The 144,179-nt window shown below is 41.7% G+C and overlaps 1 protein-coding gene across 1 annotated transcript; it reads left to right on the top strand.

Moving 5' to 3' along the window:
- Window positions 1-73,995: 73,995 nt before the first annotated feature.
- ubl3 (ubiquitin like 3) lies at window positions 73,996-121,578 on the top strand. Its single transcript, XM_003219168.4, has 5 exons — window positions 73,996-75,069; window positions 109,530-109,638; window positions 116,310-116,396; window positions 119,608-119,685; window positions 119,881-121,578. The coding sequence occupies exons 1-5, from the start codon at window positions 75,043-75,045 to the stop codon at window positions 119,931-119,933; spliced, it is 354 nt and encodes a 117-aa protein (XP_003219216.1). The 5' UTR covers window positions 73,996-75,042; the 3' UTR covers window positions 119,934-121,578.
- Window positions 121,579-144,179: the final 22,601 nt, after the last annotated feature.

The following is a 144,179-nucleotide window of genomic DNA, read 5'->3' as shown; positions in this document are numbered from 1 at the left end:
AAGCAGGTGGGATTGAGAACAGGCCTCCCAGAAGATCTTGACCTCCGTGATGGTTCATAGAGGGAGATGCGTTTGAACAGGTAAGTTGGGCCGAGGCCATTCAGGGCTTTATAGGCCAAAGCCAGGACTTTGAATTGTGCTCAGTAGCAAACCAGCAGCCAGTGGAACCGATGCAACAGGAGGGTTGTGCGCTCCCTGAATGCTGCTCCCATTAGCAATCTGGCTGCTACACGTTGGACTAATTGAAGCTTCCGAATAGTCTTCAAAGGCAGTCCCATGTAGAGTGCATTGCAGTAGTCTATACGAGATGTAATTAGTGCATGGACCACCCTGGCCAAGTCTGGTTTCCCAAGGTATGGGAGTAACGGGTGCACAAGTTTTAATTGTGCAAAAAGAAAAACCCTGGCCACTGCTGAGATCTGAGGTTCCAGGTCAGTGATGAATCCAGGAGAACTCTTCAGGGGGAGTGTAACCCCATCCAGTACAGACTATAACACTATACCCTGTTCAGCCTTGTGACTCACCAGGAGTCTTGTCTGGATTCAACTACAATTTTTTCACCCTCATCCAGACCATCACAGCAGCCAGGCACTGGTTCAGGACCTGAAGAGCCTCCTTAGCAGCAAATACAAGTTGGCATTGTAGTTTAGATCAGGTTCCACATAGTTTGCTTTCCTTTGGAATATAAACAGCCAACATAGGTATACATTTTAACAAATAATGTGGAGTTTGCTCCTATGATGGGGATTGGGAGTACTTAATGTGATAGTTTCATTTTAACCCAGATGGTCCATTCTATAGTCTGCTACTGGGGACTGATACTTTACCCAACAATACTTGAGTGACAGGCACCGCTGCATCATGTCCAGGTCCAGGAGCAGATGAAAGTCCCTCACTACATCCCAACTGCCACTGCCCTGACCATAGAGAGAGAGAAGAAAAATCAGGTAGAGCTCCATTATGCCTACAACTAGAGGCAGATGAAAGGCTTTCCCTCCATCTTAACTGCCATTGCCCTGGGTGTAGAAGAAATGAAGAAGAAGAAGACGTTTCTGACCAGGTCCAGAAGCAGATGCAAGGCCTTTCCCTCCAACTCAGTTGCCACTGCCCTGTTCATGGAGGGAGAGGGGAAGAGGCAGTTTCTGCTGGACTTTGAGACTGCCATCTCCTTTTGTGTCATGTCTTAATTAATAAGCCTTAATAAGAGTTTTTTTTTGTTGGTCTTTTACTTGTAAAGCACCACGTACAGAGCACTATATAAATAAGTAATGATGAAGTAGTAGCATTCTATCTGTTTGCTCCTGTCACGCTGTTCAGCATGAAATCACGAACTTGAACTGAAAATGTAATGTCATGTACGCCTGGTATAAAATATTCCCTTGGGAAGCACATTTACTCTTCCGCAGTTTTAATGATCTGCAGAGTGACATTTCTTAGGTTATGACATTTAAAAAACAGGCAGGAACTGATCTGTGTATCGGCTGACCCCATCTTTGTAATTTTCAAGCTTTCATTGTAGCTCCTTCCTAGTATGTCTTTATCTGGCAGCACATCACCCAAGGGCTTTTGAGCCACGTGAAAGTCAGGCTTTGCTTTCATGACCTCTCTGTTTTGATTGTGGTACATCAAATACAGACCATTTCCCAGTATTCTTGGGTAATTTCTTGATGTATTCTGAGATCAGAATAATGCAAGGGACATTTGGGAAAACTCATGACTCTGGACAAGCTTCTAGTTTTCTACCTCAGCTTTCCATATATTAAAAATAACTATAATTAGGTTTGGTACATTTTGTGTGTGTGACAGACTAGTCCTAAATGTAGGGGATGATGATATGTCCAGTATCTTTAGGGATCTTGGAAAATCTATTTTTGAACTATAACTCCAATAATCCCCATCCCAGAAGTATTCCAACAGGCCGCATGGCTATTCTGGGAGCTCTAGTAAAAATATAATTTAATAGCATTTCCAGGATCTGCTTTAAATTGTTATAAAGGTTTCATTTCTCTGGGCTCTTTGTGCCCTGCCTTAGAACGATCTAATGAAGCAAAAGCTTCCTTCCCCCAGAATATTGAATTTTGCAGCTCCCTATAAGGAACTTCAGCTTTCAGAAGTCTGAAAAAGCTGCCTCCCTTGTAAAACTGGGGCAGGGCATAGAGAACCCAAGCAGATAAAGCCTCCATAATCTCCTAGGCCAGGAGTGGCACCAGGATGGCATCTGGCAAGTTAGGATGTTTATTATTTATTTATTTATTTACAGTATTTATATTCTGCCCTTCTCACCCCGAAGGGGACTCAGGGCGGATCACAATACACATATAAGGCAAACATTCAATGCCTTAACATAGAACAAAGACAAGACAAACGTGGGGCTCTGAGCTGGCCTCGAACTCATGACCTCTTGGACAGTGATTTGTTGCAGCTGGCTGCAGCTGGTTGCTCAACAGCCTGCGCGATAGCCCGGCCCCAGTGTGATCATGGAAGGAACTGGTGGGTTAACAGTGAGGTGGGGCTTCAGACATACCACTGTGGCTTTGAGTTGAAGCTGCTTGTATACTATCCACTTTGACTATATATTTGCACATATCTAGGTATATGAAGTACTGGAAGGTCTGGAGGTCATGCTCTGTGAAGACTGGCTTAGGGAGCAGGGTATATTTAACTTGAAGAAGAGAAGGTGAAGAAAGGGACTATGATGGCCATGTTAAGATATGTGAAATATATATATCATATAAAGGATGGAGCAAGCTTGTTTTCTGCTGCTCTAGAGACTAAGACATTGAGTAATGGATTCAAATGACAGGGAAAGGGATTCCACCTAAACATTAGGAAAAACCTCCTGATGGTAAGAGCTGTTTGATCCTGGTATATGCTGCCTCAGAGGGTGGTGGAGTCTCTTTCTCTTGTGGTTTCTAAACAGGCTGAATGGCGATCTGTTGGAAATATTTTGATTGTGAATTCCTGCTTGGTAAGGTTGGACTTGATGGCGCTTGGGGTCTCTATGATTTTATTATTTCTCACAGGACCAGCCCCAAAGTTGACTGGTCCTGTGATGATGCCTCTCTGAAGTTCACAGTGCTCAAGGAGGCAGTGAGTACAAAACAAGATGTGTTTTAGTACCGGAAGTCTGAAATTATGAACAATAATAGCTGAGCTTTGCTCATAAGCTGAACAAAGAGGATGCCTCAACAGAAAATGGTGAGTATTGGCATCAGTGATGTGGTTAACCCAGGCACAGTTCCCATGACTGAACTTTAAAGGAGTTATCCAAGGTGCTGAACTCATTGAGTGAGAAAGGGTTGGAACCATAGATAGCTTAGTGAAAGTTGAGAATAAAGCTTGGAGTGAATTGAATTCATTTCTTACTCTGACACAGAAGCTGTCAGCTTCCACTGCACTTGGTCCACAACTCTTCCCTGACAGAAACCTCTGCAAAAATAGAAGACACAGCCTCTTCACTCAATTGCTAAAACATTCAGCCGCCATGTGACCCAAGCCAGTAGTTTTCACCTCCTGGCAACTTCTTGATTGAGTCATTTCCTTCTCTTGTTGTTCTCGTGTCTGATGAAGCCATTTCAGTGAGCTGTAATTGAGTTATGTTTACTTTTCATTCCAATTTCAGCCTGTGTCTGGTTCGGGTTGTATTTGCTCTGAGAGATATCTGTAGTGCCTGGAGTCCTCTCAGCAAAGTTAAGTTTAATCCCGTGGAGGCAGTCTTCTTCTAAATTTTGTCAAGTTTACTAACTGGGAATTAAGGGAAGTGAATGCATCCTCCAGATTTTTTAAAATCTTAAACCAATAGCTGTGTGTGTATTTATGGTTGGGACTCAATATATGCATAAGTGATATACTAGATGAACAGATATTATTCATTGCACATAACAATACAGATTAGAAACATTGGGGGATGTTGTGCATTTCCTAGATCTTCTAACCAGCATAGTCATTGACCATGCTGGTTAGAGGAACATAAGAGCTGTCATACAAAATACCGTATATACTCGAGTATATACTCGAGTATAAGCCCCTTGGTTTATACTCGAGTGAGAGTCCTGACTGGTTTATATTTGGGTTGATTTATACTCGAGTATATAGCTAATTAGAGTTGGGCAGTCTTATCTTATTAAAGTCTTATTATTATTTTAAATTACAGCTTTATGTAAATATTCAAATACATTTAACCTACTGATGTCTCAATTAATGTAATTTTATTGGTATCTATTTTATTTTTGAAATTTACCAATAGCTGCTGCATTTCCTACCCTTATCTTATACTGGAGTCAATAAGTTTTACAAGTTTTTTTGTGGTAAAATTAGGTGCCTCAGCTTATATTCTTGTCGGTTTATACTCAAGTATATGCAGTAGTATTGTTTCCAAACTCCATAATAAGAAATCTGCAATTTAATGTATATTCCCATTTGGTGGCAATGTAAATATGTACAGAGGTTTGGGGAAAAGGTTATATTAGAGATAGAAAGTATTCAGATGAAAAAGAAATCTGCAATTTACCGCACTAAAACAGTACAATCAGCCACCCGCATTCACTGGAGTTGGAGTGCAGGATCCCTGTAAAAGTGGAAAAACCATAAATTAAAACACATTTTATTTTACTTGAGAGACTTGAGAGAATACTTCTCTAGGAATCTCTAGCTCCTACGGCACATAGTTTTGGTCAATTTCTAGTGGACCTATAGATTCATAGAGAGACCATACTAATCACATTCACAAATAATCAAATCTGCTAAAGTTAGACCTGAAAATGTGGAAGGCTCACCGTATAATTTTTTTTTATCATTAAGTAGTTTGCTGTACTTCTGTTCTTGACTATAATGGCTTTAAAACATAAGTCTTCATCTCTTCCCATTCCCAGATGGTGTCATGGATCTCTGGTTTATTATGAAAGTGTTTGTATATGTGTTGATTTGTGCAACATTGATGCCTCAACAGCTAGGAGCAAGGGAAGGAGACGTGGGAGAAAGATGGGTGCATATACTTGGAGCAAGACAGGAGGTGGAGTACATACTTTTTATTATACAAAAGGCAATGACATGAACCTGCCAGACTCTTTTTTTTCTGTAAATGCATTAACACAAATTTTCTAATAAGATAAAAAGAGAATGAAAAAAAGAGAGGAAAAAACCAACAAAACAACAAAACAAACAACAAACCACCAATAGACAAACAAACTATAATGTACATATCACTTCTGGTTGTCTTTGAAGTGGTCTTGTCTCTTTTACAAATACTTTTTTTGGGGTCCTACCAGTCTCCTTGATGTCTGGCAGTGAATCTTCTACAATCTTCATCAAGAACATGGGACCTCCCCATGCTTCATATGTGCTATTGGGAAACTCATGCATGCTATTAAACCTAACAGAAACAAAGGCAACTGTTGCAGCCACTGGGCATGTTTTGCCACTTGCTCATATAGCTCTGGCTTGCTATATCACCTGGATAGCTGAGTTTTACTTAATTTCTGGATATATTTATATAAATTGCCCTGATGCCTGTTTTCTCAGTTACCTGGCTCTCTGATAATGTAAGACCACGGCTCTAGTTTCATGTTCAGGCCTTGAAATCTTAAAAAGCACAATGCGGTTGACTTGGCAACCAAAAGTGGAGAGGCACTTTTCTCTTTTCCATTTAGTTCAGAAGCACAGCTGGTGGTAAACAGAGAGAAGGGTTTTTGGGTGACTAGACCAGTCCTGAAAAATATCTTGTTTCATGAGGTTCGGGGTCCCCTCTCAGGTTATCTTATAGAAGACATTTCTATTCTGTCAGATTTTTAGTTGCTTGGCTGAATGAGGACTATTTGCCTGAATCACATTGTTGTCTTTATGAGAATGAGCCCATTGAATCAATTGTTGACGGTTAAGTAAATTCTATGGATTAATTTGGTCTACTCATGTTGAGACTACAGCCCCTGGTGGCACAGTGGGTTAAACCGCTGAGCTGCTGAACTTGCTGACTGAAAGGTTGGCAGTTCAAATCCGAGGTTAGCCCCAACTTCTGCCAACCTAGCAGTTCGAAAATATGCAAATGTGAGTATATCAATAGGTACTGCTCTGGTGGGAAGGTAATGGCACTCCATGCAGTCTTGCTGGCCACATGACCTTGGATGTGTCTATGGGCAATGCCAGCTCTTCGGCTTAGAAATTGAGATGAGCACCAACTCCCAGAATGGGACACAACTGGATTGAATGTCAAAGGAAAACCTTTACTGCCTATAATGGCTGCATATATAACATTTTTGTGAGGTAGGTGGAGGATTTCAGTAAATCCATCTCTTCATGGATGAACACTCGACATCATGGAAGTTGGTATAAATACTGTAAAAGCAGCAGATCCTATATGATATTGGAAACTAAACAGGGTCATCCCATGAATCCCAAATACTTTAGACCATTATTTCAGAAGATGGAACCAGCCAAATCACTTTGAGTATTTCTGTTTTTAAGAAGCCCTATGAAAATCATGGGATCACCAAAGGTCATCAGGTAACATGAAAACACGCACACACAAGTGAATAGATGCCTGTTGTTGGCAGAGTTTGGACAAACTACATGAAAATATATAAGGAACGAGAGTGTGCTAACAATACTTGTTCTGTTATTAGCTATAACACTTTCTACACACCGAAAGTGATTTATTTGAAGTTGAGAATCTCTTTTTTCTTCTAAGGCTCTCCACATAACAGAGTGTTAGAAAATAAAGGTTTCACAGAATCATAGAGTTGGAAGAAACCTCGTGTGCTATCCAGTCCAACCCTTTTCTGTCAGGAAGCAGTAAAATCACATTCAAAGCATTCCCAACAGATGGCCATCCAGCCTTTGCTTAAAAGCCTCCAAAGAAGGAGCCTCCACCACACTCTGGGGCAGAGAGTTCCACTGCTGAACAGCTCTCACAGTGAGGAAGCTCTTCCTAATGTTCAGGTAAATCTCCTTTCCTGTAGTTTGAAGCCATTGTTCCACGTCCTAGTCTCCAGGGCAGCAGAAAACAAGCTTGCTCTATGTCACACTCTTTCAGCCTTAGAGGAAGGCAATGGCAAAATGCTTCTGAACATGTCATGCTAAGAAAACCCTGTGATTGGTTTGCCTTAGAATCATCATAGTCTGGAAATTACTTGAAGGGACACACCAACAACAAATGTCATGGGAAGAGAGGGTTAATCATCTTCTGGCATGTTGCAGTCCTGATTCTCCCGTTCTTTCCAACCCACTGCTACCTTAAAAGTAAGAAACTAGAAATGCAGTTCCAACCCACACATTTCAATTTCATGTGTGCCTGCCTCTAACCTACCAGGTATGTTCAGATGATTTCAGTATGATCAGATGAAAAATTGCTCTTGCTCAATTTAAATTTGTTCTACTACCTCATCACAAAGGGTTTGTTCTGGTGGCATACACTGCTTTAGCCCTAGATTGTCTATGGAGCCCGCTGGCTCCCATCAGTTGCCGCAGAGGAATTTCCAGCAGGGCTCCATAAAGGGCAGAGCCAGTTCAGGCTACCACTGTGGCAACATGGAAGGCTCCCTGTGTTGCCATTGAGGTCCATGGGAAGCCTTGGGGGGGAAGCTGCACTGTTGAAACTTCCCCCCATGGGATCAACATAATTAGAAGCTGAGTGATGCAGGGCATGGGGCAGTGGGATCCTCATGCTCCCTGATGAGGATTGCCATATTCTCCACATGTGGTGATTCTGGCGGCCATGTGTCAAGGTCCATAGACCTTGTCACACAGATGTGTTTTTCCCCAAACTCTTCACTTTTCTAATATTGTCACCCAGCCAGTTTTAAATCAGACTGGTGCATGCTAATCCATTTCCCAACTACAGTAAACAAACTCTTTGATAGGCACACTTTCATGGCAATGTAGCAGAGAACATGAAAGTACATGAAGTACATATGTGAAAGATTTCACCATCATAGTACCTTTTTTCTGGGTTGGGTGATCGCTCCCATCATGTTCAGCTGGAATGATGAAGATTGTAGTTCTCTTCATCTGGGGAGCATGATGTTGGACAGGGCTGGCTGACTGTATCCATCTCTTTATTTGTCTTCTATTATTTCTTTAAAAACATGGCATGCCATTTTAGGTGGGAGTAGATAAGAATCCAATTTCAATTCATTTTAATAAGAATGTACAAACATTGAGAAATGACTTCATATTCAAATCATTCAAATATAAAAAACTATACCTGAGAGAAACCGAAGCAGTCATGTTTTTGTTTATGAAGGCATAGTGTTTTTGGTGCTGCACTCTTAAAGCTCTGGATTTGAATCCCATCTAGTCAACCACCTTACTGTATTAATCAAAAACCTGGGAAAAGTCAGTCTATAACCATGTGTGGACACAGGTTCACAAAAGTGTCTTTTCCACTATGTTCTCTTTCTCATCTCTCCAGCTAAAGCATGCCCATTCTCCTCTTCTTCCTAGCCAAGTTAAGAAATTTGGGATTTGACGTTGGGGACAGAAGATTGCAAGGAGTCAGTCTCTTGAAGAAGATGCATAGGAGCCAATCTCTCACTTGCATGTGCCATGTACTTTTGTCGCTTGCTTGGTTTAGGCTCTAAACTTTGGGGAAATCTTAAGTATAAGGAAAGACAAAAACACAAGGATACTAAAAGGGATTGAAAGGTGGGTGTAGGCAAGTCTGTGCAGATGAGTCCATGCTTTAAGTACAGAGGCAGCCCCTTCCTGGAAGCATTTTACCTCTTTGTCTAGTAAAATTTCTTAAGTCATTTCTGCATCATCAGAATCAACATTTTCTTAAGAGGGAAGTGACAGCTGTTTTATCTTCAGACACACACAAAAAAGACATCCACACATATCAACGGTAGCTGGTGGCTTCCTGTCAGAGGAGAGGTGTAAGAGACTGGACCTTTTAAAAAAGGAGGATACGTATAGCTCTTTTAATTTTGAAATAAACCCCAGAACAGAACAGAGAAGCCACCAGCCAGTGTTGCATACACATGCATACATTTTCCTCCAGGATCAGCCCAGATAAGTATAAACCAAACTATTCAGATAACCCAAAATGACTATATGGTTTACATTCCCCATTTCACTTTCTCTTGTTTAAAGTGGATAGGGAACAAATGAGAAACAGCAAAGCAAAGTAATCGAATGAGAGCATAGCAAAATTAACTTTTTAACATCCCCACTATCTGAGAGTTGCAGCATGAAAAGGTGACTTACCAGTACTTCAGCTCCGGTTAGAGTAATGTTTGGCAATGACAAACCTTTGTGTAAACGTCTGTATGGTGTGGTGCAGCAGCTAAGAAGCCAATTCATTTCTAGGTGCATCAGCAGGAATATAATGTCTAGATGTAGTGAAATGATCGTACCACTCTATTCTGCTTTGGTCAGATCTCACCTGGAATACTGTGTCTGGTTCTGGGCAACACAGTTCAGGGAGGACAGTGACAAGCTAGAACATATCCAGAAGTGAGTGACCAAAATGGGAAAGGTCTGGAAGCCATGCTCTATGAAGAGGGGCTTAGGAAACTGGGTATGTTTGGCCTGGAGAAGAGAAGGTTTAGAGGTGACCTGATCTTTGAAAATATGCCATATTGAATATGGATCCAGCTTATTTCCTGCTGCTCCAGAGACTTAACCTGGAGTAATGGATTCAAGCTACAGGAAAAGAGATTGCTGTCATTGAGTGTGGAAAAAAACCTTTACTGGAGGTTTTTAAAAAGAGGCTGGATGGCCATCTGTCAGGACTGATTGGATTGTATAATGCAACATAGCAGGAAGTTGGACTGGATGGTACTTGTGGTGTTTTCCAACTCTCTGGTTCTATGAAAAGGCATTCAGGGAGGATTCGCAACAAAATGTTGTGGTGCAGCATTCTTTTTCAGCGTGGCAAGCAGCCTTGCATGCCTGTTTCCAGAATACTTCATTTCATTCATTTCCCCTTGATTTCTTTTTTGTTTCTTTCTTCAACAACCAGAGAGCAGTCTGTGTACATTGAACCAGTTGGGAATTTCCCACACCATTTAGCTTTTAAAAATATAGATATTATGTACTTCTGCAAACCTTGGAGTTCCCCCAAGCCTGCTGATACCTCTTTCTTGTGCACAGATGGGCCTGTGTTGGCTTTGTGAAAACAAGGGGGAGGGAGGGAAGGAGGCAGCACCAAGTCAGGCGGAAAAAGAGGAGGACAAAAAGTACAATGCTCAATGAAAGACATTTAATAGTCATTTGTAAACAGTGGCTGTGTTTTGGAGCAAAATCCTCCTTTTCTGAGTTGAAACTTTGGATAAAATAAATATGAGATATGGAGTTTTTTTCCTGCTGCTTGGTGCTTGAAAGCTCATTCTGAGAGTCTGTTTTTCTTTGGATCACTAGACAGTGGTAAAGTTGTGGTGTTGGATTTCTCAAAAGTCCCAGTTCATGAAAAAACACTTTCGCTCTGAAAAGTGCCAGCTGCTCATGGGTTGCTCAGAGAATGAGTGTGCTGTGGGTATAAATGATATTCATGTCACAACCTGAATTCACAGGGAACTGTGACATTATGGCCTGTTCATGGCCTCTCTGAATGATGATAAAGTAGAAGCTCATAAATCCTAGGAAAGGGATACACTCGATGAGGAAGGCTGCTTCTAGGATCATGGAGGGACTTCAATGGCTGTCTAGTCTAGGCCCCTGGTATGAAGGACAGCACAACTGAAAGATCCCCACCCAACTTCCAAAAATGGAAAGTCCCTCATCCTTTGAAACACCCAATTCCACTATTAAACAGCTCTTGTAATCAAGAAGTTCTTCTTAATGTTTAGGTGAAAACTCTGTTCTTGAAATATGATTCCATTGAGCCATGGCAGTTAAAGTGGTGTCAAACTTCATTAATTCTACCATGTAGATGAACTTTAGTGGCTGGAGCAGTAGAAAACAAGCTCGCTTCATCTTCTGCATGCCATTTTTCATGGCCATCACATTCACTTCTCAGTATTCTCCTCTCCAAGGTGAACATGCCCAGCTCTTTAATCCGTTCCTCACAGGGCTTTGTTTCCTGTCCTTTTATCATCTTAGTCATCTGCCTCTGGACAAGTTCCAGATTTTGAATTGAGATGACCAGAACTGATCCAGATGTGGTTTTTCCTGCTGGTGGTTTTACCTCTGTCCTTGCATCCATCCCTTCATCTTGCTCATAGTTTTTCCTCTTCTCGCATCTGTTGAGCAAAGAACCAGTGAGGGCTTCGCTGAATCCATCAGCAAACATTGCTTCTGATTGCACTGCTATTGTCTCAGTAGAAAGAAACTGGGCTAAAATACTTGTCATATCTTTTTATTTTTTTTCAATGAGTGTGTGGGTTCATGTGCGCAAAACCTGCCTCTGGATTTGAATGAAAGTTTACAAAGAATTCAGATAAAATTTGTAAGGAGGAAGAATAATATAGTACGATCCCAAAATCCACTGAGGTTATGTCCCAGATTCCATGTGCATACATGAAACCAGATAATAGTGAACATTATATTATAATTGGGCTGGAAATATACCATATAATTGTGCTGAAGACTAAAGAGGCTCACAAACATTTCCAGGAGGAAATATTTTTTTGGACAATGGTTGAATCTACACTGCCATATAATTCAGATCAAAGCAGATAATCCAGATTATCTGCTTTGAACTGTATTATATGTCTACACTGTCATATCACACAGTTCAAAGCAGATAAAATCTGGATTTTATATGGTAATGTAGATGGGGCCTGTGTAAAGTGAAAGTATGGATATTAGAGATCGGCCCGAAATTTGTTTCACCTGTTTCATCTGTGTTTGTGTTTTGTGCTGTTCATTCATTTGGCACAGTACCACAGGCCCCTCCCCAAACAAAAGAAGCAGTGAAACGAAAGCAAAGTGGAAATGGTAATCATTTGGTTGCCTGATTTTTGTCCCACTTGGCGCTCGGCGCTCGCCTGCAAGCCCTGGCCAGGCGAGTGCTGAGTGCCAAGTGCCTAGTAAGTGGCGCTCCGCACTCTGGCCAGGACATGCAGGTGAGCGCCGAGTGCTAAATGCCTAGTAAAAGGTGCTCCACTCAGCACTCGGCACTCAGATGCAAGCCCTGGCAGTTACGGAGCCTTTGGGCCTGCAGGCCACACACACACACTTTTAAAGAGTCTATTTCCAAGTTACTGTGTGTTGAAAAGTACAAGGGGACCTTACTACCCTTTTAAAAAGATAATGAAGCCTGAAGAAAAGCCAAGGGTTTTAGAAACAGCATCAATGAGTCACAAGCTGCATTTTGCCTATCCAGATTCAGAGACTGGTATAATAATAATAATAATAATAATAATAATAATAATAATATATTTATATACTGCTCTATCGCCTCGAAGGGACTCAGGGCGGTTTCCAACATGAGTGCTAAACAACATAAAATAAATTAACACAGCAAAATAAACACATCATTAAAACATGACAAAGACAATTCAGTTAAAATAAGCGATCACAGTCAGAACCTTCGATCGAGGGGCAGGAATCATTAGTCAGAGCAAGATTGACACGATCCATTTGTAGGGATAGGTAACTTATACAACATATCTTAGGGCCAAGAGGTGGGCAGGTGGGCAGTGTATCAGAGTTTATCCCACTAACCTAACAAATGAATGCTGGAGAGAGCCTGAGGATGAGTGAAATGGTGAGACCCTCTAGCCCTAAAACTGAGGGAAAGGGGAGCGTGGGAAGTCCTCCTATGCTAGCCAATGGGACAAAATTTTTGTTCATTTGGATGAAAGAATGAAGCAGCTCATTCAGAAAGGCCCCATTTCTGGAAGCAGCACTCAAAAACAAAAATGGGACCATATGAATGAAACAAACAGAAACAGATAACGATCTACACAAAAGCACAAGACTAGTGCTTTGAATGCGATTTCCTGCTTCTTGGCAGGGGGTTGGACTGGATGGCCCATGAGGTCTCTTCCAACTCTACTATTCTATGATTCTAGTGGATATTGGGTGTATATATACTCTAGAATTAATGTAGTTTCACACCATTTTAACTGTTATGCTCAACGTGATGAAATCTTTGGATCTGCAGTTTGATGAGAGCACCACACTCTTATGGCAGAGAAGGCTAGAGACCATTGTAAAACTACAACATCCATAATCCCATAGTATTGAGTTTGACACCAGTTAAACCGGTGTCAAACTGAATTAATTCTACAGTGGAGATGCTTATAGTATCGTAGAGGTTCTGTGGGACTTTAGTAGCCATTGAGTCCACAGATGTCGAGGTCATGCTCTGTCTCGGAATCTAAGGATCTTGTCTGGTTTCTTTGTAGCAACTGCTTTCTTAACCATATCCTCTGTACTGATTCATGTCCAATCCAAGGTATAGAAAATCTTTTAGAATTTTGATTTCTTTGCTGTCAACTTTAAAGCTATTCAGCTTTTCTTGTGGTCATTATTTTTGTCTTCTTAACATCCAGATGTAATCCTGCTTTTGTACTTCTTCCTCCAACTTTAATCAATGTGTACTATATATTTAAAAAATGGAATAAGAGCCCACATTGTTATAACAGCCTCAGCAACAACAAACAAAGGCATAAACCTCTCTAGAAATTTGACTTTGACAACTGAACAGCCTTTCTCTGGAACCATGACTCAATCAACAGATTGCGATGCTATTACAACTATGTCATTTGCAGAGCCAATACCTGCTGCAAACCCTGTAGCTAATCTCAAAAGGGATGCTTTGATTTTCACAGTTTCGGTCAAGGGTTTTGTTTTGCTCTTTTTCAAAAATCACATCAGAGTTCCTGCAATTCAAGATGGAGTCAGCATTTGCACCTAAGGAAATTTTTCAGCAATCATAAGCATGAACCAAGTGCTATTTTTAGAAAATGTTTCATACCTGGTGCTAAAAATGCCTCTGAAATCAATTTTCACTGGATATGCTACAGAGGAGAATGCTGCTAACAGGAAATAGAAAGATGTTTTAAAATAAAGTATAGTCAGCTAGGAAAGCTTTACATTCAGAGAACACATGCCTGAAAAGCAAAACATAAAAAAGCTTCTACAAAAAGGTATTTGAACTAGGAATGAACAACAGAAATAGCAGGTATACCAGTCACAGGGAACCATGATGTTTTGGACTACAGTCCCCAGAAAATCCAGCCAACATAGCTGAGTAAGGGCTGTTATAGTCCAAAACATATGCAAGACCAAATGTTTCCCATTCCTGATGTATGCAAGACTTCCAAACCCTGATTTTGTCTTTTGGTTTCAGGCTTGTTTAAACCCAGACTTCATCTTATATGTCCTTAATCCAGTCTGGAGCCACATTAGATGTTAAGTTCTTTATAACTTTTTTGCCTCAGGATCGTAGATGAATATATGGGAATGACAGCTTTAATTCAAGTTGTAAATTATTTAGGTTCTCTGTGTATTCCTTGTTCACCCGAACTATTTTGAACTTGCGATTTGTAAAATGCATAAATACCCTGAGATGATAGCTTCTAGTTCTCTTCGCTCAATGGTCTATTTCTTTGTAGAGTAAGTCATTCAACTCCAGAAATTTCAATGTAAAGGTATGTACAGTGAGCCATATTCTCTGGGATTAAGGACACCGGACTTCTGTGAAAGTGAAAAACTGTGAATAAAGAAATTGCTATTGTTTTCACCTAAGAGAACATCTCTGTAGGAGTTTTTATGTCTTCCACTTACCATTCAGCACTTGATCAATAATTCTATTTCAGTTGGAACTAGAAAATGGATTTAGGTTACTAAGGGCCCTTTCAGACATGTCCTATATCCCAGGTTTTCTGTTTATCCCAGATTATCTGGCAGTATGGACCCATATAATCCAGTTTAAAGCAGAAAACCTGGGATCAGATCCTGGAATATAGGGCCTGTCTGGAAGGGTCCTGAGTGACCACAACAGAGGTGTGAACATAGCTCTCCCAATGTTGTTAACCTGCAAATTCTAGCATTCTTCACCATTAGATATATTGGCTAGGGCTGCTGGGAGTTGCAGAGAAGAAGCATTTGGTGGCTGCATGATTATCATCCCTGAGCTAGATGAATTTGCCCGAATTTACAAAATAAGTGCTGCCAGACAAGAAGATGACCTATATCAACTTTGTTCCTGTTTTACACACATATACATGTAAAACCACTGAGCTACTTCAGCAATATTTTGTGTGAACCCACTTGCTTTTCCATGCCTCTCATCACTTATTACTTCCATGGAACTGTATTTATTACTATGGGGAAGTTGCCACATATTCTACAGCAAAGACATTGTGGGTTTACAGTACAGATAGAAAGCCTGCTATGAAACCATGCAAACAGATTCAATCGCTTATCCCAGCTAGAATAGATGGATAGTAAATCAAGGTAATCCATTTGTGAATAAAGTCAAGATGTATGGAAATCAAGCTTTATTTGCTGCTATTTGCTGAGATTTTCCCTCCATATTCAATCCTCCCTTTTGGAATTTTCCTGTATGAAAGGGCTGGAATAATTGTGGCAATGTGGGAGCCAATTTTATCTCTTCATTGGCCCTTTTGAGTGTGTTTTCCCCCTGTATTTGGAATTGGGTTGGGGGTGTTAGAGTCCTCAGAAAGAGGGACTACATGTTTCTCATTTCCATTCTAGCAGGCTGGGATTGGATTCGGTTTATGTCAGGCTTCACTTCTCCAAAGTTTGAGTGTTGGGGAACTCTGATGTATAATGTTGCAATGCTGTGCTTTGATCCATTTCCTCACAGCAAATTAACATTATGGGGCAATCTGAACATGAAAACTGGGAAGACTTTTATATAGAAGATATGGTTTTAATCAATTGATTGGTTCTTAGGATGAGTTTCTTCCATTCATAGGATTAAGGGTGAGATACAATCTGCCAATTTCTGCAGAATGGCAGTGTGTTGGTACAATACATGTGGATACATAGAAATGGCCCTGAAGCTTTGAATAACTTAGATTTTCTTCCACTATGAGGACATAGATTTCTAGATGGAAGGCGATCCCGACACAGGTTTGCTTGGTATGCCTTCCTCTTAGCATGTTTCTCCCTTTTGCCCTTTATTCGTGACTCTTCAAAATCCACAGCACTGTTGGTAACAGCTGACCTTGGATAACATCGCTAGTCCAGCAAAGTTGATGGCGGAGGATCATAGCTTCAATGCTAGTGGTCTTTGCTTCTTCCAGCACGCTGACATTTGTCCGCCTGTCTTCCCAGGAGATTTGCAGGATTTTTCAGAGGCAGCACTGATGGAATCATTCCAGAAGTTGAGAGTGACATTTATAGACAGTCCTCATTTTGCAGATGTATAACAGGGTTGGGAGGACAAGCAAGAGAGAGGCGCCAACAATGTAATGCATGAGATCAGGACCAGGGCTGGAAAAGCAGTCTTCCTACTTCTTGGCACTATGGTTTAACACTTGAAGAATACATTGATAGGCATGATCCAATACATTGAATAATTGTGTATGATTCACTGGGCAATGTGTATCCTTCCAAATGTTGCTTGATTGCAACTCCCATAAACTCCAGCTAGCTCATTTAATGGTGATGGGTAAAAGATATTCTACTATAGTGGTTCTCAAATTGGGGTCTCCAGATGTTTTTTGCCTTCAACTCACAGAAATTCTAACAGCTGGCAAACTGGCTGGAATTTCTGGGTGTTGCAGGCCAAAAACATCTGGGGACCCCAGGTTGAGAACCACTGATATAGTAGAACAACAATTGTGTGACTGTTTCTCTGAAAAGGAAAAAAAAAAACTTTTTCTAAAAACTATTATTTCTTAAGATTCTCACTATGATTCTTTCTTGGGGTTTAAACAAAAAATTTTTTGTTAAAAATGAATGGTGATCCTAAAAGAGAATGAAAATGTAGTAAATCTGGCTCTATGCACTGTCAGCTTTGGTCCTCCGTGTGTGGCAAATTTCCTCCAACATAAGGGGAAATGATTGTCCCCTCTATGCATATACTTTAAACACACAAGGTGATGGACTAACATCCTAAGACTCATAGAATCATAGAATCATAGAATAGTAGAGTCTTACTTAGAAGCAAGACTATTAACAAAGATCAGGTGTTGTTGGCTATACTTCAGGGAAAGGAACCAGCAAAACCATCTCTGAGTATTTCTTACTTAAGAAAACTTTATGAAATTTATGGGGTTGCCCTAAGTTGACAGGCAATTTGGAGGCATGTATATACACACATCTCTAAAATCAGTGGGACGCCCAGGCACAATGATGGCTGGAACTGAACTGCAAATTATCCTTGTCGCTAAAATAGCCCAACATACCCAACTAATTGCCTGTGGAATGCAATTAGGAAGTCATTACTTGGGTTTTCCAGCAATGTAATAACAACAAGGAAAGAAATGGCAATAATGAAAGAGCAGCTGATTCCTGCTGTGCTCTGTAAAATATGATAGGAGGTATGATGGGTATTTAGAACAAGATTCCTGCTCTCATCATTGTGTGATAATGGCTTATGACACTGTCGATCATAGCCAACCAAGCAGCATTGCTCCCAGATAGCGGTAATTTGCTTTTTACCACTGCTTTGACAAAAGAGCTTCTGTGCTCATTCGAAGGAGGCGGAGAAACATTTGGGTGTGTATACAAAAACAGCAGAGTGTATTTAATGAAACTTGCTCCATGTGGAAAAATAACAGAGGGCTTACTGCTCCCAGTGCTGCAGAAAAGATTTTATTTAAGCTATATTTAAAAGTGAACCATATATGGTACTTCTAACGCAGTGCTGGGCAGGATTGGGGTTTGTGGATTCTAAGACTTTAAAATAAAATGAAATAACACAAAATCAAACCACAGATCCCTGAAGAAGCCTTGGTGGAGCAGACATGCATTTAGAATTACAGAAGGATAAAGGATACCTCTAGGCATATCACCCAGGGCCGGCCGGAGATATTTTTAAATGTTAAGCGGGGGTGCTAAAAAGCGCCCCCGCCACCGGCCCCGCCTCCCACGCCCTGGCCCCGCCCAGCGTGCCCTGGCCCCGCCTCCCACGCTGTGTGGGAGGCGGGGCCAGGGCGAATAGTGCGGGGGGCGGGGCCAGAGTTGGCCCCGCCCCCCGCCCAGCGTGCCCTGGCCGCGACCAGGAAGTAAGGCCCGAATGGCCTAGCTGTGCTGTGCGCGTGCGCACAGCACAGCTAGGCCATTTTGCCCTTAGTCAACAAACTAAGGGCAAAAATGGCCTATCTGGCAGTGCGCATGCGCACAGCCAGATAAGCCATTTTTGCCCTTAGTTTGTTGACTAAGGGCAAAATGGCCTAGCTGTGCTGTGCGCACGCGCACAGCACAGCTAGGCCATTCGGGCCTTACTTCCTGGTCGCGGCCGCCGATCGGCCGGGCGGCCGGCGGCCGCGACCAGGAAGGGCCAAATGGGCTATCTGCGCTGTGCCCGTGCGCACAGCGCAGATAGCCCATTTGGGCCTTACTCCCTGGTCGCGGCCGCCGGCCGCCCGGGCGATCGGCGGCCGCAACCAGGAAGTAAGGCCATTTTGCCCTTAGTCAACAAACTAAGGGCAAAAATGGCCTATCTGGCAGTGCGCATGCGCACAGCCAGATAAGCCATTTTTGCCCTTAGTTTGTTGACTAAGGGCAAAATGGCCTAGGTGTGCTGTGCGCACGTGCACAGCACAGCTAGGCCATTCGGGCCTTACTTCCTGGTCGCGGCCGGCGATCGCCCGGGCGATCGCCGGCCGCGACCAGGAAGTAAGGCCCGAATGGGCTATCTGCGCTGTGCGCACGGGCACAGCGCAGATAGCCCATTTGGGCCTTACTTCCTGGTCGCGGCCGGCGATCGCCCGGGCGATCGCCGGCCGCGACCAGGAAGTAAGGCCCAAATGGCCGTGCTGTGCGCGTGCGCACAGCACACCTAGGCCATTTTGCCCTTAGTCAACAAACTAAGGGCAAAAATGGCTTATCTGGCTGTGCGCATGCGCACAGCACAGATAGGCCATTTTTGCCCTTAGTTTGTTGACTAAGGGCAAAATGGCCTAGCTGCTTGTCGCGGTTTGGCGTGGGCGCGGGGATTGAAGCCCCGCGGGCCCGCGCCAACACCGGAGGCGTCGGTGGCGCTACGGGTCGCTGTCGACGCCTCGACAGCGCCCCTAGCGGCCAGCGCCCGAGGCGGCCGCGTCAGCGGCCTCGTAGTAACAACCGGCCCTGATATCACCCACCTGGGATTTCTCTTTCTCATTAACTTCTCAGGCCCCTTTGACACTAATTCAGATTATCAAAGCAGATGATCCACATTATCTGCTTTGAACTGGGTTATATGAATCTACACTACCATATAATCCAGTTCAAAACAGATAATCTGGATTTTACCTACTAAAATACATTTTTCTGGAGATGCTGGACAATTTTGTTTTATCTACATTTTAAGTGAACTCGCCCAATTCAAAATTCCTGTGCATCTAAAGCTATCCTGTAAATTTCAATTTGTGCTGTAGCTCTTGGCTCAAAAGTGAATTTAAAATGCCCATTTCAATAGCAAATGGGGGGGAAAGTTGTGAGATGAAAGAATCCAGGAACACCTTGGAGACTCAATGGTTTATTTTAGCATGAGCTTTTGTAGATAATATCAACCCATTTCTTCAGATGCATAGAAGTGGATTGATATTCATAAACAGCTTATGCTAAAACACAATTACCCTTAAAGGTGCTTTTTTTTCTTTTCGTGTCAGGAGTGACTTGGGAAATTGCAAGTCGCTTCTGGTGTGAGAGAATTAGCTGTCTGCAAGGACTTTGCTCAAGGGACACTTGGATGTTTGATGTTTTACCATCCTGTGGGAAGCTTTCTCATGTCTCTGCATGGGAAGCTGGAGCTAACAGACGGGAGCTCACCCCGTTCCCCACATTCGAACTGCCAACCAGTCCTGCCGGCATAAGGGTTTAATCCTACCGAAGGTTCCCTCAAAGGTGCTATTAGATTGCTTTATTCACCTTATTTTCCATGTTCTGGTGAAGCAGACTAAATAGTACACATGTTTTAGTGTAATTTTAAAAACATTCACAAAATATTGTGAACATGGATGGCACAGACTTATGAATGAATAATGGTGTGGCTGACAGGCGTAAATGCTGGTTTAGTTAGACTTTGCCCTTGATATTTTGAATAAGCAGAAAATGAGTCCTTGGCTTCCTTACTCCCTTTTGTTCTTGCCAGCAGGTGGCAACAGCACAATCACGGCTTACAAAACAGAGGCTTTGGAGGCTTTGGAAGTAGAGAAAGAAGTGTACATATACATTTGTGCCTATATGAGCTCCATTCTAGGAAGTGAACTTCTATTGTTTGGGACCACATGACACGTCACTTTTAAAATTGTATTCTCCTGAATTTCCTCCTGAGTTTTCATACATGGGACGGCAGTGGTGGTGCACATTCTGAAATGACTTTTTGCCTCTAACTCTCATCCATGGCCAACATAGCCAATATGACTTTATGGGAGCCAAGTCAATGTGTGTGCTTTCTGTACTAGAATGGACTTGAACGATATATATTTTGTGGACTGGAATTTTTGGATTAGAATGATTTATTTATTGCCTGTTTTTCCCACATAGGAGACTCAATGTGGCAATAATCCATGCTCAGATGGATGAAGTGGCCTCCCTAGGGAGGTGCGGTGGGTACGAGTCACAACGGGTGACACAGTCATCAAAAGTAGTGACACCAACATGACTGTCTATATAACCTTTGTGCGGAGTTTGAGTATAAATTTGTTATTTGTATGTTTAAAATATCCCTATAGTTAGATATAACTATAAACACATTTTTCACAAACCCAGTTTACATGTACTGTATCAATGTATCTACTAAACTAAAACTCTATGCTGATTGATTTTTAAACTTCTAATGTGCATATGATCCGGTCAGAGCTCATTATTACCCAATTACAATGGAATTTCAAATGAAAATCTCTACATATGCTCCAAAGGTACACTGTAGTTTTACTTGCTGTGGAGTTTTTAATAGTTGCTAATTTTGTCAAACTTTCTAGTATTCTAGCTACAATATTGTAGCATGATCTGGTATAGGAGGAGGTCTGAGTTACCATGAGTTACCATTGGATGACACCAAATACAGTGACAAGACCAAATAGGTAAAAAGTATCCTTAACTGCAATATTACTCTATCTATCTCAGTGGTTCCCAACCTTTATTTGACCAGGGACCACTTGGACCAGGGACCTCTCTCCAACATTAGTATCTAAAGGGTTACAAATCAGTTTTTGGTCAACTTTAGATCTGGTTGGTTATTTGGGGTGCTGATTCAGAAAATCATAGAATCATAGAATCGTAGAGTTGGAAGATGACCTCATGGGCCATCCAGTCCAATCCCCTGCAAGAAGCAGGAAAATCTCATTCAAAGCACCTCCAACAGATGGCCATCCAGCCTCCAAAGAAAGAGCCTCCACCACGGCCCGGGGGAGAGTGTTCCACTGCCGAACAGCTCTCACAGTGAGGAAATTCTTCCTAATGTTCATGTGGAATCTCCTTTCCTGTAGTTTGAAACCATTGTTCCGCGTATTTGATAGACCACATCAGCTCTAGATTCTGATACAGTACACATGCCATCCAGTAGTCACCATCTGCTCACCCACAGAAAACCGTATTTAATAATCTAGAGCTGATGTGGTCTGTCCAATTCAATTTTTTGAATCAGCACCCCCAAATAACCCCAGGAACAGGGGTCACATGGAATGGTTTCACTTAGGGGGAGGGGAGGAGGAGGGGGAGGAGAAGCAGCAGTCAGGAGGCATGTTGTCCTGCCCTTCTTGGGTAGCCAGCCTCTCTCCTCCTAACATCCCCATTGCCTCAGCTCTCAGTGCAATGGTGTAGTAACGGTGAGGCCATGGACCATATTTTAGTTCTTGGGAATCACTGGTGGTCCACATACCACAGGTTGGGAACCACTGATCTATCTCTCTCTCTCTCCTACAGATACAAGGGTTGTACTGTATTCCCAAAGTGAAGGCCAGAGTGAAGTAGTGAACGAACATTTGACCACGATTTTGGAGACCAGAGTTCGAATCCCGACTTGATCTTGAACCCACTGAGTAATCTTGGAAATTCACACACTCTCAGCCTCAGAGGAAAGGCAAGGGGGAAACCTCCTGTGAATAAACATTGCCAAGAAAGTCCTGTAATAATATTAAACATATCTGTCAATATTTAGCAGACGTTGAAGCAACTAAGTAAAATAAAAGTCTATCATAACAGTTTGATAGCTGTCTTGGCTTGAAGAGGGGAGAAGTCAGTTGTGTTTTTGATGTTCTTTATTTATTTACTTTTACTTTTTTTTAAAAAGGGGGTGGATTGAGCTTATTTGTTAGTTTTAATTGGTAAGAAATTATGGGGGAATATTATGATATTATTTTTCTATTTGTTTTTTTTATTTTTGATTTTCGGGTCTGTTTTATTTTTGTGTTGTTGAAGGCTTTCATGGCTGGAATAACTGGGTTGCTATGAGTTTTCCAGGCTGTATAGCCATTTTCCAGATTTTATTTTTCATTTTCAATTTGTTGGATTTAAGTTGCATCTTTGAAAAATCAATAAAAATGATTTTTAAAAGAAAAACCCTGAGGTCAGTTTGCTTTAGATTTGCCTTGAGTCAGAAATTACATGAAGGCACACAACAACAAAGTATTCCCAGACCTAGACATGCTGTATGTATCTTGTATTGTGCTATGAAAAAGGGAGGCGGTAACTCAAGTCTAAGCAGGTTGTATGAGATTCCTGGAATAACTGGAAGCATGTGATGGGATTTTTCTACTGCATTTATTGCACCGCAGCCCAATGTATTCAGTTTTAAATAACTCTGCCTTTTACATCACAAAACACCTACAGATCCTGTCTGGAATATTTCACACATCTAACAATCGGTTTGTAATTATTATTCAAGGTATGTACACACGCGCACACATTGAATGATGATGACTGTTAGGAATTGTGGGAGTTGAAGTCCAAAACATCTGCAGAGCCAAGGTTTGCCCATGCCTGATCTACACTGTGCAATTTATGCAGTTGGACATCACTTTATTTGCCATGGCTCAATGATATGGAATCATGGGAGTTATAGTTGGGTGAGGCATTAGCACTATTTGGGAAAGAAGGCTAAAGTCCTTCTCTGAATTGAGCCATGAAAATTTAAAGTAATGTCAAACTGCATTAGTTCTCCAATGTAGATGCACTCTGGGAGAATTTATGTAGCTAATTCTGGAAGATCCTTGGGGGAGAACATGATTCATTTTTGCAAACATCATTCTAGTCCCTTGGGCAATGAACCTTGAAGGCCAAAAGCATATGGGCAAAATTGGCAAAACTGCTTTGTAAATACTGAAGGGAATGTGTTGTGCAAATACTGACTCTTGAGTGGTACAGTAGAGTCTCACTTATCCAACATAAACGGGCCGGCAGAACGTTGGATAAGCGAATATGTTGGATAATAAGGAGGCATTAAGGAAAAGCCTATTAAACATCAAATTAGGTTATGATTTTACAAATTAAGCACCAAAACATCATGTTAGACAACAAATTTGGCAGAAAAAATAGTTCAATACTCAGTAATGCTATGTAGTAATTATTGTATTTATGAATTTAGCAACAAAATATCACGATATATTGAAAACATTGACTACAAAAATGCGTTGGATAATCCAGAACGTTGGATAAGCGAGTGTTGGATAAGTGAGACTCTACTGTACTATTTACAATCGTTATTTGAATGGCACCACGAAAGCAAAACATTGTTTAAAAATTATTTTCTCATTGCTATGAGACTAAGAGAATGTTACTCTTGTGAAGCTACTGCTTTCATTAGGAGGTAATACCTATGCAAGGATTGTTGGTTTTGTCCCAATACAAGTTGCCATTTTTAGGGGAAATTTTCATCAGATTTCTCAGAAACAACAAACTTGTGCTTCAAAATAAGAATTCTGCCTTCTCCATGACATTTTCCTTCACTCCTCAAATTTCATTCATTGCAGTAACCACTGGAGAAATTATACTATTTCGCTGGTATTGCACCACCTGACATTCATCGGGAAGTAGGAAAAGACCAAGGCATTGACATCTCTGGCCCATCCTCTGTCCTGATATCAGCCAGCAAGACAATGCCTCAAATCAAGAAATAGCTTCCTAAGATCTACAGAGATACTTGCAGGAACCCTTCAGCAAGCAAAAGTCCAAAAGTGGCAGGCTAAAACCCAGAACCTCAATCGGTGACTGATACCGGATGAGAAACTCCCTCCTGGGCACACAGAAGACTGGGCGACTTGGAAGGCGCCGAACAGGCTGCACTCTGGCACCATGAGATGCAGAGCTAACTTTAAGAAATGGGGCTATGAGTAAAGTCCACGACATGCGAGTGTGGAGAAAAGTAAACCACATACCACCTACTACAATGCAGCCTGAGCCCTGCCACATGCACAATGGAGGACCTTCTCACAGCGACACCAGAAGCACTTGAAGTGGCCAGCTTCTGGTCAAAGAAAATTTAGTATAATGCCACGTTTTTAACTTTGTGGTTTTTCTATACATTATAACTGTATTCTCAATTCGATTCTGACGCAATAAATAAATAAATAAATAAATAGTAACTTAGTTGACCATATAGAAATACAATATAGGGAGACAAAGAAAAAGGGGCACACTAACTGTTATGATTGAGCCTCGTGGCTCTGTTTCTGACAGGCGTGGGCGTAAGACTCCTCGAGAGTCGGATACTCTCGAGGAGCGAGAGAGAAAAAGACTGCGAGACATATTTGCAGCACCCTCTGACGAAGAGTCTTTCGAAGGGTTCACGGAGAGAATGGAGGAAGGGCTGGTTAGCTCAGAGGAGGATGAGATGGATTGGACTCGGGTAAGGGAGGAATTGGGTGCCACTGGCCATGATAGGACAGAAGATGAATGGGGACCTTCAGGATTAGACCCATGGCTTAGCTGGAGGGATGGGACGGGATCCACAGCTGGAGATGCTGTTGGGCGTAGTCAGAGGTGTTCCAGCTCTGACGAGGAAAGTGATGAGGAAACGCCCGGGTTAAGGAGGACAGCTGACAGTGATGAAGATTTGTAACTGGCATAAAATGGGGCTTGGGAGCAATTGCAAATTGCGTCGGGCAAGGTAATCTGGGCAAACGCTTGGGATCCGTGTGTGTGTGGGACGCTTCCCTGAAGACTTGTGTGCTTTCCTGTGCTGTGACGTAAGTTGATTGAAATCCAGGGTCAGACGGCGGGAGGGATTGTGTGGGCATTTGTTTGTGCAAACCTGTGCTTACTCTTATTAGCTTGACCTTCCGTCGTCTTTCTGACGGACGCCATCTCCTGCTTTGAGAACCCGGACTGAACTGACCACGGCTTGTCTTCCCCCCTTCTTGGACTTGGAAAAACTACAAACGTCTGCTTCTGGCTTTGATTTACGGAACGGAACTGGTCTACTCTACTTCTACAATCCTTGGCTGAATTGCTCGTGTTGGAGATCCTGTCTACTGTGTGTGTGTGGGAGCGACGCAAGTTACTCTAAGCACAGTGCTGGCAGCAGAGAGGAATCTGCTGCCAATTAGTTGCATTCTTTGTATCTTTTGTTCCTTGGCTTTCGTTCTGTTAATACCTAGGCTGAAGCAAGCAGTTTGTTTTTACCCGGATTAAACTCCGGTTTAATCCGGTTTATCTTTTGAACATTTACTTTTGTCCCTTTTTGCTCCTAAAGGCAAAAACTGCCTGGCCCTTGTGTTTTTACGGGCATTTTTGAGTTCTGTAATCTAATAAACTCTGTTACTTTGAATCTTGTGGCGTTCTGTCCTTGACAGATTGCCCGACGCCCATAAAAAGTTTATTGCAGCAATAAACCCGTCAGGAAGACGATGGATGAGTTAAGAGCCAAAGTAGACCAATTGCAAACGGCCTTAAGCCAAACAGCTTTTGCTGTGAAAGGACATGTTTTGACTCCTGAACGCTTTGACGGAACCAGGTGCAAGTTGCCAACCTTTTTGGCACAAGTGGAGCTTTATTTTTCTCAGCTCAGTGCTCATGCTTTTCCTACTGACACTAGCAAGGTGGCTTTTATTTTGAGTTTGTTGACCGGTCCCGCAGGACAATGGGCCACTAATTTAATTTTGGGAAATGACCCAGTCAAGGACAATTTGAATAATTTCAAAAGGTTGTTAACTGATACTTTTGGGGATCCTCTCCGCACGGAGAACGCTGGGTGGGCTCTGTATCGGTTGAAACAGGGAAAGGGGACTGTTTTGGATTACTTAAATAAGTTTAACCTGTATCGCCACCAGCTGGATTGGGGGGAAAATGCATTCATGCTTTTATTTACTGCCGGGTTAAGTGATATGCTCCAGGATGAATTAGCACGCTTGGAGCCGGCTGAAAGCTGGGACGCCTTAGTAGCTAAGGTGTTGCGTTTAGACGCAAGGTTCGAGGCTTGTAAACACTCAAAAGCAATGTGCGCGCCACCTATGCATGTAACCAGGGCACCTGTGGTGATGGGGGAAGAGCCCATGGAGCTTGGGGTCTTTAAAAAACTGTCTACAGAGGAAAAGAGCCGTAGGAGGCAGCTGGGCTTGTGTTTGTACTGTGGGAATGCTGGGCATTTTGCCAAAAATTGTAATGTGAAACCTTCCCAGCTTTCGGGAAAAGGCCAGCCCTAGTGCGACGTGAGTCCAACGCACTAGGGCTCCTCAAGCAGTCAACTGAGGGGAGGAAGCATGTTTTCGTACCCATTACATTATCTGTTGGGGGAAGGGAACTTGTTTCTACTCTGGCACTGCTGGACTCAGGAGCTACGGTCTCCTATGTAGATATTGAGTTTGCTAAGAAGCATGGCATTCCTAGAGTGCGCAAGGCATGCGACGTGTGGGTGGAGGGAGCAGATGGGAGACTGCTGGAGACTGGGGTGGTTAACCAGGAAACCTCAGCAGTAACGTGGGAGGTGCAGGGAGTAACGGGAACGTTTGTGTGGGATATTACGAGCTTGCCTAGATATGATGTGATCCTGGGGATGGATTGGCTAGCTGTAGTAAACCCACAAGTGGATTGGGCAACACGTAAAGTGATCTTAAAGAGGCAGGATTGTTGCACTCTAAACGTTACTCATGCTGATATGGAGGGAGTGCCTGCTGAGTATGGGGAGTTCTCTGATGTATTTTGTAAAAGAGAAGCGGACAAATTACCACCGCACAGGCCATATGATTGCGCCATCAAGTTGGCAGAAGGTGCGAAACTGCCAGCAGGGAGGCTGTATGCCTTGACTGTACCGGAAAGGCAAGCTTTGCGGGAGTTTTTAGATGACAATTTAGCCAAGGGGTTTATTCGCCCATCTAGTTCTCCAACTGCGGCACCAGTATTCTTTGTAGCCAAAAAGACTGGGGAACTTAGGCTGGTCTGCGACTATCGGATCTTAAACAAATACACCATTCGGGATAGGTACCCGCTCCCTTTAATCTCGGAACTGTTATCAAGGGTGCAAGGGGCTAAGGTCTTTACCAAGCTTGACCTGCGGGGGGCCTATAACTTAATCCGTATACGGGAAGGGGATGAATGGAAGACGGCATTTAACACGTGTTTCGGATGCCACGAGTTCCGAGTCATGCCTTTTGGGCTTTGTAATGCTCCTGCGGTCTTCCAGAGGTTCATGAACGATGTGTTCAGGGACCTAATTGACCAATTTTTAGTGATTTATTTGGATGATATCTTGATTTTTTCTAAGGACGAGAAAGAACATCGTCAACATGTCAAGCAGGTTCTGCACCGACTGCGGGCTAATGGGCTTTTCGCCAAGGCTTCCAAATGCGTCTTTCATGTGCCTGAAGTGGAGTTCCTAGGTCATGTAGTGTCAGGTAGGGAACTTAAAATGGACCCACATAAGGTTGACGCCGTCAACTCATGGCAGGAGCTGAAAACTAAGAAGGATGTACAAAGGTTCTTAGGTTTTGCTAATTACTACCGGGAGTTTATTCCGAATTTTGCAAAGCTCACGGTACCTTTGACGCAGCTTCTGCGCAAGAAACAGCCATTTGTGTGGGGGCGGGAAGCTCACGAGGCGTTTCTACAACTTAAGTCTAGTTTTCAATCAGACAACATACTAACCCATCCTGATGTTGACAAACCGTTCGTGGTAGAAGCGGACGCTTCTAGCTACGCGTTGGGGGCTGTATTGTCTCAGAAAGATTCCTCAGGGACCTTGCGTCCCTGTGGATTTTACTCGCGGCAACTAACACCCTTCGAGCAGAACTATACCATATGGGAGAAGGAGTTGTTGGCGATTAAGGTGGCGTTTGAGGTGTGGCGGCACTGGCTTGAAGGGGCACGGCACCAGATCGTGGTCAGATCTGATCACAAGAATTTAGAGCACTTGCAAACAGCAAAGAAGTTAAACCAGCGTCAAATCCGATGGGCTTTGTTTTTCTCCAGGTTTAACTTCAAGGTGCAGTTCGTAGAGGGGAAGGCAAACTTGCGGGCCGATGCTTTATCCCGCAAGCCGGAGTTTAAGACCAATGAGCAGGTTGTATGTCAGACCATCTTGCCTACTGCCTCTCTGTGTGTTGTAGATAATGAGCTCGGGTTACATGACCAGATCCTTGAGGCTCAGAGGGATGATGTGTGGACACAGGAGCAACTGATGCTGCTCTCAGCAGGTAATCGTACCATACTGCCGCATCTACAAGATCAAGACGGAGTATTGGTACGCAGGGGGCAGGTCTACGTACCAGTGGGGGCCCTCAGGTTGGAGGTGATTAGAGCCCACCATGACGAACCCATGGCTGGGCACTTTGGCAGATTCAAGACCGTGCAGCTCATTACCAGGAGCTATTGGTGGCCAAAGATGCGGCAAGACATTCTGCGCTTTTGTGACAGCTGCGCCGTTTGCCAGCAGAGTAAGACGCCTGTTGGGCGCCCTAGAGGGTTGTTGTCGTCTTTACCTGTTCCGGACAGGCCATGGCAAATCATTTCCATGGATTTCATTTCAGATTTGCCTAAGTCTGGGGGTTATACTTGTATTTGGGTGGTGGTGGATTTATTTAGTAAACTGGCTCATTTTATTCCTTGTTCAACCATTCCGGCGGCCCCTACGTTGGCCTTACTATTTACTAAGCACATCTATCGTTTGCACGGAGCACCCGAGGTGATTATTTCAGATAGGGCTCCGCAATTTGTGTCACGCTTTTGGAAACATTTCCATGAGTGCTTGGGGACTAAGTTAAACGTTTCTTCAGCCTTTCATCCGCAAACGGATGGACAGTCGGAACGGGTTAATGGGCTCTTAGAGCAATATCTGCGTTGTTTTTGTTTAGATCAACCCACGGCTTGGGTGAAGTGGCTACCGGTGGCGGAATTTGCTTACAACAATGCGGTGCACACATCTAGTCAGCATACGCCGTTTGAGCTAACTTATGGTTTTCACCCACGGGGAGGTGTGGCGCCGTCGACCAATGTGGTCTCTTCGGACCCTGTGTACCGCTCTACGGAAATGGCTGCATTGCATGATGTTGCCCGTCGCTTACTGCTGGAAGCTAAGGCAACGCAGAAGACTCAGGCTGACCGCCACAGGCAGGCAGGGGAGGAGTTGGAAGAAGGGGATTTGGTGTGGTTATCTTCCAAACATATTAAACAGGCTGGGGGAAAGTTTGCGCCTCGGTATTTGGGTCCCTTTCCTATCGTTAAAAAGATTTCTTCCGTTGCGTTTCGTTTGCGTTTACCGTCTAGTTTAAAGGTCCATCCAGTCTTTCATCGTTCGCTGTTGAAACTTGATACCTCTAGTCGTCGTGGTGCTATAGCGGAGGGTATCACTGCCACTTCTCCGCCATCGGGGGAGGAGGCCTTTGTGAGAGGGGATAGTGTTATGATTGAGCCTCGTGGCTCTGTTTCTGACAGGCGTGGGCGTAAGACTCCTCGAGAGTCGGATACTCTCGAGGAGCGAGAGAGAAAAAGACTGCGAGACATATTTGCAGCACCCTCTGACGAAGAGTCTTTCGAAGGGTTCACGGAGAGAATGGAGGAAGGGCTGGTTAGCTCAGAGGAGGATGAGATGGATTGGACTCGGGTAAGGGAGGAATTGGGTGCCACTGGCCATGATAGGACAGAAGATGAATGGGGACCTTCAGGATTAGACCCATGGCTTAGCTGGAGGGATGGGACGGGATCCACAGCTGGAGATGCTGTTGGGCGTAGTCAGAGGTGTTCCAGCTCTGACGAGGAAAGTGATGAGGAAACGCCCGGGTTAAGGAGGACAGCTGACAGTGATGAAGATTTGTAACTGGCATAAAATGGGGCTTGGGAGCAATTGCAAATTGCGTCGGGCAAGGTAATCTGGGCAAACGCTTGGGATCCGTGTGTGTGTGGGACGCTTCCCTGAAGACTTGTGTGCTTTCCTGTGCTGTGACGTAAGTTGATTGAAATCCAGGGTCAGACGGCGGGAGGGATTGTGTGGGCATTTGTTTGTGCAAACCTGTGCTTACTCTTATTAGCTTGACCTTCCGTCGTCTTTCTGACGGACGCCATCTCCTGCTTTGAGAACCCGGACTGAACTGACCACGGCTTGTCTTCCCCCCTTCTTGGACTTGGAAAAACTACAAACGTCTGCTTCTGGCTTTGATTTACGGAACGGAACTGGTCTACTCTACTTCTACAATCCTTGGCTGAATTGCTCGTGTTGGAGATCCTGTCTACTGTGTGTGTGTGGGAGCGACGCAAGTTACTCTAAGCACAGTGCTGGCAGCAGAGAGGAATCTGCTGCCAATTAGTTGCATTCTTTGTATCTTTTGTTCCTTGGCTTTCGTTCTGTTAATACCTAGGCTGAAGCAAGCAGTTTGTTTTTACCCGGATTAAACTCCGGTTTAATCCGGTTTATCTTTTGAACATTTACTTTTGTCCCTTTTTGCTCCTAAAGGCAAAAACTGCCTGGCCCTTGTGTTTTTACGGGCATTTTTGAGTTCTGTAATCTAATAAACTCTGTTACTTTGAATCTTGTGGCGTTCTGTCCTTGACACTAACACAGCAAATAGAAAAGCAGATTGCCATGCTAGAATACTGGAAATCAGGGGCCTGAAGAAAAAAAATCTTTGGGGTCACAATTTTATTTGGGGGGGCGAGGCGTGATAAGAATATGCAGCCAGTCATAGAGTGTACACGTGTAGACATAAATCTTTCAAAAGAATATTTGTGCAATCAACATTCCAGCCATGCAAACTGTATTACAGTCGCTGATGAAAAGTGGTCATTAAGAATATGATAAATAAATGGTGTAGCCTCAGTTTCTATGTACTCTTTAAAAAACTGAGCTTCTCATGATGAATTTTTATGATTAAAGCAGTGATCAAAGAAATGCCCGATATCATATTCTTAAATGTCCCCTAATTATTATTTTTTTAATAAAATCTTCATTTCAAATAATCATTTTTTTTCTGGTGTTCATATTATGTCTTGAGTGAAGGTGGTTGTGTAACACTTTTTTACAGTACTGCTATGAAATTACCAGGATTTTAGCCCACTCTGAATGTTTCAAAATTACATGGGATTTTAAACAATAAAGGCAGACACAAGGTAGATGTGCTACAAAACCCATCTACGTTGACCATTTAATGCATCTTCAAAATGGTATTGAAGGAAGTGTTCTTGTGCTATGCAGATTTCTTTAACGTGTCAGAAGTGAACATACTGTAAGTCGCTTCTGGTGTGAGAGAATCAGCCATCTACAAGGACGTTCCCCAGGGGATGCCCGGATGTGTTACGACATCCTGCTGGGAGGCTTCTCTCATGTCCCCGCATGGGAAGCTAGGGCTGACAGATGGGAGCTCACCCTGTCTCACAGATTTGAACCGCCGACCTTCGGGTCAGTAGTTCAGCCAGCCCAAGGGTTTAACCCATTGCACCACCTCGGCAATGCAGACGATTACCTAGGAAATCCTGGACCCAGTTTGAGGCTCAGGTGGTGATTACACAAATCTCAGATTACACAAATCTCAGAAAAGGGCTTTGGTACACACACTTTCCTATGCATTAATTGCTTAGCCTCCACAGTTTAAGGCTAGCTTTGAACTGCATTAAATGGTCAGTGTAGATGGGGTATATGTATGCAAATTCCTATCCTTTAGCAATTTGTAGCTTTGCTTATGTCCCTCTCCCTGGAAAAATGTACTGGGAGTCATCAAAACTCCCTCCTTTGGTGGAGCATAAACTTATTTTCTGGTCCTAATGGGTTATTCGCTATTGGCCAGATCTAATAAATCAGTATAGTCAAGAATTGTACAGAGAAGTGGTAGGTTTTACTTCTGCAGGCATTTGTCAATATCCTCAGGCTGCAGAAATAAAATTTATCCAAGCAAGACCTATCCGTGGGAACATCCTGTATTTGCACAACAATGAAGGTGGCACTCAGTCAGAGGAAATGCGAATGATTTTATCTGTTAAATGCCTTGAAAATACTTCACAGCTTGCTTCTGTCAATCCTAAATATTTGTCCTGAAGGGCGAAACAAAGAAGGTTTTTCACCACCCAGAAACAGGTCTGCTGAATAAAGGATCTATAATAATAAAAGAGAATACCTATGTAGCTGTGGAAGCTAGCTATAACTCATCAGGGCATTTAGCTGAATTCTTCAAACCCTGACAGGATATTTATGGGCACTCTGCAAGTTGCCCTAACCAGTTGCAAGTCAAAATTCAAAAGAAGGGACTCACTAGATGCCAAAAAAGGAGAAGCCATTGTTCCTTAGGAAGTGGTGGTAGATATTTAAACTTAACCAGTGGTTTTGTTGTAATTCAGTGAGCAGTGTTAAGATGACAAGTTAAATCCCCAAAGCATGGGTTTGCCATAACTTGTAAAGAAATCATTGTAGACCCAGATGAGCAAAGAGCAGTCGGTGGGCTACATGTGGCTCTCAGGGCCAGTTTTTGACCCCTCCGCCCTCGCTGAATCTCCCTAACATTTAATTTTAAAAATTGACCAATCCCAATTGCAGGGGGAAAAAATTCCACTTAAACATTAGGAAGAACTTCCTGATGGCAAGAGTTGTTCGGCAGTGGAATACGCTGCCTCAGATCGCAGTGGAGTCACCTTCTCTGGAGGTTTTTAAGCAGAGGTTGGATGGCCATCGGTTGGGAATGCTTTGATTGTAAGTTCCTGCATGGCAGAGAGTTGGACTTGGACTGGATAGCTCTTGGAGTCTCTTCCAATTCTATGATTTTATGTTCTCCAAATGCCCTCAATGTGCAGCATTTTTAACCATTTTTGCCCCCAGAGAGTGCACTTTTTCAAACAGTAAATGACTTTCAAATTAGTTCTAATTTAGGCTCTCCTGGGTCTAAAATGGGTCTGGGGGCTCAAAAATGCCCCAAAGATTCCTGGACGGCTTTGAGGGCACAAATTGAGGGATCTCATCTGTACTGTGGCCTACTGCACTTGTCCACCATAGATATAACCCTCAAAATAGGCTTGTGTGTGGTATAAGTGCCTATCGACGTATGAAAAACCCAGAATTTCATAGGGTTTTCTTACACAAGGGACATTGAGAAGTGGTTTTGCCAGTTCTTTCCTTTGAAATGTTGCCTACAGTACCTAGTATTTGTTGGTGAGCCTCCAATGGCCTAGGGGATACAAGCCTCATGACTTGAAGGTTGGGTTGCTGAAATGAAAGCTGCCAGGTTCGAATCCCACCCGGGGAGAGCGCGGATGAGCTCTCTCTATCAGCTCCAGCTCCATGCGGGGACATGAGAGAAGCCTCCCACAAGGATGGTAAAACATCAAAACATCTGGGCGTCCCCTGGGCAACGTCCTTGCAGACGGCCAATTCTCTCACTCCAGAAGCAACTCTGGTTGCTCCTGACATGAAAAAAAAGTATTTGTTGGTGGTCTCCACTCCAAGTACTAAGTAGGGCTTTTTTGTGTGTGTCAGGAGCGACTTTAGAAACTGCAAGTCGTTTCTTATGTGAAAGAATTGGCCATCTGCAAAGATGTTGCTCAGGGGACGCCTGGATGTTTTGAATGTTTTACCATCCTTGTGGGAGGCTTCTTTCATATCCTCACATGGAGCTGGAGCTGACAGAGGGAACTCATCTGCGCTCTCCCCAGGTTGTATTCGAATCGGCAACCTTCAGGTCAGCAACCCAACCTTCAAGTCATCAGTCCTGCCAGCACAAGGGTTTAGCCCATTGCGCCACCGCTTTGCAGGTCAAACAGAATTTGGTGCCTTTTGGGTGTTAGTCTGGAGCAGGGTTATAATAAAGGCGAATGTCTTGGTATTTGGCAACTTTAACTCAACAGGGCATCAAGCTAAATGCTTTTTAAATTTGACAGCATTTTTGTTATTGTTGTTATTCAAATTGCCAGTGTGGAAGCTTTCCTGAGGGCCAAAATGGGAGGCTTGAAATAATTCATTTTTAAAGAGTGGAGAAAACAGGAGAGAGTTCTTTGCTGCTGAAATTTTAGAAGAAGGCGAGAAAAGGTGGCAAAGCAAAGGGCTAAGGTGCTGCATAAGATTGCTGGGGTTTTTTAAAGGAGAAGGTTTTTCTCTGGAAATGTTAGTAAATGTTAGTAAAATTCCTGACATAAAAAGAAAAGGGGGTAAGTCAAAGCATAAATCTCTATAATGTCCTCTTGGGAGTATTAGTTACAGTCCTGCATATACATCAGTTAATATACAACCTTCCTATAAGATTTTAAAACCACTCATGAAAGGATGCACTTTTCAGAGAAGTGGAATTTGCTGGCTAAAAGGCTCTTCTTGAATTGTAAGACTTAGTGGAAGGTTAGTAAATGTTGCTGAAGCAGCCTAATGCTATTTATAAGCAAAAGGCAGCACCCAACTTTCAAATGCTTCTTTAAATCACCAGTGTAGCATATAAACTTTGTTTTTCGTCACGAAATGGTTAAGCATCATTTTAGAAACTCAGGAGGTAGAGGCGTTCTCATTTCTGCTGTTATTTGGTGTATTGGATTACCCAGGCTTAGAATGCGGCTGTGGGAAGTGGAAGCCATAGCAGTGCTTTATTTTTGCTTTTAGACTGATACTACCATGCAGTGCACTAAACAATGTCTAGTATTCATTAATCAGAGACTCTTTTGTCTATTTAAGAGGCTTACAAAGATGAGCTATATATGTAATTTCCAGGGATACAGTTGGCACACATTTTATCCAGCAACAGCTTATTTTCTCCCCACAACAGCTGAAGGGGGTGGGGTTAATGTAAAAGGAACATAGAAATCAGAATGTTTTCCTATTCGTTCTTGGGGGAAATGGACAGCAGCACAGCTCACATCTTTGTTGAGTGTTTCGAACACTGAAAAAGAAGATGGCCCAGGTGGTTGAAACCGGGTGTGTGGCTGGAAGGCGACTGACCGCTTGCCAGCTCCTCTGAAATCCCACAGCCACTGTAATCCTGGCTGCAGACGGACTCATTGCATAAGTCCGTTTACATTGTCTCATGTGCAAAACAAAGCAAAGAGGATGAAGCCGTTTGCTCTGATTCTGCCCCCTGTTAATGTATGGTGCACTCAGTTCTGAAAGTGTAGGATTTGTTGTTGACTAGATGCAAAAATGACAGCTTAGCCTGTCCACATTCATTGAAAAGCCCATGATGATAATTCCTAGAATGGGAAAATGGGTCAAGTTTGGTTTCGTCTGCATTCTGAGGTTTAGTGCTGCAAGTTCTTTATCTCTTTAATAGGAGGACATTTGAAAAAAAAGTGGATTAATTCTTCAAAAACAAACTGAAGTGTAGTTCTCTTCTACCTACTTCTGCCAAATTCAGAAATACAGCCATTTCCAGCTTGAAAATGAGATATTGTACTTGCTGCCAATCGTAATGGCTCCCATATCAGTGAGATGGTGACTCTGCTGAGGATTGTCATCTAATATTTAGGAGAAATATCCAAGCTGTTGAACTCAATGCCCAGAGTTAGTTGAGCACATGGCAGCTCCTATAAGGTTTCTCAGCTAGGGTTCCCTTCTATGGTTCTTCAAGAGTATCCTCTAAGAAAGAGCTTTCCAAACATTTCATGTCGGTGGCACACTTTTAGGCATGCATCGTTTTGCGACACAGTAATTCAGTTTTACTAGCAAACTGAAAGTTAAATGAATCCCTTATAAGACATATGGACACATGCATAAATCTCATGAAAACCTTTCATTTATATTTTTAAAATATACTATTTATTGCTTAACTCACATAGACTCAGAGGTTTCTCACTACATTTCATGACACACCTACAAACAGCAGCTGACACATAGGATGCTTTTGTCCCATCTGATGGACGGAGCCCCGTGCCAGCCATCACATGATGTTGTGTGATATCCAGGGGAAGCCCCACCCCCAACTGGGGTGAAAGTGTTGCTGGATGCCTTCCCTACAACACAGGGGATTTCCAATACAGTAATCACGGCACCTCGCTGGAAGGGCAACACTTCCTCCATGCAATGGGAAAAGTGTCGCTGAGAGGGAGCTGCACACAGGCAATGAATTCCCCATCCCCCCACTGCCCCTCTCTTTTCTTGGAGAAGCCAGGTGAAGCGGGATGTTTTGCCTGGCTTTTCTGATGATGCCCTTATATCTTAGAACACACAATTTGGAAAGCTGTGCTCTAGGGTCAAAAGGTTGAGAAACGCTGGCTTAGATAAATACAGAAGTGGATTCATAGCTGCAGTGCAGTGGCACAAAATTTGCCATCAGCAACAGCCTGCTATACAGGTAATAAAAATAATGAACTTCTCACTAGAAAAAGAGAGCGAAAACAACCGAAATACAGCACTAGCATGGATGAATGCACATGGATCAATAACCTGAGTTTTAAAGAGTTACTCTCAGTGCCTTGGGCCCAGATGGATCAATCTGTCAGCTTTCTTCCACATTGGTTTTAAAAAAATCACACCAATAACCTCAAAAAAACTATTTCCATTCTGAAGTTGAAGATATCTGCAAGCTTTGGTAAACTCCTATTAAAAATTAAATCTAAATGAAATTTTCATCCATTCCCCAATGCTTGCCCGCAGGTAAGCCTAAGGCTGACCACCTCTCCATACTTATCTGTGACCAATAAACAGCTATAGTGCAACTGATAAATATCTACTGAGAAGCAAGAACTACTGCATTTATATCTATTGAAAACTCAACAAATACAAGTGAAACAAGCATATACATTGCCATTCACTAGGCTTTACACCATCACTTCTTTATGACAGGTGATTTTGTTCCAGCTAGACTCATGAGGGTAGCTGGTTGTTCTCTATTGTATCCTTGTCACATTTTTGCTTTAGAAGAACTGCTTGTATATTTTTGTCCACATCAATAGCATCATTACCGACTTCAGTACCCCACCCATCACAATGTAGGACAAGATATAGTATTATGACAGTATAACAGTAAACAACAACAACAAAAATCGGAATAAAAAATCAGAAGGGATGAAAAGAGGTTTAAACATACTGGAAATATCATTTCCCCTGCCTGAGCTCAGGAAGTGGCTGGGGACTTTAATTTTACTGATTTCCTTGGGAATCCTTGAAGGAGGGATAACTTGACCACCTCCAGACCCACTAATGGAAGAAAGTGCTATGAGATATCTATTCCCAAACTGGTTACTGAATTGTTGTAGGAAAGGAACAATTAGTGGATCATTTACAGCATTTAAAGAAACACTTTTCAATGACATTGCAATATCATAATATTTGGAAAACATTTTTGCTAGGGCAAAAGTGGGATTAATGCATCACTATGACGTATCATGGTGTGATAATGTTCAATGCCATGTTTCACTTCATTTTAAGTGCTATGCATCCAAATGCCTAGAACTGAGGATGATTCTCAAATATTTGGCATGCTAAAATGTCTACTTGTATAAGTAAATTATATATCTTCATATAGGGCATCTGCAACTGTCCAAATGTTATGCCCTAATGAACATAATCAGTTGCACGGCACAATGGAGCAGCAGTCCAGCCATAGCTGAAAGGTTACATGTTCTTTCTATTCATGTTTTTAAATCATCAAAACTAGCTACTTACAGGTCCAGAGGCAAACTGGATACCTTTCTAAAAATCTGTTTATGATTTTTATATGACAGACCTTCTCACTCATAATCCAAATCCTTGGATTATCCAGATGTACTCCTGTATCTTTTATAAAACACATATTCACAGGACTGCTTCAAATAAGAAAGAACCTGAATTCAGTACGTGTTACTGGCCCCCATTATTGTCCCCAATAACTGCCTCTCAGTCCAAATAATTGGGATAGCAAAAAAATCTTGGAAACAGCCCAGATAGGTTGAAAATATTGCTGGGAAATGCCAGGTCAGTGAATGAAAAACAACTGCCATGTATGACCTGGTCCTGATTAAGCATTCTGATAACACAGAGTTGTAGTTGGATGAAGCTGGTGGGATTCATCTCTTGCAGCTTTGTCTGTCAAGGGTCACTGTGTAGAAGCAGGAAGCACTTGATGGATAAAAAAAGTGGAATTACAGTGGTCTATTAGAGTTCTATCTCTTTGAATAGGTGTCATCTCCCAAAATTTTCTGGGTTTGAAAGTGGGCAAACTGGACAGAATAGGCAATCTGTTGGTGTGCCACCCACCCCATTGATCAACATTTTCCTTCCTAAGCTAATCAAGATGGTTTCAGGGTTGTTGTTGGAATACCCTTGGCTTGTAGTACTGAAAAATGTCAACATTCATGTTAAGACTGTTGGGCATGGCCCAGGACTTTATAGAACTGGAAAGGGTCTCATGACCATTGAATTCAGTCCAGTGCTCAATGCAGAGTCTCCAGCAAAAGCATCCCTAGTAGGTAGCTGTTCAGTCTCTTTTTGAAGATGCCCAAAGAAAAAGACACCATCACCTCCTTAGGCAATTTGTTCCATTGCTAAATCAAGAAGGTCCTTCTAATGCACAATAAAAATCTATCTTATTGTAACTTCAGACCATTTGACCTGGTCCTACTATCTGAGGAAGCAGAGAACAAGACTTCTTCCTGTTCTCTGTGAAAGCCCTTGGGGTATTTAAAGAGTGCTATCATATTACCCCCCCCCCCCCCAGTCTTCATCAAGTTGAACATGCCCAGGTTTGTCCTCCATACCTCTTATCATACCTGTTGCCCTTCTCTGACCCTGTTCGAACTTCTCTACATCATCATTAAATGAGGCACTTATGTCTTCTTCACATGGGCTGCCAAAATTGTCACTTATTGTGGCGAATCCCTCGACCGCTGTTGGAGGGTATGGGGAACCCGTTGCCCCACGCCCTGCTTCACCTGGCTAACCTTTAAGCCGATCCCATGAGGGAAAGCATCAACTGCGCAGCTTCCCCCCATTCCTTCTGGTGCAACATGGGAAGCCTCCTGTGTTACCACCACAGCAGTATATGCCTGTTCCGTACTAGTTGACCGACGAAGCCCCACTAGAAATTCCTTTGCATCATGAGTTGGAAGCCAGCTAGGGCAGAGCCAGTGTATGCCACCAAAATAAGTCCTGTCTGATGAGGTTGTTAGAACTGAACACTGTACTCCATATTATGTCTACGCTAACAACCATAGGCCTGCCCTACTGGTGCCTACAAGTCCTATCACATGATGCAAGGTTCGTTTTGTCAGACACTTGTAGACACTGGTGGGCAAAGAATCTGCTATGAGAGTACTTTTTGAAAAACAGGAAACAATTGACTTTCATAATCTTTAATTTCGTTGTGCTGTTCAGAAGCAATTTTTTTAAAATCTGTGGTGGGCAAACCCATCTGCATCTCTTCTGTGTCAGTGATGTGTCTTTTGGGCATGTTTTGCGGATGGTCTTTTCATTCCGCTCAATTCTCCTTTGCTGAAATGGCCAGCAGTACACTTCTGGTGGCAGTCAGAGAAAGGCCATTATTGCTTCCTTGTCTAAAAGGAAACAGTAATGAGAAAGCGGAAAACATTTATTGTCCCCTTTACCATTATTGTTTCCTTAAAACATTTTTTTTTTTAAAAATTCAGAACTGGGCAGGTCTGTTTTTACATTTCTCTGTTGGGATGGAGACCACAAACATAGATGGTTGTGCAAGATCTGCCAAAAAAAAAAAAATTAAAAAGAGGAAGACAGTGATGTAGGGGAACATGGCATGACTGGGAGGAGTCATCTCTCAGCTGTGTGATAAGCCTAACGTGCATTCGTTAATTAGATATGGAAAAGAAATAAGCATATGAAATGGGGTGAGCAGACATCCAGTCCTTATCTAGCATTCTAAAATGATGGGTTGCCAACTTAGAAATGCATTTTCGGAGGTGTGTGAGAAGGTCCCTAGAGAAGATAGACTGGTCTTTTCCTTTCTGTACTTTCATAAATAGGTGAATCATTTTTTTATTTGTTTAGGCAGGTCTTTGAGGGCTGATTGCTCATATTCTGTAAGGGCCTTTCAGAATATGCGGTATTATCTGTATGTGCTATTTTTCTGTTTAATATTTAGAACCAACATGGTATAGTGGTTTGAATGTTTATTATTCTGGAGGCCAGGGTTTGAGTCCCTGATCAGCCATGAAAACCCACTGGGTGACCTTGGGCAATCAAACTCTCAGCTTCAGAGGAGGACAATGACAAACCTCTTCTAAACAAAATTTGTAAAAAAAAAAAACCCTTTGCGATAAATAAGGTCACAAGTCAGAAACGACTTGGTGGCACACAACGTCATGCTTTTAATAGCTGTAATGTGTGCTTTAATGTGAACCCCTGGTGGCACAGTGGATTAAATTCTTGTGTTGGCAGGACTGATGACTTGAAGGTTGGGTTGCTGACCTGAAGGTTGCTAGTTCGAATCCAACCCAGGGAGAGTGTGAGAGCTCCCTCTATCAGCTCCAGCTCTATGCGGAGACATGAGAAAAACCTCCCACAAGGATGGTAAAAAAACAACAACATCAAAACATCCAGGCATCCCCTGGGCAACATCCTTGCAGACAGCCAATTCTCTCACACCAGAAGCGACTTGCAGTTTCTGAAATTGCTCCTGACACAAAAAATAGCTTTATTTCTATTGTTAGTTTAATTATATATTTTCATTTTATTATGATGTAATGTTTAGCTGTTTTGATTTTTGTAAACTGCCTTGCACCCCAGATTGGGGAAAAGTAGAAAAATAATAACAATCATTATTGTTTTTCCCTGAACAAAACCAGTGTTGCCAGATACGAGAAACAAAGTAAGTTCAAGCCTAGTTTGTACTTGGAGGGGAGATTATCACATATCCATTTGGTGCATACAGAGTTTATCCCCACATCTCCATTCTCTCTAGCACACTCTCATTTATTCGTTTTTTCTTATTTTTTCTATTCCACACACAATCTCTCTCCCTTGACTACACGGCTTTGGCTAAATGTCTCTGCATTGAATGACTAAATACCCAAAAGGCACCTGATTGAGAGCTAAGGAGGGCAAGTCCTGCTTAGTTCTTGAATGGGAGACCAGCAATGAATAATAGGGTTTGTGGGCTATATTTCAGAGGAAATCAATTGGAGACATAAGGGCACACACACATACACCTTCATTGAATTATTTCACTTCTGATGTCCTTCTTTAACTGTGCACAAGTATGGAGGAATCACCACTTTGCCAATTGAATTAAAAAGAAGCTCACAACTCTTTGCAGAATATGAAATGCCACAGGGCACACTGTGTGTCTTCCATCTTCTCGCCCCCCACAGCCACCACTTTCCCCAAAGGTCAAAGCTGTTCAACGGGCAGTGCTATCATCCTATACATTCTTAGCTGAGAATAAGCACAATTGCACACAATGGCCCTTACTTTTGAGTGAACACAAATAGGATCCTTCTGCAAATTCACCAGCAATTATCTTTCAGAGCTGATTTTGCAGCTGAAGGCAGGTAGCAGCTACCTGTACAATGGTGGTCCCATCATGTAATGTGACAAATGTGACTAACTCCCTAATTAATCTTAGAAATGTCACGGCCAGCTGGAAGTAATCAGGTCTGATTGTTCAAGGGCTAATTAATATCATCTTAGGCTCTCATACGTAGCTTCTCCCACACTTTGAGCTACATGATTCTACTTATATGTTAAGCACACACGCATGTATCTGATTTGGAAGAACTGACACTGAGGTTTACTTACGGGAAGTAATGAGTTGTGAGGCCATGGTGTGTTGTTGGGGACAGTCATAAATAATTCCCCTGGCAGATCCTGACTTGAAAGGAAAACAACATGTACAGAGAGTTCAGAGCTGGTCCAGAGGGAAGAGCTCAGGTGTAGCCAGTCTTGCTGATAAGCTTCCAATGTTCTGGCCAGAAATGCATGAGGCAGATCGACTCATTCCTTACTTCGGCTATGTGAATTGCCTCTAAGGCCCCTTCCAGGCCCCTTCTACATTGTCATATAAAACCCAGATTATCAGTGTTGTCGAAGGCTTTCATAGCTGGAATCACAGGGTTGTTGTGTGTTTTCCGGGCTGTATGGCCATGTTCCAGAAGTATTCTCTCCTGACGTTTCGCCCATATCTATGGCAGGCATCCTCACAACCTCTGAGGATGCCTGCTATAGATGTGGGTAAAACGTCAGGAGAGAATACTTCTGGAACATGGCCAAACAGCCCAGAAAACTCACAACAACCCCAGATTATCTGCTTTGAACTGGATTATATGGCAGTGTAGACTCATATAATCCATTTGAAAGTGGATAATGTCGATTATCTGCTTTGATAAAATGGATTATATGGGAGCATAAAAGGGGCCTAAGTTTTATATTGTGCAGTTTAGATTTGCATTAATGCATCTATTGGTGTCTGTGTCTATCAGCCTTTCTCCAATGAGGAAAGGCAGTGGTTCCCAACCTTTAGTCCGTGGACCACCAGTGGTCTACAAGAACTAGAATATGATCTGTGGCCTCACCGTTACTACTACACCGTTGGAACGGGAGTAACTGGTCTGGCAAAACCCTCTTATAGTGTCAAGGCTTATTAAATATGGTTTTCTGTGGGTGAACAGATTGCGACTACTGGATGGCATATGTTCTGTATCAGAAACTAGAGCTGACGTTGTCTATCCAATGCAATTTTCTGAATCAGCACCCCAAATAACCAAACTGAATCTAAAGTTGATCAAAAGCTGATTCGTAATCCTTTTGGTACTAATGTTGGAGTGTGGTCAAAGTGGCCCCTGGTCAAAAAAAGGTTGGGAACCACTGAGCTAAGGCAACATACATGGCTCCTTCCCAATTTATCCTCAAAAAAGTCCTCTGAAATGAGTTCAGTTTAGGATAAATAGCCCAAGATCATTAATTATACACTGTAGAATTAATGCAGTCTGATGCCACTTTAACTGCCATAGCTCAATATTATGGAATCTGGAATTTGTAGTTTGGTGAGACATCAGTACTCTTTGGCAGGGAAGGCTAGAGAGCTTGTAAAACTACCACATTAATCCTACAGTGTAGAACAGGGGTCCCCAAACTAAGGCCCGGGGGCCGGATGCGGCCCTCCAAGGTTATTTACCTGGCCCCCGCCCTCAGTTTTATAATATAATATTTTTATATCAGTTTTAATAATATAATATATTGTATATACATATAATATTGATAATAATATTATAATGTTATACAATATAATACTAATAATAATACCATATAATAATATTAATTATATGTTCTATATTACATATAATATTACAGTATAGTTGTATAGTTCAATATAATAATATAGAATGCTAATATTGTGCTCTGTTAATAATATAATATATTGTATGTACATATAGCTGCTTTGAGTCCCCTTCGGGGTGAGAAGGGTGGGATATAAATGTAGTAAATAAAGGTAGTAAATAAATAATTAATTTTAGACTTAGGCTCACCCAAAGTCTGAAATGACTTGAAGGCACACAACAACAACAACAACAATCATAATTAACTTGACTATCTCTTTGGCCAGTAGCAGGCCCACACTTTCCATTGAAATCCTGATAGGTTTATGTTGGTTAAAATTGTTTTCATTTTTAAATATTGTATTGATCTTTGTTGTTGTTGTATTGCACTACAAATAAGACATATGCAGTGTGCATAGGAATTTGTTCGTGTTTTTTTCCAAATGATAATTTGGCCCTTCAACAGTCTGAACGATTGTGGACCGGCCCTTTGCTTTAAAAGTTTGAGGACCCCTGGTGTAGAAGATACACCCATGGGCTGTAGTCCAGCATTCAAAACACTATGCCACACTAAAGACTGGGATTTCCAAACTTTTATTTATACCTGGATTTAGGGCTGGATCTACACTGCCCTATATTCCAGAATCTGATTCCAAATTATCTGCTTTGAACTGGATTATATGAGTCTACACTGCCAGATAACCTGGGATAAGAAGATAATCTGGGATCAGATCCTGGGATATAGGGCAGTGTAGATCCAGCCTAAATTGGGTTCTGATAGGTTCAATGCTGAATCAAAGCATGGCCTTGCAGAGCCCTTCTTTTTTCATTTTTGCAGTTGTTCTGAATCCTTAAACTAAATAGTATTCATTTCTGGCAACGAGAGTGTTGGGAAAAATTTGGGAAGATTAATTAGAAGAATATGCATTTGCATGTTTTGCAGATGCTTTCAAGCCCACAGCATTTGTTTCATCCTTCCTTTCATGAAGTGAAACAATAATTTGAGCTGTAATTTAGATGTATAGCTTTGGGAGCGCAGCCACAAAATGATTAGAATTTTGAATAAGCAGAAGCACTGATTTTTATCCATGGTTACTTTGACACAGAACTAATTGCACAAATAGTTTGGGTGGCTGCGTGTTTTGGACAATGGGAGATTCACTGCTTATGAATATGGCGTGTGTGTGCTGGGCAGAAGCTCGTGAGAGGTACAATGAATGATGTCACCAGTTTCCTTGGTGATCCTTTGTGTTTTCCATTTCTTTTCACTTGCCGCTTTCCTTGACCTGACAATTCACACTTTGTTAATGAATGTTACTTTCCTTACACTCTTCAGCTGTCTGTGATTATGGAACGAAAACCTATTTTGCAGGAGAAGCGCATATAACACATTGGGGTTGTCATTTGGACAGGAAACATTCATTAACTGGCTGGTTCTCGTTTAATTAATGCTTCTGGATGAGGAATTGCCAGAAAAGAGAGGACCTCAGAGGGCACCAATTTGCGCACAGTGCGCATATGTTGATTTATAATATAGATCTTACATGTATATATGCAAGGATAGAAAACATGAGAGCCTGCATAGTGTAGTGGTTTGAATGTTGAACTACGATTCTGGAGATGCGGATTTGATTCCCCGCTCAGTCATGGAAACCCACTGAGTCCCTTGGTGAGCCACACACTCTAAGTCCCAGAAAACCCTGTGAAAAATTCACCTTAGGATACATCCACACTGTAGAATTAATCCAGTTTGACACCACATTAACTGCCATGTCTAAATGCTATTGAATGATGAGAGCTGGAGTTTTATGAGGTCTTTAGCCTTCTCTGCTAAATGGTGCTAGTGCCTCACCAAACTACTATACTTATAGTTCCACAGTATTGGACATAGTAGTTAAAGTAGTATCAAACTGCAGTGATTATACAATGCAGATGCAACCTTAGTGTCATCATAGATTGGAAATTTATTTATCATATCAGAAGCAAACCGAGGATACAGTTGTAATGTATTTAAAAACACAAAGTTAAAAATTTGGCATTACTGTATACTAAATGTCCTTTGACCGGTAGCTGGTGGTACTGGTGTTGCTATAAGAAGGTCCCCATTGTGCATATGGCAGGGCCCAGACTGCATTGTAATAGGTGATCTGTGGTTTGTTCTTCTCTACATTCGCATGTCGAGGACTCACTTTGTGGCCCCATTTCTTAAGGTTGGCTCTGCATCTCGTGGTGCCAGAGCGCAGTCTGTTCAGCGTGTTCCAAGTCGCCCAGTCCTCTGTGTGCCCAGGGGGGAATGTCTCAATTGGTATAAGCCATGGTTTGAGGTTCCGGGTTTTAGCCTGCCACTTTTGGACTCTCGCTTGCTGAGGTGTTCTTGTGAGTATCTCTCTAGATCTTAGAAAACTATTTCTTGATTTAAGGCATTGGTGTGCTGACTGATATCTGAACAGGGGATGGGCTGGAGATGTCACTGCCTTGGTCCTTTCATTATTGACTGCTACTTCCTGGTGGATGTCAGGTGGTGCAATAATGGCTAAACAGTATAATTTCTCCAGCGGTGTGTGGACATGTTTCATTAAGAGCCACGTCCATTGTTTTAACATGGTGAAATGTGTTCCACATTGGGTATATGTACTCAGCAGCAAAGTAGCAAAGAACAAGGGCAGATGTCTTCACTGTATCTGGTTGTGATCCCCAGGTTGTGCCAGTCAGCTTTCGTATGATATTGTTTCTAGCATCCACTTTTTGCTTGATAGTCAAGCAGTGCTTCTTGTAAGTCAGGGTAACTCCCAAGTATTTTGGTGTGCTGCAATACTCCAGTGGGATTCCTTCCCAGATAATCCCCAGAGCTCGATATGCTTGTCTATTCTTAAAGTGAAAGGCACATACCTGTGTTTTAGATGGATTAGGAATCAGCTGGTTTTCCCTGTAATAGGCAGTAAGAGCACCTAAAGCTTTGGAGAGCTTCTCTTCAACCATTTCAAAGCTCCCTGCTTGAGTGGTAATGGTATGATTGTCAGCATAGATTAAACTCTCTGTCCCTTCTGGCAGTGGCTGGTCATTTGTATAAATGTTAAACATTTAGGGGAGTTAAATTACAGCACTAACAGAATTCTAAGGACTCACAAAATTACAAATCCCTGGATTTCATAGGAATGACAATGCATATGGTAACAAATCGCTATAATTGTCCATTATATACACCCTAGAGCAGGGGTCCCCAAACTTTTTAAACAGGGGGCCAATTCACGGTCCCTCAGACCGTTGGAGGGCCGAACTATAGTGTTTTTTTTAAACTATGAACAAATTCCTATGCACACTGCACATATCTTATTATGAAGTAAAAAAACAAACAAAAAGGGAACAAATACAGCCTCAGTGTTAATCATCATCATCATCATCATCATCATCATCATCATCATCATCATCATCAAAATAATAAAGAGGGTTGGAAGAGACCCCTTGGGCCATCTAGTCCAAACCCCTTTTGCTTTTGTGCAACAAAACATAATCAAAGCACCCCTGACAGTCACTCAATAATAATAATAATAATAATAATAATAATAATAATAATAATAATAATAATGGGATCTGCGCACATCATCCGAAAATACATGACACAGTCCTAGACACATGGGAAGTGTTCGACTTGTGATTTTGTGATACGAAATCCAACATATCTATCTTGTTTGCTGTGTCATAATAATAATAATAATAATAATAATAATAATAATAATAATAATAATACATCACACAGTCCTAGACACTTGGGAAGTGTTCGACTTGTGATTTTGTGATACGAAATCCAACATATCTATCTTGTTTGCTGTGTCATACAATGATAGTAATAATGATAGTCGAGGAAGGAGTGCACGGCGGCAGCGGCGGGAAAGGAGCGCGCAGGGCGAGTGAGGAGGCAGGGAAGGTGAGTGGCTTTCTCTCCTCGCTCGCCCCACACACTCCTCCCTCGACAGCGGCGGCGGTAAAGGAGTGCGCGGGGCGAGCGAGGCGAGAAAGGCACTCGCCTTCCCTGCCTCCTTGCTCGCCCTGCGCGCTCCTTCTCCGGTGGCAGCAGCGGGAAAGGAGCGCACAGGGCGAGCGAGGAGGCAGGGAAGGTGAGTGGCTTTCTCTCCTCGCTCGCCCCGCGCACTCCTTCCTCGACAGCAGCGGCGGCGGGAAAGGAGTGCGCGGGGCGAGCGAGGCAAGAAAGGCACTCGCCTTCCCTGCCTCCTTGCTCGCCCTGCGCACTCCTTCTTCAGCGGCAGCAGCGGGAAAGGAGCGCGCAGGGCGAGCGAGGAGGCAGGGAAGGTGAGTGGCTTTCTCTCCTCGCTCGCCCCGTGCACTCCTTCCTCGACAGCAGCGGCGGCGGGAAAGGAGTGCGCGGGGCGAGCGAGGCAAGATAGGCACTCACCTTCCCTGCCTCCTTGCTCGCCCTGCGCGCTCCTTCTCCGGTGGCAGCAGCGGGAAAGGAGCGCACAGGGCGAGCGAGGAGGCAGGGAAGGTGAGTGGCTTTCTCTCCTCGCTCGCCCCGCGCACTCCTTCCTCGACAGCAGCGGCGGCGGGAAAGGAGTGCGCGGGGCGAGCGAGGCGAGAAAGGCACTCGCCTTCCCTGCCTCCTTGCTCGCCCTGCGCGCTCCTTCTCCGGTGGCAGCAGCGGGAAAGGAGCGCACAGGGCGAGCGAGGAGGCAGGGAAGGTGAGTGGCTTTCTCTCCTCGCTCGCCCCGCGCACTCCTTCCTCGACAGCAGCGGCGGCGGGAAAGGAGTGCGCGGGGCGAGCGAGGCAAGAAAGGCACTCGCCTTCCCTGCCTCCTTGCTCGCCCTGCGCACTCCTTCTTCAGCGGCAGCAGCGGGAAAGGAGCGCGCAGGGCGAGCGAGGAGGCAGGGAAGGTGAGTGGCTTTCTCTCCTCGCTCGCCCCGCGCACTCCTTCCTCGACAGCAGCGGCGGCGGGAAAGGAGTGCGCGGGGCGAGCGAGGCAAGATAGGCACTCACCTTCCCTGCCTCCTCGCTCGCCCTGCCCACTCCTTCAGCGGCAGCAGCGGGAAAGGAGCGCGCAGGGCGAGCGAGGAGGCAGGGAAGGTGAGTGGCTTTCTCTCCTCGCTCGCCCCGCGCACTCCTCCCTCGACAGCAGCGGCGGCGGGAAAGGAGTGCGCGGGGCGAGCGAGGCGAGAAAGGCACTCAACTTCCCTGCCTCCTCGCTCGCCCTGCATGCTCCTTCCTCGGCGGCAGTGGCAGCAGAAAAGGTGCACGTGGGGCGAGGGAGAAGGGAAAGGGCTTTTCCTCTTTCTCCTTGCCACACACACCTTAATTGGCAGAGGAGGAGCTACCGCCCCGCGGGCCAGATAAATAGCTCCGACGGGCCGCATGTGGCCCGCGGGCCGTAGTTTGGGGACCCCTGCCCTAGAGCATGGAAGGAACTGGTTTGATACAATTAATTGTTTGTAATTAATTCCCTCTTGGAATAATCAAGTCATAACTAAATTGTGTTCAAAAAGAAAGAATCTAGCAGCACCTTTGATTTATTTTAGCATGAATTTTCATGAATTCTATTATACTTCTTCAGATGCACCAGTGGAAAACAATATTAACGCCACTATATTTAAGCAGTTGTGGCATGAGAACATAATGTAATACACTGCATATGATGGAAATTATAGTTCGTTGGATTTAAATGGCACCAGGATGGAGAAGGCTGGAATAGGGGGCTGACCTCCACAGTTTAAAACACGCTGTGAAATTTCAAGAAAAAATCTTTCATGCTTTGAAATGTTCTGATGCAACATCATGTTAGGTGCTCAGTATACTGGGAATGCATTTAGAAAATTTTGTTTTTATCCTATTTGTTAAAGTAGCACTGAGTTACTTAGCCTGGTTTCAATCATGAGTAATTTTTAAGCCCTAAAGGGGGAAAAAATAAAGCAATAGTATTCCCTGGGTCTATCTACATTATCGTTTTGCTCCTATGCTTTAATAGCCACTAATTTAATGTGCATTAGGCTCCTAGTTGCCATGCTATAAGCTATTCTGGATAGATGAGAGGTTGTTTCAGCCATTTCATTGCTGTCTGAAACATGTTATTTCAGTACTGCATGAGTGACAGCTGACCAATTTTTGCTTGACATGGTGTCAGAGTAAGTCGGGGAGAAGAACAATTCACAAGTAGTGGCCTCCCAAAACATTTAGATGCTTGAGGAAGAATATTCCAATAATCACACACACACAAACACACACATGTGTAATAGTGATTAAAATATAGCAAATTATGTAGCAGATAACTTCCTACATTTTTCATTGTCTTGTATCTACATCATATTTCTCCCAGTGCACAGAACTGGATACCGAGATCATGTCTTAAAGCTAAACAGGATCAGCATGGTTAGTACTTGGATGAAAGACCACCAATAAATGTCAAGTGTTTGTAGGCTATATTTCAGAGGAAGGAACTGGCAAGACCATTTCTGAGTATTCCCTACCTAAGAAAATCCTATGGAATTCATGCTGACAGGTGACCTGAAGACATACATAAATAAGTTTTCAGTGTCAACTAGTTTTGATCTCTATATACTGCTTAGGGCAATATGCCTACCTAAACATAATAGGGACTATGAGGGTGCTATTGTGCTCCCCTGACTTATCTACAATCATCTTGTACACTCTATAACAGAAGGCTGGTCTACATATCTCTTTGGTTTGATCCAGCAGCACATTTAGTATTATCTACTAGCATATGTACCTGGTGTTGCCCAGGTTAAGTATTTTATCATACTATGTATTAGAAATAGCCATAGTTTGGTTTCGGATTTTATGAATGGTCACATTAGAAAATGCATAGCCTTATAATTGGACCATTTATAAAATTACTAGCTGTGCCCGGCCACGCGTTGCTGTGGCGAAGTATGGTGGTATGGGAAATAAAGTATTGAGGAATTGGTGGTAGTTAAGGTCAAGGGTAAAGGTTTTCCCCTGATATTAAGTTTAGTCGTGTCTGACTCTGGGGGTTGGTGGTCATGTCCATTTCTAAGCTGAAGAGCTGGTGTTGTCCGTAGACTCCTCCAAGGTCATGTAGCATGACTGCATGGAGTGCCGTTACCTTCCCGCTGGAGCAGTGCCTATTCATCTACTCTCATTTGCATGCTTTTGAACATTAGGGTTGGCAGAAGGTGGGGCTAATAGTGGGGGCTCTCTCCGCTCCCCCAATTCAAACCTGTGACCTTTTGGTCCAGAAGTTCAGCAGCTCAGCGCTTTAACACGCTGCGCCATCAGGGGATATTATTTCCTAAAGGTTGCGAATATACAATATTTCTGATTGTTTTTTTTTTTTTGTCTGTTGGAGGCAAGTATGAATGCTGCAATTAGGGAAAATGATTATATATATATATATATATATATATATATATATATATATATATAGAGAGAGAGAGAGAGAGAGAGAGAGAGAGAGAGAGAGAGAGAGAGAAAAGATACAGCTGATGGGGTGCAACTCCCATCAGACCAAGACCTGGGGTCTCATCATATACAGTGAGAGAAGGGTCTTCTCCACACTTCTCTTCGCTACCGGCATGGAGTTCCTCGGAGCCCATCACATGACGCTGTGTGACTCCATGCTGGCAAACAAAGCAAGAGGAACCAAAGAGGAAGCAGAGGACAGTGGGGAAATGCCATGCGAAGGGATAAGATAGACCCTGATGGTAGGGAACAGAGGGTGATGGTTCCCTCCACTGCCCCATGATATTCTCCACCTTACTCTTGACTATCTAATAAGGTCACTGGTCAGACTGCAACTGGCAGAGTGGAATTTCCATCAGCTCCAGATCTGTCTGATGTTGAATTCCTATCAGGCCTAGATCTGGGTGGGTAGAAGGGGAGAGTCTGCTCCAAACTGGTCTGACGGGCCAGTCCTTTTGTTGGGGTGTAAGACCCATCATCCCCAGGTTGTGTAGTGAAGGGGTAATAATTTTGGGAGATACAAACTAGAAAATAGGGTGAGTCATATGATCACATAGAAGGAGAGGCACACCTTTGGTTGTGGATGAGACTCACGTGGCTCTCTGGATGTGACTGGATTTGAACTCCCTTCTAAGTTTGCCAGTATTTTGAGTTACCCTGTTTCCCCGAAAATAAGACATCCCCAAAAAATAAGACCTAGTAGAGGTTTTGCTGAATTGCTAAATATAAGGCCTCCCCCGAAAGTAAGACCTAGCAAAGTTTTTGTTTGGAAGCATGCTCGGTGCCCGCCAAACAAAACACCAGAGCATGCAGGATCGGCAAATGTACATATGACTTGTACATGGAAATAATGGTAATAACAAGAAATTCTTGATAGGAGTCACAGTTCATCTGGTTTGGTTATGTTGGTTTGTGATGAAAACTACTGTACAGTATATAATAAATGTTCATTTTTTTGTTCAACAATAAATGTGAATTCTTCTTCATGGAAAAATAAGACATCCCCTGAAAATAAGACCTAGCGCATCCTTGGGAGCAAAAAATAATATAAGACACTGTCTTATTTTCGGGGAAACATGGTAGAGCAGTGGTTCTCAACTTGGGGTCCCCAGATATTTTTGGCCTTCAACTCCCAGAAATCCTAACAGCTGGTAAACTGGCTGGGATTTCTGGGAGTTGTAGGCAGGGCTGGCCCTAGGTAATTTTCAAGTGTAAACAAACAGTATTTTTGCCCCCCCCCCAAAAAAACCCCAATCACTCCAACAGACCTCAACCTCTGAGGATACCTGCCATAGATGTGGTGAAACGTCCGGAGAGAATGCTTCTGGAACATGGCCAGGCAGCCCAGCAAACTCACAGCAACCCAATGGCCATGCAAACCTTCTCACAGGGTCAAACTGCATCAGTTGGTGAGAAAAGCACTCTGTGTATGCTCAGAAGCTGCATGGAAGAGACTTGGATCAGTAAGAGGAAGAAATAGCTTGCAGATGCGAAGGGAGAGAAAGAAAAAGTACCTGTCTCTTTGCTCCATGCTGCAGGAGAAAGAGCTTCATTGGCCTGGGAAGAGCCACTCCCTTAAAGGGGCCGTGTCCCCTTTCATGCCCAGCTCTTAAAGGGACATTGCCTTGGCTGGGACTGAAGGGGGCGTGGTCTCACCTGGGAGGGGGTGTGGCCAGCACAGCAGCAGAACCTCCTTCCTAGCAGCTAGAGGGAAGTTTTGAAGTGCAGTTTGGTGAGGCCAAATACCTTGTGAAACTACAACTCCCACAACCCCATAATCCTGAGCAAATGGTGTCAAACTGCATCAATTCTACAATGTGGATGCTATATCAGAAAGCTTTGTGGCACCTACCTGTGCTGGCCAGGTAAGAGACTGCAGACTCATCAAAGGGCAGATCTTCACACATTAGAAAAATGATTCTCTTACTCATACAGGCACAATAAACAAGAAGTTTTGTAGCACTTCTTTGCACTTTCAGAAATTGGATACGTCAGGAGAGAATGCCTGAACCGGGCCACAACAGCGCCCCTAGTGGATTTTGCGCCACCCGCAGTTGCTTACCCAGTTTATAGCTTCAGCGGCCCCTGGTTGTAGGCCAAAAGCATCTGGGGACCTTAGGTTGAGAAGCACTGAGTTAGAGTATGAAGGACATATGTACCAGGTTTGGTCCAGATCAATCGTCAGAGGGATTCCCACAGCTTTCCAGATGTGGGTGGACTATAACTTCCATCATCCTCTGTCAATCCCTCCCCCTCCCTGCCTGCAAGCCTTTCCATATTTTAAGTTGGTCATGATGGGCACGTGTACCAAGTATATACAGATTTTCAGGAGTGAGGTTAAATTTGGACATAGAAGGTTGTTGGAAAGCAAAGGGTTAACATACCCTGCATGCTGCCTTCTATTAGAAATTATCAGCTAGATAACATTTTAGGTTAAAAAAAATATAAGGTTAGAGAAAAAATATTGTGCCAGGGAAAGTACATATGTATGCACGTTGTTTGAGCATTAAGGTACCAGAAGGTCTACGAGGTAGCAATTTGCCACTTACTGAGTGGCTATTTCTTATGTTTTTCACATTTCCACCGTTCTAGGAAAACTATCTTAATATCCCATTAATTCTCATTCTTTCCTGGAAAGCTTTAGATTTTCTATATCCTGTGCGAAATGAGGTAATAAAAATCGTGTTATCTGGATTTAAAAAAAAAAGAAATAAAAGAAACCATTGATTTGTCAGCCGAAATGGAATTTTACTAGAGAGTGGATTCCAATCTAAGAAATAGTCAGTATTTCACTTATTATTAGAAAAGACCATTAAAACATAGGAAAGCTGATTTGCACCTTAGGAACAGGCCATTTGGCAACATGGCAGAAGTCAAATCTGGTTTTGAGATGGCATTGGGGACTGTGGAGTTGTGGCCCCTTCCACACAGTTATATAAAATCCCCATTGAACTGATTTATATGGTAGTGTGGACTCAGATAACCCAGTTCAAAACAGATATTGTTGATTATCTGCCTTGATATTCTGGGTTATATGAGTGTGTGGAAGGGCCCTGAGGGTGGACTGTTAAATCCCAACAATGAGCAGGCCAAATCTCTGCTCACCATTGCTGCTTTTAAAAAATTATGACCCAAACTAGAATGCCATTGTCTTAAATTTATATTGTAATTAAAACTTAAATCTTGGATCAAATAATAATAATAACATACTAATAGTAAAAGTTTATTTATAATCCACCCTCTCTCCCCGAAGGGAACCCTTGACTATCGGGGTCAATCATGTACAAGTATGGGGTATTTTATTAACTCTGACTTGAGACATTTTGTTGAATGATAGACAAGATGGCACCCCCCTCCCCCCCATTTTGGCTACAGAAACCAAGCAGAATGAGAGCTGAGTCTTCTTTTAACACTGTTAGTGGTACAAATTCATCTATTACACTTGAGAACAAGAGGCAGGTTTAGGTAAACATTGAAGGAAACTACAGGATACACATGACTCTGACACTTTCTGTTATGGTTGAGCCTTCTGGCTCCGGTACTGGGAGACGGGGTCGTAAGACTCCTCGAGAATCAGACTCTTTTGAGGAGCGTGAAAGGAAACGGCTCTGGGACTTATTTGCAGAACCAACAGATGAAGACTCATTTGAGGGTTTTACCGAGGGAATGGAGGAAGAGATGGTTAGCTCAGAGGAGGATGACATGGAGTGGACTCGTGTGAGGGAGGATTTGGGTGTCACCGGCACTGATAGCATGGGAGGCGATTGGCGGGTTGCAGGATCAGACTCATGGACGGGCTGGAGGGATGGAGCGGGATCTACAGCTGGGGATGCTGTGGGGCGTAGTCAAAGGTGTTTTAGCTCTGATGAGGATGATGATGATGAGGCACCTGGAATTAGGATAGCAGCTGATAGCGATGAGGAGTTATGAACTGGGATAAAATGGGGTTTAGGATCAATGGCTAATTGCGTTGGGCAAGGTAATCTGGACGAACGCTTGGGCTCTTGTTGGGGAACTTCCTGAAGACGGGTGTGATTCGTTGCTGGATACCAAGTTACCAAGGACACTGGGCATAGACGGCGGGAGGAACTGTGTGGGGTTTATCTGTGCAACTTGTGTTTAATCTTGATAGCTTGGACCTCCGTCGTCTTTTTGACGGACATTAATTACCTACTCTGGATTGATGCTGGACTGACTGACTGACTACGACCTTGGACTATCCCTTCTGTGGCTATCGGTGGAACTCGTGGAACTTTAGATGCCCGCACTTGGCTTCGACCTCGGACCGGACTGGGACCCTGCTGACCGCCGTGATCCTGATTGATGTGCCTGGACCCGGATTTCGCTCGTTGCACGGAGGAGTAACAGCCTGAGTTACCCATCTGTAGCTTTTTGGTAGCAGAGAGGAATCTGCTGCCAGCTTTTGATGTTCATTTTGACCTTTGTTTACCAACTTTTGTTTGTTTAAACTGCCAGGCTGAAGTAAGCACTTTTGAGTTAATCCGGATTAAACTCCTGTTTAATCCGGTTTATTCCTTCGAACCGTTTTAGTTTAAACGGAGCTGTTTCAGTTACTTTTCACACTGAAGACAAGTGTTTGCCTAGTCCTTTGTTTTCTACGGGCATTTTTGTGTTCTGTAACTTTAATAAACTGTGTTGTACTCTATTTGGTGGCGTTCTGTCTATGACACTTTCAGTGCCATTCTCTGCTTTCTAGCATGTGCTGCCTAAAACAAGTGCCTCTACCTTAAGAGTAAGGGAATCCTTGCCATTTGTGATAGTTTACTATTACAGTAGAGTCTCACTTATCCAACATAAACGGGCTGGCAGAATGTTGGATAAGCGAATATGTTGGATAATAAGGAGGGATTAAGGAAAAGCCTATTAAACATCAAATTAGGTTATGATTTTAAAAATTAAGCACCAAAACATCATGTTCTAAAACAAATTTGACAGAAAAAGTAGTTCAATACGCAGTAATGCTATGTAGTAATTACTGTATTTACGAATTTAGCACCAAAATATCACGATCTATTGAAAACATTGACTACAAAAATGCATTGGATAATCCAGAATGTTGGATAAGTGAGTGTTGGATAAGTGAGACTTTACTGTATCTGTATCTGAAATGAGAAATGGCCCTTCCATATAGCCATATAACCCAGAATATCAAGGCAGGGAATTCCACAATATCTGCTTTGAACTGGATATCTGAATCCACACTGCCATATATTCTAGTTCAAAACAGAAAATGTGGGATATTATTCAGTTGTATGGAAGGGGCTGAAGTTTCCTAGTGATAGTCTTACTCAGAAGCATGTTACCCACAAAAAAATAAAGATTTCGCAATATTGGTGGTGAACTTCTTGCAATCCTCAAATCAGGTTATTTGCTAATCTGGGAGGAAGCTTGGGCAGTGCCTACACAGATTGCATACCTGCTCAGTGCAATCAGTGGGGGTTTTGACACTGATTTCTATAGAAATGGGATTGCAACCCTAATCTGGATGAGCCGTGGGTTAATCTTCAGGGGCTTTTAACATATGTGTCCATGATGTTTCAGCTTCTACTCTCCAATGTTATGCTGAGTATTGAAGAAATGTAGGCACCTCAAAGAAATTGGTTTAAAGCAGCACCCTTTATAAACCATATCAATAAAGAATGCTCTTTAGGTATGGAAAACGTATCATCAATTTGAAAACAAGAACAAAAACCTTGCCTAGAGTTATGGTACAGAAATAGTCTGGCTTTTTGACGTGGCTAGTTTGCTGACATTGTGAACATGATCACATTTTTTTAGGATACAGAACTTTTAAAGACTATAATATGGCTACTGATTCTGGGAGTGTTACTATATACAAGCATAAGACAGGTTTTACCCTGACATTAAGTCTAGTTGTGTCCGACTCTGGGTGTTGGTGTTCATCTCCATTTCTAAGTAGAAGAGCAGGCGTTGTTCGTAGATGCCTCCAAGGTCATGTGGCCGGCATGACTGCATGGAGCACCGCTACCTTTCCGCTGGAGCGGTACCTATTAATCTACTCACAACTGCATGTTTTCGAACTGCTAGGTTGACAGAAGCTGGGGCTAACAGCATGAGCTCACTCCGCCCCCGGATTCGAATTGCCGACCTTTCAGTCAGCAAGTTCAGCAGCTAAGCAGTTTAACCCACTACACCACCAGGCAGTAAAATGAAACAACCAGACCAGGAAGACTTGCATAAATATTGTAAACAAAAAACGGTTTGAATCTTCTTAAAGCTTCTTCCAAAATGCATCCAGGGATGATTTTAGCTTTCCCAAGTTTTCACTTTTTTATGATTTCCATTTTAAGTGATCAGACCTACAGATAGATGTTTCGAAAATGTTTGGGCTGGCTATGAGGCAGGTTTATCTGCTTTCTGGGTTTCTTTCGGTTTTCCTGGTCATGCACCTTCAATATCTTCAATCCATCTACTATTTTACCTTGCCTGTTACAGACAGTCATACAGCTAGAGTGGGAACAGCTAAGATAAAATCCTTTTATTTTCCAGCTCAGGGTTTATTGCTTTGTTTATACATCGCTGCAACCCAGTAATGGAAGTCTACAGGGCACAAAAAGACTTGTAAAAAGGAGCTTATTTGACAGTGGTTTAGTAACTGTGGTAGGTACAGTATATAAGTGTGAACTGGGCATCTTCTGTGCCAATAAACAGCCCATGAGGTAACCAACTGCAGGTGCCAAATTTCAGAGAACCCATTTGAAATCACTTGGTAATTACCTATTTTATTATCATGTAGGTCGCTATTTAGATGTTTTGCCTAAAGTACTGAATTGTTTGGTGTTCACTGTATTTGCCTAAGGTAAATATTTGTTCTGAGACAAATACTCCAAAGGTAATTTACTTGTCATTTGCATAAATATAAGAAATGCAAGCCCATGGCCTAAACGGAAATAGTCTGATTCAGATCCCTTTTTTAAAAAATTACTTTTGAGAAACTGTGCTTTGTGGCTTTTTATGCCTTTGTTGACTAAAAGTTAGTGCATTTTCCCAAGGGGCAAAAGTGATACCAATTCACCTAAATGTCACACAGTAAGAACAAACTGTGAGCTTCTGTCTGAACCCAAGGGATGTATTTTACTCATCATCAAAACAGGTCTAGTAGAAAAGATAAATAACTGACGAATGGAGGAAGATACAAGTAACTTCAACGGCATGGTGTCCACCAGGAAAGCTCCTTGTTTTGAAAAAACACCAGCCCTGAAATGAGTAAAATTGTCAAGTTGTACTTGTGCAGTTGGTAGCTTCTGAGTGCAAGAGATGTCATACATAGCACAACTGTCAGTTAAGATAGCTGATTGGAAGAAAATCAATTCAGCCTAAAGTTTAAGGAAATCATCAAAAGTATTGCATTTATTTTGGGAGCTAGGATTCAGTACCCTTAATAAAGTAAAGATAAAGGTTTCCCCTTGACATTAAGTCTAGTCAAGTTGGACTGTGGGGCGTGGTGCTCATCTCCATTTCTAAGTCGGAGAGACGGTGTTGTCCGTAGATAACTCCTTCGTCATGTGGCCAGCATGACTGTGTGGAGTGCTGTTACTTTCCCATCGAAGTGGTACCGATTTATCTACTCACATTTACATGTTTTTGAACTGCTAGGTTGGAAGAAACTGGGGCTAACAACAGGAGCTCACCCAGTCCCATGGATTCGAACCACTGACCTTCTGGTTGGCAAGTCCTGCAGCTTAGTGATTTAATCTGCTGCGCCACCATGGCCCCGTACCCTAAATAGATCTTTTATATTTTGTACTAAAAATTGGAGGGGATTTGCCCTAAGATTGACATGGAAGCTCTGTGCTGCTGCTGACACTGGGTTCATCTACATTGACTTAATACTGTACACTGACATCATGTTTTCTAATCCCAGAATTACATATTTTGTTTCCAAGATTCAGATGACACACTGGTAATTCTAGAATGCTTCAGGCTCTCCCCGTGCCTTTCCTGGGTCTCCTTGTTCCTACTAGAAAGATATATTTTTTAAAAAAACCCTTCAATGTTTTCTAATCTGCCAGCCTTCTGTTTCATTCCTTTTACCCATTTTGTGCACATTTTACATTGAATCTACAGTGGAAGGTTTCTTCCAAAATGTAACCTCTCTGTCTCTCTATTCTTTTTAACTGGTGACAGTAGCTGGTGAGATAAGCTAATCTGCCTGCTTCCTTTTTCTGTTTTTCCCATGTCATGCATGCTCAGTAGAGACAGCTGGTATTTACCTTGCCTGTTGAAAGGGAAGTTTAGCAAGGTTAACTCCCATTTCACTTCTTCCCTCACCAGGAAACACTTCCCTTTTTGATCCAAAATCCGTCTTTCCCAATTGCCAGCAGAACTGTCCCCTCCAACAGAATGAAGGATATTCAAACAGAGAAAATATAGAAGAGGGGAGATCCACATCTGCGTCTCCAATTGTATTTTTTAATTGATCCATTTTGCAAAGAGTAGAGAAAGCGTGGAGGAAGATAAAGGGCAAGATGAGAAGAGAAAGAACTGGTTGAAGAAAGGAGAAGCAAAGGATGGGGGCACAATCGCGCAATTCCAGGCAGGTGTGATAATGATAGTTTTCGAACTGGCATGTTGCTACTATATTCCCATTTGCTTCAACGATTGAGATAAAGTCCATAGTCCATTACATCATGGTACTCCATATAAAACCCCAGGGAGTCTGTTTGCAAAATGTTTTGTCTCAGTTGAAAATCCCAACCACGTGGCAGCTGATTCTTTACATGTTATGGGCTGAATGTGGAATATGAAAAGTGGGACAAGAAGCTGTCTGAAAGGGTTGTTGTGTGTCTTTCGGGCTGTGTGGCCATGTTCCAGAAGCATTCTCTCCTGACGTTTCGCCCACATCTATGGCAGGCATCCTCAGAGGTTGTGAGGTATGGAGAAAACTAAGCAAAGAGGTAAATATATATCTGTGGAAAGTCTAGGGTGAGAGAGGTCAGTGTGAATGTGTAGTTAATCACTTTAATTAGCATTGAAAAGCTTATCTGCTGTCTTCTTCCTGCCTCTGGGGCATCCTTTGTTTAGAGTCGTTAACTGCCCTAGGTTGATTCATGTCTGGAAATCCTCTGTTTTCAGAGTATTGCTTTTTATTTACTGTTCTGATTCTTGAGTTTTTTAATACTGGTAGCCAGATTTTGTTCATTTTCATGGTTTCTTCCTTTCTGTTGAAGTTGTCCACATGCTTGTGGATTTCAATGGCTTCTCTGTGTAGTCTGACATGATAGTTGTTAGAATGGTCCAGCATTTTTGTGTTCTCAAATAGTATTCTGTGTCCAGGCTGGTTCATCAAATGCTCTGCTATGGCTGATTTCTCTGGTTGAATTAGTCTGCAGTGCCTTTCATGTTCTTTGACTCTTGTTTGGGCGCTGCGTTTGGTGGTCCCTATGTAGACTTGTCCACAGCTGCATGGTATCCGGTAGACTCCTGCAGAAGAGAGAGGATCCCTCTTGTCCTTCGCTGACCGTAGCATTTGTTGGATTTTCTTCGTGGGTCTGTAGATAGTTTGTAGGTTGTGCTTCTTCATCAGCTTCCCTATGCGGTCAGTAGTTCCCTTGATGTATGGTAAGAACACCTTTCCTCTGGGTGGATCTTTGTCTTGAAGAAGCACAACCTACAAACTATCTACAGACCCACGAAGAAAATCCAACAAATGCTACGGTCAGCGAAGGACAAGAGGGATCCTCTCTCTTCTGCAGGAGTCTACCGGATACCATGCAGCTGTGGACAAGTCTACATAGGGACCACCAAACGCAGCGCCCAAACAAGAGTCAAAGAACATGAAAGGCACTGCAGACTAATTCAACCAGAGAAATCAGCCATAGCAGAGCATTTGATGAACCAGCCTCGACACAGTATATTATTTGAGAACACAGAAATGCTGGACCATTCTAACAACTATCATGTCAGACTACACAGAGAAGCCATTGAAATCCACAAGCATGTGGACAACTTCAACAGAAAGGAAGAAACCATGAAAATGAACAAAATCTGGCTACCAGTATTAAAAAACTCAAGAATCAGAACAGTAAATAAAAAGCAATACTCTGAAAACAGAGGATTTCCAGACATGAATCAACCTAGGGCAGTTAACGACTCTAAACAAAGGATGCCCCAGAGGCAGGAAGAAGACAGCAGATAAGCTTTTCAATGCTAATTAAAGTGATTAACTACACATTCACACTGACCTCTCTCACCCTAGACTTTCCACAGATATATATTTACCTCTTTGCTTAGTTTTCTCCATACCTCACAACCTCTGAGGATGCCTGCCATAGATGTGGGCGAAACGTCAGGAGAGAATGCTTCTGGAACATGGCCACACAGCCCGAAAGACACACAACAACCCTGTGATCCTGGCCATGAAAGCCTTCGACAACACAGCTGTCTGAAAGATTAACATCTCAAATTATGAGCAACATAAACATCAAAGCTTTAATAATGAAATTGTATGTAATGTAATTTGAAAGTAATTAGCAATTAATTGCATAAGTAATTAGCTCTTGTTAAAAATTGGCAGGAAAATGAAACAAAAGATCCTCTGTTCAAACTGTTTTTCTCTGAAAGGGTAGGTGTTCATACTAAATTTCATTAGCTTGTGAAGATATCATATAACTTATGAATAAACAAAATGCTCTTCAGTGCCCTAAAGTTACTTGTTGAGAGTTTTAAAAGTAGCATATAATTGATGTATTTATATTATGAAGCTAGCCATTCAACTGGTTAATATAATCTGCTGAAACACCTACCTTCTTGAGAAAAGGAGAAATACAGAGCCCTATTCCAGTTGTTGTTGTTGCTGCTGCTGTTGTGCATTTTCAAGTTGTTTTTGACTTACGGCAACCCTAATATGACTCAATTTTTGGTTTTCATTATGTTTATTCAGAGGGGATTTCCTTTTGCCTTCTTCTGAGGCTGAGAGAGTGTACCTTACCCAGGGTCACTTAATATGTAAGCAGGGATTAAATAATAAAAAAGAAATAAAAGGCAAAGATAAAGATTTCCCCTTGACATTAAGTCTACACAAGTCCGACTCTGGGGTTGGTGCTCATCTCCATTTCTAAACCGAAGAACGGCGTTGTCCATAGACACCTCCAAGGTCATTTGGCCGGCATGACTGTATGGAGCGCCACTACCTTCCTGCTGGTGCGGTGTCTATTGAGCTACTCACATTTGCATGTTTTCAAACTACTAGGTTGGCAGAAGCTGGGGCTAACAGTGGGAGCTCACCCCATCCCGCAGATTTGAACCACCAACCTTATGGTCAGCAAGTTCTGCAGCTTAGTGGTTTAACCCACATGCCACCACAGCTGCTAATAGATTTTTAAGACAAAGGTAAGAGATATCACATGGTGTCATACAATACAAGTTACAAACAAGATAGTTTCTGTAGGTTTGTTCTTAAGTTGAATTTGCATGCAAGTCAAAACAGGTAAATTTTTAAAGTGTAACTCCAGCCAAATATATATATTTATTTTACTTTGGATAGCATAAAGAAGGGTTAACACCCATGTGGTGTTTGTTTTGCTGTCTGCATCCCTGCTCAGAAGATTTCACTTCACTTTCTGTCCCTGTGACAATTGGTTTTGAAAAATTTGACTTGTTGTAGAAATAAGGATAGGTGATAAAGCTTCAGTGGAGACACCTTTTCCCCATGACAACTCCTTCAGGAGTAGTTTTCCTTCTAAAGGCTAGATTTCTTTTACTTCCTCTTGTCTCACTCTCCTTCCTAACTCTGAGTTGTTTGTAAGTCAGATGTTTGTAAGTCTGAACTGTCTGTAGTGACTTTTACCAAATACGATGGTCATGCTCTATTGTTATTTACCAGCTTGGGGACCCGGAGGTGCCTGGGTTATTTGAAAAGGGCATTTGACGGCCGTGTTCAGGGTGCTCTGGATGCAGGTGAACCACAACTCCCAATATCAAGGTCAATTCTCACAAACACCTACAGTATGTTCAGTTGGTTATCATGGGGTTTCTATGTGCCAAGTTTGGTCCCAGTCCATCAATGGTGGGGTTCGTAGTGCTCTTTGATTGCAGGTGAACTATAAATCCCAGTACCTACAACTAGCAAATGTCAAGGCCAATTCCATCCCAAATCCACCAGTATTCAGATTTGGGCATATTGGGTATGCGTGCCAAATGTGGTGCAGATCCATTGTTGTTTGCGTTCACAGTGCTCTCTGGATGTAGGTGAACTATAATTCCTATAAATCAAGTTGAATTTCCTTCAAAGCCCTCCTGCATATTTTGTTCGTCGTGGAGGTTCTGTGTGCTAAGTTAGGTCCAGGACCATTGTTGGTGGGGTTCAGAGTGCTCTTAAGTGCAGGTGAACTATAAATCCCAGTACCTACAATGGCTATAAATCAAGGTGAAATACTCCCAAACCATTCCAGTATTTTTAGTTGGTCACAGGGATTCTGTGTGCCAAATGTGCTCCAGATGCATTGTTAGTGGGGGTCACAGTGCTCTGCCTTGATGCAGGGTAAACTACAACTTCCATTATGTGGAGTCAATCCCTCAAACGCCTCTAGTATGTATGGTTGCTGCTCAGTTCTGCTCTGTTTGTTATGCAGACAGAGTTGAAAAGAGTAGGAAAGGGTTAAGGGAAAAGCAGTGGGTGGGGTCATGCAAATTCCACACCAATCGAGAGAGAAAGAAACCCTGGGATGCCTGTCTATTGTGGAAGAAACACACAAAATCTAGGAAGAAATTGTCCCTGAATGAAAGCATTCCTTGGGTGGTGGGCCATACTGTTTGGGAAGGACATTGACAAGGTTTGGGCTACATGTTCAAGGCACTCGCTGTAAATTGCAATGCCACCCATGGGTGTCTCCTGCTTAGTGAGAACTATAGCCTGTTTGTGGAGGCGGGACTCAGTCTGTGTAAGTAGATACCCCTGCCACATACACATATACACATTTTCACGTTTATTATGTGTATAGATAGATTTATTATTAATCCATTTTTATCCTGCTTTTCTCCCTTGGGTGGGATTCAAAGTGGCGTACAGTGGTTAAAAAACAGAGATTACATAAAATACACATTCAACAAAACATCGTTAAACCATCTGAAGCAGATAACGTATTACATAAACCATATACAACAAATTCATAAGTTACAACATATACCATTAAAATTCCCTAAACCTCAGGTCAGTGAGGTTATCTGTTTTGCTGGCTTTCCATCTCCATGCGATAAAGTCCTCACAGAGTTAATAGGTTGCCAGAAAGGAAAAGGAACCAAACAAAGACTACAGATTCACAAATACAAGATTCACATATCATCCAGGAAAACATGTGCAGGCTAATAGTAAAAAGAATCAAACCCAGGAGATTGGTACAGATAAATATTTATGCTGGTGTTTCTCATTAAATGGCTTGTGTGGGAGGACCCTCTGTGACATTTAGATACATTATCAGTGAGTAAAGAATGCTGATGGAGGCGGGTGCATAGAATTGATCTTTTGTTTAATTTTGAATCAACAGAGCTCATAATTAAGCTTTGGGAATAAATGAGAGAGATGGGCTGCTTTGTTGCTATTAAGAACCATCTTCCCCAACTCAATATTATTTTCATAAACAGATGTGTAGATATTTCAGAAATCTCTGCTAACTGTCAGTCGACTTTATAGCTATCAGATGGTGTTTTCTTTTTAAAAAGTGCTTTCAGTGTGGCCACAAGGACATGATTAGATACAGTACACATAAAGCTACTATATAAATAAGCATGAGGTATAGAACTGGTATATGAAAGAAAAATCTACCAGAAAAGTTAGAGAATGATCTTTATAATGATTTAATCATACAGTAGTTTCTTCAATCAAGCAATGTGTATTTCATTTACGCAATTCATTTCCATGGCCCATGTCAGCCTTTCTCCTTTCTGGATCTCTTTTCCTTAAAAAAAAATCCTAAAATAAAGCGTACTATTCAGTAAAGTAAAAAAGGGTTTATTCAGTGTTTCATATAGTAACAACATTCATCTTTGAGAAGTCTTTGTTGATTGTGCCTGGTATCTATAGTAAGAAATGTAAAGGAATGAAAACTCTGGTGTTCCCATATCCCAGAGAACACTAAACTATTGTTCCATTACATATAGACCATAGTTGCAAAGAGCTGTCTGCTCAACTGAAAATGGTATCCATGTGTCATATGACCTCTTTGGCAAATTAAATGGCCATATTTATACATGCTTTTCATTTAGCCAGAACTGTAGGCAGAGCGTAAAGAAATCTGGATAGCACAGCCTTAGTTCCAACATTGTATAAATGTACTTTGAACCTTGCATCATCTCCATATATGTATCTGTTGACATGTTAAAGTCTAACCATTGTGGCTCAAGCCCCAACATCCAAATCTGTCATATAAGTGAGAAAATTCAAGAAAACTGTTGCACCTTTTCCTTTCTTTACATTTTCTCAGTTGACTCTAAACTAGTTGGTAAGACTGTATAATGTTTCTTGACCACTTTATCCTCAACCCTAGGGGACAGGTATTTCAAAAGACAATGGAAACCATTAGTACATTTCCCCCCAGAATAAAACTGATGAAACTAATGTGATTTTGAACTATCTAGTACTGATAAGAGAGAAGATAAACTATGTCTAGGGAAAATTAACGGACGTCAGTTATTACAACTTCAACAGAACTACTGTGGAGTTGGGGAGATTGCTGCTCTCAGTATTCATCACCATTGGATCTTGGGTTTGAGGCTCATAGGAGCTGTGCTCCAATATCTGGACAGCTACATGTTCTGTGTTCTTGTTCTCCTATCTGTCAGTTCGCATGGTTCACATTAATAGGCAGATCCATGTTGTGGTTGGCTCTAGCCAGGGCTCAAAGGTCTGCAACCGGTGCCCTTTTGATGTGTTGGACTACATCTTCCAACATTCCCTAATGATAATGGCAATGACAGATTATGTGGGTTTCTGTGGGTTTTCTGGGCTGTATGGCCATGTCCCAGAAGCATTCTCTCCTGATGTTTCACCACGTCTATGGCAGGCATCCTCAGAGGTTGTGAGGTTGTGTAAACCTTACAACCTCTGAGGATGTCTGCCATAGATGTGGGTGAAATGTCAGGAGAGAATGCTTTTGGAACATGACCATACAGCCGGGAAAACTCACAGCAACCCAGTGATTCCAGCCATGAAAGCCTTTGACAACACAGAGATCATGTGATTTGTAGTCCTAGAGATTTGGAAAAGCTGCCAGGGTTAATGTCAGAGTAATTAACTGTGAAGTCCCAACATCAGGACAGCAGTTAGGTACAAGAAGAGCTTGCAATGAAACAACAGTGTAAGAAAACTCATGCAGTGTTTCTGGAAGCTTTGGAACTCGCTAACAAAGCCTTGTATCACCCATGCACAGGAGGCAACAATCTGTGTGCATCAGAGACCAAATGATCCATATTAATGTCATATAATACAGTACAGTACACGTACAACTCGCAACCGGTGTATAGCAAAGAATTGTTGCTTTTTCCATTATACTAACTGGCATGGTACTAACAGAGGGAACTCTGCAAAATTGCACATAATGCTATTGTCCCTTTGAGAAGAATTGGCAGTTTTCAGAGGAGGAAAAGAAGGAAGTATTGAAGTTATAATAGCGGGCTCCCATTGCAGGGAATCCTATGAAATCTGCAGTAACTAATTGGAAGGAGGCTTGTGTGATAAGGAATAGAATGAATAGGGTCCAGTTCTATCTAGGGAGATTTAATTATATCTGTTAGGAAAACCCGCACTTTGGGAGTCATTCTGAATGGCACTATGTGATTTAAAACCCAGGACTTTCACTCTACATAGTGACACCTAGACCATAGAAAAAGATCAGTAATAAAGGATAGCCTTGCCAATAACCAGAATGAAGCAGTCACCTCTGGAAGAATCATAGATTCCTAGAGCTGGAAGAGACCACAAGGGCCATCCAGTCCAACCCCTTCTGCCATGTAGGAACATTCAATCAAAGCACCTTTGACAGATAGCCATCCAGCCTCTGCTTAAAAATCCCCAGAGACAGGGATTGCACCACACTCCCAGGTAGCAATTCCACTGCCATAGCTCTTACTATCAGGAAGTTTTTCCTAATGTTTAGGTGAAATCTTTTTTCCTGAAATTTGAATTAATTGCTTTGTGTCCAAGACCCCTTCTACACAGCTGTATAAAATCCACATTGAACTGGATTATATGGCAGTGTGGACTCAGATAATCCAGTTCAAAGCAGATATTGTGGATTGTATGCCTTGATATTCTGGGTTATATGGCTGTGTGGAAGGGCCCCTAGTCTCTAGAGCAGCAGAAAACAAGCTTCCCCCTCCTCAATATGACAACTTTTCAAATATTTAATCATAGCTCTCATGTCTCCTCGCAGCCTTCTTTTCTCCAAGCTAAGCATCCCCAGATCCCTCAGCCAGTCCGCATAGTGCTTGGCTTCCAAACCTTAGATCATTTGGGTTGCCCTTCTCTGGACACAGTAATATTCCAGTTGAGGTCTGACCAAGGCAGAATACAGTGATACTGACTTTCCTTGATCTAGCTGCTTTGGGTCTCCTTGTGGAGAGAAAAAGCAGAGTATAAACATAATCATCGTCATCGTCATCACTGTCATCATCATTGATTGATGCATCCTAGAACTGCATTGGCTTTTTTAGCTGCTGCATCACACTGTTGACTCATGTTCACCGACTAAGACTCCTACCACCTCATCACATTGCAGCAAATTGCTCCTTTGCAGCACATTGGGAACGTTTCCTTGGCCACAAAATATGATGTGGGGAAAGGGTAACATGGGTAACATGGCAACCCCCTTGGCAGGGGGTTGGACTGGATGGCCCGTGAGGTCTCTTCCAACTTTACTATTCTATGACTCTATGATTCTATTGCAGCCCTTTCCCCCTCTGATGGGGACAGGACATCACTGTGCCTTGACCCGTTGCCCTTGTCTGATGGGGAAAGGAGGGAGGCTCCGTGCACCTGCCATTTTGCTGGCAATTGCTGTCGAAACAGCACAAAAAGGAGGTTAGTGTAAAGAGGTCCTTAAAGGCCTTTCACATGGACTGTTTTCAAGCCAGAAGTCACCCATCCTGTATCAGTGCATTTCATTTTATTGCCAAAGTATAGTAGTGTACATTTCTCACTGTTGACATTCATTTTGTTAGTTTTGGCCCAAATCTCTAATCTGTTATGGTCATTTTGGATTCAGATCCTGTCCCTTGGCGTATTAGCTATTCCTCCTAGTTTGATGTCATCTACACATTTGATAAGTTTGGTGATAGCACGGCATCAGTGTAGGGCAACATTTTGCCTGTCTTATATCTCTCAAGCCAACCTGCTTCCCTTGGGTTATTACCAGCATCAGAGAGAAACTCTGTTGCCAATCCAGCCAGCTTCTGATTGTTATCTGTTATGTGTGCGTGCAGGGCTGGATTATCAATGGTTCAATTGATCCAGGCACATCACTGGTTTAGGGACCCAGTAAAGCAAAAAATTGTGTACAGTAGAGTCTCACTTATCCATGCTAAACGGGCCGGCAGAAGCTTGGATAAGCGAATATCTTGGATAATAAGGAGGGATTAAGAAAAAGCCTATTAAACATCAAATTAGGTTATGATTTTACAAATTAAGCACCAAAACTTCATGTTATACAACAAATTTGACAGAAAAAGTAGTTCAATACGCAGTAATGTTATGTTGTAATTACTGTATTTACGAATTTAGCACCAAAATATCACGATATATTGAAAACATTGACTACAAAAATGGCTTGGATTATCCAGAGGCTTGGATAAGTGAGACTCTACTGTATTTGGATTTCTCTTCTTCCCAAGTCACCTTCCAGATTTCCACTGTTTCTCATTTCATTAATATTTGGACAATGCTTGAGTAATTGAGTAAAAATGCACATGGTATTAGTCTCATTTAAACTGCAGGGTTGAAAGAGAGTTCACAAAAAATATTCCAGCTTTTTTACTTCGTAGCTTATCTTTTTTATATTCTGTGACATCACAAGGGTCAGTGTCATCTCCATGGACTACTTCTCTTACGAGACCAGTTTATAGCTAAAATACCATTGTAGCTAAAATACCAGAAAATTTGACAAAATCAGACTGTAAAAAAAATCAGCAGCAAAAAAACCAGCACCAAGAGCTCATAACGCATTGCAGACAAAAATCACATGATTCAAAGCATCATTTTAATTGGGAAATAATGACAGATCTGACCACAGCAAATGTGCATTAGAAGGTTCAAAAGTCAGTCAGCACAGAGTTTTAACCTTGAACTTATATTGATACAGTACGTGCCAGCTGGGCTTACAAAAATGTTTTTGCAGTTATAGCTAAGTACAGGGATTTTTATTTATTAAAAATAATATATTTATTCTGAAATACTCCATAAAAATTGGTGTCAATCCCTTTGATGGTCGCCCAGTACAATTTACCCTAATGATGCCACTGCATATATTCAATTACTTGAGTGATTAATTTATGTGCAGATAATCCCAGAATGGGTTATACATGTAAAGAAAGGGAGCTTTGTTTTGGAACTGCTCCAGGAATCCAACCACTTTATTAATCTGATCCCATGAGCATGTGAGTGCTACACATTACTTTGTGGACTTTGCAATGAGTTTTATTACAAACTAGTGTGTGTACTGGGCATTGTCCGAGTTTGGCATTTTGTAATGCTATTTATTAGAAATAGTCATTGTTTGCTTTCAGATTTTAGGAATGGTCCCATTAGAAAATGCATAACTATTTCATAAGAACTTTCATAAAATTTTACAGCTAATGGGCTTCATCTTCCATCAGCACCAGAACTGGCCAGGTTTCAACTCCTGTCTGTCTCAAATTTGGCTGGGCTGCAACTCATGGCTCTCCTCCTAACTGGTGAGATGGGTCAGCCTTCTTGTTGGGCTCCCATCATCCCCATCTTATCTAGCAATGCATAAGGGTGTTGGGAGATGCATCCTGGCAAGTAGGCTCAGCCATTGGGCCAGTCAGGAGAGTTGTGTCCTTGGTGGTGGACGGGAATCATGTGTATCTCCAGATGTGGCTGGACTCCAACTCCCATCATCCTCTGGCAACCCCCCAAACCCCCACTAGTATTTAAAATTGGATCATAATGGAGTATGTGTACCATGTTTGGTCCAGATTAATCAAACCATGGAAGTGGTACAATCCAAAAAAAGTAATTTTCCATGCTTTGGCTAAATCCAATGTCAGTCCTAACTAGAGTAGATCCATTGAAACCAATGAGACTTAGTTAAATGATGATGAACATGTCTTTCAACTAGAGGTAAAGGTAAAGGTTTTCCCCTGACGTTAAGTCCAGTCGTGACCGACTCTGGGGGTTGGTGCTCATCTCTATTTCTAAGCCAAAGAGCCAGCGTTGTCCGTAGACACCTCCAAGGTCATGTGGCCGGCATGACTGCGTGGAGTGCCATTCCCTTCCCACCTGAGCAGTACCTATTGATCTACTCACATTTGCATGTTTTCAAACTACTAGGTTGGCAGGAGCTGGGGTTAACAGTGGGTGCTCATTCCGCTCCCGGGATTTGAACCTGGCACCTTTTGGTCCGCAAGTTCAGCAGCTCAGTGCTTTAACTGAGTGTATACTAGGCAAAAGAAATGTGCTGTATCTCTAAATCTATTAAATAAGATAATCACTTTTTTCCTGAAGGAAAAAATGTATTTGATGGCGTCACAGGTTTTTTAGATTCACATCCAAAAAGAAATATAAATATTCTGTGTTCGAATTCAAGAAGTGTTGACTGCAGATATAACAGCTGAAACTGAGGCTCAGTTTAAGGGCTGAAGGCAAATGGTTGTCTGTCCACAATGAAGAACTATATAGCAGGGCTTTCCTTGATGCTAAGATCAACAGAGGTGTTTGCAGTTTCTAAACCCTCTCCAAGGGCTTTCCCAAGGCAAACACACAAAGATAAAATATATTTGCCTGGCCCTGCTTTGCTCTTACCACCTAATCTACTCTAATCAACTAATGGAACTAAAAGGAAGAGAGCTGTTTCATGTCTTTGGTTCTTGCTCTTAAGTAACCTCCTTATCAGCTTGCATCCCTCCGTCATTGATTGCTCCCTTTTTATAGGCCATACTCCACAAACCAGTTAAGCCAGAATGCTTTAAAATAAACCAAACCTACAGAACTGTTCTGATATTGCGATCCCATGGAGTCAGTCATCATACTCCCTACACAGTGCTTCACAGTGATCATGGTGATCTCATGAATTTCACAGGCTTTTCTTGAAACTGGATTAGGTCAGTGTAAACCAGGCCTGCGCAAACTTGGGCCCTCCAGATGTTTTGGACTTCAACTCCCACAATTCCGAACAGCTGGTAGGCTGTTAGGAATTATGGGAGTCAAAGTCCAAAACACCTAGATGGCCCAAATTTGCCCAGTCCTGGTGTAGATTCATATAATGCAGTTAAACTGGGTCTACACTGGAAGTGAAACAAATACTGGGTTGCTGTGAGTTTTCCAGGCTGTATGGCCATGCTCCAGAAGCATTATCTCCTTTCATTTTGCCCACATCTATGGCAGGCCTCCTCAGAGGTTGTGAGGCATATTGGGAACTAGGCAAGGGAGGTTTATATATCTGTGGAAGGTCTAGGGTGAGAGAAAGAACTCTTGTCGGTTGGAGGCAAGTGTGAATGTTGTAATGAATCACCTTGATTAGCATTTAATGGCCTTGAAGCTTCAAGGCCTGGCTGATTCCTGCCTGGCGGAATCCTTTGTTGGGAGGTGTTAGCTGGCCCTGATTGATTCTTGTTTGGAATTTTTGTTTTCTTTATTTACTGTCCTGAGTGTTGTTCTTTATTTACTGTCCTGATTTTAGAGGGTTTTTTAAAATAATGGTAGCCAGATTTTGTTCATTTTCGTGGTTTTCTCCTTTCTGTCGAAATTGTCCACATGCTTTTGGATTTCAGTGGCCTCTCTGTGTAGGTTGATATGATGGTTGTTAGAGTGGTCCAGCATTTCTGTATTCTCAAATAATATGACATGTCCAGATTGGTTCATCAAGTGGTCTTCTATGGCTGACTTCTCTGGCTGAGTTAGTCTGCAGTGCCTTTCATGTTCCTTGATTCGTGTCTAGGCAATGCTGTGTTTGGGGATCTCAATGCAGACTTGTTCACAGCTGCATGGTGTACGGTAGACTCCTGCAGAGTAGAGAGGATTCTACTGGCTGTTAAGAATTGTGGAAGTAGAAGTCCAAAATGTCATGGTTTGCAAAGGCAATGTGCTGTGTTGTGTTCACTGGAAAATGAAGTGCATGGAGCCTATTGGCTGAGCCTACAAAGACCTGGGGATTGATTTGATACTGTTTCTGTTCTGCTGCTGCTGAACCAGTTTGGACAAATCGTTCAGTGCTGAGTACTGCTGGTAAAGAGAGCAGTGTGTACTCAGAGAGGCCTTGCTATTTTGAGGCCTGTTTGCCGCTGAGAAAAGAGGGTGAAGAACCAGGACTGTATTCTTCTCTGAAGCAGATTTGTGGACTGAAAAAGGACAGTTTATGACTGTGGATTTCTGTTAGTGATCAGAGGGACCATTGTAAATACTTTTTTATTATTATTTCTTGGAATCAGTAAAGTTCCTGTATTTTTGTTCTGCAAACCTGAGTGGCATGTTATTTTTCTGCGGGTGACTCTGTATTGCGGGCACATGTTAGAGCTTCCATTTATCATCATCAATCCGTAATACGAAACACCCGGAGGGCCCAAGTTTGCCCAGGCCTGGTGTAGATTCATAAGGTAAAGGTTTCCCCTGATGTTAAGTCCAGTCGTGACTGACTCTGGGGGTTGGTGCTCATCTCCATTTCTAAGCCAAAGAGCCGGCGTTGTCCATAGACACCTCCAAGGTCATGTGGCTGCCATGACTACATGGAGCGCTGTTACCATCCCGCCGGAGCGGTTCCTATTGATCTACTCACATTTGCATGTTTTCAAACTACTAGGTTGGCAGGAGCTGGGGCTAACAGCGGGCGCTCATTCCGCTCCCGGGATTTGAAAATGGGACCTTTTGGTCCACAAGTTCAGCAGCTCAGCGCTTTAACAAGGGAAACATCAGATTAATTTTGAATAGTTGGTCAGAGCAAAGATAGACATGCGTCAGACTGAGAATGTGCGGGGATATGGGCAAGGAAAATTTATAGCATAATGTAAATGAATTACTGCCCCTGTGGAATCGACTGGAAGTTATTGGTGTGTTTTTTGTTTTTGTTTTTTCCCCCTTTTTTTCCTTTTTTTTTGCTGTCTGCTGGCTGTGTGTAATAATTATTTTTATTTTTATTTTTATTATTTTTTCCCCCTTCTTTCTCCTTTCCCTTCCTCACAATTTTTGTAATGTAATTCTCTAAATTTCTGGAAAATCAATAAAAAACTATTTAAAAAAAAAAAACACTGTGCCACCAGTGCCCCCCCCCCCTATAGAGATTCATATAATGCAGTTAAACCGAGTCTACACTGGAAGTGACAGCCCAAACAGATACTCTCCCCACGTTCTGGAAGTGGTGCCAAAACAGCATTAATTCGGCAGATGCACCCTGGAAAACATGGGACTGGCTTCTATAGGGATAGCTTTTGTTAAAATCGCCCTGTGACAGAAACCTGCCACACTCTCCCTTTTCTCATCAGAGCTCAGTGTTGTCTTTCCAGCAGCAGGGAATTTCCCGTCGCTTAGCAACAGAGCGGGCTGCCACCACCACACCAGCAGCTGCCAGCAAAACGCTGACGTCACGCCTCTAGTTATTTATTTATTTCCCTTTTGAGAGGAGGGGGAGAACGACAGCCTCCCGCGCATGCGCAAAAGGAAGGGCAAGGAGTAAGGAAGCGCAGGCGCACTAGAGCCCTGAAGGGAGAGTGGGAATAGGAGGCTCGAGTGGGCTGCGCATGCGCGGGAGAGCTCAGGGGGCGGAGCTGGAGCCGAGTGGGGGATGGGTCCGTCGGGTCCGTCTTCTTTCCCCCGCCGTGTCCCCTTTTCTCAGCTCGGCGCAGACGCCGCCATGTTGGCTTGAAGGGAAGATGACAAGCGGCGGCTGCGGGAGTCGTAGCGGCGAAAGAGGCGGCAGGAGCCGTCGAAGGCAACCGGGGAAGGGCTTGTGCTGAAGGGGATCCCTTTTCCTTTCCTCCTTCTCCTCTTGAGGGGGAACAGCAAGGCGCAGAGACTCACTCGGCGGTGAGGGGGGAAAAGGAGGAACCGGAGGGGAAAGGAGCCGCAGCAGCGATGAAGAGAGAGACCTGAGGAAACAGAGCGGGGCCTGGCCTGTCTCTGCTGCTCGAGCCCTCTGCGGTTTAAATCCCCCCTTGAGCTGCGGCTGCTGCAGTTTGAGGGGGGAAGGTGTTGCTTCTTCTGCTGTCCTAGGCCCTTTGCTCCATTTCAGTCTCCTCTTTTCCCTCTCTCCTTGGTCCAAGTGTCCCTTTAGGCTCAGTGTTATAAAACCATCCAGGAAAGAACCTCGGCACGTCTGGACTGCCACAAAAGAATAACAACAAAGCCTCCCCTCACCCAAACAAGACCAACTTCGGCTTCAAAGGAAAGAAGGAGGAAGAGGAGGAGGAGGTCTGCTTGGGTTGCTCGCCTTTCCTTTTTAATGAGGGGGTGACTCGGGCGCAGAACTATCCTCTGAATCATCTCCGTCATTCATTATTGGTCAAGGCTGGGGAGGAAGCAGCCGCACATCCTTCATGTCCTGCTCTATTCCTGGCTGGTCTACCTGGCATCAAGGTGTTGGTGCCGAAGAGGGTCTTCAGCTGCCGACTCTGTGTTGAACCTCATTGGATTTTGGTCTCTACCCAGTCCACAGCTGTTTTTGGAAACAAAAATCTCAGAACTGAACCAAGAGGTTGTTGGTTAAACCCGAAGATATTTTTTGCTGTAAAAGTGGCTGGCTTTTAAAAAAACAAAACAAAAGTTTTTTGTGTGTGTGTGGGAAATCGTCAAAGGGAATATCAAGATGTCTGGCAGTGTTCCATCTGATATGGTAAGTTTGTCTTTGTTTTCATGTATTGAGATATACAGTGAAAATAGCTTATTTCAAAATAGGTGGTCTTATTAATTTGTTTTACAGCAAATAATAATAATAATAAAACTTTTATTTCTAGACCGCCCCCTCTCCCTGGTGCGACTCAGGGTGGTTTACAGACACAAGACAAAAAGGCAAACATTTAGTGCCTCAAATGAGTACAAACATATCAAAATAATACAAGATAATGCACAGTAACAACAGTAAACTTACAACAAAAGAATTAAGCACCGAGATGAAAATAAACAAAAACAATCCAATAAGACATAGTAAACTAAAACATGAATAAAACATTATAATATATATCCCAAAAATTAAGACAAAGCAAAGACAAAAGAGTTTTTGGCTATTGTAGATTGACATGATATAACAAGCGTGGGCAAACTTTGGCCCTCCAGGTGTTTTGGACTTCAACTCCCACAATTCCTAACAGCTGGTAGGTTGTTAGGAATTGCGGGAATTGAAGTCCAAAACACCTGGAGGGCCAAAGCTTGCCTATGCCTGTATAACATAAACCTTTCATGGACTCAATTCCACCTTCGTGTAACTAGACAGATCGAAAAGGAAGAACCAGTTTTCTCCTTTACTTTGTTGGGATTTATTACTACCTATTACTGTTTTGTTGTTTAGCTTTTTATTATTTTTGATATTTAAACTTTTTAACATTTTAGATTTCACATAGGTGATATAACTTAAACACAATGGACGATTGCTTCTTTGAAAGTAGTTTATATTTTGCTGATTTTTTCCCCTTTCATCTTTTTCTACTTTTTTCCACTGGAAACACATTTAATATCTATAGTAAGGCCATTGTTTTAATTCTGAGACATAACATGCACATTGATGCTCTTCTTCAATCTGATTGGTGTTTTTTTTACTGTGATAGATTTTTTGGAAATGATTTTGAACATCCCATATTAATAAAGTTCCCTAGTGGTGGTCTGGACACAAAAATGAGACGAATGCTTAGACTTGAGAGGGTACCACCCACAGGTGCTCTAATTAGCCAGATTTGATCAGCCTAAATTTTCTGACGTCATTAGCTTGACACCTCTGTTTGTATTAAAAAAAATATTTTCTTGCTTTTCATGTGTAAGACTATGGATGAATGATTATGTTTTTGAGCATTTAAGTGCTGCTTATGCTTTGTGTATGATGTTTAGGATTTGAAGGCTTTGTGAGTGTGGCATAAGATGTTTTAGTGGCTTTGCAAAACAGGAAAACAGTAATTTGTGACAATGGCATTAGCATAGGGATGACTATCCATGATTAAAGGTTTAACATTTTTGCTCAAAGTGACTTCAGAAAAACACTGAAAAAGTGGAAAACAGTTTGAAGTATACTAATAAAGAAAGTTTGTGTCTTGGTTATTAGTATTACTTGTTTTATCTCTAAACTTTCAAGGTTGAATATAACACTTGCTCAACCTTGAAAGAATGAAATATTTTTAATGCCATTACTAATAACTGATTGAAGTCTTGCCAGAGTACCCTTTAACCAGAGTTCTGATCCTTAATTGACATGTTTGCAATGGCTGAAGAGATGTGGTAGGTTTCTTTTTAAAATAATAATATTCCCACTGAAATATAGAACTGAAAACCTTTGTTTGAATGTCATCTTTGGCAAAATGTCACATTCAAATAAAATTATAGTAGAAATTTTAGTACTTTTGTTACCTGCTCAAAATTCTCAGGAAAGATTGTATATAAGAATAGTTCATTTGGACATTGGAATGAGAAGTACAGATTATATTTCATGACTGTGTGAACTTCCTGGTTCTGACCATAGAAATGATTTCCTGTTCAAAGCAGTTTGGCCTAGTTTCAGCAACTTTAAAGTACAACTGCAGAGGCACATATACACTTAGTTACCAATTAAAAACTTAGTTGAAAATTAAGGCCATAAAATATAGGGGAGTTGTTTAGGAAGGATGTATAAGGAACATTCTAAATCCTTTCTCATTAGAATGATTAATATCCTTATTGATGCAAAATAAGGATGTTTCATTCATATTGAAATTAGAAGATCAGATACTATTACATGTTCTTAAGCTGACTGCTTCTTTAAGTGATACTTCTTAGGCTTAAGTTTGTGTTTCAAACACCTTGCGATATAAATGGTTGGAATGCAGGCTGCAGTCTTTCCTGACTTAGTTGGAGTCAAAAGTAATGTCATAACAAATGTTTCATCATCTTCAAAGGAATGCTCTTTTATAGCAACTATTTCCTTTTATCAAATAAAGCTTGGTAAGACAGTATATTTTGTAAAGCAGCAAATAATATAATTTTAAGGTTTATACAAGTGTTTGGGATTTGCCAAGATCACCATTTTATTTATGTCTTCATGAATAGCAGTATAAGAGTAATTATATCTAATCTTTCTGACTGTTTTCAGAATTTGAATCATTCTGCTTGTATGCAGTATTTTTTGCCAGTAGATACACAGATATGTGAATGCATGAACAAGTGATTATTATGTCATTATTGCTCTTAAATCTAACTGTACTCTATAATCACAGGCAATCAATAAAACAATAACCGAAACAATAATTGAATTAATTCACTGTTAACATATAAAGGCATTAAACGTTAGCAATAGAGCTGATCACAGAAACACAAATTAAAGGTTAATTGTCTGTTAAAGTCTTAGCTTGGATCTAATTTTGTATAAACACGGCCCCAAGTGGCACTCCCCAGGAAGGGCATTTCAAGAGCACATACTGCTATGGGGAAGACTCTTTTGTAGTTGAGTGCCATACCACTGAAGGCCAGTTGCTCCCAAATGAGTCGCTGAAGTATATCTTTATAGCAGGATATCCCCATATGGGGGAAAAATCTCCTTCATGTCAACTGGTTTCAAAGCTGTTGATGTTTGTGGACTACTCTAAATAAAAGTCTCATGAATAGGTGGTACTACTAGTTCTATTAAGCTATTTCACTTAAATCTATCCCCTATATTTTATAATGTCTAAACATCATTGGGACAAGCTTCAGCAGGTTGAAAGCTTTGATTGTGTCAATCATGTTTGACCTCCTCCTTCAAGTGCAGTTATTTTTCTAGCTAAATAGGAACTAGCAAGACCACCTCTGAGTATTCATTGCCTGAGAACACCTTATGAAGTTCATTGGGTCTCCATACGTTGACATGTGATTTGAGTGCATATATTTTAAAAAAAAATTGCTCCTAAAATGATTGACTTAATAATTTTCTGTGATATGTATTTCATTATTGTTTCATTATTGTCGATAATTAAATCCCACATAGCAAGGTAGCTTTTGTATTGTTGATGTAGCAAATACTGTTGCTAAGCACTGAGGCCTAACATTTTTTTTACATTATCACGTTTCTGTCTACACACACACACACACACACACAGTTAACTAATTTTTCCATGTTTAGGTGTACCCCATTCACTAAACGAAAGTTGCTCTAGTGCCTTTATCTTGTGCTTCATATGAAATGTTTCATTTGAAGTAGAAATACCTCCAGAAGTAAAATGTTTGTTCACCTTTATTGTATGCAGGCAGGGAAACAGGCAATAAGAAACTGTTCTTTATTTTTTGCAGGAAACATATTTTCTGCATAAATCTGGAAGATTCTCTGTGAATAAGTGTGCTATAAATGTGGGCATCATACTTTCTCAATAATTGATGTAGACGTATAATTTTAAAAAATGTAATACTATTTATTTTTTCACCTCTCAAATGCACATGAGCACACAGAAAAACACCCTTGTCCACTATAACACTAGCTTCATACTGTAGTATTTAATTTTTTGTTACATATCCTTACATGCCCCCACACATGAACAAGAGTGGGTTGGACATTCTTCCATGGCCAATGATATGTCTTGCAGAAAGGAAAAATGAGTGTATTTCCTTTTGTACTTTTGAGGCAGGACAATCCTTCATGCCTGGGTTGTTCTCTGGAAGATGATGGAAGGTAGCGGGGGGAGGGGGCAGGTAAGTGGCTATCTATTAAAAGATTTATTGTAATTCCCGCAGTTGTGAAATCCAGGGCAATTTAGTATAAGCACCATTAGATATAAAACTGCATTGCATTTCAATAAGTTATATATCATTAATACACTTGCTGTTTTATATTTTCTTGAAACATCATATACTTGCATGTTATTGAAGAAGAATATTAATGCACGATCTGAAATAATTTAACAGTGGCTGCTACACTAAGAAATGAGCCTGAAAAGAGGCCCAAGAACCCAAAGCCTTCATACCACTGCTCTTTATGTGATGATCTGAATTTGCCTAAGGTGATAAAGATATTGTCATGAGTTGGATTAGTCCAAGAGATGTTGTAATGTCCAGCTCTATTAAATACACTGTCAAAACAAAGTCTAATGTTATCACAAATGTAAGATTTTTTAATCCATCTGTATGGCAATGCTGGAGGATCTTACTAAATTTGTTTCATACATTTAAGCACAATTTTGTATTTTTAAATGTTCTTAGATATGTAATGATCATGTAAATATAATGGTAGAAATTCAATTTGGAAATATTTGTCTTATTTGAAAATAAGAAGAACCCAGTTAGATTAAACCAAAAGTCTATCTAATACAATATCCAATTTTCCCACAGAAGAAATCACAGAGATCGTAAAGATGTTTCTGGAAAGCCCAGAATTAGGACCTGAGAGCAATAGACCTCACTTGTTGTTGCTCTTTAGAGATTTTTATTTGTTGGCATACTGTTTCAAGACTGCCATGATTGTTGTTGATAGACCAGTTCCCCATAAATTTCTCATCCCCTTTTAAACTCTGAGCAAGAAACATCTTACAGCAGCGTGTTCCATCAACTTATGTATATCTAGTGCATGAAGTATTTCTTATTTTTTTGTCTTGATTCTCTTGCCTGTGCATTTGATTTGGTGTAATGTGTATATTAGCTTAGAATCAAAGAATCATAGACTTGGAGACCTAAGGGCCATCTAGCCCAACCATCAGCCTAGGCAGGAATGTCCCGTCAAAGAAATCATAAAACATACCAGTCTCTATTTAAAAATATTAAAAGACGGATTTTGCCACATTTTGAGGCAATGTATTCCAGCTTTTACCATCAGCTCTTACCATTCCTAATGTTTAGGTGGAGTCACTTTTCCTGAAGTTTGAATCAGTTGTTCAGTATCTTAATCTCTATAGAAACAGAAAACAAGCTCGCTCCTTCCTCAATATGACATTATTTCAAATATTTAAACATAACTATCATGTCACTTTTAAAACATCTCTTCTCCAAGGTTAATGTATCCAGTTCCAGCTTATTAATATATTTCTTGAATTGTGGTGCCCAGAACTAGACACAGTATTTTACATAAGATCTGACCACAGCAGAAAAGCAGATACTGTTACTTCCCTCAATCTAGATACTATGTTCCTTTTGATGCAGACTAGATTTTCCTTGGTCGTTCAGCTGCTGCATGACACTATTGATTCGTTTGCAGCTTGTGATTTACTTTTGCCCAAAGCAAAACATGGCTTGGAAAAGGCACACCATCTCCATCATTATTGATACAGTATGAACATCAACAGAAGGAGGGGAGGGTATTTAAGCATGATCAACAGCCATAAATATTGACTATGGAAACAACTCTAGAATGTACTGTTAAGGCGATTGTACTCCCACAGTCTCTTTTGAACTTCTGGTTCCAACTCAACATCCTGTACAGCATAATTAAAGTCTCTCCCTGATACCTACTGCAACTTCACAATCCCTGTGGGGCATTAAGCCATTACCACGATCTCATGAAAGAGAGACATTTTCTTTCCATAGGGAATACTTGTATGCTTCACCCTGTCTTTTGCATCCTGACTATCACTATGTCAGTTTCCTACACAGATATTATCAGGAACTTCTATGCAGAGGTTCTGATTTTACAGTAATCCTATTCATCATCATACAGGGGTAGGTATCATATTTATGGTGTTTCATAATGATCACCAAGAAGATCTCCATCTAAATAACAAATTTGTTCCTGGCCAAGGACACCAAGGCATTGATCTGCATATAGACAAGGAGCACTGGAACCAAGATATCTGTTTCCTCTGCCACAAACCCCAGCAACAATGTTAAGACCTCCTCAGTCACCACTACAGGTAGAACATCACAGATTCCTGTGTTGTAACTATAACAGGTCTGGTTTACACCCTAGACATTTTGAGTGTTCCTACTGTACAGTTGTTTTTTAGTTTTGTTTTATTCAACCTTCCTGAGTTCTGATACACAAAAATACTACCCTGCTGCTGCAGGATGATTCTGTGAAGAGATTCTGCTTTGATGAAAGACAGGCATTTTTTCCCACTTCTTTGTGGTTCTGAAGCAGGATGAAAGCCTCTGTCTTATGCTAGTTCTTTGCAGTGTCATCAAGTGCATAAAGCCAAGGAAATGTAATATGGTGACTGTATCTACTTTGCAGTTTTTCCAAAAGGGAGATTGATTTGTATCGATGGATCTTAAGGCTACCTACTTGCACATCAGATTCAGGCCTCAACATTGCAGATAGCTTTGCCATTGGAGAAGCCTGTCAAATCAGTGTTTCGACTGCACCAAGAGTCTTTATTAAAAGCATGGCAGCAGTAGTCTCCTCAGAACTTCAAAATTTCATATATGTCCCTACCTAGATTTGGTTATTGGTGGTGTATTACAGAACTAAACTGTACATCAAACTTTGATCCTACTTCAACACTTGGATCTCAGTGTGAATCTGTATAGGTACCCACAAAGATTCTCAATTTCATTGGTGCCACTGTGGATTCCATTATTAGAACAGCTTATCTTCCAATAGGGTGAGCTGACATATTGCGGGACAAAGTACACTCTGTCCTCTAATGGCATTGCTAGTTAGTATTCATAATACAGTGATTGTTGGGATTATGACAGTGACAATTGCCACTTACCTGTTTTGATTTAAGTTAAACCTTCTTCGATTCTAGATCATATGACACACAATATCCTCTATGGGTGCCTCAGTGCAAGAGAATATTAGTATCTCAACATGGCTGCAGATCATTGTTATTGTGGACAAAATATTCTCACTTGCTGTCAGTGATGCCATTTCTGTTTCCAGAGCCTTCCACTGTTGTCACTACAGATGCTTCCCTAACAGATAGGGGTGCACACTGTGCAGGCATGATTGTGTAAAGCAATTGGACAATGAGGAGAACCAGCTTTATAAAATGCCATAGAATTATTAGCGTTAATAAAGGCGTTCAGTGCTCTTGATTGTCATGTATGAGTCAGAGTAGCTCAGGTCACCATGGAGAGCACAAACATAGCATACTACATAAACCATCAAGGAAGCACACAGTCCTTTCATTCTTCTGGACCTTGTGATCATCCTTTGCAACTAGTTCATCCAGAGATGGGTCCACTAAGTCACTGTTTCATCTGGTAGGAATAGACCATGTTGAGATTTTCAACATAAATGTTTTTTTAAAGCAAGTCTTTGAACATGGAGTCATCCCTAGATAGATTTCTTTGTCATAACATCCAACAGAAAATGTATTTTATATTTTTCAAGAGCAAGGATAGGCCACGATTCCCTGGGAGATGCATTTCTTCAGAAGTGACCTGGTTGCCTGATGTACTTCCATCCCATATTCTCTCTGTCAGCAGAAACAAGATACATACCATTGTGGTAACATCCTATTGGCCAAAGCAGCCATGGTTTCCTATGATACTCTCAATGATATGATATCATCTAACCCCAAATCTTTCTCAATCAGAAGGACAAGCTTATTTTCCATAGCTCAAAATGTTTAAATTTATAGTATGGAGTTTGATCCCATGGCCTCATCAGGCGTAACTTGTGTTCTGACAACGTCAGGAATGCCACTCAGACAATGTTCATATGAATATAAATAGAATAAGTTCTTTCTCAATGATGAGATTACAGGAACATGTTTTGATGACGACATCCTCTAAATCAGTGGTTCCCAGGTGTTTTGGCTTACAACTCCCAGAAATCCCAGCCAGTTTGCCAGCTGTTAGGATTTCTGGGAGTTGAAGGGCAAAACATCTGGGAACCCATAGGTTGAAAACCACTGCTCTACATTGTATTATCTGTTATATTTGTGTGAGCATGGCTAAGCATTCTCATTTTGTAAAGCCCACCTAGCCCCTACAGTGCCACATCAGCCTACTTCTTCACCAGCAACTACCTTGTTTACTAAACTGCATGTGAAGAGGTTCTTAAAGGAGTTGCAGCATGTTTGTCCTCCAGTCAAGCCTCCAACTCAAATGTAGTCATTTTAAATGTTGCTGTGACAACTGATGGTGCAGCCATTTGAACATTCTGCAACTCTGGATTATAGACTTCTTAAAGAGATACTCCTTGAAGTGATCACATCTGTCAGGTGGTTGGGTAAGCTAGCTGTGCTTAGATATGATGAACCATTCCTCTCTTCTCAAAATGGGTTGTAGAGGGAATAAGACTTAATATGGACCAACTAGGTGGATTCAGCCCTCTGGACTCCAAGTGCATTCTACAAGAGCAGCAGTTTCATCAATTGCTCTCCTTTTGGATCTTTCTCTGCTTGATATCTGCAGAGCTGCAACATTGTCACAACCTTCCACATTCAAACAACACTGTAGTTTGGATATGAAAGCCAGATCAGATTCATGATTTGGATGTGGACTACTCTGACCCATCATCCTATTGTAAGCATAGTAGTCCCCATTTGTATGAGTCACAGTTCCTGGAGTGGTCATATGCACCCTCAAACAAATCTGCTTTACTGTTCCCATTTTCAGGTCCTTGCATATTAATCCAACTTTGAAACCAATAACAGCAACTTGATCTGCTGGAGTATGTGTGTAGGTTGGGGGTGGGGGATCCCACCAAGCTACTCAGCTCTAGAGATTAGGTTTCTGTTCAGTTTTGAAACCCATTTGTGTTGGGGCACAGATAACCATTTAAAGAACCTCAGTTACAGGAAAGCAACTTGTTCTTACTCCCTTCGCTTGTTGCTTGCAGTACAATCAGTCAGTTCTACTTGTCTTCTCCCATATCTGTTGGTGTTCCTACATATCTTCAGACGTCTTGTTAAATGGATTAAACTTCTGGTATTGGTGAATTCATGTAGCTTTATAAATAAATGTGCCATGATTAAGACTGCATTAATTCTACAGTGTAAGTGTACCTCCAGTGTTACGCCTTGAATTAGTTGAACTGGAAGAGTTGTTTCTAAGATTTCAAACAAAATAAAAAGATGTGAAATTGTACTTCATTATTTCAGATGTATTTATAATGTCTTGCAACAGTGAGAAAATTTCATTGGAGAACGTCTTTATCTCAAGCAATTGGTATTAGTGTATATTTTCAATATAACTTTTTGTTTCCCACATTTTTGGTAGGCTTGAATGGGAGGAAGCAATCTTTCAGATATTCTACCCCCTAGTTGTTTAGAACTTTGTGGGCCAACATCAATATAAAATCAAGCTCAGAGGCAAATTGGAATCCATTGTAGTTCTTGCAGCATCACTAATACTGTATTTCTTCAGTTCTAAGACACTTTTCCTATATAAACATCTCTAAAACGGGATGTGTCTTAGAATCACAAGTGTGTCTGAGGTATTTTTGTTGGTGGTGGTAGTACTGAAATCAGGTTGCATCTTACAATCATTAGGTAAGGGTCATTAAGTCTAGTTGTGTCCTACTCTGGGGGTTTGGTGCTCATCTCCATTTCTAAGCTGAAGAGCTGGCATTGTCTGTAGACACCTCCAAGGTCATGTGGCCAGCATGACTGCGTAGAGCGCCGTTACCTTCCTGCCTGAGCAGTACCTATTGATCTACTCACATTTGCATGTTTTCAAACTGCTACTTTGGCAGAAGCTGGGGCTGACAGCAAGAGCTCCCCCCGCTCCCCAGATTTGAACTGTTGACCATTCAGTCAGCAAGTTCAGCAGCTCAGTGGTTTAACCCGCTATGCCACCAGGGACTCCCCATTGACATCTTACAATTGAAGAAATACAATATATTGTTTTTAAAATGCACATCTGACACCAGTCTGACTGCTGCATATTGCACTGGCAGCACCTTCCAAATACTTTTCAAGGCCAGCACCATATGCAGGGCATTACAATAATATAATTGATCGATAACTAAGGTATAAACTATGTGTCCACATCTGCTTTCCCTAAGAAAGGGTTCAGCTGGTGCACCACCTGAAGTTAGATAAAGGCAGTCCTGGCTCCTGCAGTAACCTGGCTTTCCAGGTGCAGTCCTGGGTACCAGTGATGAACTTGCTCATTCAAAGGGAGAGTAACCCCATCTAGAACAGGCTACAATACCATTCCCAAATTGTTTTTTCTCCTGACCAGCAGCTCTTCATGATACATCAGCCTTCTTTATCTTAGATATGTATTGCTTGCTTAATCAGATTTTCAGATACAATTTGCTTATTATCTGTAAGGATTCCATTCAAAAGTCTTCACAATCCATTGACGATGTCCAAGTTCACTTTAAAACTGTGAGAAGGGAACTAGCTTTCCAGCCTTGGTTGATTTTCATACCAAATGGATATGCCAAAGGGACACTTAGGTCTTTATTATGCCAATCCAAACAGAATTCTGTGTGCATGTTTATGAAACTATTTGTTTCTTCAATATCTAAAGATGTTTTTTTTAAAAAGCATTCAAGGAAAAGACACAAAGCCCAAAGCTGCTGTTAGTCCTGTGTAGAATCAACTTGCTGAATGAAACAAATTGGCCTATTGACTTACTGTTCAACAGTTAGTTGAATGGGTCTACTCTAGGATTAACCAGCAGAATTTTAGCCATCTGTGTGGAAATGACATGGAGCAAAAGTTAAAAGATGATTACAGTAAGCCTGATAAGCCACATGTAACCTGCTATTCTACTAATATACAGACCCCCTTTTTAAAACATTCCCTTTCCTCCTGTGTGGGTTTTGTACCATCCTTTTTTGGAAAAAAATATGTGTTACTTTTGAAAGTTTACACAGAAAAAATTGTGGTACTTTGGTTGGCCTAATGTATTACCACAAAATAGGTTTGGAGATTATCATAAACATACTATTTCTATTTTTCTGTTTGTGGAGCTTTGTGAGAATTACTTGTGCCTGCACAGTGCATCGTTCCGAAACAGAGTGATATTATGTTAGCATTTTGGCATAAGCACCTTTTTTAAAACTTTTTTACAGTAACTGTCCTGTAGTTGGTCAATTTTTAGTAAGATAATGGTTCATGCTTCTTTTCAACTGCAGCAGGTCACTCAAAATTGATACAATTTAATTACTGAAACTTGATTAATGGACTCTATATTACAGGGAATGTCTCAGTGTTACAGAGAATATGTTGCCGTTTTCAACTGATCATCTGTTCATTCTATATGTAAAAATTCCATATGGATCAAGACAAGAAGAGTTGATCTGGAGTCTAGTGTGATGAAGCCACATTTTTCTCACCTGCCAACCCATTAGGATTATGTTACTGATTGCCAAAGAAAAAGAGGATGAAAGACCCATAAATTCTTCCTTATTCCCTCCTTTCAGGGAGGAAGTAATAGTGTTCACCTGCACTGTTTTTGGGCTCAATCAAGATACAGCTAAATTGTATCTTGGATTTTTTAAACAGCAAATGTTTCTCCTGCAACATCTAGACTTGACATGCATGAAAAAACCCAGCTAAAATGCTCAGAGAGCTGTCCAACCTCTGCTTAAAGACCTCCAATAAAGATGAGCCTGCCATTCTCTTAGGGATTTATTCTAGTGCTGAATAACTCATACCACAAGAAGGCCTTTTAAATGTTTAGATGAAATCTCTTTTTGTTATTTGAATATGTTGGCCTTAATTTTTGAAGCTACAAAAAACAAGTTTGTTTTATTTTTTACATGGCATTGCTTCCAATATTTAAAGATGACTGTCACACCATTTCTGGGTAGTCTTATTCTTGTTGCTAAATAATAATATTAATAATTGTCTTTATGCACAAATGTCTTATCTGTTCTTCATTTCCATGCTTTTTACCATGTTGATGACTTTCATCTGGATATATTCCAGTTCTCAATATGTTTCTTGAACTGTGGTGCCTAATACTGGTCAAGATGAGGACTGACCAAAGTAGTATAGGAGTGGTGTTACTATTGCTTCCTTTGTGCTATAATTGCATTGCCTTTTTTGGCTACCACATCACACTGTGACTTATGTGTAGTTTGTGGTCTACTAGGTTCCTTAGATCCTTTTGACATGTTAAGCTAGTTGTCACCCATTTATATTTGTGCATTTCTTTTTTTTTCCTGCCAAAATATTGTACCTTTCATTTATCCTTGTTGCAAGTTATTTTATTAGTTTTAACCTTGCCCTCCAATTTGTTCATGTCACTTTACATCATGATTCTGTTCTCTAAAGCACTATTTCTTATACTATGGTTCACTGTCCTATTTAGTTAGCTCTTAGTTTAATGTTTAAGTTGTGAAAAATTTGGTAACAGTAAAACGTTTTTGAATGCCAAGCATTTACACAAATCTGTTAGCAACAATGTGCAGTGTTTACAGTGGACTCTGCAGAAAATTCTTCAGCTGTTCTCCACAAAAAAGAAATCAGCCTGTTTAGCAATCCTTAAAAATGCTAATTTATTATGAGTAAATATTTGGTTTTTATATCTATTTCTATATCTCTATATACAAACATACATATAAATACATACACATACATACACACACACACACATATATATACTAGCTGTGCCCAGTAAAGTATTGAGGAATTGGTAGTAGTTAGTATATGTTATTTCCTAAAGCTTGTGAATATACAATATTCCTGGTTGTTCCTTTTTTGTCTGTTGGAGGCAAGTATAAATGCTTCAGTTAGCCAGAATGATTAGCATGTCTGCTTTCCTCCCTGGGGAATCTTTTGTTGAGAGGTGTTAGCTGGCCCTGATTGTATCATGCCTGGAATTCCCCTGTTTTCAGAGTGTTGTTCTTTATTTACTGTTCTGATTTTAGAGTTTTTTTAAATACAGTACTTGAAACCAGATTGTGTTCATTTTCATGGTTCACAGCAACACAATAATAATATTAATAATAATGGTAATAATAATGACTCTGATAATACACACTACTTTTCCCCTTCCTCAGCATCCTGCCTGGGGGAATACTTTATTGGGAGGTGTTAGCTAGCCCTGATTGTTTCCTGTTTGGAATTCTCCTGTTTTCAGAGTGTTGTTCTTTATTTACTGTCCTGATTTTAGAGATGATATTGTTCTGTTTTATTATACCACAGTAATCTTATATATTTATAATCTTAAACTATTTGCTTTGAACTGAATATGAGGCCCCTTCTACACAACTGTAAAAAAATCCACATTGAACTGGATTATATTTATTTATTTAATTTATATAACGCTCTTCTCCCCTAGGGGGACCCAGTGTGGACTCAAGATAGCCCAGTTCAAAGTAGATACTGTGGATTATGTGCCTTGGCATTCTGGGTTTTATAGCTGTGTGAAAGGGCCTTGAATCTACACTGCTATATAAAGTTCAAATCAGATAATCTGTATTTTATAGGCAGTGTGGAAGAGGCCTAGGTGAATCCTTGCTGATATAACTAACATCTGTTGAACAACTATTGCTAACATCTATTGTGAATGGGTTTGATTTATCAACTTTGGGCTTTATTTGAGGTTAGGGAGGTCTGTTTAGGAGGGTGGGGAGGGACAGTTTGCTAACTAATTCTGGGTTATTGTTACAACTATCTCGACCATAGGAAACAACTACAAATAACCTGATAGACTATGTCAATATATATGGGCACTTTATCATCTAATGAGTTATATAATGCAGTGATAAGATCATTGCTCCTGAGGTTGGAGTATAACGCAGGATCTTTGCCCATATATAAAGGCTAGCGCTAGTTTTATGATGGACCATGTTGGGGGGGGGGTGGCTGCCCGGCAGCCGAGGAGCCCCCATAAAAGTAATACAGGGGAGGGGGAGATACAAGAAAGGGAGGCCTAAATTAATTCGGCCTAGGGAAAGAAAGAGAGTTCTTGTAGATCTAAAACGGCCTCCTAACATGGTAAACTTGGGATGCCCAGGCTGGCGGTTCCTCCGGATTAAAGGTGCTACTGCTGAACGCCAGGTCTGTTAATGGAAAAGCAACGATCATCCAGGACATTATCCTGGATGAGCAGGCAGACCTGGCGTGCATAACGGAGACCTGGCTGGACGAGGCTGGGAGGGGGGTGAATCTCACCCAGCTTTTTCCGCCAGGTTATACCGTGCAGCATCAACCAAGACCTGGAGGATGGGGAGGTGGTGTCGCTGTAGTCTATAAAGATTCCATCCTCCTGACCAGGTGCCCCATCCCACAGTCAACCTTGTTCGAATGTGACCATCTGAGGGTGGGTGACCAGGACAGACTAGGGATTCTGTTAGTGTATCGACCACCCTGCTGCACTACAGTCTCCCTGCCTGAGCTAGCGAGGGTGGTCTCGAGCCTGGCGTTGGAGTCTCAGCGGCTTATGGTGCTGGGGGACTTCAATGTCCATGCTGAGACCATCCTGACTGGTGTGGCTCAGGACTTCATGGCCACTATGGCAACCATGGGGCTGTCCCAGCTAGTATCTGGTCCTACCCACAGAGTGGGACACACACTTGACTTGGTTTTCTGTCAAGGATGAGAGGAAGGTGGTGGTGTGGAGGAGCTTCCTATTGCTCCTTTGCCATGGACCGACCATCACCTGATCAGGTTTAGACTCACTGCGCCCCCTAACCTCCGCAGGGGTGGTGGACCTATTAAAACGGTCCGCTCCAGGAGGCTTATGGGTCCGGATGGATTCCTGACAGCTCTTGGGGAGTTTCCCACCTCCTCGGCTGGTAATTCTGTCGATGTTCTGGTCACCCTCTGGAATAGGGAGGCGACTAGGGCAATAGACACGATCGCTCTGGAGCGTCCCCTCTCGAGTACCCGAGCTAAACCATCTCCTTGGTTTACCAAGGAGCTGGCAGCGATGAAGCGAAAGAAGAGGAAACGAGAGTACATGTGGTGTTCGAAGCCGAGCAAGTCAAACCGAACACGGCTATGTTCCTATCTTAGGGCATAGGCCGTGGCAATAGACGCTTCAAATAATTATTTCTTTGAAGCTAATATTGTGTCCACACAGAACTGTCTGGCAGAGCTGTTCCAAGTTGTCAGAGGTTTGTTATATCCCGTCTCTCAAGATGGGATCCCTGACAACTCGGCAGCCCTCTGTGAAGCATTTGCTTGGTTCTTTGCGGACAAAGTCGCTTTGATCCGTTCTGGCTTTGACACCATATTAACGGCAGCTTCCGAAGATGTAGCAAGAGCACCTGCTTGTCCCATTTTGATGGATTCTTTTCAATTGGTTCAGCCTGAGGATGTGGACAAGGTGCTTGGAGAGGTGAGGGCCACCACATGCATCCTAGACCCCTGCCCATCTTGGCTGGTGAGAGAAGCCAGAGGGGGATTGGCTGAGTGGGTGAAGGTGGTGGTGAATGCCTCCCTTCAGGAAGGCATATTTCCAGCTAGCCTCAAATTGGCTGTAGTCAAACCGCTGTTGAAAAAGCCATCACTGGACCCCACTCAATTGGACAACTATTGGCCTATTTCCAATCTCCCCTTTTTGGGCAAGGTCATGGAACGTGTGGTGGCCGATCCGGCGTAGTCTGGCTTCAGGCCGGGGCATGGTACTGAGGAGTGTATTCCTGCTGGCTCTTCTGGACCTCTCAGCGGCCTACTCAGTCCCCTCGGGTGAGAAAGGCGGGGTAAAAATGTTGTAAATAAATAAAATCCTCAGCCATTGTGACTGAGGCAGTTGCTAGGATATGAAGTGAGTGAGGCCTAAAGGGGACGGGGCCTACCCTTCTGACTGGCAGCCAGGGGGAGAACTTCTGTTCTTCGTCCTCTGTAATTTGGACTTTATTTTTCTAGGTTTTTTATTGAAAGACATAGATCGGATGACTATGAATCGGATGAATACAGTTGAAGTGGTTGGATCCTTAAGGGCAAGTGACCATGTGCTCCTGCAGTTTGCAATACAAAGGAATGCTGAAACTAAGACAAGTCAAACACGCATTCTGGACTTTAAGAGAGCTGACTTCCAAAAAATGAAGGAATTACTGAGCGGCATTCCATGGATGCCGATATTAAAAAACAAGGGAGTTAAGGATGGATGGGAGTTTTTCAAAAGTGAAATACTCAAGGCGCAAATGCAAACAGTGCCAACAAAGAAGAAAAATAAGACAAGTGCAAAGAAGCCAGAATGGATGTCCAAAGAACTTCTAACTGAGCTAAAGCTCAAAAGTGACATGCACAAGAAGTGGAAAAGGGGAGAAATCACCAAAGAAGAATTCAAACGTATAGCCAACACCTGTAGGGAAAAGGTTTGCAAGGCTAAAGCGCAAAATGAGCTCAGGCTTGCCAGAGACATAAAAAACAACAAAAAAGGCTTTTTTGCTTACGTTGGTAGAAAAAGGAAGAAAAAGGAGGCGATAGGGCCATTGCAAGGAGAAGATGGGGTGATGGCGACAGGGGACAGGGAAAAGGCAGAACTGCTTAATGCCTTCTTTGCCTCAGTCTTCTCACAAAAAGAAAGCCATCTTCAACCTCAGCAACATGAAATGGACGAAGGATTTGGGGAAATCCAACCCCAAATAGGGAAACAAGTTGTCCAGGAACACCTGGCCGCTCTAAATGAATTCAAGTCGTCAGGGCCAGATCAACTACATCCAAGAGTACTGAAGGAACTAGCAGAAGTTATTTCAGAACCACTGGCGATCATATTTGAGAGTTCTTGGAAAACGGGAGAAGTCCCAGCAGATTGGAGGAGGGCGAATGTGGTCCCTATCTTCAAGAAGGGAAAAAAAGAACGACCCAAACAATTACCGTCCGGTCAGCCTCACATCGATACCAGGCAAGATTCTGGAAAAGATCATTAAGGAAATGGTCTGCAAACACTTAGAAACAGATGCAGTCATTGCTAATAGTCAACACGGATTTACCAAAAACAAGTCATGCCAGACTAATCTGATCTCTTTTTTCGACAGAGTTACGAGTTGGGTCGATACAGGGAATGCCGTGGATGTAGCGTACCTGGATTTCAGTAAGGCCTTCGACAAAGTCCCCCACGACCTTCTGGCAAACAAACTAGTAAAATGTGGGCTAGACAAAACTACAGTTAGGTGGATCTGTAATTGGCTAAGCGAACGAACCCAAAGGGTGCTCACCAATGCATCGTCTTCATCATGGAAAGAAGTGACAAGTGGAGTGCCGCAGGGCTCCGTTCTGGGCCCGGTTTTGTTCAACATCTTTATTAATGACTTAGACAAAGGGTTGGAAGGCACGATCATCAATTTTGCAGACGACACAAAACTGGGAGGAATAGCTAACACTCCAGAAGACAGGAGCAGAATTCAAAACGATCTTGACAGACTAGAGAGATGGGCCGAAATTAACAAAATGAAGTTCAACAGGGACAAATGCAAGATACTTCACTTTGGCAGAAAAAATGGAAATCAAAGATACAGAATGGGGGACGCCTGGCTTGACAGCAGTACATGTGAAAAAGACCTTGGAGTCCTTGTGGACAACAAGTTAAACATGAGCCAACAATGTGATGCGGCTGCTAAAAAAGCCAACGGGATTCTGGCCTGCATCAATAGGGGAATAGCGTCTAGATCCAGGGAAGTTATGCTCCCCCTCTATTCTGCCTTGGTCAGACCACACCTGGAATACTGTGTCCAATTTTGGGCACCACAGTTGAAGGGAGATGTTGACAAGCTGGAAAGCGTCCAGAGGAGGGTGACTAAAATGATTAAGGGTCTGGAGAACAAGCCCTATGAGGAGCGGCTTAAAGAGCTGGGCATGTTTAGCCTGCAGAAGAGAAGGCTGAGAGGAGACATGATAGCCATGTACAAATACGTGAAGGGAAGTCATAGGGAGGAGGGAGCAAGCTTGTTTTCTGCTGCCCTGCAGACTAGGACACGGAACAATGGCTTCAAACTACAGGAAAGGAGATTCCACCTGAACATCAGGAAGAACTTCCTCACTGTGAGGGCTGTTCGACAGTGGAACTCTCTCCCCCAGGCCGTGGTGGAGGCTCCTTCTTTGGAGACTTTTAAGCAGAGGCTGGATGGCCATCTGTCGGGGGTGCTTTGAATGCGATTTCCTGCTTCTTAGCAGGGGGTTGGACTGGATGGCCCATGAGGTCTCTTCCAACTCTACTATTCTATGATTCTACTATGTCTTTTGTGTCCAAATTTGGTGTGATTTGGTTCAGTGGTTTTGTTGTCTACTCCATGGGAAAAACGCACATTACATTTTATATATATAGATGTATACCCAAGATGATGTAAACATTTCTTAGGTGGAAAAGATTTGCAAGAGACAAATTGAAGAAGTTTTGGATGCATGGAGGAGAAATAGAATGGAGTATGCAGGGAGAGAGCATGGTTGGCTAGGGACATCCTGAACTTGGACACCCAAGCTGCATTATTTTATTGTCCATTCTACTAGCGTTACTTGGATTTATTCCATATAACAATACTCACTCAAGGTGTTGGATTTTTTTATCTTGTTTTTGTATTGATAAATTTGTCTTCTAGTTTAAAATTATTTGCAACTGCCACTTTAGGGTTGCTTGTCTGTAACCATTCCATAAATATCTGGGATTGTAGGATTGCCTGATATTGTGTATTAGTAAAACAACTACTTCAGTGTTTGTAATGCTTTGTTCTTTCCCAAGAGTATTTTTTAAATGAGTCTGATCTTTTGTCTTACTTGTATGTACCACCAAGAAAATTCTATAGTGTTTTATCCTTTGCAAAAGAGCATTAAATGGAAATGTTTCAGTGGTTAGATTAGTTTTTTGACCTATAAATATAACAGGGTAATTGAAAATAAATTGATGCCTTCTTTGATTTATGAATAGTGAAGTTTGGTCTGATTCAGCTGAACTCCTAGGTAGTTTTATGTGCTGATGCTAATATGACTTTTACATTACCTCAAGGATGCTGTGGTTTCTGGAAGAGATTGCAGCAGGTAATTATAATAGGCTCTTCCTTTACATTGTTAATAGCCCCTGAGTGATTTTACTGACGCATATTGGGAGGTAGGTGAAGACTTGGCTGATTGAGTGCATACATGAAGTGCTAATTAAACTGACTGTTGCTTTGGATGCAGGTAGTCTAAGCATGATTTTTAGATGTTGGAAAAATGATGCTGATAGTTATTTTGTAGCTTATTTTGTGTGTTACCTAACATTAGTGTGTCCCCAGGCCTTCCCTCTCTCTTTATTATACTTTGGTATCCATGATGTATTTTGCAGTTTCGAATTTTAATATGCAGCATTTGAAATTTGTTGCAAAAGGCATGTTCATAAAATCAAAGAATTCTGAAGCCAGAAGGCTATACCTCATACTCCTTCCATACTTAGATCCATGGATAGATATCCAAGCTTTCTTCATTTTAGCAAACCAATGGTTTAATTTCAGACAGCTAGCATTTGAGGAAGATGCAGTTTTATTCCAATATCACAGAAGTGGCAGAAACAGCGCCCCAAATTTTGAAGTTCTCAAATGTCATTTCAAAAACACTTCTTGGAAGATTTTATACAAAGCGATAAGTAAAGAAGTGAAAAGGGACTTTTTGTTGTTCAGTTAAAACAACTGAATAACTATGAATTTTGACAGAGATTAGTGATAGAGGAAGTAGAAGATCATATAAATTAGGATGCCAGTCATTAAAATTTCTGCTGATCATTTTGGGTCTTAAAATCAGCTGCCAGTAGCTGCTATTTGTATAAAAATAAAATAAATACCTCAGTCATATTAGAATGATCTTGACTTCATGTGTTGTCCTTTACTATTAAATGTCTTGTAAATTTTTCAGAGCTTGGCTTTAAAAGGTACATTGTTCCCCTGTAATACTTTACTGTTCTTTTGACATTTGAAATTGTCTTCTACTGAGTCAGACCATTAACCATTATCTACTCTGGCACCTCAAAGCTTCAAGCAGAGGGGTTTTTTTTGGCTATGAAACCTATATTCCTTTTAACTGAGTAAGGACAGATAAACTTGGAACCTGTACTCTGGCACTGAATTATGTTCTTTTTCCATTATGATGATGTAATATTTTAATCCTTATTTTTAAAAAGGCTGTTTTTTTCAACTGGTTAGAACATATGTAGCTTTTTAACTACGGTAGTACTTTAGAAAATAAATGCAACAGAATTATTTGAGCTGGGCAATATAAAAAGATTAGTGCAATATAGAATGGTTTTTAGCATTACGTTTTTTTAATAGCCTTGAAACATGACTTAAGAAATGAAGTTGGGTACAAACTGTCTCATATTCTTCCAATATTTTGAAAATTAATAAAAAAGAGAGCCAAGCCTAGATGGCCGTTTAATCCAACTTTTGTTATAGGAGGACAGAATTTGTTTTAGTCACGAAGCAGAGATAACTTTTCTTCTTGTTAGAATCTGATGTATCTGTTTCTCCTAAAATATCTGAGTATATTTGTAAGCAGAGACTTTGGTATAACATAACTTGACTGTCATGTTAGAAGAGAATTGACTGTTGATTAGATAATCAAAAATATGGGTGGGGGAAATGACTCATTGGCTCTAAAAAGCTATAAAAATTGGTATGTGATGGGAATCATTTAAATCTGTTTACCTAGAACTAAGAACATCCTGAATTTCACTTCAAATTGCTTTTGTTAAAAGTTGTTTCTGTTTAAATCAAACTGTATCATCACTTTTGTTTGGTGAAAGATGTTACATTCCCAGCAGAGTCACCTGTTCATTCCAGAGTTGAATATGAAATATGTAAACAAATATTCTTTTATTTGGGATAAAGAAAATGAGAAATTAATTTAGAAAAGAATCAGCTTACTTTTAGTATGTTCAGTGCAATCTTTGGAATATTTAGAAATAGTGCCAGAGGCAAAAGGAATAAGGCAGAATGTTATTTAATGGACACAATTTCATTTGGAAACTTCTATCCTCAATGACATTATTCCATATACAGTTAGTCCTTAGTATCCATGTATTCTGTATTCACATCTTGAACCATTCATGGCTTTAAAATATTCCAATAAATAAATAAATCCAAAAATGGAAATCTTGATTTTACCATTTTGTATTTTATTATGCCATTGTATATAATGGGTCTTGAGCATCTATGGATTTTGGTATCCATATAGGGATCTGGGACCAAATTCAAGCAGATACCAATAATATAGCCTAAAACTTGTTAGATATCATAAAACTTGCCATTATTTGGATGATAATGTCTGAGGTTAACTCAAGAGACAAGCCTTTTTGCTTGTAGCTCCTTTGTTGCTTTCTTCACAATGCTCCCTCAGTAAGATTAGGTGTTTCTATGTAACTGACATTTCCAGTTTAGTCTTTTATTGTCCTGATTTATACAGAGTAGTTCATTAAAGTCGCTCCCTTGTTGAGAAGTGATGAAAAGGGGAAAAAGAATTGATCATACTGGTTAATTAAATTGATCATCCAAATCAGTCCATTAGGTGCTGCTTTAACAAAAAAAGTAAATATTTTGGATGACTCAGATTAAACTCAAATATTTTGTGCTTATATGTCACAACATTTGGTGGTCATTTGCCTGGCTAAAAGACTCAGTTAAATGTGCATAAGTTGTTCAAATTAAATGGATACTTGGCACAGACCTATCAATAGGTTTATGTGCCATAATGCAAACAGCAGTTTAAATCTTAAACGCTGAAACTGCATCTTCATCCTGGCAGGTGAAATTAAGATCCTGTTCTATCCCATCTGCTTTAGCATTGAAAAACGTAAGGAACAGCAGTAATACATGACTTGCATTTGGAGTGCCATGTTTATTTGGGCTCAATAAGATCCTAAAAGGTTCATTTGTGAGCTGTATTTTCTTTTTTGTCAAAGATAGGAGTATATCTTCTCTACAGTGTTCTTAAAGGGGTATTAAACTACAGCTAATGATTACTCTGCATGCTATGTTTTCTGGATATCCAAGTGAAGCATCCATAACTGCATTTTTGGTGCTTTTGTGTATTCTGTCATGCTGTAGTCCAAGGAGCATCATGGTATTACTATACAAATATATTTCAGATGAATTAATGTTTTACTCTACCATTAATAATGCTTCATTTAAAATAGAAATAAAATTTAATCTTATAAAATGATGCAAAGTTCTGCCAGATTATCCAAAACTGGCATTGAATAATTCTTGTTGGAAGACAAGCTATTTTAATATGCTAATTTAAGATAATTATATATGTCTCCCCTCTCAAATAATTAGTAGGGATCTTCTCTTTGTCATTTATGACATAACATGCAATCACTCCAAGCTTTTTCCATGGTCCTCCCCCGCAATGATCCTCCCCTGCCCCCTGATTTTCACCCGAAATTCCCATGGAGCATTAACTATCTTTGGCAACCATCATCGCCATCTGTAACACAGAAAATTTCTAACCCTGGATTAGACAGTAGCATTCTGTCAGCTCTTATTGTCTTAAAATTACTTGGTGGTGGTAGTTGTTGTTGTTATTATTATTATTATTATTATTATTATTATTATTATTATTATGTTTATTTATGCCCTGCCTTTTCTGTCTACAAACAAGACTCAAAGCAACAAAGAAACCAAAGCACCTAACAATACCACTAATTGGAAACCTATAATAAATATATAATTTTTAAAATATAAAAATATATAAACATAAAAGAGAAGTAAATATTAATGGCATTAAAAACAAACCATAGTGGTTTATGGAACTCTGAATGTGGAATCAGTAGAAATACATAGGATATTCTTTCCAAAACTATATACCGTGTTTCCCCAAAAATAAGACAGTGTCTTATATTAATTTTTGCTCCCAAAGATGCGCTAGGTCTTATTTTCAGGGGATGTCTTATTTTTCCATGAAGAAGAATTCACATTTATTGTTGAACAAAAAAATGAACATTTATTATATACCGTACAGTAGTTGTTATCACAAACCAGCATAACCAGACAAACTGTGAATCCTATCAAGAATTTCTTGTTACTACCAATATTTCCATGTACAACACTCTATGGTACGTACATTTACCGATCCTGCATGCTCTGGTGTTCTGTTCGGCGGGCATGCTTCCAAACAAAAACTGTGCTAGATCTTACTTTCAGGGGAGGCCTTATATTTAGCAATTCAGCAAAACCTCTACTAGATCTTATTTTCTGGGGATGTCTTATTTTAGAGGAAACAGGGTATGTTACTTATTAAACACAGCTGTAAGGAGATTTTGTGCTTTTAAAGAGAAAAAAGAATTTCTATCAAGTAAAGTAATTTTTTTCGGGTCAGGAGCGACTTGAAAAACTGCTCTTCTGGTGTGAGAGAATTGGCTATCTACAAGGACATTGCCCAGGGGACGCTCAAATGTTTTACCATCCTTGTGGGAGGCTTCTCTCATGTCTCCGCATGGAGCTGGAGCTGATAGAGGGAGCTCATCCACACTCTCCCCTGGTTGGATACAAAACAGCAACCTTCATGTCAGCAACTCAGCCTTCAAGTCAGCAGTCCTGTCAGCACAAGGGTTTAACCCACTGTGCCACCAGTAATGTCTTTAGGCTTCCTGAATATTTAACAGATACAAAACAGAATATGGATTGTTGCATCAACTTGTGACTTTGTGAAGCAATGGGAAGCTAACATAATGAAATTTATTATGAAATTTACTATCAGATTTATAAATCAGTGCTATCAGTGCCAAAGGGGTCTCACAATTACAACAGATCTCAGTTTAATGGTGATCATAGATCATTACATAAAACCTTTTTATTCAGGCAGGCTTTAAAAGTTAAGGGCTGCTGTGGTTTTAGCTTTGAATACATTTTGACCCTGATATGCTTTCAAGACACCCCTCCCCCAAAGAACTGACCACCACTAAAATAAAATTTGTATCCCCTCCCGCCCTTTCTTGGGTTAAATATCACTATCATTTATCCTAATACCAGTTCAGATCTTCCAGTGCTTGCACTTATCTATCTAGAATGGTGCTGTCCACATTCAAAAGAGAGGCCATCAACGTGGGATAGCCGTTACATATAAGTACCAAATACCATGGGAAAAATATCTTACCTTGAAAAAGTTCCCATAGTAATGAATGAAATGCTGAGAGACTATGGCCCCTTCTACACTGTCCTTATATCCCAGGATCTGATCCCAGATTGTTTGTTTATCCCAGATTATATGACAGTGGAGACTCATATAATCCAGTTCAAAGCAGATTACTGGGATTAAATCTTAGGATATAAGGACAGTGCGGAAGGGCCCTAGGAAGAAAATAAGAATTGGGTGGAAAGAGTAATAAATTGAGTAATTGTATTGGGTAGGGGCAGATCAGGACACTTGGGATTTGAGGTGTGGGATGGGGCACAGAACTATCTCAAAAATAAGACCCATGCTGTCAGACAAAAGACATGCCTGTGTCAGTGTTTTGTTCACACTGTAGTCAACCAAAGGCCTGTGGATGGTCAAAATGTATGTGTGAACAATCATTACTTTCTTTTTATTCTCTCAGTAGCTACTATTGGGAGACATAGTGGGCCTAATTACCCTGTCTGATCTTTGAAGCTGAGTTTTATACTCAGATTTAAGGAGGAGGATCTGCCAAAGATTCTAGGTGTTGTGGCTATTTTTCAAAGAAGGGGAATGGCAAGCTATATCTGAATATTCCTTGCCCTATGAAGTTCATGTAATTGTAGGTGACTTGAAGCCGCATGTACGTCCACACACAATGTCTCTCATATTGGAAACAATAGCCATCATGATTTGTAGTAAGTGGTAGTTCTGTCTTCTAGCTTCCTAGCTTCCTTTTAAAGTTCTAGCTTCCTTTTAAAGATTTCCAAGTCTTTGGTTATTACCATATAGCTAATTTTCCTGTTTTCCAAACAGCCCTAAAAATAAGCCATCAGTGAATCTTCTTCCGGTACTTGATAGTTTTAATTCCCATGTTCTATATCTCTTCTGTTTTGTGATATCTTTTCCCATGTACATTGACCACAATGATGCACAACATTGAAAATGTGATTGTACCATTGATAAGGGCAGTTTGATATTATCACTTTTATTTCTGAGTTGTTTTCTGATTTATGTTGAAGTTGAAATTAATCATTTCATAGTAGTCAGACATCAGTTTTTTATTTAGCTAACTCCTCCAGGTCAAGAACTTTCTCGGTTATTTACCATCAACTTATTCTATCAATATATATGTTATGTTGTAGTTTCTCCTTACATTGAGTTAGCTAATCATATTTGGAGATGTATTTTTTTTGTTTCCAATGGGAATGTATTTTAGATGTTCTCTGAAACAGAAGTGAATGTATTCCCTCCTGCCAGCCCATATACAAAAATAGAAAGATGTTCATTGAAGATTGAGCATGCTCAGTTACCACAGAATATGTGTGTTAGAAGGAGGTAAGGAAAACCAGGGAAATTGTATTTTTATGTTTGTATATATGGCATTTAATTGTTGCCAATCTGGAAGCCACTCTGTGTCCCCTTTAGGGTGAGATAGAGGGGGGTATAAATGTAGTAAATAAATAAATAATGAACAAATGGAATGACGCACTATGGAGTACAGCACTTGTGCTATTTCCTCAAAATATTTGATATTGCTGATTTCATACAGAGTATACTTATGCCAATTCAAGTCTTCTCGTGCTTTTGGAGCCAAAATTGAAATATCTGCATTCAAGAAGTATTTTTAAAGGGATAATCAGACTCAGGATAAGTATGACTTTTGCAGGTACCTACTACTCCAAGAACCCCTTGGAGTTGAAAAAAAACAGACATTCCCAAGATAACACATTGATACAGTTGGTTGTATTTGTATATAAAGTGTGCTGGTAAGTGAGAGAGAATCTGGGTGGGTGCAAGGAATAGAATGGAGAAAACAGAAAAACAGGAGCACATTGAAAGTATATATTTTACCTTTTTATTAGATAGTAGATAAATATCTACCGTGTTTCCCCGAAAATAAAACAGTGTCTTATATTAATTTTTGCTCCCAAAGATGTGCTAGTTCTTATTTTCAGGGGATGTCTTATTTTTCCTTGAAGAAGAATTCACATTTATTGTTGAACAAAAAAATTGAACATTTATTATATACTGTACAGTAGTTGTCATCACAAACCAGCATAACCAGACAAACTGTGAATCCTATCAAGAATTTCTTGTTACTACCATTATTTCCATGTACAACTGGTATGTACATTTACCAATCCTGCATGCTCTGGTGTTCTGTTTGGCAGGCGCTGGGCATGCTTCCAAACAAAAACTTTGCTAGGTCTTATTTTCAGGGGAGGCTTATATTTAGCAATTCAGCAAAACTTCTACTAGGTCTTATTTTTCGGGGATGTCTTATTTTCGGGGAAACAGGGTAGATCTTTTGGATGGATCACTTTCTGTTTCATAACTGGGAAGCTACTGTCAAATGTCCTCCTGAATAAAGGAGGGAGCTGCCTGTAGGGTTCAAGAAAGATGTCAGCCACAGATGGAGGTTGAAACATCAGGAAAAATGCTTCTAGAACATACATCCCAGAAACCACACAACACCTTAGTGATTCTGGCTATAAAACCTTCGACAATACAGATGTTTACAAATTAATTAAAAGGAACATAGTTCATGTTAGTTTCATTCCTGTCTAGGCTACAGAGTTTTGCTAGGTTAAACCAGCTCTATACTTCAGAAGGGCATGAAAATAATATTTGATATAAAATTTCCTTGGGTCTTCACCTACAATTGCTGTTTCCTGTTGGACAAGCACTGAAATGACTAAACATTTCGGCAACTACCTGCTATACCTTGTTACTGGAACTGCCCTTTGGTAATACCTTTCTAAACATGCATCTGTATTTCAGTGACATGAAAGTCTCTAGATCCTGGATAGGGGGGCACAGCATACACACAGCAGATTGTGTACTAGACCATATACAGTGGACAAATTACCAAGTATACTCATGCACAGTATTCCCTCACTACTTTGCGGTTCACTTTTTGCAGATTCGCTGTTTCGCAGTTTTTCAATAAACACTAAAAGAATATAATAAACCATAAAAATTATGATTTTTCATTCCTCTCTCTTTCTCCTTCCTTCCTAAGGAGAAGCCTAAGGAAGGAAGGAAGGAGAAGCCAAAGGGAGAGAAAAGGAGGCTGAAGCAGATTCGTGAGATTGTAAACAACACAGTCAGATAGCATCAGTGAGATTGTAAAGAACACAAATATAGTGTCCCTACTTCGTGGATTTTCATTTTTCGTGGGTGGTCCTGGAACATAACCCCCACGATAAGTGAGGGAACACTTTATAAGTCTAAAAATTGTAGCCAAAAGGATCTACAGAGAAAACCTGGTTCAACTTATCCACGAGTTACTGTAAGTATTCTACCTTAACTTATAAAAATGAAGCACCCCCTTCTCTGACAAAGGCAAGAGCTTAGGGTCCATCCTGGGAGAACCTAAAAGGAGCACCAACCCTATCTTTGTCATGGTGTCATTTCTGGCCTTATTGAATGCCTGGGCAAGGAAATGGCAATGGTTGTGCCAGAAGTGGCTGGCTCCCTGAGGCAGCATTCTTGCTTTCCTCTTTCTGCAGATGGCCCTTGTCTTATCTACAGATCATGTAAAAATTGATAATTTTGGCCCCAAAATCTGCTTTCGACTTATACATGAGGCTGATTTATTAATTAATGTATATGGGAGTGCTAGAACAGAGGTAGAAGTTTAAGAGTGCAGCACATAATACAGGTTGAGTATCCCCTATTCAGAAATCTGAAATCCTCCCAAATGCTTTTGTAATACATCTTTATAAAGATTGACCTGTATTTTAGCAACATGAAAATCTTTAGATATTGAGGTCATAGCATACAAACAGCAAATTAGTGCTAAAACAGATGCAAAGGTTTAAGTGTACAGAATATAATCATAGAATCATAGAATAGTAGAGTTGGAAGAGACCACATGGGCCATCTAGTCCAACCCCCTGCTAAGAAGCAGGAAATCGCATTCAAAGCACCCCCGACAGATGGCCATCCAGCCTCTGCTTAAAAGCCTCCAAGGAAGGAGCCTCCACCACGGCCCCGGGAAGAGAGTTCCACTGTCGAACAGCTCTCACAGTGAGGAAGTTCTTCCTGATGTTCAGGTGGAATCTCCTTTCCTGTAGTTTGAAGCCATTGTTCCGTGTCCTAGTCTGCAGGGCAGCAGAAAACAAGCTTGCTCCCTCTTCCCTATGACTTCCCTTCACATATTTGTACATGGCTATCATGTCTCCTCTCAGCCTTCTCTTCTGCAGGCTAAACATGCCCAGCAGAAGGTTGGGTATCCCTTATCCAAAAATATGAAATGCTCCAGAATACAAAATTGTCAAATGACAGTGACATTTTTGCTTTCTGATGATGATTCAGTGTACACTTTCTTATGGTTCAGGCAGATGGCTTCAATGCTGCCATTTGCAGCTCAGGAGACTGTGAAAAAATGATGTATTAAAAGGCAGCGTCTTGCCTCTTTTCTGAATGTGGATTTGCTACTAAAGCAAGTAAGGTAGCTGATGGAGTTTTGGATTACATAAAGAAGGGTAAACTACCTTTGGTTTGAGGGGAGCTTAAAGATTAGAATATTAGAGTTTAATGTATTTTCCTTCTGTGCTCAATAAACGTATCCTCCTCGTTTGAAATCTGTATCTGTGTGTTTTAGCAAGTCAGGATACAAATACTAAAAACTGAAGAACTCACACAACATTATCAAAGTCCACATTGAAGGGGTCACCCTGAAGCCCAGCAGTCCACTCCAGTATGAGAATAATTAGGAAATAGAGGGCAGAGTGAGTGGCAAGATTCCTAAGAGTTGGAGCTTTGGGATCAGCCTTACTAAAGGGGTCTGTTGAAGGCAGCTTATTTCCTTGTGATTTCTAATAGTAGTAAATCAGTGAAAAGCAGGACAGAGGTTGAGGGATTACAGTTTGCTTAATAGGATGCTGTTGTTTTTAAGTTCTTTTATCATTCTTCCAAAGATCTTAGAACTGTGACTGAAGCTCTTCTGTGTATTCCAGGTGTTTTGCTAAACTTACCTGTATGGTTAGGCATCACTGTTGAAATTGATATTTCCTAATGAAACTGTAGCCAAATCAGCACAAGCAAAGAGGATGTTGGAAGTTGGTTTGGCTCTAAGAGAAAAATGCCATGTGGAACAATTAGCATGCCAGTTTGATTCTATGAGAATCCCAGGCTAATGCAGCAGCCAACTGGCCTATTTTGAATCCTTTGAGAATACTGATTGGCTGAACTCATGGGTATAGTATTGGTGGATGACACAAAGGGAAATCACAACACTGGATGTTTTTCTCCCTTCCTAGAGTTAACCAAAAAAGCATAGGAATTTTGAAAAAAAGATTTCTCATCAGTGTCACTCACTTTAGTTCAGATAGCGCCAGAAATTTTAAGCATGATCAAACCTTTAAGATGCACAGTAGAAAAATGGTTTTTCCTGGTAAAAGCACTTTCTCCATTTGGACAGGCACTTGCGCAAATGGTGTTTTGATCAAGAAACTTTTCCCTACGTTTCAGCAACATCCCATGATCTTTTTAATGACAAATGCTATTGATATTTTCCCCCAAATTGAAAGACTATGCTTACAGTCATATTTATGCCTATTGTCAGAAAATGATTTTGTAGGGTATCTAATAATTTTAAATTACTAAAATATAGTTCTAAAGAAGATAAATAAGTTGATGCGATATGTACAAAAAGAATGGTTTTATGGGTGCTTTAAAAGGCATGTGCTACTGGATCATGATTTTTTAAAATTATTAACTATTCATGTTTCTGTTCCTGGTTGTTCTTATTGGCTTTGTTTTCAAGTAAATACTGAATCATGAGTTGGCTATTCCTTAGTGAACCTTACTCTAGCATGCTCCCTGTTTCTTTGTGAGCAACATTCCTTGACCTATTTCTGTTTAGTACAATCTAAACTGTAATTTTGAAGGATTCTCCTCAAAGAAACCTATTCTTAGGAGGATAGAGCAGATCAAAGAATTGGGAGAAAGCCTGCTGCCCATACCAGAAGCGCTTTACTACTGTAGAATAAACATCCAGATAACTGCTTGTATAACAACAAAACAAACATCTAGTGATGCAGATACTATTATGTGTCTAAATTAAATTTCTGACTTACAGGTTATGACCTCAAAATTGGACCTCTGATTTGCAATATAGCCTTATCATTGGAACTGGTCACTATTCTAAAATAGTTATCTGATATAGAAGAATGGGAAGAATACTTCTTTGCTTAGGCAATCCCTCATAGTTCGAGGATGATGGTCCTCCATTTCTTGGAAGACGCCTGTGCGTGATTTTTTTTTAATGTGTGAAGGTCGGTGCACGGCCGGTCAACACACAGTCTTCACAGATTGAGGTCCCAGCAGTGGTGTGATTAACACAATGAGAGTGGCTTCTCAGTCTGTTGCAGCCTTCTTCCACCTTCACAGCCTTTGTAACATGTACCATGTTATCCTCCGCCGTTGAGGTCTTCGGGTCTTCTGATTGTTCTTGGTCTGGATCCTCCCCTGTGGCCACTCCTGGGAGTGTGTGACTCCCGTGGTTGTGCCCTCAGGTTCATTGGAAAACGCAAGCCCCCTCACCACGTCAAGGTGACAATCCATCGAGGTGGGGAAGGGTTACTTCATTGATTTGCTGATAATGGATAAAATAACTGTACTCTCAAGAGGAGAGCAACTAGAGGATTTTGTTAAAAAATGGCAGCCAGTGATCCAACAACTCAACAATAAAGTTAAGCTATTATAGAAATATCTACAGAGGATCCTAGAAGGCTGCAGGCAAAGAGGAAACTGATACTATTTTAAAATATCTGATTCTCTTATCTGTTTTACTCAAACTAGTGCCAGAGAGTCCTTAAATACTGATAATATATTAGAAATGTTAATGAACTCTCAGCAGCTTGAAAATATAATTCAAGTACCAATATTACTATATACAAGAAACATTTACATTATATGCTTATTTTAATAAATGAAATTTTTTAAAAAATATTATAATCACACTTCTACTTTAGGCAACACTAATTTTTAAAACTACGGTAATTGATACCTGCAAGGCATTGCAGTAGGAGAAAGAAGTAGCAGAACAAAGATTATTTTAGAATTCTCTGCTCCAACGTATTACACTTGTCATTTCTACTCTGCAGTGGAAAGAGTAGAATCTCCTTCCACATTTTACTATACTCATTAAGTAATGTGGATATAGTGGATATGTAAAAAGTAGCTTTGCTGTTTGGAGAGACAGGGATTAACTGAAATAAAACTTTTGTGCAGAGTGCTAGAATGCAGCAGACCTCGCTGCTTCCTACAGAGTATACCAGAGGTATGATATTTTTCTGAAGATGAGAGACAGTGTGGTTCGCACACACATTGACACCTTCTTTTTGTTCTTTTTTGCACACTTGTTATTTTCCTCGAGTCAAATTCCTCTCCCCTTCTTTACATGGTAATAGTGTAGCCATAAGTGAAAGCTAAAATTACAACTGGAAGTTGTAGTGCAATAATCACTTGTCTGAATCTCCATTTATAATTGCATGCCTCAAAATTCATTTAAGGGAAGGAATCTTGTCCCTGTTGGATGTTATATTAGGAGATTCTGAAGACTGAGTGACTCTTATGATTGCAACCGTTGCTTGTAATGTAATGACCAGAGTTGGCTCTAAGAAAACAAAGTTAGTGAGAAATCAATCAGCACTTTAGGTAAACATAATGCTAAGCATTGAGGCAAAAATAAAATAGCATTGCTATAATGAACCAGTACTAGTTCTTCTTATATGTTCATAAAGAACTTCAGGCCAGCTACAATAAATAAAAATAATAAGAAGTAGGATTCTTTACTGTAACATATTAATTACACGTGAAGTTTGAGGCTGTCCTAATGGGTGAAAGGTGTGTAAGTGTGGTATTTCTCAGCCAATCACAGTATGTTAAATGTAACCAAGAGGTTGAGCACATCAAATTGGAGTTCTTATTTTGGTTTTGAAATATACCCAGAGTCATGGCATGACATTCTTGACGTGTTTAAACTGATGATATCCCTATTCAGTGAAGCAGCTGCTCCTAATAAAGGGCTAAATACTTTATTTATATCAGAGGTTATGCATATTTATTGTATAACCAAAAATAGATTCTCAGTATTACGATACTTTAAAGTGTTCTCTTTATTTGATTGTCGTCTCTCAGGATTTTTAGTTTCCAAGGAATCATTTCAAAAAAGTTCTTGCATAGGGAGCCTCTGATAGAATGATGTGTTTATGGTTTTCCCCTCAAAAATGTTATTAATAATGTTTTTACAGAATGTACAACTGCAAATCTCAAGACTTTCAAATGTGTTCCAGTAAAAGAAAACGAGAATATAGACAGTAGACTGATGTTTGACAAACTACCTTATATTTCTTTATATCAAATTTCTTAACCAGCTATGTGTATAGGGTGGGGATATGCCCTCATTTTCTTGCCTCACTGTGCTTTGCTGCTTGGTGAAGTTTTATCCAGTTGATTTACATTTGACATTGGAGTGCAGGAAATGAAAATAGTAGAGTGCCAGTACATTTCAGTGAGTTCAAATGTAAACCACATACATGCTCTGATCAAGATAAGGAAATGTCATGTATTTATGAGATAGCTGGGTTAAGAACCATGGGAATTAATCATTTGCAGAACCTGAATGTGAGTGATCACTGTACACCCTATTATTTCCAGTTGAACATCCATGTACACTTGGGTACAACCCGGAGACCACATATTTAAAAAGCATATTAGACACATTTGAAAGAGATAGTCACTGAGAATACATACAGCTAGATCTGGTTTGTGGTATCAGTGTTAAGCAACTAAACAATCCAGTTTTTAATAACCTGCACAAAAAACCTCTAGGAAACCACTAAATTATAAATTAGCCTGTAGATTTGAGGGAAGGGGGTTAATATAGGGTCACAATCAATGTTATCTTGAACTCTGTATCATTGTTCCTACCTACTATATTTCAGCTACTAACTATACCATTTTAGAGTAATATTTAGCTCTTTCCTATCCTTTAAAGTTTTTCTTTCTGAATAAGGAAACATTTGTGTAGCTAACATGCAGTGGGGTTGAAGGGGTCTATGTGTACCAGTGAGTCTGCTTCCAAGATTTAGTCTGAAATTTAAAGGAGCTGTGCAATGCGCTGAAATTTGCTCCATAGCCTCTAAGCCTTTTATAGGATTGTGTGCCCAAAGAACTAAAATAACTGAGAGGTAACAATTTCTTAAAGTCCTAAATACTCCAAAAGTTTACATCTAGTCTGATCCTGGAAGCTAAACATGATTAGACCAGGGTATTACTTGCGTGGGAGAACCACCAATGAATGCCAGGTGTTTTAGGCTATATTTCAGATGAAGGAACTGGCAAAATCATCACTGAATATTCTTTGCCTAAGAAAACCTTATGAAATACATGGGATCCCCATAAGTTGAAAGGCAACTTGAAGGCTCGCACACACAAACATTAAAGTTCCTTATTTAGCAATTTCACTTTACAGTAGAGTCTCACTTATCCAAGCTAAACGGGCCGGCAGAAGCTTGGATAAGCAAATATCTTGGATAATAAGGAGGGATTAAGGAAAAGCCTATTAAACATCAAATTAGGTTATGATTTTACAAATTAAGCACCAAGACTTCATGTTATACAACAAATTTGACAGAAAAAGTAGTTCAATACACAGTAATGTTATGTTGTAATTACTGTATTTACGAATTTAGCACCAAAATATCATGATATATAGAAAACATTGACTACAAAAATGGCTTGGATTATCCAGAGGCTTGGATAAGCGAGGCTTGGATAAGTGAGACTCTACTGTAATTCTATGAGTATAAGTATACTTTCCCTGTAACTTTTAGATTAGATTTGATTTTCAGAAACACCCAGCATAATTAACCTTTGTATGGCTCTTCTGAGCATTAACTATCACCTTCATTCCCTCAGATTTAATTAAAGAATTGTTGTTTTCTGGATTGTAATATAATACTCCACAAGAATCTTTTCAATTAGCTGTCTCTAGTAAGTCCAAGTAATTTTTAATTAATTTCTTTGGTTTTTTTATTATATTGCTAGGAAATTACTGGGATGTGTGTGTATCTGAGAGGGGGGGGGGGGAGTTTATGAAAGTGTTGCACAAGAAATTGCACTTTCTACTTTGCACCAGTATCCTGAAACAATGAAAATGTTATCTACTACCGTATAAGTATAAAGGAAAAAGTTCTGTATCTTTTAGCATAAGTATAGTTTTGTAATTGTCAATGCATTTTCCTTTCTTTGATATACTTTCCTATTTATTTTTTTCTTACAGATAAATTTGCGCCTCATTTTGGTAAGTGGAAAAACAAAAGAGTTCTTGTTCTCACCAAATGATTCGGCAGCAGACATTGCGAAGCATGTATATGATAACTGGCCAATGGGTAAGTAATTTAGAACTATTTCATCTATTTTCAAGATCTGTTGCATTGGGTGGAAACAAGCTATCTTTCCTCATAAATGCAAAAAAAACAAAAAAAACCCCGCTTTACAATGTTGAACTACAAAATGCTTGTTATTGACTCTCCTTGTGCTTTTATTGTTTTCATCCCAAATAGTTCTTCCCCTCCACATTTCTTTTTTCTGACATGCCATATTGTAGGGTTGTCAAAATAGGGTAAGATTACAGATAGGAAAGTTTTAAAAAAAATCCAAAAACTAGAATTGCATTTAGTTAATGGTATTTATGTTGATAATTAAATGTTTATTACACTTACAATATTTTGAGTTACACCACATTATATATTTAAATCTTATAGAACAAAGGTGAAAAATCCTATCTTTGAATTTTTGAATTTGAATTTTTTTACAATTGTAAAAAATTTGAATTTTTTGAAGTTTGAAAATTTGAAGTTTGAATTTTTACAGTTGTTTTCTTCTTCTCATCCATGTTTTGCACTTCATTGAGAAGGAAAGAGCTGCATTAATTTTTAAAAGCTCAGTTTCTCACCCAGTCACTAAAAAAGGAGTGGTATTAAAAAAAACAATAATACCACTCCTTTTTTTAGTGACTGGGTGAGAAATTGAGCTTTTTCTAAAACAAAACAAAAAAAACCAAAAAAAAAAAAAAACCAAACCAAGGAGCCCTGGTGGCGAAGTGTGTTAAAGCACTGAGCTGCTGAACTTGCAGACCGAAAGGTCCCAGGTTCAAACCCCGGGAGCGGTGTGAGCAGCCGCTGTTAGCTCCAGCTCCTGCCAACCTAGCAGTTCGAAAACATGCCAATGTGAGTAGGTCAATAGGTACCGCTCCGGCGGGAAGGTAACGGCGCTCCATGCAGTCATGTGGGCCACATGACCTTGGAGGTGTCTACGGACAATGCCGATTCTTCGGCTTAGGAATGGAGATGAGCACCAACCCGCAGTGCAGTGCAGCAAACAGAATTTCTTAGTGCCAAAGAGAGATAGGAAAGAGTACAGTAATAGGCTTACTCCAATACTCCCAACTTCCAAACAAATCTAATAATTAAAAAAAAAAGTTAACCCGTTCTTCTGACAACCCCAAAAGAGACTGGCACTGTTCCATTATTCGAGCAGACTCCAAAAGGGGGCCTAGACTGTGAAGGATAGTCCGTTATGGGGGGACTATCCTTTGAAAGAGGAAACCATTTGCCCCGTTTTCCCTGGTTATTCCCCCCCATCCCTTTTCATAACCAAGGGTTGTTTTGACAACGGCAACATGGGTGGGGGGAACCACAGGAAAACAAGGGGGAGGGAATGGTTTTACTCCTTCAACCCCACCTCCCCCCATAAAATGGAATATCCTTTTCTGTCTAGGCCCCCTTTTGGAGTCCGCCTGGACAATGGAATAGTACCAAGACTCGTACAGCATATGAAAAATAAGCATGATTTGCAGCCATAATGATCAAAACCCCTCTCCAATATCAATACAATATGTGCGGAGTCCTGAATGAAATAGTAATATAACTGCAGTGTAGTTGAACGTGTAAACAAATATTAGCAAAACTGAAGCATGACAAACAAAATTAAGAATAAGAAAGTTGGGTTGTTGTATGTCTTTCGGGCTGTGTGGCCATGTTCCAGAAGTATTCTCTCCTGATGTTTCGCCCACATCTATGACAGGCATCCTCAGAGGTTGTGAGGTATGGATAAACTAAGTAAGGAAAGGAAAGAATATATATCTGTGGAGAGTCCAGGGTGTGGCAAGAGTCCTTTGTCACTGGGAAGCCAGCATTAATGTTTCAGTTAATCACCCTAATTAGCATTGGAAAGGTTTTGTCTCTTGCCTGGGGGCATCCTTTGTTCAGTCATTAGCTGCCCTCTGCCCTCAGAGTGTTGGTTCCCATCTATTGTTTTGATTTTAGAGTTTTTTTAATACTGGTAGCCAGATTTTGTTCATTTTCATGGTTTCTTCCTTTCTGTTGAAGTTGTCCACATGCTTGTGGATTTCAATGGCTTCTCTGTGTAGTCTGACATGATAGTTGTTGGAATGGTCCAGCATTTCTGTGTTCTCAAATAATATACTGTGTCCAGGCTGGTTCATCAAGTGCTCTGCTATGGCTGATTTCTCTGGTTGAATTAGTCTGCAGTGCCTTTCATGTTCTTTGACTCTTGTTTGGGCGCTGCGTTTGGTGGTCCTTATGTATACTTGTCCACAGCTGCATGGTATCCGGTAGACTCCTGCAGAGGAGAGAGGATCCCTCCTGTCCTTCGCTGACTGTAGCATTTGTTGGATTTTCTTTGTGGGTCTGTAGATAGTTTGTAGGTTGTGCTTCTTCATCAGTTTGCCTATGCAGTCAGTGGTTCCCTTGATGTATGGTAAGAACACCTTTCCTCTGGGTGGATCTTTGTCTTGACTCTCATGGCTTGTTCTTGGCCTTGCAGCTCTTCTGATGTCTGTGGTGGAGTATCCATTGGCCTGTAGAGCCCAGTTTAGGTGGTTTAGTTCACCTTGGAGGAGGTGAGGTTCACAGATTCTTTGTGCACTGTCTGTCAGGGCTTTGATTGTGCTCCTTTTTTGACTTGGGCGATGGTTGGTGTTTTTATGAAGGTATCTATCTGTGTGTGTAGGTTTTCTGTAAACTGTGTGGCCCAATTGTAGATTGGGTTTGCGGATAACCAGAACATCTAGAAATGGCAGTTTTCCTTCCTTTTCTTTTTCCATGGTGAATTGGATGTTTGGGTGGATGTTGTTAAGATGGTCCAGGAACTTGCTGAGTTCTTCCTCTCCATGGCTCCAAATTGTGAAGGTGTCATCTACGTATCTGAACCAAACAGTTGGCTTTTTGGTGCTGTTTCAAGGGCCTGTTTTCAAAGTTTCCATATAGAAATTTGCTACTACTGGGCTGAGAGGGCTCCCCATGGCCACTCCATCCTTCTGTTCATAGAATCCAGTGTCCCACTGAAAGTAGCTAGTGGTGAGGCAATGGTGAAACAGGGCTGTGATGTCTTCTGGGAAGCTTTGTTTCATTAGTGTGAGGGTGTCAGCTACCGGGACCTTGGTAAATAGGGACACCACATCGAAGCTGATCAGGATGTCCTTGGTGCTTAGACTGAGGTTGCTGATCTTTTCTATGAAGTGTGTTGAGTCCTTGATATAGTGTGCAGTGAGCCCAATGTGGGTTTGTAGCTGTGTAGCCAGAAATTTTGCCAGGTTGTAAGTCGGTGATCCAATGGCATTTACAATGGGTCTGAGTGGGATGGAGTCCTTGTGGATTTTGGGGAGTCCATAAAGCCTGGGTGGGAGGGCTTTTGATTTGAATATTAATGAGAAAGTTAATTTCATTTCGAGTTCAAATGAAGTTACCCATGCTTCCAAAAAGGGAGTTTAAGGGACCTGAAAATGCAAAGGAGAGTTGGCAGGAGCATGTGGAGAACAGTGAAAAGTAAAAAAATGCCCATCACTCCTCCTTTGTTTCTTCTCAATGTTGCTTACTCTTCCCTATATCCTTATTTCATCCTACAGGCTTTCATTTCCTGTACCATAAAGTAGTGACCCACAGGCTTTCCTTTTCTGCTCTTCCCTCCCTTTTCTTTTTTTCGCTGTCTGTCTGTTATGCAAGCAAAGGGAAGGGCAACAATTTGTCAAATAAAAATGCCATTGTGATTAGTATCATTCAGTTTGTTTGGCATGATACTGTACTCAAACACTTACCATAGGCATGTCTGTCTCATCTGAATCATATAGGAGAGAACTAGATTTAACTGCATGGGATCTACAGATCCCCAGGTATCATTTCTTATTAATTCCATAAAGATCCTAAACAGTTTTGATAGACAAGGTAGTGCTTTGGAAAAGGGAGAGCCTCACATACTCAAGCAATAATTTTCCCCCACCTGCTTCAACCACAGTCATCACTTTATGGAAGAGCTCTTCCAAATAACCACTGAAATACATTTTCTACAGTTCTTTTTCCATGTATTCAGACTGATGAGAGATGCTAGAGAAGTGGCAGCATTGCATTCTCCTAGTTTAGGTAATCTAATGCGATGCTTAAGATGCCAAACCCAGGTCAGAAGCTAACTGATTTATGTTTATGAGGCTCCTAAACTTAATCTGGTTTCAAAATCATCAGCTACAGGGCAACATTGAAAGGAGAGAGGTTCACATAATAGTATGATGTATTCCTGACCTTAAGGGAATGGGTTTTGTTGTGTTCTGCATCAGCTTGCATTTATAATAAAGAATCTCATGGTATCTTAAAGTAACTTTTGTAGATTCAATCCTTCGTCATTCTGTATTAAGTGAGGGAAAATTCAAGGATGTAATTGTATGTGGTTCCATTAAAATGTGAGAGTGTAAATGAATCTCTGTCCATTAAATCAGAAATTCCCAATGTGCTCATTTCATTTACCTTACACCAGCTTCTGCAAGAAAAGTGATGAGTATGGCAGGCTTTTCCATGTCATGGGGGAAAAATCACAGTGCTTGCAATTCCTAGCCTTATCTCCTGTGGTGGACAGGACGTGATGAATGCATAGAGATTCTTTCCCATTTTGAAGATAGTCTGTATGCATGAAGCCATTTCACTATACTGCTTAGAAGTAGATTTTCATCTCTCTGAGGATTTCATAAAATTTCATGCCCAGAATCATATTGATTTTTTTCCATATGAAAATTCAGTCTTCATTTATTCTAGTAAGAGTGGAAAGGTGTGATAGATTTCAGTCATCAGGTGTTTTTTTTAACACACATGAAATGAATCAACATTGTGATACTGCAAATTACTTTTGTATTTACAGTTTAAGAACTTACCGTGTTTCCCCGAAAATAAGACAGTGTCTTATATTAATTTTTGCTCCCAAAAATGTGCTAGGTCTTATTTTCAGGGGATGTCTTATTTTTCCATGAAGAAGAATTCACATTTATTATTGAACAAAAAAATGAACATTTATTATATACTGTACAGTAGTTGTCATCACAAACCAGTATAACCAGACAAACTGAATCCTATCAAGAATTTCTTGTTACTACCATTATTTCCATGTATGGTACATACATTTACTGATCCTGCATGCTCTGGTGTTCTGTTCAGCGGGCATGCTTCCAAACACAAACTTTGCTAGGTCTTACTTTCAGGGGAGGCCTTATATTTAGCAATTCAGCAAAACCTCTACTAGGTCTTATTTTCTGAGGATGTCTTATTTTAGGGGAAACAGGGTACATATGTTTCTGCAGACTGCAGTGTATACAACCATATAACAGACACAACTTGTTAATTTTTTTCTTTAGAACTCTGAGGCTAGCACCTTGCTCTATGCTGATATGCATCTCTAGTACTACCAAGAGTATATCTGCTCACCTGCTCATCAACTCATTATCAAGTCTTACACTTGTGATGTGTGTCTAAATGTTAATTTTCTTTTATGATGCTTACACAGCAGTTTGTGATCCTTCATATCTTTCATCTCAGACTGCACTTCCACCAACAGGAGCATCTGATATTGACTATTTGAACTGCTGTAAGCAAGGAGTACTGATCAATCAGGCAGAGTGTTCCAGGAACCCCGAGGAACCAACTGAGAAATAATTCCAGAGATTAAATGGTTGTTTAAGCAGATATTCTGAACAGATAGACAAAACATATTTCTTGACAATACTTTATACTAATTTTAGATAAGAACCTTTTTAAGATCTGTAGTTACCCAGCAAGAGAGAAGTATTGTTTTATTTTAATGTATTTATTTGAATTGACAAACACTAAGATCTTTGACTTTTACTTGACAATCTTCCATTTATGGACCATAATTACAATAGTACATAGTACCCGTTGACAAGTTTCCAGAGGAGAATAGTCTCAGTAAAAGTAGTCTTTAAGATCATAAGAAGATCAGGAATGTTCTGTTTTTAACTAACTGAAGTGTCTTGTTAGATCTGAACTATACCAAATCCTGGTTAGCATTAATTTAGCATTTAGGGGACAAGCCAACTTCTGATCTTTTCTTATTTCCCTAAACCATGGTTTCATTAACCAGATTTCAGGATCAATATGTAATAATAAACTGCAGTTAGTTGAAGATGGAGGCAAAACTTTCTAGTCAATGTCTGTGCCAAATAAGAGGAAACAATGTGCAAATTGAGGATTGACTGTTTGGCCTTTCACTTAAACACAGTAATGTATTGGTTAAATTTAAATTATGGCTTTGATAATATACATGGCTTATAACTTGCCACTGCTAAAAGTCAATGACCAGTACCAAACAGGACTATTTCACTAGCACATCTGATACACTTGTCTTGTACATAGTAATGTGGTCCATCCACACATGCTTGTGCAGTTGGAAAACCATAGAAGGCCAGCATCCAGCTCTTACGTGGCCAGCACACTTTCCTCCCTGCTAACAATTCATTGAATTTAGGACATTAGTTTATCTTGTAGTTTTATTTGTAAATGGAATTGCTGTTATCATTTGATAATAGCTGACCTTCTTATTGTTTATTCTCCATGTCAGCTAGTGCCCATTATTTATGTCAGAACACATCCTTGCCTACCTTATAACAAGGAATCAGATTTACATACTGATCATTATTTTGTATGGAAGTAATTGTTTAACATTTGTTAATGCCCTGACAATCTTTTTACTTTTTTATTTACAGACTGGGAAGAAGAGCAAGTGAGTAGTCCAAATATTCTGAGACTTATTTATCAAGGACGGTTTCTTCATGGCAATGTAACACTAGGAGGTAATAAAAAAATCGAGTTACAAATACTCTGGTTCTATGGGTAATGTTAGGTTGATCAATAAAATAAAATAATAAAATGTTGATGCTACTATCATTTCTTTTTAGAAGCATACTGGGCATAATCAAGAATCAAAATACTCTGGGTCTTATTGATTTCACTTGGAGATTTCAAAATTGATTATGTTGAAATTGGCAAAACTTGAATAGTTTGTTTTATATTTGATCTATATAATATTTTAAATCAAAGTTTCAGTGATATGCTTCTTCATACATAAATAGAGTTCTATGTTGCAATCATGTTTAGTAAAAATAAATGTTAATATTCAAAACATTGGAAGGGATTTCATCCACAGCGGTCTCTGGCATGTCATATTTACATTTATTATCAAGCTTCCTTACAGTAGTAATTGCCAAATGGCAAACTGCAGTATCAATTATTATATACATAATTCTGTTTTTACTGAAAAAATGTAATTTTTATGAGTTCTCATGTGCTTCATTTTTGTATCTTGGTCATGTGCATACCACTGCTATATCTGTGTTCTGAATGTTATAGGAATGATATAACAGGGTGGTAAATCCCATTGTGAGTGGGGAGACACAAAAGGGGAATAAAACCAAGCTGTTTTTGCTGCCTTTAGCATAACCTTCAGAGAATAATTAGTTAGGATTAAATAGTCTGCCAAAAGAGTAGAAAAGCTATTCAATTGTGCCCTCTTGTGGCCTGTGTTTCTATGTATGTTCTGTTTTTTCCTCCAACTGCAGTATGATGCATATTGCTATGCCTTGCCCTTTTACACTGGCAGTTCATAATGTTCTGCATTGCAGTCTTCATACTGGTGTTAATTATGTCTCAAATAAGTTATTTATTTATTGCATTTATCCTCTGTGTTTCTTCCAGAATTGAATTCAAGGCTGGTTAATTAAATATATATAGTTTTTTGTTTGTGTATCAGTGAAGTTTTTGTACACTGGGCTTGCTGTATCAGTGAGCTACAGATTGAAGGATTTAAATATTTGGGAGAAAATATAGGAGATATAGTGAGCACCCTTACACACAGGGGGAGAAGAGAGGACCCCAAGCCGCCTTAGCCCATGATTTTCACACTCAATCTCCATAGGCAAGTTCAGCTCTAGATCAAAACTCACTATGCATACACAGTACAACCAGGCAGCAGTGAAGGCATGTCAAGTCCTGATTGTGAAGCATGCATTCTCCCCTGCCTCCAACGTGCTCTCAAGATGCCCACTTCTGCCTTTGAGTTACTTCCACAATGACATGACAATTGGTAGCCATTGTTATTCTCCTGCTTTTTCATTCCCAAAGTGGAGGCAAGTGTCTGCGACTCCCCGGAGGCGGGAGGGCATGCATACCTGCCAGCACTTGCCACCACCTCCGCTGGTGCCCCACACCACATCATTTATTGGGACTAGATCATCTGTGGTATTTGTTGTCCACATGGGGGTCTTGAAACTGGGTACTGAGGGCCTATTTGACACATGGACTTTAGGCTTTACGTAACTATCCAAATCTGGTGATGTGGGTGTATGCTTGTCTTTTCAGTCTCGTAGAATCATAGAGTTGGAAGAGACCTCGTGGGCTATCCAGTCCAACCCCCTGCCAAGAAGCAGGAAAATTGCATTCAGAGCACCCCCGACAGATGGCCATTTCTTCTCCCACTAACACATCTTGAGAAAGCACCAATGGATTGGACTGGATGGCCCTTGTCATCTCTTTCAACTCTATGATTCTGTGATTCAGTGTGCAACACCAGTTCATTTAAGATGGATGGCTCTGTTGTCTTGTTATATCAAGCACAAAGTGCTTTAATGGTATTCATTTGTTTATTTGAAGGCTTTTTACTCAGCTTCTCTGGACAGAAAAGGAAGGTCATTATTATAGCAGTCCATGTCTTCAGATCTATAATCAGAAAGACATAAAACAAAAAAAAGTAATTGAGGTAAAATAATGAAACAAATAATCTCTCAAGATGCTCATTTTGAATTAATAATTCTAATGACCAGGTGGAACAGTGGAGAAATTCTGCTTTACTTTTCTCCTTCTGCTCTAACCTGATGGAGGTTGTGGTGGCCCCAATTCTTGTGGTTCCCTCATACCTTTCCCAGAATTGTAACTTGTAATGCTGGCAGAGACTGGAGGCTGAAATTGTACAGAGCCTTTTGTTGCATAGCCTCTTATGCAATGTGTCAGATGAGGCAGAATTAAATGATATGGCCCTCTCCCCAAAATGATAGTATAGCTGAGCAGAGTAGCACTTACACTGAAGTAGAAGATAGATTAAGATAGGCAAAGAGAGTAAAAGAGAAGCACCATGAAGAGTGAAAGGGAAAATGTCTCAGCTCCCTGTACCATGTTCTTGTGCAACACAGGGACAGGTTCAAGAAAATAGCAATGGCAGTGCTATAGCAAGTTGCTGGGCGATGGGCTAAGTCTGTTGAAGTTCTAAAGATATAAAATCCTTCTCTGGATCATTTTTTACATGCAAGATGATTTCTGTCATATTCCAAGATGTGAGTTGGCTCTCAGACACATCCTTCTTAAAAGCATTGTGGTCAATAACAAACTCTTAGCTGTTCAGAAAAGTATTGCATAAAAGATATATCAGTACATGTACTTGGTTCTTGTCATTTAATCAGGTGATTTTGCAGTTTTGTGTATTTTCTTGAACTTTCAGGTAAAATGATTTAAATTGTTTTTATATGGAAAGATAAATAAATGGGAAGTATAGGTGGTCTGCGCAAATAATAGAAGAAAGCAAGATTCTGCAGTAGATTTTTAATGTAAATTATTTACTATTTCGCTTAAGAATTCATATATTGTTCAGTTTTGACTAGGTATTTGTGAATTGTGTCTGTAGGAACTCCTTTTCGCCAAATATAATATGTACAGTATAATATATCTTTTCAAACATTGTATTATATAATACTTTTTCTATAAACTGTTAGGTAGAGGCTGCAATTTCAGCCTCTTCAGTTTCTAAATGTTTGTACTCCAGGGTAGATATTTTGTCCCTTTTTATCTTCAGTTGTACTAAACTATACAACGTGATTTCCATGCACACATGAGTTACTATTGGTTTGAGTAGTATAAAGACAGTCTCTGAAAATAATATTTAAGCAGAGTAATGGCTTCTAGCATTGTGTGGATCATGAGAAGTATTTAACAAACTATTCTTTCCTTTTAATGTAGCATTAAAACTCCCTTTTGGCAAGACCACGGTGATGCATTTAGTGGCTAGAGAGACGTTGCCAGAGCCAAACTCCCAAGGTAAGATAAACAGTAAAGAAATTCCAGATTGGGACTAATGGGTACACAGTCAGAGATGTCATGGTTTGGTTACCTTTGTGTAACAACTTGCCATTTTACAGTTACAAAAACTTACAGTGCTATTTAAGATTGTTTTTTTCCTTGTAGAGACATCATTTTGTTTTAATTATCTTCAATTTGTCTGTTGTTCTATAGGTCAGAGAAATCGTGAAAAAACTGGAGAGAGCAATTGCTGTGTGATCCTGTAAATGCTCTGCTGTAACCGCTACTTGTGATGTAGAATAGTTTTTGTCTTTCATGCCGCTGGACTAGAGGAGACCAACATTGCTTCAAACATCATTAGGAACAGTCTACCTGTGAATCCATTGAACTGAAATATTACATGAACACTGTCACATTTTTTTCCTAGAACAATGAACACTTTTTTTTTACCTTTTTACTTTTTAGGTTGTTGAACAAGCTTATTAATACATCACTTCAATGCATTGTGTCTCTAAGAAAAATTAACTATTCTCTTCAACAGGAATCATTTTGCTGCCATAAAATCACTCTTAATCTGAACTTTAATCAGTCAAGATTTCTAGATGCAATTTGCACTAAAATGGTTGGCAAGACATAGACCTCATCTACAAAAGTTCTTAAGAATTTGAAACACAGAGAAAATGAACCAGCACTGGAAAATACTATCAGCAGTCTTGTTTTCTTGAATTCAGTGATGGCCAACTGAAACGCAGAAAAATAACTACTAAAATAATTCTACCTAAGTCAGCCTTGATGGCCAAACTGGCACAAATACTAACTAAAATTGTCTGACTATAGACATATATAAATATATATATTTTCACTGCAACAAACGATGTGCCTGTAATTTTAAAGCACTCTGTAGAGGGCTGTTGTAACTGATTTTTTTTTTCATTGATATGCACTCTTCTCTTGTACATTAGTTGAGTGCTTGTTCAGACAGCACAAATAAGTGCAGAGAGTGCATTTCCTAGCCTTAATATGGGAGGGGTAATTTCCTGTAGTTCATAGGCTTTTATTAATGTGCATAAATATTAGAAGACCTCATTTACTAATCAGTTTTATGTCTTTAATATCAACGGTTGATGTTTTCAATCATTCTTATTCCATCTGTACCTTAGTGTCCAGAGTCATGCTTACTCATTAGTGACTTCAAAGGAAATGATGAAATGAAAAAAAGGAGAAAAAAGTAGAAAAACCTCTGCCATATGCTGACTTTTGTTTGTTTATGTTATCTGCATTTGGTATTAGTGCTTGCAATTGTATTGGGAGTCAAAAGCTGTTTTTTTAAACAAAGCATACATAGTTACAAAGGATGCCATTCTTTTATTTCATAGAATTTTAAGAATTGATATGCTAAAAAATTGCACAGCACTAAAGCATGAGTTAGTTTCATCTAAACCTGTAAAAATATAAAAGATTTTATATTTTTTTCCACTAGGGAGAAATTCTTCCTAGTTGAAATTACAAATCTGTAGAATATATTTAATAAAAATCTTATAAAAACATGGTTATAGAACTTAAATATAGATTGGCGTGTAGAATAATATGACAATAATCCATATAAATAGCTCTAGGCTTTTAAAAATGCAGGTTGACATTGTGTTCTGTACTTGAGTCCACGGCCCTTACAAACGTGTTTTTTGAATGATCAACTTCATTTAAATGTAATCAGGTTATTTTATTCAATGTTATTGCTTTGACAAAATGCTTTATATGCAGTAGGTCTACAAAGATATTGTTCATAATGATCAAAATTAAATTTGTATAGAGCAGAGTTTTAAAACAAATTGTAAATAGCACTAAACATTTTCTTTCTGCAACCTGTACTGATAGATTCTTCTGTAAACTAAATAAAAGAAGAATACTGTAGAGCATTTGGTGGTGATTTGCGGGCCCTGATGTCAGACATTCGTCCTTTTTAGTCAGAAAAACATGGTGTAGTTTTTCCTTTCCTTATTTCTTCTCACATCAAATACTTTATTGGGATCCATGGCATGGGCTGACTACATGTTAGCTTTTTTTGTTTGTTTGTTTGAACAGCACACTTACCAGCCATTTGATTGATTGTCTGGCTGACTGAGTGGCTTATATAATGCTGTGAATATACATGGCATTTCAAGTTTGGTTTTTTAACTATTTGACTTTTAAAAGTTAAGACTTGTGATTTGGAGTGCTTTTTCTTGTGCTTTTCTTGTGGGAAGCACGAGTCTGAAGCATTCATAGACATATATGGCACTTATAATTGTGATCCTTTTCATTCTGTGCTACTAATACAAAGGTATATGGTCTTGCTATGGTCTGGAATGTAGGATGAACAGTAAACTAAACTCAGTGTTGAATTTCAGCTCATGAAAGAAGAATTTTTCCACCTGCAGGCCTCTTGTATCTGAAGGCGCCCTAATTGTCCTGTGGAGTGCAGAGGGTTGCAGGGAGAGAGGGGATATTAAATCCACAGTGCTGTTCATTCTGCTTCACAAAAGACACTTGTCTACAATTTAATACCTAAATTTTTATTAAAATAATTTGTGGCTATAGCACTGGCCAACACATTTTGATGCCTCAAACGTTAGACCTGCTTCTGGGTATATTTGACCTGCTGATTCCAAAAATGGCACTGGTTTTTCACTATTAGCTCTAGTTTTTTGAACTAAAAAAGGGCATATACCATATACCAGTTCTCATCAGCTCGCCCATCAAGAATCAAGATAAACCATATCTAAGAAATTAGAACAGATGCAGTGTATCCCAGGCATGGGCAAATGTTCTAACTTGGGGGCTACATGGCAGGCCAGAATGGGGTGGACGGGCCTGGAGGGAGGGGTTTCTCCCCAAGTTCCCTCCCTGCCCTTTCTTCCTCTTCCCCTTCTCTTTTGGAGGCAGAAAGTGAAGAAAGACAGGAAATGTTTGGATCCTAAAAGTTAGCCTTGGTCAGGATGAGATTGTGGACGGGAGAGGAAAAGTGTATCCATGAGAGCCTGTACTGCCTACTCCTGATATAGAATCCTTGAATCGTAGAGTTGGAAGAGACCCCAAGGGCCACCCAGTCCAATCCCCTGCCATGCAAGAAGTCACAATCAAAGCATTCCCAATAGACAGCCTTTGTGGAAAAGCCTCCAGAGAAGGGGACTCCACCACACTCTGAGGCAGCCTATGCCACTCTCAAGGAAGTTATTTTCAGTCAAATCTCGTTCCTTGCCATTTGAAACCATTGCTCCCTTGTGGCCTGGTCTCTAGAGCAGCAGAAAATCAGTTTTCCCCCTCCTCAATGGGACACCCTTTTAAATCTTGAAACATGGTCCTCTCTACTATAATAACAACAACAATATAATAATAATACTTTATTTATAACCTGCCTTATCTCCCGAGGGGACTCTACCTTCTCTTCTCCCAGCTAAACATCACCCAGGAGGAAGGAAAAAGGGAAGGATGGAAGGAAGGAAGGGTGGAAGGGAAGGGAGGAATAGAAGAGAGAAGGAAAAAAAGACAAAGGGAAGGAGAAAGGGAGAGATGGAAGGAAGGACGAAAGGGTGGAAAGGAAGGGGAAGGATGGAAGAAGAAAGGGGAAAGTGAGGGAGGGAAAGAGGAAGGAAAGAGAGAAGGAAGGATAGGATGGCCCCTGGACCTGGGTTTATCCATACCTGGTCTATCCAGTGCAATTTTTAGGAAGAGGCCTAAAAACCCTACATAACAATAATTTGGGCCGGGGGGGGGGGGGGGGGCGGTGACCAGTACAGTCTTTTGCTGCCACGCAGGAACACATAATCAAAACAATCCTTGCAGATGACCTCCATTCTCTGCTTAAAAACCTCCAGAGAAGGTTTATTCCTTGTGAATACTTTGACATTGGATTATTTAATATTCTTGCAGCCTTTTCCAAAAATTAATTTCCAGCTGTATTAAAACTCCCACCCCCAAATGTCAAATTCAAATTGAAGATAAGTTGAGACTGAAGTGTAGCTCAGTCTGTGCAAAGATCTCAGGAAGGCAAATCATGAGAAATCAGCAGCTAAACAAAAAGCTACTGAGAATTTTTCAGTAAGCGTTAAAATTTGGATTGTGTACTAGCTTGAAAAAGTTAATGGGACAGATTAACAGTGGAAGTTGTCTTCTGAGAACTGATTAAAATGTTTAACTGACATACCTCTTTTCAATTGGTTCAGCTTATTTTGCACAACATATTTACGAAAACCTTTTTGAGAACTGAAGCATGAGAAAATTTAATACAAAGTTGTGACCTTGTGGATGGGATCCATGCTGTTCTACCGTTGCAATCAAAGTTGCTTCAGAAATACACAGTAGATCTTTTGCTCAGCTTTACCAGTGAACTTACTTGTGCTGTTTGCAGTAAGACTAAGTTTTAATTGGTAGTGCTGAGAGAAGGAAACACTGAATAACTTTTGAAGGTTCTGTGGAATGTCAAATCTTTTCAACCCTACTTCGCACCCCATCCTGTCCACCCTTCTTGCTAATAGGATGTAGTGGCTGCCTATCAAAGTACACTGTGTTCAGTACAAAAATGGTCAATATGTACACTTACAGCTTCCAGTCCTTAGTTCCAGGAAATTATGTGCAACTGTGTGGTTTTGAAAGAACTTCTGCAAATCTATACACCATGCTTTGACGCCTGCTATTGCAGCCCTGCTATCTACATTCTCATGTAAATTATAGTTGGAATTACACTAATGGATTTCATCATAGTGTGAATACTATGGGACGAAACCGCATTCATGCTATGTATATGTTGCAGTTCTTACTTGAAAATACATGTTTTAATAGGCTAGATTTCCTTATTTAAAGTGCGTTCGGAAAAATGACCAATTTTTTTCTAGCAACAACTACCAAAACTAACATTTTGGGAACTTGATTTTTTTTAAATGCCACTGACATAGACTGCCACTAGTACATGAACTGGAATTTTAAGGGCTGGAAGACACTGAAAGAGAAGAAGAGCGACTTTCTCCTTGAGTACATGAATGCATACAAAGCTGTTTTTTACTGAGTTATATCATTGATCTGTGGTACTCTTGTTTTATGTGCTCTGCTGACTAGTGAAACATCCTTGGGATTTAAGATGGGCCTTCCCCATTCCTTCCTACAGACAGAACCTAGAATCTTCTAGATGGAAAGCATGCAATCTGCCACTCTCCACAGTCTCGTTCTCTTGCTAATCTGTTGAAAGAATTAAAGGAAAACATTGAGAAGGAGGAAAAGGTTGTTTCATAAATACCCAGAATCTCAGAGTAAGTGGAGCTAGCACTGTATTTCCAGACAAGCTGGAACCAGGGAAAAGGATGGGCAGCCATTCACTTGGCAAAGTGGGTCAGCAGTAGCTCATCTTGGATAGGTTGAAGCATACAGCGAAATGTGAATTGGGGATGTACCAACTCTCCAGTTGTAGTATTTGGCCGATTGTCAGGAAATTAGATTCAGGAAAAGCAAAGAAGGCAGCCAACATAAAGCAATAAAAGATGGGCATGTGCATTGTGCTTGCTTATTTTTTCTGAAGTGGGGACTAATGTTCGGCTAATCAACCCTGGGTGCCCTGCTGGGAACTTCCAGCCAGTAATGTGCTTTGAATATGCAGAGTGCCTTACAATGGGAAGAATTTGTCAAATAGGTGTTACCTGTGTCGCTTGTTACAGATGGGGAACTGAGGCTGGCAGATAATGTTATCTCTGAATACCCACTCCAAGGTATAGTTGGCTGATTTTTTATTTATTTATTTATTTACAGCATTTATATTCTGCCCTTCTCACCCCGAAGGGGACTCAGGGCGGATCACATTACACATATAGGCAAACATTCAATGCCTTTTAACATAGAACAAAGACAAACAAACATAGGCTCCGAGCGGGGCTCGAACTCATGACCTCCTGGTCAGAGTGATTCATTGCAGTTAATTGCAGCTGGCTTGCTCTCCCGTCTGCGCCTGTGAGAGGATGGGGCCAGGAATGGGCAGGGTGGGAGGGGGGGTCATCCTCAGGTTGTCCTCCTGGCATAAGGATGGGGCTGCTCATACATCCTTATGCTAGAAGGAAAATGAGACATGAGGCTGCTGCCCTGATTCTCCTCCCCAATCCTTATTCCTCGATACTCTGACTATCCTCTTGGCATTATGCCGGGAGGAGGGCAAGACAGGCAATGGCTGAGAATGCTCCAGAGGGCTCTCAGCTGCTTCATGCCTTTCTTGGACCATTCTCTTGGCATAAGGACAGGGCCGCTTGCACTGTCCTTATGCCGGGAGGAGGGTGAGACATGTGGTGACTGAGAGCCCTCCAGAGGGCTCTCAAATGCTGGGTGCCTTCCTCCCTCATGCTTTCTGCATAAGGATGTGGCGTGCCACTGTGTCTTTATGCCGAGAGGACAGGGAAAATGGGGAGGGCCTGAGGTAAGCACCCAGGAGTCTGCATCTGGCCCCTGGGCCTTAGTTTGCCCATGCCTGCCCTATTGGGTACCTTTGAAAAGCCCACAAGCAGGACATGCCCCAATGGTCCTCTCCTAATTCACCAGCTGACATTTCATAGTATAAAGTTGGAAGAGACTACAAGGGGCATCCAGTCCAACCCCCTGCTATTCAGGAAAACAATTAAAGCACCCCCAACAGATGGCCATCCAGCTTCTGCTTCTCTAAGGAAGGAGACTCCCTCATGCTGAGGCAGCATATCCCACTGCTAAATAAGAACTGCCAGGAAATTCTTCCTAATTTTTAGGTGGAATCTTTTTTTCCTGCAATTTGAATCCATTGCTCCATGCCCTTGTCTCCAGAAGAGCAAAAAAAAAAAAAACCAAAAAAAAAAAAAGCTTGCCCCCTCCTTAATGTGACATTTGGAAGGATAGTGTTTCTGGCCCTGCAGGCAATATAGTATTAATATGAATAAAAATCACAGTTCATGAAGAGTTGTCCCGTGTGTTCAACTTGTTCTTTCTGCACTGTGCTTTTAAAAACTGCATCATGCTGACCACTGCCTTCTGTCCAGAGGACTCACAATGATTTTACAGCAGGGGAATCGATGGAGCTTGGAGACAAGCCTTTAATGTAGGTCTAATGAGGCTATTCTCTCAAAGAATGCTGGTTTAATTCAATCAGGTCACATAATTGCTGCTGTGTTGGAGAGGCAGAAAACCCACTGTTACCTGCTAAAACTGGAGAGTTAAGCCATGAACTCTCCAGTATGACACCCAATATAAGCATTACTAAAGTGAAGACAAGCTGTTGTATTGCCATCAAAGAACAGCTTGATCCTTTGGACATACTTTGAAACTAAGGGAAGGAAATGGAGCCTTGGAAAACTAATTAAATAAAGCCTTTTGTGGACTTTTCAGGGTCCACAAATGCAAATCCAAAAGAAGAGTGATCCAAGATCAGCAGGGCTTGTTCATTTGCAAACTGACAGGAGGTAATGCTCCGATTTGTGAAACTACTTGTGCTGTTACAAATGGATTATTCTGATAGTTGAGATCATTTCCTGGAAAATCAAGTACTTTCTGTAATGGATCACACCTTTGGAAATTCAAGGATGTTTCAACTATCTTAGTCCCAGCCAGCATGTCAAGAATCATAAAAACTATTGTCCAAAACATCAGGAGGGCATTGGCCTTACTACCCCACGGGGAGAATACCAATGCCTGCTTCCTGCATGGAATAGAGAAGAGAGAACAAAGCCAAGCTATTTAGAGCCAACTGCTTCCTTTTGTATTTGGGGACTGCTGGTAGGGTTGAAACAGCTTCTTCTTTTCTGGCAGAAGAGGACACAGGCTCCTTCCAAGGACACTTAAACAAGTATTGCCTGTTTCATGGACACTGCAATAAATCTCACTAAACCATTTGCCTTCTAGCAAGGGATATTTTCATGACTTGAATTCCATTCTTCTTCTGTTGAGGACAGATTATACTGGGGAAATTTACAAAATTTAAGGAGGAGAAAGTCCCTTATTAATGGATTATTTAAGCTTGGCCCTTGCAGACAGGATATTTTAGTCTCCCAATGTCACATTTTGATGTAAAATAGACAGAGAACAAGACCTGTCAGGCATTTTATTACATTGTCGCCTTCATAGTTTTTTTTTAAACAAAATGCCTCCAAGTTTCAGATAGCTGACATGCAGAGGTTTGTCTTTTCATACAAAAGCAGCTGGGATTAAAAAATCCGTCAAATTGTTGGTTAGATGTTGTTAGTGGCGGTGTAAATAAAGGTGGCTGATGGCTACTCCAAACAAACTCTCCCCTCATGCGAAGAATCCACATCATCTTGAAAACCCTTTAGTTGAAGAGCCTGGCAGGAGATAGGTTTATGAAGTCATGTTTGGTCATGAATGACCACAAACATGAATTCCCAAAGTTACGAATTCGTAGGTGTCTCTTACTGCCTTACTGTAAACACCAAACAAGATGTCCATCAACTGTCTTTAGGAAGCATTCAGGATAAGATAATGCGGCTAGTATTTGGAAAAATTGAGGGTGTAGATTTCATTACTTTCTCTAATTTGAGCAACTTGTCAGGGTTAGTGTTCTGGATGCAAATAAAGACTGATGAACCAAGACCAATCTAATTAATGTTCTGGCAACAGGTGGCTCAGCTCTCAAATTGCCAGCTTTATACATCATGGTGGAACCATGATGACCTTAGTCTCACCTGACTCTGCTGACTTCAACCTGTAGTGACATCTTCTGGTCACATGTATTTTTTGTTGCCACAGCACAATGGAAAACAGAGCTCCTTTCACATTCTGGATTTATCACTTGAGACAGGCAAATCACAATAACAGCAGGACAACAGAGCCTTTGCATTGGACTTATTACATGACATCACTCCTTTCTTGCCACTCTCCCAATGGGAAAAAACCTGGAAAGCATTTCTTTTATACACACACACACACACACAAATAATATGTTAATAACCTTTTGTAAAAGAAACACCTTCCAACCTATTGGGAGAGCAATGCCATTTGATCTGTCCAAGGCAAAGGCGTTGCCATTCTTTTGTAATTGACATTTGTCTGCGTCATGTCATAAACTCTTACATAATTGTTGCACAATGCTGCCACTTCAACTTCCATAGCAACATCTTACAGAATTCTAGAGTTTGTAGTTTAGAAGTGGATATTTAGTATTCTTAGCTGGAGAGCTCCAGTGCCTCACTTTCCTACAAACCTTTAGGATTTCATAAGATGCAACTATGGCAGTTAAAGTGGAATCATAGCACCATTATTATACAGTGCGCAAATGCTCCCAAGATACATTGCAATAATGGCTGGAATACAGGTTTTGATTCACAAGATGATGGCTGATGTTGAAATAAAAGTTTTCATCAATAATCATTCATAAATTATGGAAAGACTTTCTGTAAAGAGTTGTTCATTTTTCCAAGTTCACATCATCTTTGGAATACACCACAAAGAGCAGTCTAGAAACAATTTTGACATTTTGAGAACACCTCTCCAAAGTAATTCAATGTCATTCCAGTTAACTTTGCAAAGTAACTTTATTTTCAGCGTGGTAACACACCTGATAGTAGACTTAAGGCTATGAAAGCTTATGCTTGTAATATCTTTCTCTGTCTCAAAGTTGCTGCAAGTTCCTTTGTATTTCCAGTGGTCTCAAAATGAATTAAGAAAGTTATTTGTATATATTCTGAATGTAGCAACATAAATAATACGAGCCAACACGAGAAGGATGGGGGAATGGGGGCATCAGTCTCTCAAATAGGATTTCTACCCCCCCCCCCAAATTAAATTCTCTTTAAATATCCAAATTTCTAGTCTTAAAATAATGTCTTTCTTCAACTAAAAATTTGGAAAGACAGTTTAGACATCCAAAGAAAATGGACAGACCAAGCGACTAAGGGAATGTAAACACAGCAAATAGAGTTTTTGTGTGAAAGATTTGTAATGTTTCACTCTGCAATGCTAGAAATTTGGGTACTGAAAAGAAATTTCATTGGGGAGCAGAATTATTTTGGGGTCCTCGTTTTGCATTTAATGTCCTCATTTTGTATTCATGGAAATACAAAGGGCTCCTTGGCAGGAGAGGGGGGGCTAAAACAGCATGGGAGAGGTTTAACTCTTTGCTACCTGTGCATGGATCAGTGCCCTATGTATTTATTCATAAGGAAAAGAGAATATCAGGGAAGACTTTTTTTGTGTCAGGAGGGACTTGAGAAATTGCAAGTTGTTTCTGGTGTGAGAGAATTGGTCGTCTGCAAGGATGTTGCCCAGGGGACACCCGGATGTTTTTGATGTTTTTACCATTCTTGTGGGAGGCTTCTCTCATGTCCCAACATGGAGCTGGAGCTCATCCCTGCTCTCCCCGGGTTGGATTCAAACCTGCAACCTTCAGGTCAGCAACAATAACCTTCAAGTCATCAGTCCTGCCAGCACAAGCACAAGGGTTTAACCCACTGCGCCACTCGGAGCTCCAGGGAAGACTATGGTCCAAATCTACTTGCTAGATTCAACTGTAATAGGCACATTAAATCAATACAAATTTGGTGATCCAAATAATTTGTATGATGCGGGTCTACTTTAATCGGAATTGTGTTGGATAGGCAATGTGAATACCACAATTTGACTCCTAAAATGTGTCTACTTTGATCTTTTTCAAACAACACATCCCATCCAAAAATGGGGGCGAAGAAGGGAACGAGGGGAAAAGAACAACTCACACTGAATCTAAAAATCACTAAAGCAAATGGCATCACATATGTCAAGCCATTACTGCAGCAAATGCACATCCCTGACTCAATTGGATAAAGACTGCTGTTATTTAACCTCTTTTCATGGAAGTGACAGACCCTTTGTCTTTTCTATGGGGATTTAACTTCCTCTTCAGCTGTTTTTTTTTTTAAACATTTAATCCTGTTTTTCTTCTTGCCTAGACCAAGTTAAGAGCTCTGGGCAGAGATATATTGGTTTATATAATAAAATTAGAGCTAGATGGATAGTATGAGTATGTGTGATTTCTGAGAGAAAATAGCTGGCTAATTGTAAAAGGAGCAAAGAAGGGCCCTCCAGAACTACTCTTTGAAGTCCATAAAACTGTTGTCGAGCAATTTAGAACAGTATTGGACAGTGAGGTCCAAGCTGTGAGTTAGGCCTGGTGAGAATAGAAGCCAATAATTTCCAGAATATAACTCACCAGGTTGAAGCAGAAGCCACCGAAGAATTTTATTTAATTTCAGCTGAAAGTGATGCCAGCCTGCGATAGTTCGCCAAAAATAGACTGAGATACATAACATAGCAAAGCACACACTTTTATACAGTTTTAGTTTGAATTTCCTACCTCCCGCCCACCGGCCAGCTCTGTGCTGATTGGCTTGGATGTTAGAGAAGAAGGGGGAGCCACTGGGGGCCTCCTCCAATGAGGGCATGAGCCCCATCTGTGGCCTCACTCCCTCGCTGGCCAATGGGGGGGGGGGGAATGGAGATGCGGCAACAGGATAGACAAACAGTAAACAAGATTATAGGTGACTCAACGATGCTTGTGGATCCATTGTTTGATTTCTCCAGTTCCATGAATGGGAGTCGGACCCCTGCTGGCTTGTATCTCTTGTGGAAACAGGATCCGTGATGGGATTATATCTGTGACTCAACGTCCGAGGAAAAGGGTGGCTTTGTCAAGCCTTGCCTCTCCCTTCCAGGAAGATGAGTCTTTTTAAGATGAATAGTTTTCAAAATGTCCAAAGGGGTTTCTCCCAGGTGGCCTGACATCAATGTCCTCCGAGGCCTGGGGAAAATCCATTGTGCACTGTAGATAGTGATATTCAGAATCCAAGGAGAGGAAGATGGCATTGTTTTGAGACAGTTCCATTAGCATGAGCCTGGGGCAAGCCAGTGACCCAGGTTGAGACAAGTTTGGCCAGTTCACAGCAAGGTCACTTTGCTTCAATTTGATATATACATACATGGAGGGAAATACATTGCACAAGGAAATAATATTGGCAATAAGAAACAATGAATATAATATTATGATAGCGACACGCGAGGGAGCCCCAGATCTGGGGAGAATTTCCAGATAAATCCAACATCCCATGGGGCTGGGGAGACAAACACATGATTTCCATGGCCGTTTGTCCAGGCTTCCACCCCTGGACGCGTTTCCATGGTGGAAACTTCTTTAGAAGGGGATCCCAGGATTTCCCTTCCAGCCCAGGCAGGCAAAGGGGCCAGGTTGGGGTACCCTGAAACTTGGAACGACGCAAGGAGAGGGGGTTACAGGCATGGAAGAAGGGGGAAGGAAGATCCCTGATACTTAGCCCATGGAGCTGGTTGAAAGAAAAAGCAGGGTGGAGGGTAAGTTATAGTTTCCCAAGGGTTAGTGCAGCCCGGAATGGGTGCTGGGGAGAGAGAGAGAGAGAGAGAGAGAGCCTTTTGGGGCTCAAAGGGAGGGAAGAGGGAACCCCAAACCCCAGAATCAGAAAGGAGAGATACATAGTAATACATGCAACAGTGAAAGAGGTCAAATACATTTTGTGATATGGTTTCCAGTAATACATTTTGTACCTTCTGCTATAAATATATGAAATGTAGGACATAAGCCTTGATTAAAATGGACACACTATCTAACATGGGAAGGGTCCTTGTTATTGTTATTGTGGTCTTTGCAAATTGACCAAGACATCCAGCCTGATGTCCTTGTCAAAACTATGAATTCCTTAAATCATCGGTCACCTTCGATCTCAAAACCATGTGGGTTTTGTGAAGTCTTTTCCCCTGCAATTTCTCCTTCAGATTCTTCCAAACATACACATTTTAAAAACCTCAACAGATTTCCTTAAATTGAAATACAAGAGCTTCCAGTATGGGGCATTCTTAATCTTAACACAAGCAAACATAGATAGACATTCACAAATATTTTGTGTTCATGTAGCAAATCTTCAATCCTCCTTTCATAATCCTTTCCCATTGCAATCCATGGAGTCCCCAGTGGCGCAATGGGTTAAATCCTTATGCCAGCAGGACTGCTGATCGAAAGGTCAGCTGTTCGAATCTGTGGAGAAAGGTGAGCTCCCGTCTGTCAGCTCTAGCTCCCCATGCGGGGACATGAGAGAAGCATCCCACAGGATGGTAAAACATCAAACATCCAGGTGTCCCCTGGGCAACTTCCCAATTCTCTCACACCAGAAGCGACTTGCAGTTTCTCAAGTCACTCCTGACATGAAAAAAAAATGTAGTCCATGTTGGGGATTGTGGACAATAGATAGAAGCTCATGTGCCCATGAACCCAGAGTTTTCCTGCAGAATGATGCACCACTCAGCTGTGCAGAACAAATAACACAGGAACTTTTACTAAGTCCAAGAGATAAACAGAACAATGGTACAGAAATCAGTAGTCATAAGAGGTCCTTTCTTAGTCCATAAATCTGCTTAAGTGAAGATCAGCAGCAAACAAGGCCTCAGAAATAGTCAAGCCTCTCTGAGTACAGAGCCATCTTCCTTCCAGCCAGTACTCAGTAGACTCACACACACAGACAGTGAAACCTGTTCAAACTGGTTCTCCAGCAGCAGGACAGCAACAGTTGCAAACTGATTCCCAGGTCCTTGCAAACTCAGTCAATCTGCTTCATGCATTTGATTTTCCAGTTAACACACATATAGTATCTTTGCAAACCATGACAGTCCATTCCTCCTTAACTCTTTGTATCTATAGTTTATTTATAGTACGTGCAGACTGTATCTGTAATTTATTTAGATATAAGCTATTGTGGTTTATGAGGCAGTGACAGGTCCTTTATTCACTGGAAATCTATCCTACTGTTGAAGAGCTTTTACAGTAAAAAAAAAATTCTTCCTAATGTCTACACAAAATCCCTTTTCTTGAAATTAGACTCCACTGGTTCATGTTCTTGTCTCTGGAGTAGCATGAAAGAAACTGGCTCCATCTTCTACACAACATCCTTTCACATATTTAAAGGTAGTTATCATGCCATCTCCTCAGTCTTTGCTTCTCCAACTGAAACATACCCAGTAGGCTTGATCGATCCATGAAAAATTTGATTCTAAACTCGTTTCAAAACTAGAGGGGGCAGTTTTTCGTTTTTGTTGCTATTTACGAATTTTGTCCCCAAAATTTTTTGAAATTAACGAAAATTCGTTATTTTCGAAATTAATTCGTTAATGGCGGACGCGCATGCGCGGTCGCCCAAAAACAGCCCCGGGGGGGGGGGGGGTCGGGGGCTCTCCTGCTCTCGTTTTTTCAGCTATACTGATCAAATTTGGTACAGTGGGAGAACACAATCCACCCTGCTTGTTTGCTAAATTGCAGAGCGTTTGCCCTTTCCTAAGATTTATTGCACAATTTTATAGTTTACTGTGCCCGGCCACGCGTTGCTGTGGTGTATGGGAATTCTTTGTTAGGTAGGTGGAATAACAGTGAATAATAGCTTTGTAGCCTGAAAGCCTTGCCATTTTCTTATGGGAATCCTTGTTTGGTGAGGTGGAATAGAAAGGAATAGGCTTGCTGCTTGGAAGGTTAGGTAGTTGCCTTTTAGGGGGGTAGAATTGTAATGAATAGCCTCGGTGGTTCAAAGCCTGGGTGCTTGCTATCTAGGGGAAATCTTTGGTTGGTCAGATTCAGAGTAGTATCACTGTTTCAAAGCCTGGTCGCCTTTTTCGAAGGTTAATCTTTTATTGGTCTGGTTGAATTGCACTGAATATCCTTGCAGCTCAAAAGTCTGGCTGTATTTATTATTTTGTATTATATATATTACTAAATATAGAAAGCATGGCACATTGCCTGTTGTGGGTTTTGGCCTTTTTTTGGTGTTGTGATTGTGTTTATTGTGTGATTGTGTTGTAACTTACTGGAGGCAAGAAAAGAAAAGAAAGAAAAAGCCACAGCCGGCAAGGCCCATACCTTGAAATATTGCCCAGGGGGGCCGGCCACCGTTGGCCGGCACGCTTCCCGAAAAGGAAGAAAGAGTGGCTGCCCCCAAGGAGGTTTCTGTGCCAAATCGCACAAAGGGGTAAGAACGACAGCCGAGAGAGAAGAGAGATGCGGTGCATCGCGGGAAACACGACCACGTAGGCCGTGAGGCAGCAAAAACAAAACAAAAGAAAGATATACCCACAGGCGGCAAGGCCCGCACCTTAAAATACTGCTCAGGGGGGCCGGCCACCGTTGCCCGGCACGCTTCCCGAAAAGGAAGAAAGAGTGGCCGCCCCCAAGGAGGCTTCTGTGCCAAAGCGCACTAAGGGGTAAGAACGACAGCCGAGAGAGAAGAGAGATGCGGTGCACCGCGGGAAACACGACCACGTAGGCCGTGAGGCAGCAAAAACAAAACAAAAGAAAGATACACCCACAGGCGGCAAGGCCCGCACCTTAAAATACTGCTCAGGGGGGCCGGCCACCGTTGCCCGGCACGCTTCCCGAAAAGGAAGAAAGAGTGGCCCACAACTTAAAATACTAGGCCGGCCACCTTTGGCCGGCACGCTTCCCACAGAGGGAAAAAGAGTGGCCCACACATTTAAATACTGCTCACTGAGGGCCGGCCACCGTTGCCCGGCACGCTTCCCGAAAAGGAAGAAAGAGTGGCCGCCCCCAAGGAGGCTTCTGTGCCAAATCGCACTAAGGGGTAAAGAACGACAGCCGAGAGAGAAGAGAGATGCGGTGCACCGCGGGAAACACGACCACGTAGGCCGTGAGGCAGCAAAAACAAAACAAAAGAAAGATACACCCACAGGCGGCAAGGCCCGCACGTTGAAATACTGCTCAGGGGGGCCGGCCACCGTTGGCCGGCACGCTTCCCGAAAAGGAAGAAAGAGTGGCCCACAACTTAAAATACTAGGCCGGCCAACTTTGGCCGGCACGCTTCCCACAGAGGGAAAAAGAGTGGCCCACAACTTAAAATACTAGGCCGGCCACCTTTGGCCGGCACGCTTTCCACAGAGGGAAAAAGAGTGGCCCACAACTTAAAATACTAGGCCGGCCACCTTTGGCCGGCACGCTTTCCACAGAGGGAAAAAGAGTGGCCCACAACTTAAAATACTAGGCCGGCCACCTTTGGCCGGCACGCATCCCACAGAGGGAAAAAGAGTGGCCCACACATTTAAATACTGCTCACTGAGGGCCGGCCACCGTTGGCCGGCACGCTTCCCAGAGACAGAGAGAGAAGTAAAATACCTGGAAATGTGGGCGCGAGCCCCTCAGACATGTCTTCTTTACGTCTGCTAGTGAACTGTGGGCCCAAGCCCCACTGCCCAGGGGGGCCGGCCACCGTTGGCCGGCCCCACGCCCACCACAGAACCCACATGGGGAAGGGCGTGTATTCTTCACGTCTGCTAGTGAACTGTGGGCCCAAGCCCCACTGACCAGGGGGGCCGGCCACCGTTGGCCGGCCCCACGCCCACACCACAGAACCCACATGGGGAAGGGCGTGTATTCTTCACGTCTGCTAGTGAACTGTGGGCCCAAGCCCCACTGACCAGGGGGGCCGGCCACCGTTGGCCGGCCCCACGCCCACCACAGAACCCACATGGGGAAGGGCGTGTATTCTTCACGTCTGCTAGTGAACTGTGGGCCCAAGCCCCACTGCCCAGGGGGGCCGGCCACCGTTGGCCGGCCCCACGCCCACCACAGAACCCACATGGGGAAGGGCGTGTATTCTTCACGTCTGCTAGTGAAATGTGGGCCCAAGCCCCACTGACCAGGGGGGCCGGCCACCGTTGGCCGGCCCCACGCCCACCACAGAACCCACATGGGGAAGGGCGTGTATTCTTCACGTCTGCTAGTGAAATGTGGGCCCAAGCCCCACTGACCAGGGGGGCCGGCCACCGTTGGCCGGCCCCACGCCCACCACAGAACCCACATGGGGAAGGGCGTGTATTCTTCACGTCTGCTAGTGAAATGTGGGCCCAAGCCCCCCTGACCAGGGGGGCCGGCCACCGTTGGCCGGCCCAACGCCACCTACTCACCCCCCAAGGGGAAGGGCGTGTATTCTTCACGTCTGCTAGTGAAATGTGGGCCCAAGCACCACTGACTAATGTGTCAACCAGACCATAGCAACACAGTCTGTAGCCGCCACAAAGGCACACTCCATGACAGCAAACCGTCAGCGGCCCTGGCCGCACCCTTCCCGGGTGGACACAAGCTAGCTGGCATTCCACAGGGAAATCGTGGACATCATGACATCAATAATGATTGTACTAATACCACAGTAAGATCTTTATTGTTATTACCCGGCCCATCTTCCCGGAGGGACTCTGAGCAGCTTCCATGGGGCGTGGCCGTCAGCAATACAATGTGAACAATTAAACCCCAAAAGTTTATATTTGTTAAAGGAAATGTTGCAACAATAACACATAAAATAAGAAAGCTGTCACAGCATTACCTGCTTAAAAAACAGAGGTGTAAAAACACGGCTCTGTGGCCGAGGGCTGAATAATTGCACATAGATGAGGTAGTTTGAGAGTTAAAAATCAATAAAGTGCGAAATACTCTTTGCCTGGAAACCAATTCTTCATCTGCCAGCGATCCACCCCACAGTCCTCGAAGGCTTTTCGGAACTGGAATGTTTTACGGCTCTGATGTCAGGTTAATGTTTCTATGGCGTTGAACTAGAGGGAAGAGTTGTGTGTGTGTCTGGTGTTATTAAAGGTAAATGACCAAAGCTGGGTTGAGAAGGAAGCCAAAGGGAACCACAGAGATGTATAACTGTCAACAGCATGGATTGGATGAGGAGGGTTTGACAGACCTTTACTTTATTCTTGCAACATCTCACTCTAGGTGTGGACTGTGGTCTGCAAGTTAGTAGAGGTTTTGCAGAGCTGTGTCCACAATACACAAAAAAAGAAAAGAGACTTCATGCAAAAATTGGAGGATCGCATACTGGCATTGTCATCGCAATGCCGTAGTCCAGAAACCTGCGGATGTGAGAGCTTGACCGTTAGGAAGGCAGAGCGTGGGAAAAAACGGCACTTTTGAAAAGAATTCCTTTTTGAAAAACAAGACAGTGCCTGGGAGTGTTAGAAGATCCAACTGGTCCATCCTCCATGTTTTATTGACCGTCCGATTCAAGGAGGTAGTGATATTACAGGCATAGCATCAGGATGGCATGGACTTGAAGGAAGTGACGCCGTTGATGTCCAACAGGAATTTCTTTTCTGAATATGTCCGAGAGTTCTCCATAGATAGTTGAAGACTACAAGTCTTACTTCTGAGTGTAAGACTTTCTGCGGTGAGATTCCACCCTCTTCTATCGTCCTACCAACAAACAGAACCTGCGCTCAAGGGTCACTAGCAGCCGCAAAGGCACACGCCCTGACAGGCAAAGGGCACCGTCCTCGGGCACGGACAGAGGGCGAGGGGACCCTTAGGCGTCTGTCCCTCGGCAACAGCGTCGACAACCGCCTCTCAAGGTGATGGGACAGTGGAAGAAGAAAATTTAGAAAAGTGGTGGACAAGGCCGAGGTGTCCCGCTTTCAGCGGTGCGGTGATTCCACCCTCTTCTATCGTCGCTGCCAACAAGGCAGCAAGAAGCACTTCCGTAGCCAGAGGACATGAGCCCAGAGGTCACCAGCAGCCGCAAAGGCACACGCCCTGAGGGGCAAACGCCACCGCCCGCGTGCGCGGAAAGATTGCGGGGGGAACAAAATGCGGTCGTCCCGCGGCCACAGCGTCGAGTACACTGCCTTTAAAGGCGATGGGAAAGTGGAAGAAGATAATTTAAAAAAGAGGTGGACAAGGCCGAGGTGTCCCGCTTTCAGCGGTGCGGTGATTCCACCCTCTTCTATCGTCGCTGCCAACAAGGCAGCAAGAAGCACTTCCGTAGCCAGAGGACATGCGCCCAGAGGTCACTAGCAGCCGCAAAGGCACACGCCCTGAGGGGCAAACGCCACCGCCTGCGTGCGCGGAAAGATTGCGGGGGGAACAAAATGCGGTCGTCCCGCGGCCACAGCGTCGAGTACACTGCCTTTAAAGGCGATGGGAAAGTGGAAGAAGAAAATTTAAAAAAGAGGTGGACAAGGCCGAGGTGTCCTGCTTTCTGCGGTGCGGTGATTCCACCCTCTTCTATTGTCCCTGCCAACAAGCCAGCAAATTGAAGTTCCCACGCCACAGAACCAGTGCCCAGAGGTCACTAGCAGCCGCAAAGGCACACGCCCTGACGGGCAAACGCCACCGCCCGCGTGCGCGGCCAGAGGGCCAGAACAACCAAAGGCGGCCGTTCCGCAGCAACAGCGTCAATCACAGCCTTTCAGGGTGATGGGACCCAAGGTTTACATTTTGAGAAATTTGTCCAAATTTGATGGTGTTCCACTGACTTTGACGATTTGACCCTCTGAGTTATACCAACAAGCCAGCAAAATGCGGTTCGCACTCGACGGAACCTGCGCCCAGAGGTCACTAGCAGCCGCAAAGGCACACGCCCTGACGGGCAAACGCCACCGCCCGTGTGCGCGGCCAGAGGGCCAGAACAACCAAAGGCGGCCGTTCCGCAGCAACAGCGTCAATCACAGCCTTTCAGGGTGATGGGACCCAAGGTTTACATCTTGAGAAATTTGTCCAAATTTGATGGTGTTCCACTGACTTTGACGATTTGACCCTCTGAGTTATACCAACAAGCCAGCAAAATGCGGTTCGCACTCGACGGAACCTGCGCCCAGAGGTCACTAGCAGCCGCAAAGGCACACACCCTGACGGGCAAACGCCACCGTCCGCGTGCGCGGCCAGAGGGAAAGGGGGACCAAAGGCGGCCGTACCGCGGCCACTGCGTCGACCACAACTGCTCAAGCCGATGGGACAGTGAAAGATGAAACTTTAGAGAAGTGCTGGCCAAAGTCGAGGTGTTGTATTAATCCCCGTGGCAAAGCACGTCCTCAAAGGTTCAGATGGACAGATATATCAAAAAAATATGACTCTGGCGTATTCCTTCACCTTAAATGAATATCCGAAGTATCCTCATCAAATATATCACTGCTCTTTCTGTACAGGAACTCTTAGGATCTGGAGAAGACCAAAAATTCCTGGCTCATGAGGGAAATAATGTTTGAACCAAAAAAATTAAAAAAGGGAATTGAATGAAATCCGTAATGAACCCTAAGAGGATGCATATCCTACCTAGGATTTCATGGAGTAATTTCTCACAAAAAATCCTTCTACCTCTAGAGCGTCAGTATTGAGGGAGAGAAAAAACTTTGTGACTTCAGACTACAGAGATGGACCAAAAGTAACTTTATTAAGTTCAACAGGGACAAATGAAAGAAACTTCACTTTGTTAAACATAATGTAAATCCATGCGACATTTCTTGGGACGCCTAGCTTGACAGCACTGTGTGAGAAAACTGTCTGTGAGTCCTCGTGGACAACAACATAACAATGAGCCTACTATGGTTTGCGGCAGAGCAAATATCCAATGGGCTTTAGGCATGCATTAACAGGGGAATATCGTCGTCTAGATCCAAGGCAGTCCTGTTCCCACTCTACTCTGCCGTGGTCAGACCGCACCTGGAATGATATGTCCAACTTTGGGCAACGCAGATAAATGGAGATGCGGTCAAGCTTGAAAGTGTATAGAGGATTCCGACTACAATGAAAAAGGGTCTGATCAAGCAGTATGAGTAGAGGCTTTATTAGCTGGTAGTCATTGTTTAGCCTGCAGAAGAGAAGGCTGAGAGGAGAAATGTTAGCAATGTACAAATATGTGAGGGGTAGTCATAGGGAGGAGGAAGCAAGCTTATTTTCTGCTGCCCAGAAGACAACAGGACGGAGCAGTGTGTTCCAACAAGTGGAATGGTGATTCCACCGGAACATCAGGAAGAACTTCCTGACTGTGAAGACTGTTCTGGAGTGGAACTGTCTCCCCCGGACTGTGTTGGGGCCTCCTTCTTTTGAAGCTTTTAAGCATAGGCTCGATGGCCATCTGTCGGGAATGCTTTGAATGAAACTTCCTGCGTGTCTGTTGGGGGAGAACTCGATGGCCCATGAGTTCTATTCCAACTCTACTTTTCTATGGTTCCATGATTCAATGATTCGGGAAACGGCGCCTTGTGATTGATGAACCCAAAAACAACAGTGGGCAACGGTGAGTGATGATAAAGACGAGAAAGGAAGGAAAAAGAGAGAGGAAAGCATTGTAGGTTAGAGGAGAGAGTTGTTTGACAGAGTCCAAAGGGGCAACCCCACCCCTGGCCACCCACCAAATTAGCAAAAGTTACTCTGAAGCAGAGCTGATTAAAGGAGAACTATTGCTCTATGAGCCGTCGGTGTCAAAATCCAAATCTGGGAAATTCAACACGGGAAGGTTGGCCTTCAGGAAAACCAGTTTCTCAACTGTTTGCGGGTCCAGCAAGCTGCGGTGGGGCGTGACTACATCTCCCGCTAGGCTGAAGACCCTTTCGCTCTGCACGCTCGTGGGAGGACAGCTGAGGAACTGGCGGGCTACGTGTGACAGGTCCGGCCACATGTGTTCGCGTGAAGCCCAATAGGCCAATGGATCACAAGATATTATCTCAGGAGGCTCCTCAAAGTACCTGTTGACCGAGCATTCGGCCGAGTCTACCTTTTGAGCAGAAGCCAGCAAAGAGGATTCTTCAGAGCAGGCTAGTATGGCCACCGTCTCCGCAAAAAATACGTTTCCTGGTCGCTGCTGGAGATCCGTATCCCTACGGCAAACACCTCCCGGCTCCCCGGGACTTTCTGTCTCGCCACTAGCGCTAGTGCTGGGGGTTACAGGCATTTCCGGAAGAGGGGCCGCTGTGCCCGTTTCCTCCACCCTGGCAGCAAAGACCTCCCTTACAAGGTTAACTAGTTGGGCCTTCCACACGGTAAAGTCTTTTGGGCAGACGTTGTACTTTAGCCGGGGATCACACAAGGCTGCCAGCATATGGACCTTGCTGGAAAGAAGTGGCTCAAGGCGTTTCCGTACAGCAAAGGACAACCTCCTCACCACCTCCTGGGCCGGCGGTGTCAGCGGTCCAGCCAGGGAGTCCATTGTTCGACCGGCCCCAAGCCTTTCTAGGTGCCTCCTTAGCCTCAAGACCATGGGCACTGCCTGGCTAAGAAGGGCTTTTGAGTCCGAAAGGGTGTCAGTGGCATGTTTGAATGGCTTTAGTATGTCTACTAGCTGGGAGATGGTGTCCCACTCTTGCTTATTTGGAACAAGTTTGCTAACTGGCGCAACCAAAGTGAGCGAGATGCCGTGTACCGCCTTCTGCTGCTCGACCATGCGTTCAAGCATTTTAAAGGTTGAATTCCACCGAGTTGAGACGTCCTGGAGCAGCTTGTGCTGCGGGAGGCCTTCAAGGCTCTGCCTCTCTCTCAGCTGCCGGGCTGCCTTGATGCTCCTGTGGAAGTAGCCCGCGATCTTTCTACAGCGCTCGATCAGCAGGGAGATGTTTGCGTTGCTGGCTGGCTGCTCTTCCGGGCTCTTTAAACCTTCCTTGACGGTATTGTGAAGCATGTGGGCCATGCAGGACACATTCTGAAACCCGGCACTTTCAACCGCTTTGATCATATTTTTCCCAGCGTCAGTCACCATAAAGCCCCTCCTCATTTCTTCCGGCCTATACTGCATCCACTCCCCCATAATGTTTTCCAGAGAGCTGCAGATGGTCTCTGCCTTGTGATCTCGATCAACAACCTCCAACGCGAGGAGTGCCCAACGATGGGATGTATCCATACTGCCTTCCTTCTCCCACCAATGTGCTGTGAGAGAGAGGTAGGAATGGCCTCCTCCCAAGCTTGACCAAATGTCAGAGGTAAAATGGATGTGTCCTCCCATGGCGCTACGCAACATCTGTGAAATGCGTTCCTTACAGCCCTCGTACAAGCCGGGAATTACTTTTCTGGAAAAGGTGTGACGGGAGGGGATTTTGTATCGGGGGCACAGCCGTTTCATAAGGCGTACGAAGCCTTCTTGTTCAACCAGGCGGAAGGGATGGTGATCAAGGGCAATCATCTCTCCCACAGTTTGGGTTATCTGCTGGGGTGTGAGTAATGTTTCCCCCGTTTTCTTTCTGGGTAATGGAATGGCCCAATCCTCCAAGGTGGACTGTGTCTGCCTTCCACCATCTTCACCAGGAGAACTTTGTGTGCTAATGCTGCCACTGGAAGGGCTTGCAGTTCCCCCTCGTACCGATATGGAGGGATGGTGTCGCTTCAAGTGAGAACTCAACCCCGAGGTCGAAAGATGTCTCAGGTCTCTGCCTCTGCTGATATTTGCCCCACAGTGCCTACAAACAGCCAAGGTAGCACTCTGAGAGTGCACATGGAAATGGTCCCAAATATAAGACCTAGGCCTCCCCACAGCCACTGTGGGGACGCCCACTGAGATAGGAGTCGTGGGCACCCTTTCGTCAGCTTGAGAAAGTTTTTGTTTGGATGGTACAACCTCCTCTACCTCCTCCTCACTGTCAGTAGCGGGTGGAGGGGTGGGGTTATCTATATCCTCACTATCCACCACCTGTAGTTCCAGGACGGCTAAACCTGTATGTTCCATTGATCTTCCTGTGGTCTCAGCTCTATAAGACAACTGGCTCGGTGTGGAGGGCTGTGTACTTTCTGCATGCGAACAGCCGGCTTCTTCATCAAGTCCACCCACTCCCATAGTTCGGCGTTCCAGACGGATGGGACCCACCCTTACTTTTTTGGCCCCCCACAGTGTCCTGGCTGTGCCTTTACCACTATCAGGACTTGCTCCCCCAGACCCGCGTACAGCTGAACGTTTCATGACAGCAGGAGTGTTTTCAGGAGACAGATGGGGGGATGGAAAGGTGTCGTGGAAGTGGTGAAAAATATTTCTTGTTTCTTGATTGGCAACGTGTTATGTTATTAAGGGTATCTTAACTGCCGCAAAACCGTCTATGTATTTTTTAGCTAATTTTATTTTTTTTACAAGGGGATACCTGTACTTTCCAGTTCTGCCAAGGACTAATGGGAGCTGCAGTTCTTTTTGGCAAAGTTGGCTTTTGAAACACAGAAAGCGACCCTTTCACGGAGAGACTGCCCTATTTGAGCAATGAAAGGGCAAAAGTGGGTCCCTTGTTTCCCAAAAAGGAGTTTTTTGAGTTCTGCCAAGGACTAATGGGAGCTGCAGTTCTTTTTGGCAAAGTTGGCTTTTGAACCACAGGAAGCGACCCTATCACGGAGAGACTGCCCTATTTGAGCAATGAAAGGGCAAAAGTGGGTCCCTTTTTTCCCAAAAAGGATTTTTTGAGTTCTGCCAAGGACTAATGGGAGCTGCAGTTCTTTTTGGCAAAGTTGGCTTTTGAAACACAGGAAGCGACCCTTTCACGGAGAGACTGCCCTATTTGAGCAATGAAAGGGCAAAAGTGGGTCCCTTGTTTCCCAAAAAGGAGTTTTTTGAGTTCTGCCAAGGACTAATGGGAGCTGCAGTTCTTTTTGGCAAAGTTGGCTTTTGAAACACAGAAAGCGACCCTATCACGGAGAGACTGCCCTATTTGAGCAATGAAAGGGCAAAAGTGGGTCCCTTTTTTCCCAAAAAAGATTTTTTGAGTTCTGCCAAGGACTAATGGGAGCT

Source organism: Anolis carolinensis, chromosome 3 (genome assembly GCF_035594765.1).
Source record: "Anolis carolinensis isolate JA03-04 chromosome 3, rAnoCar3.1.pri, whole genome shotgun sequence".
Taxonomy (NCBI): Eukaryota; Metazoa; Chordata; class Lepidosauria; order Squamata; family Dactyloidae; genus Anolis; species Anolis carolinensis.
Note: the sequence above shows the minus strand (reverse complement) of the source record. Positions and strands in the feature narration are given on the sequence as shown.

Bases quoted from the DNA above. Each gene is read 5' to 3' on its own strand.
- ubl3 (XM_003219168.4), top strand. From the start codon at position 75,043: ATGTCTGGCAGTGTTCCATCTGATATG. The intron at 75,070-109,529 runs GTAAGTTTGTCT...TTTTTCTTACAG, and splicing joins GCAGTGTTCCATCTGATATG to ATAAATTTGCGCCTCATTTT. The intron at 116,397-119,607 runs GTAATAAAAAAA...CTTTTAATGTAG, and splicing joins TGGCAATGTAACACTAGGAG to CATTAAAACTCCCTTTTGGC.